The sequence below is a fragment of the Cololabis saira genome, chromosome 11 (genome assembly GCF_033807715.1).
Source record: "Cololabis saira isolate AMF1-May2022 chromosome 11, fColSai1.1, whole genome shotgun sequence".
Classification (NCBI taxonomy): domain Eukaryota; kingdom Metazoa; phylum Chordata; class Actinopteri; order Beloniformes; family Belonidae; genus Cololabis; species Cololabis saira.
Genome location: NC_084597.1, coordinates 18,518,194 through 18,656,180, shown reverse-complemented (window position 1 = coordinate 18,656,180; position 137,987 = coordinate 18,518,194). Strand labels below are relative to the sequence as shown.

Sequence of the window (137,987 nt, the reverse complement as noted above, 5' to 3'; positions counted from 1 at the left end):
CTCTTTTTTTCAGTTCAACATTTTTCACAAGTGTCCTCGAGACTCAAGCTATGGAGACAGAAAGATGTAGAAAGGCTCAGCCGTGATGCTTCTCAGCAGCATTTGCGGCCTGTCATTGAGACTGTGAGTGCTGAGGGCGCTGCTCATTTGAGAAGATCTGCGTTTAGTCTCCCAGCAGAATATGAAATAAGCTGGAGAAAACGTTCTCGTGTTTACAGTCTTTCTCCAGCTTATGTCTGCCGCGGCATATTAAAGCAAACTTATAAATAATTTCAACCTCATAAATGTTTTATTGCTCTGGATTACTGAAAGTTACTCTGTATTTTTAACTTTAAAGTCCCAATGAATAAAAGTTGAAGCAGTATGGGCAGAAATGCCATATGATTCATGACTAAGTTTGATTATACTTTAGTGAGAATAAAGAGGAAGTTTCTAACTAAAGATGGCATCGTTCAGGTTGCAGATGGCAGGGATGTGGAGCCCACTTTAAACTGAAACCATGTGATGTCCACTCTGTGGAGCATCTTTTGCGTAATATGTTAACCTAACTCTGAGAACCCCGACCGTGGAGGTCGACACGAGCCACAGCTGTCTGCAGCTGGATCCTCCTGCCTCTTTGTACCCATTTGTAGGTCCAACCAAACACCAATGATCCGAACTGTTGCTGTCTGTCAGACCCCACCATTGTGTTGCTGCTGTCTAGGGCACGGCCAGTTTGGTCTGTTAACTGTGTGTTCGGGGTTGAGTGAAGTATGCTACAGCAGAACAACATTTTCCAGGAGCTTGTCGTTCCTAAATACAATATAAAAGGCAGTCCAGAGGGTATGTGAGATTTTTTTAAATTAAAATTACTCAAAAACTAACGTCTATGAAATCTTCCTGAAAAGTAAATACAATCAATCTTAAAGCAACCAGGTTCTCCAGTCGGTTCGCGGGGGAAGCAGCCTAAACAGAGATACCAAGGCCTCACCTCTCCCCAGCCACCTCCTCCAGCTCCTCCGGGCGATAAAGATGTGTTCCCAAGCCAGCCGAGAGATGGAATATCTCCAGGGTTTCCTGGGTGTTGGGCCACAGTCCTGTGTTGAACATGGAAATACTTGATTTCAATTCTGAGGCCTAGGCCTGAGCCCTAACTCTAAGGCCAGCCTTGATTTCTAAGAGCTGACCGCATGGTTTGAAACAAAGGAACCTCCATAATGACTCAAAGCCCCAGCGGGCTTTGCATTTACCACCCTTCAGTGATAATGAATAGCACCCTCATTGGGCATAGACCCCAAAACGCAGGAGGGGCCGCTGTCAATTTATGGCAGCCCAGGTCTGGCTATAAAAAGCGGGCTCCTCCCTTTCTCCCTCTCTTTCTCCCAAGCTCTCTTTCTCCCAAGATCTCTTCTCCCTCAGCCCTGTCCACTGTCCCATGGAGTTCTCTGTGAGCTATGAAGAAGACCACAGATCCTATTTTAGCATGAAGAGCTACTAGCTATGGGCCGGCCTTCTACATTAACGTGCCTGAAAAAGCGTCTGGTTGCCTTGAAATGACAACCATAGCCTGCAGCCCTACAACGAGTGACCCACAAATGTTCCCAGCCCCCAGATGAGCCGAACGAGGGACCATTGCATGCCTCAACGTGAACACCTTTGTACCGACCTGGAGCTGAAGGAGGCCCAGCTGCTGTGCCCCTCATCCACACTGAGATGAGGAGAGCAGGAGAGAGAGAGACGCTCTTTACCAGGATCATCTTTGGAGCGTAACCATCCAGCTGTTCACCAAGTAATGCTGACAGGCCAGACCAAACCACCTTTTTCTTCAACTACAAAGATCCACATAAGAGGCTGTTTTGTGTCTGGGTAGAGAAACATAGTTAACACATTTAACTAGTTTAGTTTTACGTTGTGAGCCGAACCGCTAATCCCGTCACAATTGTGTTTATTAGTTTAAGTGTGTTTGTTTATTTTATAGTTTGTCTACTGTTGCATCCACGTTGCTGGATCTTGATGACATGCTCTTCCACAACAGAAAACCATTCCTCATTTCCCAGTTGAATGACCAGAGCACACATGTGAAGTTAGTTTCACATTTGTGTCTCTTGGAAACATCAGAAGAGCTTGATTTTCCAGTAGTGAGAAGTTATTCTGGTGTCTGGGTTTTACTTTATTCTGTATTCCTCTCATTCTCTCCTACCAACCCCCCCACACAAACACGCACACTCTTATCTTGGCCATAAAGCCTCCGAGTTTGTTTTTCACTGGATGAGACGAAATCTCGTCCGCCATTTTGAATCATGTGAGATTCAGTCACTACGTGACTTTGTCAGCCATCCATCTTTCTTTTCACATGTATGAACAGCCATCATGACACACACACACACACACACACACACACACACACACACACACACACACACACACACACACACACACACACACACACACACACACACACACACGTATATAATCTTAAGTTTGTGTTAATGTTTAGTTAGTTGTTGTTTATGTGTAGTTTAGCCATAGGTCATAGGAAGTCCCAAGTGTTGTTTCACTATCTTTTAACACTTGTCACTATCTTTCAACACTGCACTGCATCTGAGAAGAAACAACTGCAGCGGGTCATCAATACTGCTCAGTGGATCATTGGCTCCCCGCTCCCATGCCTGGAGATCGATTACAACCGTCTCCTCCGAAGGGCCAAAAAGATCCGAGACGACCCCACTCATCCAGGACACTCTCTATTCTCCAGCCTCCCCTCTGGTAGACTCAGAGTTCTGAGAGTGGCCGAATGGGCGGTGCGCCTGCTGCCTCTCCTGACAGGGGAGGCCCAGCTGGCGGCTCTCGCCCTCCTAGCAGCAACACGCGCCGCTTACCCTGACGTGCAGCGAGTGGTGCTGGACCGTCTGGGGCAGTCCTCGGAGGACTACCGCCGTCGCTTTCGGACGCTCAAACTGGGGCTGGAGGACAGCCCCTTCACCTTCACGCACCAGCTCCGCGACGCGGCGGTGCGGTGGCTGAAGCCCGGCGATACGGAGGGAGAGAAGAGAGTGGCGCAGCTGATTGTCCTGGAGCAGTTCGTGGAGGGGCTCCCCACCAGGACGGCGGCGTGGGTCCGCTGCCATCGCCCGGGGCCCCTGGAAGAAGCCATCATGCTCGCTGAGAACCACCTGGCAGTCCATCCGCCGGCCCCAGCGGCGGGAGGACCCGCAGCACGACCCACCCCGGTGGAAGTTCGCCACGGCGGGGTGCCCCCCTAATAACACCTCTCCTCTTTCTCTCCCCAGGGCCAGTCCACTGTTCCGTCCATGCCCCCTGACCTTACGGGGGCCCCTCAAACGCCTGGGCAGGGTTGCTGGCGGTGCGGCCAGCCCGGGCACTTCAGACGGGAGTGCCTGCTGATGGAGGTGAGCCAGGTGATCCGGGTGGCCGGCCCACCGGCATCCTGGTGGATTCTGTTTGTATGCGGTCGGTAATTCACCCTGGTGCGCCCGAGGCATTGATTAATGTGTCGTCCTGGGTGGAGATTGTTTGTGTTCACGGTGATGTACACAAGAACCCCGTGGTGCCAGTGGAAATTAGACACAAGGGCAAGAAGCATAGAGTCAAGGCGGCGGTTAGCCCCCGCCTTTTGCATCCTCTGATTTTGGGACATGATTGGTCGGGTTTTGCAAAATTGGTGAGTCAATGTGTGGGGATGCAATCACGGCAGTCAGGGACATACGATATGTGCGCTGTGCTCAGTTGTGACGCGAGGTTGTCCGACGCTGCAGACGGAGAGATAGAGAGCACTGCAGAGGCTCCGGTGGAGGCTCGGCTGGTCCTGCTGCACTCTATGGAAGATTTTCCACTCGAGCAGTCTCTTCTCTCTCTAGGTCGTCCTCAGACGAGCCGTCCATCATTGTCTCCAGTCATCCCGATTCTCCATACATCTTTCCAGTTCACTGGTACTCTGGGCCCCTGCATCCTTCTTGAGTATGTCCACATATGTTGGTGTAGGACGTCCTCTTGACCGGCGCCCGCGTGTTGGCTCCCACAGCACCAGCTTGCTGGCTGACATCATGAGCAGTCTCATGATGATACTTTACGCTCAACCTTTGACCAAGTAATGCTGATTGATGGTCACAAGGTGCAACCCTGATGCAGCGCTCACATATCCACACTTTGCATTGAATAGGGACAGGTTGTATAGAGTGAGCTGTGACACTAAATCTGGTAGTATTATTACCCAGTTGTTGGTACCAAAGAACCGTCTGGAAATGGTTTTCCAGGCGGCTCATTACAACCCAATGGCTGGTCACATGGGGTGCGACAAGACACTGGCTTGCATAATGGACCGATTTTATTGGCCAGGCATTTGGGGGGAGGTGCGCCGCTGGTGCGCATCCTGTCCTGAATGTCAGCTAGTTAATCCACCGGCTGTGCCAAAAGCACCTTTACAGCCGTTGCCTTTAATGGAGGTTCCATTTGAGCGTGTAGCCATGGACCTCATCGGTCCATTTCAGCAGAGTGCATTGGGATATCGTTTCGTACTAGTCCTGACGGATTATGCAACACGTTATCCAGAGGCAGTGCCGTTGCGCACAATCTCGGCAACGAGTGTGGCGCGGGCGCTGCTTCAGATCATCTCCCACGTCGGTATCCCGAAAGAGATTCTGACGGACCAGGGCACTCAGTTTATGTCACGAACACTGAAAGACCTTTATGGGTTGCTGAGCATTACGTCGGTTAGGACCTCCGTTTATCACCCCCAGGTTTATGTGAGCGTTTTAACTGGACACTTAAAGCCATGATCCGTAACTTCATTCACGAGGACGCTCGTCATTGGGATAGATGGCTCGATCCTCTGTTGTTTGCAGTGCGTAAGGTTCCCCAGCCCTCGGCAGGATTTTCCCCCTTTGAGCTGCTGTTTGGCAGAACACCGCGTGGGGTAATGACCTGGTTAAAGAAAACTGGGAGGATGGTCCAAGCCCCAGTAAAAATGAGGTTCAGCACGTTTTGGAGCTGAGAACAAAACTCCATACACTTGGGAGGTTATCAAAGCAGAATTTGCTCTCAGCCCAGGAGCGGCAACAACGGCTGTACAACAGAGGAGCCAATGTTTGATCAATGTTTTTGTACATGATGCTTGACAAATGTTTCTCTATTTTTATATCTCTATTTTTATATTATTGCCATTTTTAATGTACTTAGATTTAGACTGACAAGTGTCAGTTTATTTTGTATGTTGTATTGTATGTTTATGTGATGTTTTATGTGGACCCCAGGAAGATTAGCAACCACGACAGTGGAAGCTAATGGGGATCCGAATAAAGAATAAAGAAGAAGAGGAGCCAGGCTGAGAAATTTCACTCCGGGAGATAAAGTACTTGTATTGCTTCCCACTTCTAGCTCCAAATTACTCGTCAAGTGGCCTTCGTGGTCAAGTGGCCTTCGTGGTCACACGGCGAGTGGGGGACGTTGACTATGAGGTGGTACAGCCTGACCAGGGTGGGGCGATGTAGATATATCACATCAATCTCCTTAAAGCATGGAGGGAGGCGGTGCCGGTTGCTCTGGTGACGCAGGTGAGAGAGAGAGATGAGTTGGGGCCTGAGGTACCAAAATCAGCAAATCCAGCCTCACTCACTTGTGGGGACCAGCTCTCCGCGTCCCAGAGGGCAGACCTGGCCAAATTGCAACAGTGTTTTGCTGATGTGTTTTCTCCCTTACCAGGACGCACAAACCTCATAGAGCACAAGATTGTGACACGCCCAGGGGTGACTGTGAGCTCACGTCCCTATCGACTGCCTGAACACAAGTGCAAAGTGGTGAAGGAAGAATTGGACACCATGCTAGCGATGGGGGTAATAGAAGAGTCACACAGTGGCTGGTCTAGTCCCATCGTTCTTGTGCGCAAGAAGGATGGGTCTATACGCTTCTGTGTAGACTATCGCAAGGTGAATGAGGTGTCACGTTATGATGCATATCCAATGCCTCGGGTCGACGAGCTCCTGGATTGGCTGGGCACGGCTCGCTTTTTTACGACATTGGATTTGACCAAGGGCTACTGGCAGATTCCCATGTCTCCTTAGGAGATAACGGCTTTCTCCACTCCGTACGGTTTGTACCAATTCCGCACACTTCGGTTCGGCTTGTTCTGGGTGCCGGCCACGTTTCAGCGTCTCATGGACAGGGTGCTGCGCCCACACACTGCATATGTGGCCGCCTACCTGGATGATGTCATCATCCATAGTGACAGCTGGGCGGAGCATGTGCGGCAGGTGGGTGCGGTGCTCAGTTCAGTGAGACAGGGCGGGCTCACGGCCAACCCGAAGAAGTGTGTGGTTGGACGGAGGAAGGTACGGTATTTGGGGTACCACTTGGGGGGCGGGCAGGTGCGTCCTCAGGTAGATAAGACAGCTGCGATTGCGACCTGCCCCGTGCTATACATCAGCCGCAAGCTGTCAGAGAGGGAGGGGCGGTATAGCACGGTGGAGAAGGAGTGCCTCGCCATTCGTTGGGCGGTCAGATCCCTGCGCTACTACCTGCTGGGGCGCCCATTCACCCTCTGGTCGGATCATGCTCCCCTCCAGTGGCTCCATCGCATGAACGATACCAATGGGTGGATCACACGTTGGTATCTGGCCTTGCATCCTTTTAATTTCAAAGTGGTTCACAGGCTGGGGGCTCAGATGGCGGTCCCTGGCTTCCTCTCCCGCTCCGAGGGGGGAGTTGGCTAGGCCGGACGGTCCCCGGACTGAGTCAGGCGAGGGGGGTATGTGGCAGGGTGTAGGATTGGGGCATGGTCTGCGGGGGAGAGAGGGAGTGCGGTGGAGTAGCGCACAAGTGACGCAGTTTGGAACAGCTGATTGTGCACAGGTGCGTCTGATCAATCTCTCTTACCTGCCTGTGTACTTTAGTAGTGTGCGGGCCCTGGGGACGGGAGGGTGAAACGGAGCCGCCTGAGAGACAAACACGACGGCCGCCAGAGGAGCGTGTGTGTGTGTGTATGGTGACCGACAGTGACCAATAAAATCCGCCATTTCTCTGCCAACCCACGTGTCTTCGTTCCTGTCCGGTTACCCTAGTAGCACGAGTCGGCTACAAAAGGATTTTTCACAACTTTTCATTGTGTGCTCAGTTTGAGAGAAGGCAACATAGTGGAATACTACTTGGTGACAGTGGATATGGCCACATCCCACAACAACTGAGCAGCAAAGATACACCAGAGCTCATATTGCACTAGAGGGATGGTCAAGCGTATGTTTGGAGTGTGGAAAAATTGATTCCAGTGGTTACGCAATACACTTCGTTTTGAGCCAAGAAGATGCTGCAAAGTGATCATTGCTACAGCTGTTCTGCAAAACTACCTGAAGCAGCATAATTGTCCTGACCCTCCAATGGAAGACCAAAATGATCCAGATGTGCCCATGCCGGTGGCAGAAAATAACCGATGAGGACTTGCACTCAAAGCTGCTTTCACATTGCAGCACTTCAGTTAGAAAAAAGATACATTTAACCATGCAATGTATTTATTATGGTTTGTTTTTGCCTTAATAGTGTTTGTTGTGTACAGCGTGCTGAAAATTAAATGAGAAACTCAACCAAGGCTGTTCTAAAATGTAGGTTGTGGTAACTACAACACTCACACTCTTGTCAAGTGAGAAAAATGTTATTTTCACAACTTATTTCATTACATTAAATATCTATCTCATTAATTTTCTTTGAACAGTTCTTTCTTCTAATTTCATATCCATTTCCACCTGTAGAATTCTCATTTTCATGTCATGCTCTTCTTTCAGATATTTCATTTTCTGCTCATGAAATTCTAAGGCTAACTTTTCATTCATGGACATCCTTTTTGGTCTCTGCTGGAAGGTGGTGGCAGCATCTTTTCTCTGGGGTGCAATGCCAGATGTGGAGGGTGCACAGTCACTGTGCACTGGCTCTTCCACCAGGGTTAGAATAATTTCCACTGGGAAAATAACACTGTTAGATACAAAAACTCACATGGTCCTATGAATGAAATAAAAATAAATATAGACACAGACAATGGAATAATCATGTACAGAAGGAGGTAGTGGTAACTAATTTACTTTCTATGTTATATTTACCATTTGTGCTCAGTTCTTCATGTCCACTGTCCAAATGGTCATCATCTGATATACCATCCAGAGGTTGCTGGTCCTTTATTATTCCAGTCAACAAGTCAGCCAATTCATCGGTTTTGTCTTTACTTGGTGGGGGTCCAACATCAGCAGTAAATCTCTCTCTTCTGGCCTCTGCATTCCATTTTTTCAAATCTGATTTGATGTTCTTCCACAGAGTCTATGAAGGCAAATATCATTCAATATAAACAATGTCACAAAACTATATGACATTTGTGATATACAGATCATAATAGACATGTCTCACCTGCAGTTGCTGTACCGCTCTTGTGCTTACATTTTCATTTGCATTGAATTCACTGCAAATGGCAGACTAAGCACTCCTCTTCTTATGTTCAACATTTGTTTAAGTAGAGTTTTGTCATACTCAGTATAGTTCTTTGAGCGTGTTCTTTGAGCTTCAGCCATGTTTGGTGTCAAAATTCCCTCCAGCAAAACTGTCCTCAATTCTGTTCCAAGTTTTTATGAGCACCATTAGGTTAACAGACTGTGCTCCTACTTAAGCTAATGAGGTGTTCTCATTTAAGTTTACTCCAGGACTCCACCGTCTGAGACTAACTAAGACAAATGTAAGCCACGCTCATGCAAGCCACTTAAATGACCTAGCTTTACTAGTCTGACTTAGGCCTACTCCTGGCTAGATATTAGCCTTATCTGCGAAACCGGGCCATAATGTTGTATGCGCATCTTGGCAACGGAAGTGGTGTTGTTCTCTATGGTTGTGACTGAAAGACGAGGTAGCAACTGGTTAGCATGCATTTAACAAACTGTTCCCAGCATTAACATGTCTGGTTGTTGCGTATACGGTTGTACGAATCGCTTTTCCACCAGCGGACTAAAGTTTTAAAGGATTCCGACAGGATGATGATAATTTCAGAGCAACCAGCGGCATCTGTGGCTGCTGGCAATTAAACGTGTTGACTGGAATGAGGACATAATAAGAAATACTTGGGTCTGCACTTTATATCAGGTAAGGTTATCTATCTACTCTTTGATTTTAAGGGAAAGCCTTGCTTACATTAATGATTGTCTGTATGATGTACAATAATAATCAAATGCAGCTACGGTTTGATAAGCTGGCATTAGATTTGGCTGGTGGCTTGCTAGGCTAAACAAACGTCTTTGTGTTTTATTTTTGCAGTCGAGGTGTCATTGGCCTCTAGTAGTCCTGGTTTTGTGTCATCTGTGTTTATGTACACAAAACAAACCTAGAAGGGGGGGGTGGTCTCATCAGAGACAAGCTTGAGGCCTATGATGCATCCCTTCGTATCCCTCACTTCACAAAAGGACAGAAGCAGCTTCCTGCACACGAAGTGCACACATCGAGACAACTTAAAGTGATTTTAAATGTGTAAAACATATATCTAGGCCTACGGTTCTTAATACTTAATGCATTTTAATAAACCTTCCCACATTGGCTGCTACTGGTGTGTCTAATGGCCGTCCTCTCTTTGTTGTAAACAGTAAATAATAATTTTGGTTGCAATCTATCTGTATGGATACATAGGCTATAGCATTACACAATCTCTGATCTCAAAACACAAAACTGAGTCTGTTATGTTATTTGACGTTCTGTACGTGACCACAGAGAACATGTTCACAAGCATCCAGTGACATTCAGGCTCATAATTTCGGTCTGGTGTACACGCTCGGTTTCTCAGTTAAATAGAGATATATATCTGGCCACTTGCTAACGTCTTCAATCCACTAATTACTAGAACACGGATCTAGAAGTCGGACACCTTTTGTCAAAAGTCAACTTGTTAAGGTAACATTCGCGATCTTTAGCTGATAATCCCCTTTCATAGCTTGACAAGCTGTTTTATCTTCACCATACTTCTATTCCTGAAATGTGCGCGGATCTTTTACAAACACAAAAATGATCTGCCAAGTAGGAGGAGTGGAGAGTGGAGTCTGGAGTAAGTAGAGGTATAGTGGTTGTGAAAAATATTTTAAGGGTTGATCGAACGTACGTTCATTGTTATGTTGACGTTGGTGACTCCACAGCCTGTTTCCATAGCAACAGTAGAGGGTTAATTGACAAGGGGAAAAGCTGTCAGATCGTTGCTGATCAGATGTTATGTAAGGCAGTTTATATAGCTGTTCTACTTTCTTACCTGTAAGTTTACTCATCAGTTATATTTCTATATGACTATTGTGTGTGTTTTTGTCAAGATCATTAGCTTTCATTATTTTGCCCCTTTTTTTCATTCATCGTCATCATTAAAGTTATTCTATTTGACGTCGAGGAGTGTGTTTCTTCATGAAGAGGCCATGGTTGTTGTAGCATGCTCCGTTTCAGGCTGCACCTTCAGTACCACCATATCTGAAGTGCTTGCCGTTGCTCTGTCAACAAATCATGGTTGTCCATCTGAGCCCACTGATCATTGCTGCGTCATCCCAGGCTCCAGCACCTTCAGGCCCAAACTGGACTAACCCAGAGTTGACATCAGCGTGTCGTTAGAAGAATGGAACATGTTCAGACGTCTTCCCCATTGGGCTCAACGGATTACGGTCGAATGGACTATCAACCTGAGAGTGGATACTCTCCAGGACATATTTGTAAATAGTGTTTTGTTTGTTCGTTTTTGTTTTTTTTGGGGGGGGGCCTTCATATTGATTACACAACACAAACTCCGTCCGCTTTATCGAATATTTATCACATTTGATTAACCAGGGAAACAACAACAGCAGGCAAAAATTCCTGTGTCTAGGTTCTTGGCGAATAAAGGTGATTCTGATTCTAACAAGTCCCGCCTCCAGGCCTGGCTCCAAAAAATTTAAGAGAGACAGATATAAATAAAAAAATAATACATAAAATAAAACAAATGATATTCAAGAAATAAAACTTACAGTGCATTATGGGAGATTACTTAAATTCAGCGTTAAAAAAAGGGTTTTAACCTCGAATTAAAGAAGCATTACAGCAGCGCTGATGCATTCTGGGAGTTTGTTCCACAGGTGAAGAGCATAAAGGCTGATCGCTAGCTCACCGTGTTTGGTTCTTGGGGCAGCAGCATTCTGAACTAACTCCAGGTGTTTGATGGAGACCTGTGACAACAGCATACAGTAGTCCAGTCTACTGAAGATAAAAACTGGACAAGTTTTTCTAAATCCTTCTGAGACATCAGTTCTTTAATACTTTATATTTACTTTAGGTCAGTGTTGCTCAGCCCTGCTCCTTGGGTCCCAGTGTCCTGCATGTTTTAAACATTTTCCTGCTTCAGCGCACCCTGATGCTAATGTCTGTGTGTCATTAGCAGAATTGTGCAGACCTTGAGGACAAACTGACGAGAATTATTTCAAATCTCTCCATGGAGGTTTCTCTCTAAATCTTTCACCTTGGTGGGGGCAATGGTATCAAAAATATTAATTTAACCAATGTATTCATCCACAAGCTCATCAACTGGAGTTGGAGGGATGAGAAGGAGAAGATTTGGATGAACGTTTCACCCGTATTGTCCCCTATGAACCGTTCCTTGATCTCTTCCTGGAAGCTTCTGTCGACAGTAACAGAGCTCTCAAAGAAAACACAATAACGATCTGACAGAGCAACATCTATCACCATAACCTCAGAGATGTTCGGACCTTTGGACTTTGGAGTTTAGAATAGCATTATAAATTCTGAAGCACTAGAGTGATGAAGGTGTAGAGTTGTCAGCCAACCAGAAGGTGTCAGCAATTGCCCCTACTCTCAGCATTCAAAACTGAGCAACCTGCATGTAAATATCTGTGGTTATGTATGGTTGAGGCTTGTAAATGTAAGTGTTGGACACATAAAACTGTTTTACACCAGTACTTTAAATATGTATGATATGCATTCCTCAGTGCTGAAAACATAAATACACCTCTTGATGGTAAATTATGAACAGATGGTTATCGTCAATGAAATATGAGCTAGGATTTCATATTTAAAGCATTTCTGATCACCACATTTTTATTTACACCTCTGAGTTTTTAAGTCATTCTTAAGTCTTCATCTTTTATCATCAGGTTTAATTTAAAAACAGTATCTTATTGTATTGGATTGTCTTTTGTCCTACTGGCTTCTTTTAATTAGCCATAAAAGATTCAGGTCCTTTCTGGATATTGCAATTGGTGTATTTTAGGAGGAATTCCTGCTTTTCTCCCAGTATTCATGTCTGTTGAAGAGTCCTTGTGCAACATCACTGGGGAAAATACCTCAGATACCCCTGTTGTGGCTCAGTTAACACACAAGCAAAAGCTATGTGGGCCACAACTGTCCCGAAGTTCATGAACTGGAGGATGAGCCAGATGTGGTCAAATTTCATGAGCTAGTTTTGACATGGGATACTTGTGTTGTGAGGGCCAGATGTGGCCCAGGGACCAAAGATGATGAAAAAATTAAGAAATGGGATGTGTCTGGTGGATATGTGGCTACATAAGGCAACCACATTTGCCTTGAGTCAGTGTTGTCAGTGTCAGCTGTTTTCCATGTGGGCAGTATTGAACCAGTCATAAAAAACTAAACTACGGTATTAAACACTAGAAAATGATGAAGAATACTGGCAAACATCATAAGTTTTTGAAAAATGAATCATCAGTTTTGTACATGGGTAAAATTAAGAACTCTCCATTTACATCAGCAGTTCACTTATGCCCCCTGATGGATATTTTGCTTCACAACCATATGAATGCAAATGATGCACAGAGGTAAGAAGTGTTGAGTGGATTGCTATACGAACATATGAAAATGGAGCTTAAACTAGGCATGAGTTTTCTTTTTTCTTTGTGCTTCAGTGAGCACCAGGTTTGACATCCCCAACACTGCTCCCCACTCAATCTGCTGTTATTATTACTGTTACCTTCCTAAAGCAGTCATACACTTTTTTACCAGCCATGGTGACAGAAACATTAGGGGGTGTTTCTTTTTTAACCAAATCCAATGTATGGACTGGGTTGATCTGCATGTGGAGTTAAAAGAACCAACTTTTCCTTTTCAGGACAGAAATGAGTTGCAACAGCTTTGACATCTGATAGCCATCCTCTGGTCCCAGCAAGCGACAGCAAAGACAAAGAAAGGAATGCCTGATTAGCAGATTGGGTACTGCTAGTTAAGGGTCCACCAGTGCTGTTCCCTGAACCACTGTCCCACCCCTCTCTCTCTCTGTCATTCACTGCAGCTAGACAGCATGAAAACTGTGTTTGACATGTCAAGACAACTTTGAGCATGAGGAAAAGCATAATATGACACAGCAATGTTTTGGGGGGATTTATTTATCCAATATGAAACCTCATAGGGACCAGAAGATTTTTTGTTATGTCTTGATACATAAAACCATAGCAGTAAAAGAGGATGCGCTTTCTTTTGCAAATGATTATACACAACTGTCCATTGTGCCTTTTAAGCCAGTCTGACTGCCTTTTGTTTACCTAGAGCTCTCGTTTTGCCTCAGCACGTCATTGTTATAGGCAGCTGCTCGCTGTGGGCAGTGCTTTGCCGCTGTGTATTAGGGGATTCATTCCCACTCATGCGGATGACGACCGTAATTTGGCTAGAAAGAAAAAGTGCTGAGTTGGGAAAGCGTGCCTGTCTCGGGAAGGTCGAAGTCTTCCTGTGTCACTGACAAACGAGCCATATTTCAGGCTGCCTCTTTGTGCCGTTCTGCTCTGTTGTCTTTAAAACGGGGGCGGAGAGACGAGAGGACACGCCCACGTGAACAGTCACAGTGTGGAAAATGCAGTTTGTTTATGGTTATCCCTCTCAGAACCCCCTCCACCCACACTTACTCTGTCCTGGAAAAACAGAGTGAAGGTTGAGGTCTGAAAGTCATCTGTGATGTTGAAGTTCTGTTACGATAAAACCGCTCCTGCTCTCTGCACGGTGCGTCACAGCCAACATGAAACAATACAGTTAATAGAAGAACACAGTTGGGGGAAATGTTATGTTTCTGAAGTGAAAAAAAAAAGAAAACCTATCTCCCCTAAAGCAGCTTTCTGATAAACTATATCAGATTAATTAAAGTAATTAAGGTAATTTTTTGTATCTTTTTTTAAAAAAAGTACAGCAAATTTGTATTCCCCCTGTGACCAGTAGGTAATAAAAATTTGTTGTACCTTTTTTTTTAAGCGAATTTGTTCCACTAAAGATATACTGTAGCACGTCTCACACCAGAGGCAGACTTATGAACTTTCTTGTGATGTGCTGCCCCCATGTGGTTAGAAGTGGTATATTTACATAGAGTGGCTTTAAGAAAAAGTTAGTTTTTTTGTTTGTTTACCACTGTGTTTCCTCTTCATTCCTGAAATATCACCAAATGAAGTCTTTTAGTATACTGAACCTACCCTAACCCTAACTCTAACGCTTGATGTCATTTGTTAGATTTATTATTTACTTCTACTCTTGTCATTTAGCAGACACTTTTATCCAGAGAGAACAAACACACCATTTTGCCCGGGGAGCAATTATGGGCCTTGCTCAGGGGCCCGAGGCGGTTCATCTTGGTTGCCATTCCGGGGCTTGAACCTGGGTCCTCCAGACCCAAGCTGATGAGATTTGAAAAAGTGGCTTCCCAAAAATAAGGTCACGTGGATTTTGCCTTTTACTTTGAGAAGCCTCCATCGTTATTAACATCATGCTCCTCTTGTGAAGTGTCATCAAGGTTTGAATACAGCGACGCTCTTTATAGCAGCGCTGACAGAGTGTCTCCATTATGAAGCTTCACTCAGTTCAGTAACTCAGTGTATCTTCTTCAAGGAGACATGTCTGGTTCTGGAAATCAATTATGGAAATAGCTTGAGCGTAGAATGACAAAGTACTTCAACAGCGGCCTGAAAGTAAGTGTGTGTGTGTGTGTGTGTGTGTGTGTGTGTGTGTGTGTGTGTGTGTGTGTGTGTGTGTGTGTGTGTGTGTGTGTGTGTGTGTGTGTTGTAGTGATGAGGGCAGCACGTTTGTTTCAACATACTGCTTACAGCTAATCTCTGTTCTTTAGATTAACGACGTGGTCTACACATTCAAATCCCGCTCACCCCCATCCCAGTAACATCTGAGCATCACCACACATCGTTGAGACATGACTCCTCAAAAAATGAAAATGAAAGAAAGTGAAATTAAAGAGGACATAAACATATTTAGGGCCCGAACACAAGGGTGCGAGGATCCTATTGTATCTGTAGTGTTTATTATTATTAGGGCCTGAGCACTGACAGTGCGAAGGCCCTATTGTATCTGTAGGAATTGTTTTTTTTGTTTTTATTTTTCCGACGAAATGAGGGCCTTTTTGCCCCCCTAAATGTGCCCCAAAAGTCACCAAATTTTGCACGCAAGCCAGGCCTGGCGAAAAATTTGATATTTCATGGTTTGCATTAATGGAAGTGGCCTAATGGCTCAACAGCGCCCCCTAGAAAACTTCGTGCCTCAAGCCCCCACAATACGCTTTGACGTAGATGCTCGAAAATCTGTACACACCTGTATCATGTCGCAACTTAAAGAAAAGTGTCTTGGCACTATGGCCAAAACTGAACAGGAAGTCGGCCATTTTGAATTAAATTTAATTTTGGCGCAATTTATGCCATTTCTTCGGCCGTTAATGCGGCTCGAACCGTAACGTGCAACCAGGTGTGTTATACATCAAAATGTGCGTCTCCATCCTGCGACGATGGGCATTACTTTTCTCAGTCAAAAGCGTTACAGTGCCGACGATAGATGCCAAAAAGCGCGCCCCCCCCCCCCCTTCATCTGATTGGTCCATATTTGATAGTTCCTACTTTCTGCCATAACTTTTGAATGGTTTGACATAAAGACTCGTTGGTGGTGTCATCAGACTCGGCTTTGAGTCCTTGACCATAATTGGTTACAAATTAGCCTCGCCCCTTCTTCTTATTGGTCGATATTTGATAGATCCTATTTTCTGCCATATTTTTTGATTGGTTTGACATAAAGAGTCATGGGTGGTGTCCTCGGACTTAGTTTTGAGTCCTTGACCTTGGTGAAAATTGCATGCGCGTGGGCCCGTTCATCGCTGCTTGCAGCTTTAATTATTATTATTATTATTAGTAGTAGTAGTAGTAGTAGTAGTAGTAGTAGTTGTAGTAGTAGTAGTAGTAGTATTAATATTAATATTAGTATTAACATTAGTATTATTATTAGTAGTAGTATTAACATTAGTATTATTATTAGTAGTATTATTATTATTAGGGGTCCAAGCCTGGAAAGTAGCGCAGATCAAGCTGATGCTATGCATTGCTGTTCCTTGCACTCCTGCAGTGCAGGAACCCTATTGTATTTGTTCCGTTTTTTTTTTATTATTATTATCATTATTATTATTTTTCCGCCACACCTAAAAGTACTTGGGCAGCCCAATCCATAAGCGTATGAACAAAGCCGTTCACTGGGCTCAGAACCTACCCTGACCCGATGGCAGTCACAAAAAATACACTTTTCAGACACAAGAGGGCGCTATGCCAGAAAAAGTATGTTTTTACCCATAACTCCTAAACCATGTGGCCCACAGTAAAATGCTTCATACCATCATGTTCCTTGAATATATCTGTAACCTGTGGAATAGACCACGTCCACTTCCACCTATAATTTGTATTTTTTGCTATATTGGTTAAAATGCAAAACCTAGTTTGGGAACTTGTCTGAGGGGTTTTTCCTGATCAGAATCACATTTTGTTTCATAAAACTAGTCTGAGGTGTAAAAACTACATTCTGCACATTTTTTTAAAAATTTTGCTTAATAAAGAATTTACATATTTTTAAACATTATGCAAACACTATCAATTTAAATAATGGCTAAAATCTTAACAATGACAAAAGATAATGACATGAAATTAATGGACCCAGTCCAGACCTCAGTGCTGGATACCTGTGCCAATTTTGGAGCTGTAGGGGGCGCCATAATTCTGGTTGGTTTATATCACAAAAACTGCGTCACATATTTGCACCAAACTTGATATGCATCTTTTCCTCTACATCCAAAGATGAATTGTGGAATATGGTTGTGATTGGGAGAATTGGGCATGGTTCATGAGCAAATGAATTTTCCCCTCCTCAAAATATTGATAAATTCCCAATAATCAACCGTTTGTGCTAGAGAGCTAATATTTCCAAGATCTATCCAGTGCATCATCCCATTCTTGGGGACCTTTTTTCCCTCCCTAGCTTACGTTATTGACAAAACCATTTAAAAAATCCAGTTTGTCCTCATGAGCTAAAACTTTCAGGATCGCTTCCTTTAATGGTTTGCTGCAGTTGCCTCTGTAACCTTTTGTGATATTTTGATTTTAGATCTACTGTTTTTGGCAATTTATTTAGATATGTGTATTTTCAGGTTCTTTTTACCTGCTGTCTCTTTTAACACCAAACTTGGCGCACTGATTGTTTGAATATAACTTGTGAAACCTACCAAGTTTGATTATGATTTGTCAAAATGTCATTGTGCATGAATTGGTCACATTTTGTCATAAAATGCTAAATATACTTAACCACTTTTAATAGAGTAATATTAGTCCGAGGCTCCTCTTCAAATATATGTTGCCATCACTCTGCCACAGGGCAGCTTCTACACATGTTGCTCTCCACCACCAGGGGTGGGTAGAGTTCTCTTTTGAATTATATCATCACAAAAGCACCATATTGATCTAATGCAGTTTTGTTGCCTGACTTCAAATTAAGCCTTTCCAAAAAAATCTGTGAGTTCTCCAGTTCCGACCTCTGACCCAGCTATCCTGATAAAATATCCGGTTATCAGCAACTCCTGTCCTGATGTTTAGACTGGCCATAGCTGGCAGTGGGAGCGACCAGAGGCCCCAACGGCGGTGGACGACTCCTGGCGGGATTGGCGATGGCCGGGGAGGACGGTGCATGCGGGCTTGGACCCTGGTATTACTGCCTGCCGTTCTAGTTATTATTATTATCATTGAGACCCGAGCACTGAGGGTGCGAAGACCCTATTATATCTGGACAATAGGCCTAATAAAATCAGAGTTATGATAACTAAAATACAGCAGGTTTTTTTCTGAAAAGTGCCATCATGTTTAGATCAGGAATAAACGTGAGTTTTTCTTGCTAAAAAACTGAAGAGCGCAAGAGAAAACACACACACACACACACACACACACACACACACACCTACAGACATGCACAGCTTGTAAACATAACAGTATTAACTCCTGCTTTCCTGGAGGCTTTTTCCAAATCATCACATTAGGGTGTCATGGCATCAGGATTAGTGTCGCAGCTGTTTAACCCTAATGAGAAAAGACCACACACACACACACACACACACACACACACACACACACACACACACACACACACACACACACACACACACACACACACACACACACACAGGGAACATTATGTGTGCCTAACATCACACGCCACCAGCTGGTCACACCCTGTTTGAGGCTCTACTGAGAGGTGAGGGCAAGGTTCGTCCCGTGGCTGCATGGCCTCCTGCCTAAACTGTCCTGACTTCACACTGTTGGCTAGTTACACTCCTTCCAATAAGGAAGCAAAAGGCAAAGCAACAGAAAATACTCCATCGTGACACAGCAGCTGCTCCTTCCCTTTTACCCACTTGGACCCGCTGACCCAAGAGGAATAGAGGATGTGATCTAATCACCGTCCTGCTTGATCAGCCCTGCCTGAGTCACGGATCCTGACTCCTGCTCTCTAAATGAATCACAGATCCTCAGAGTCAGGAACAATTTGTATGCCAACATGATTACATCAACTGTCCAGCTCCTCTACAGGTTATCTGCAAGCCCTCCTCCAGAATGAACGGCCACGTTGCCGAGCGACCAGCTGGAGTTGATGTGAGACGAAAGACTTGTTGCCTGGCAAAACCAAGTCCGGGTTAAACAGGTTTCATCTGTAGCTGTCAGTCTATTCCATGTCTAAGAATAAATCCAGATCAAAATACTTTAAAAGTCTGAAAATAAATTCCTCCAACATGAAGTCAGCTGAAACAACAATATTTTCTGTCACGCATAGTTTATCTGTGAATTCTCTATATGGTGATGCCTATGGCGTGTAGTCACAAGAACACAAGAGTTAACTTGTCCTTCTAATAGGAGTCTTGTGGTTTCTCCGTTTCCAGATCTCATGGTTCCGTGGAAAACAGTCAGACCCAGAAATCCCATGACATGGCTAAATGCTCGCCTCTCCGGTCAGCTCTGAGTCGAAAAGTCTTGTGTGAATTTCACAAAAAAAGATGTCACAAACTGATAAACATTATGGGTGTTCTTACACATTGAATGAATCATAATGGGATTATGACTCCTGGCCGGCACAAGAGAAGGAAAGGAAATGGAGTAAAGGAACACCCCACATAAATCAATGTCACATATTACTTCAAGTTACAGTGTTGAATTATTGCTAAATTGGAATTACAATTTACTGCCACATATACTGAGAGTATGTGCTTAGTGAGCTGCTTTATCCGACTGTGTGGGAATCATCAGGATTTATAGTGCAACAAATGATGGCGTTAAATGTAGAAACCTGGTGGCATGACTAAAAGAGATCCTCTGATGTGACAAACTTTAAGACTCTAAAATCAAAAGTGGCTTCCCTTTCTTACATTCTTCCACTCTCTCAGTCCCTGCCTCCTGATTGACGGATCCCCCCTCCCTCTCTTCTTTCATTCCTCTCTTTCTTCCTCCTTTTTATCTATTTATTTACTTTTCCTTTGTTTTTGGGGATTGTTTTTCTTTGTTTTTTGTTTTTTTTTCTCTCCCCCTTTTAATTTTCATTTATTTGTCATTATTTTGTGTGGATTTTTTGTTTGGTTGAATCAAAAAAAAAAAAAAAAACATCCTAGGAGGTAGACTGTGTGTTCTGTATGTTGTAAGACTGTGTGTTCTACTGTGCCTTACCCCCTAATAAAAATATTTAAAAAAAAAGACTCTAAAATCAAGCAAAATAAAAACAGTATAGCCACCACACAGTGTTTCTGTGGATCCAAGCAGCTCCGCCATCACCTCAGTTACTGCTTACAACTGAAGCCTTCTATAAATGCACCAAATTTGAGATTTCCATCTTAATTGGTCCTTAAGATGTTGACGCTTGTGAGTTGTAGTGTCCTCTATGGACCAAACATCATTAAATGTAACGTCTTTCCAAAGGATGTTCTGTCCATCCACAATCCCACAGTTTAAGTTTGGATTGTTGCAACAACAGATACTGGCTCAAACCTAGCTTCTGCTGGATGCAAAATCTGCCCTTTGTCTTGGTCACCATCAAGCAAAACAGTGGGGGCCTTAATTGGGCTGGGGACAAAAACATCACATGGGGATGTTTTTGGTTAAAGGAGACATCACATGCCAATTCATGAGGACAGGGAAGCTGCAGTGACAGCAAGAAGCAGTCAGATGTTGTAAAGCTGTTGCACGATGTTACAAAGTTAAGACAAGCAATCTGCAGTTTGTATTAACCCACCACCAGTTAAATGCAAAAGTCTGCGAGATCTACACCCAGATTTGAAGCATTCCCCTGCCACCATTGCTCCTTAGAAGATCTATGGGTCACGTTAAGGATCATCATAGACTATAATATTTACAATCTACAGTACTGACAAGTACGCATACTAAGAAAGAGCCATGGACTTTCTTGTGATATGCTGCCCCTCTGTGGTCTCTCTCTGGTCTTTTAATAAAGTTAGAACACTTTAAAAAAATGTTCTAGCAATGAGCTACCCTCACAGTCCTGGGCTATACATGCCCCCTCTGGCCAACTGGGGTGCCAGATGGGGTGGGGCCTGAATAACGTGAATAAAGCGCTACGTCCGGCCAGAGAGGCCCCACCCTGTCTGGTGAAAAGATGCGGCCTGCTCGCTCCTCAGGTTAAGGAGGAGACCTGAGCTCAGTGCAGGGCCCTCCCGGGGTTGGTAGAGGATGGCAATGCCCAGGACTGTAGCTTAGGTAGGAGTTTTTTGTTTTTGGGAAATTATCTTCTCCCCGTGCTTTTCTGAGCTTTTCTCAGAGTACTTAGAGTACCCCACAGTCCAAAAACATGTATGTTAGGTTTATTGGTGAGTTTAAATTCCACATGGGAGTGAATGTGGGGATGTGTGTGGTTGTTTGTCCTGCAATGGACAGCAGACCAGTAAAAACAATCTAACTGTTTTCAGAATCAGGTTTATTTGGCCAAGTCAGGTCAAACAAGACAGGGAATTTGACTTTGGTTGTTTCGCTCACTGTACAGTAAATAGACAAATGACAGCTCTTGTTAACATATATACATTCTTTTTAAGTAAAAGGTGCAGCAGTATGAATCTTTGAATCTTTATTTCGGCTTGTACAGAACAAGATGAAAAGGAAGAAAAAAAACAACATTTCTTTTGCCGAAAAGGTGTAGGCTGAAGCCGTAGCTTATAGTGCCTACCCTTTTTTCTTATGATCAGCAAAAATATGAGACATTAGCTTTTACTCAGTGAAAACAAACAATACATAAAGAAGAAAAAAATAAGTAAGACAAAATATAAAATTGACATTTCACATCCTAGAATGTTTTTGATAGTATACTTTATAATTATAGTGTTTTATATTTATTTACAATATTTTCTTTAAACAATTTCTTAAACTTGACGATAGAGCGACACATTTTTAGGTTGTTATTACAACTATTCCAAATTTCTCTAGCCTTAACTATATATTAGTATGAGGTAGACATGGTTAATGAAAGGTGCATTGTTCCAGCATATGATATGTTATTGTTATTATTATTATTATTATTATTATTATTATTATTATTATTATTATTATTATTATTATTATTATTATTATTATTATTATCATTGCACAGTGATTGATGATAAATTAATGAGAAAAATGTTTTATCGCAGATATGCACCTGTCTTACTTCTGTTGGCTACTTGTTTTAAGTGTTCTTAGTTTGGTTGTAATCCCCCGTCCGCCTCATTTCCAGTGCTGCTATTTTCAGTCCATTAAACAGGAGGCGGGTCTGTTTCCATGTGAGGAGGGGGGTGACGTCACACTGGCCAGCGCCCCTACGCAGCTACGCAGCAGCTCACAAGTGGAAGCACGCGTTTAGTCAGTCGAAACATGGCGTTGAGCGGCGAAGCCGTCACTTCTCTCCGCGGCCAAACGAACCCCATCACGGCCGCGCAGCGCTGCTGAGAGGCGGCCACTCTCCTCTCCGTCCCTGCGGGCCTGCGGTTGCCAGGTTGCCCGGTTTCCCAGGTTTCCCAGGTTGCCAGGTTCCCAGGTTGCCAGGGCGACGCCGAAGAACCGCGGCTGCTGGCGCGGAGTTGACAGCTGCGCTCTGCCGCTCACCTGCAGCCTCTCCCGGTCAAAACACCCTCCGTCCGAGCGGGGGCTTGGGACTCCTTATCGATTTTCAAGGCTATTTCGGCTATTAACCAATCGATAAACAGCACAACATGATTCCGTGAACTGTTGCTGCTGTTTTCGTGCTGCTTCGACCAGGCTGCTCTGCTCATTTCGGCACTTATTTGCTCTTGAATCGTTTTAACACCATGTCAGACAACCAGAGTTGGAATTCGTCCGGCTCCGAGGAGGATTTGGAGCCCAGGGAGGAGTACGTGCATCCAGCTGGGGTCGGCGAGTTCAGCGGGGTCCTCAGTAAGGTAGGTGGCTGCAGGGACACGTCTTTCTCTGCAATACTGAGACATTAAGCAATGGGGGAATAAATGTCGTGGCATATCATAACATGTCTATATGAGGAAAGGGTGCTCATGAGTTTGCATGCAGAACTATAACCTTGTTGAAATCCAAGAGCAGGAACTGTCACGGATACTGCTTAGATCACCCCATAAGGCAAGGCAAGGCAGGTTTATTTGTATAGCAGAATTCAACTCAAGGTAATTCAAAGTGATTTATGATCTCCTCTTTTTTGCAGCAATAAGTTGCCCAAAATAATGCAAATTTCTTTGTGGTTTTTATTTAGTAAGGCAAGGCAAGTCGAGGCAAGTTTATTTGTATAGCACAATTCAACATAAGGTAATTCAAAGTGCTTTACATCAACATCAACTGTGGAACAGCCTGCCGGAGGATCTGAGAGGAGCTGGAAATATGGACATTTTTAAACGTAGACTAAAAACTCATCTCTTTCGTCTGGCTTTTATGTAGCATCACATTTTTATTTTTATTTTATTTTATCTGTTTAACATTTTTTTAAAGGTATCTGTTTATCTATCTCCTATAATGTTTTTATTATTTTTTTATTGTTGTGGACTGACTATTTTTTAGCCTTAATCCTTGAACTTTTATCTTTTTATAAATTTTATATATTCTTTATTGTATGTCAAGGTGCATTGGTCTCCCAGTTTTTATTTTTTTGGTCTCCCAGTTTTTATTTATTTGTTTATTATGCTTATTTTTCAATCAAAATGTCAAAGCACCTTGTATTTCATGTACCTGGATGAAAGGTGCTATATAAATAAAATTTGATTGATTGATTGATTGATTGAACATCAAAACACAAATAGTAAATAACAAATAAAATGATAAGAAAAGAGGTAAAATAATACGTTTTTAATAAGTATTTAATTTAAGAGTACGCTTCGGTAAACAGTGATGTTTTTAGGCCTGATTTAAAGGATCTACAGTCGGAGCAGACCTCAGGTCTACAGGAAGTTTGTTCCACCGGTGAGGAGCAGAATAACTGAACGCTGCCTCACCTTGCTTGGTTTTGGTTCTTGGGAACCACAACAAACCAGATCCAGATGAACCTCAGGGGTCTGGGAGCTTCATAGGAACTAACAGATCCAGCATGTATTTTGGTCCAAGACCATTCAGTGCTTTGTAGACCAGCAGGAAGATTTTAAACTCTATCCTTTGACTCACTGGAAGCCAGTGTAGTGATTTCATGATCAGTGTAATATGGTCCATTTTCCTGGTGTTTGTAAGGACTCTAGGCATAAGGCTTGAAAGCGTAAAAAAAATCAAACAGTTGTCTCAGTGTGTCTTAAAAGCAGTGTGGATTATTTGCTTATGCAAATGCAGGGTACAATGCAGCATGCAAAAGTATCGCCACGCCTCCCCATTCAATGTTGGTGAATAGATGTGTCCAAACTTTTGGCTGCTTCTTTAAATTTGCTGATCCTGTGCTTTGCTTAATACTGAAGGGCTTACAGCAGGTCTGGTGCACAATCCTGTTCCACATCTACTGTAATTACAACCTGCATGAGCAAGCGGTGTGATATGTTACAAATAGATGTCCAGTCATATTCCAAATATTGGTTTGAGCTACAGGAAAACATTGGCCAGTAAAAGCAAACAATTTATGGGAAGTGAGTGACCAAAGTACAAAATTACACTGATTTTCCTTTCTTTTTTTTCCACCTTCTGAGGTAAACAAACTGTTAAGCCGACTGCTAGACTTGGTAACCTATTTTGCCATATGCCTCTGCTCTCATGTGTCAGACCCGGTTTTTTGAGCAGGCTGACCCCAGTTTTAATTTGTTAATCTGCAAGCGAGCTAATGTGGGATTAATCTGGCCGTGCGTCGGCTCAATCTAAACAGATTGCATGTTGACCTGCTGACCAAGCATATTGTGAGATTAGGCAGATCCACATCCAGGGAAGCTCACCTGTTCGATGATGCTAAGCCATGTGTCGTCATAACTCTTTATGAGGATGAGTCAGTATATTGTGTAAAATGTGGAACGTTCCCACCCAATAACTTTCCCAGAAATGAAACCAACTAAGATCAACTACTTGCACTATTACAGCTGAGAGTTCAGGGTATCAAGAACCAACAGTCCTGTGATCATTTGTGAGAATGTCTTCAGAGGGGTGCTGATTGAACTTTGACATGTTAATTGAGACTTCAGTTTTAGGTTTTGTTGTGTTGGAGAGCTTTATGCTAAACTCTGTAGGGTTTGCTAAGGCCAAACTTGATCTTAGATATAGGACAGCTTCCAAAAATACTAAACAGGCCATTTGAATTCATGCTCACTCAGTCTCATGCGCGTTATAACATTTAGAGGGGGTATAAGATAATTATCTGTCTTTTTGTATTTTTTGCCCCCAGTGGACAAACTACATCCATGGCTGGCAGGATCGTTGGGTCGTTCTGAAAAATAACACACTGAGCTACTACAAGTGTCAGGATGAGACCGAGTATGGCTGCCGAGGCTCCCTCTGCCTCAGCAAGGCTGTCATCACTGTGAGTACTGTCGAGAAACTTTTCTGCCTTTTGAACTCTTTTTCTTTTTTTGTTCTGTTAAACTTGTGCAATATATATATATATATATATATATATATATATATATATTTTTTTTTTAATATCTTTTTATTTCACAATAATTTTCACAATTCACATTTTCAGATTCACGATTTCTATTCTACCCACATTCCTACCCTCCCCATAATTACCCTAGGGAAAAAAAAACAAAACAACAAAAACAAAAACAAAAAATATAATGGCAGCAACAGCGATATCAAACTATATATATATATATATCCATACATACATACAAACATACATACATATAAGGCACAAGTTCGAAAATAGAGATACTCATTGGTCCCCTTTGGAAAAATTCTCCAGTTTTGAAAATAATGGAAACCAAAATTCTTGAAAAATATGACCACGGTTGTATTTTTCCAAAGTTAATTCCTCCAATGGTAAAAAAAATTAAATTTGATCCAAAAAAAACTTGAAAGTTGGAGGGGAATCATCCTTCCAAAGTAAAAATATACATTTCTTAGCGAAGTATGTGGTCATAATTAATATCCTGCTTTTTTTTCCGGTCTAACTGAAGATCCAGTGGGTCATTTAATAAATACAAATTGGAGCTTAACTCAAAATTAATTTCTAATACTGATTGTGTGAAGGAATTAATTGATTTCCAGAAACTTATTAAAAGATCACATTCCCAAAACATATGTACAAATGTTCCATCGATTCTTTTACATCTTGGACATTTTGAAGAGATATCCTTTGAAATTTTGTGCATTTTAATTGGAGTTAAATACAGTTTGTTAATACATTTAAAATTAGCCTCTTTAATTTTATTACTAGTAAAAGGAAAATGTATTTTTTTTTACAGATATTTAAGTACAAAGACCATCCCCAACTCCTTCTCCCATATCTTCACTAAAGTTTGGAAAGATGACAAACCTTGTGATAAAATACTTGTGCAATATTTGCACTTACTAAACGTCTTGCACGAAAGAGCATTGTTTGTGAAAGGCGGTTAGACGGTAACTATTACTCATTGTTCACGCCTAATTGGTGCATGGAAAGCTTAAATTTAGTTGAGTCAAGAGCAACCGTCTTTGTTTTAGCTCAAATCGGTGGCTGTTGTGTGGCAAATACATCACTGAATAACAGGTGGATTTCACCTTTGCCTGTACTTTTTTACGGTTTTATCTTTACAACTGTGTACCGTCCATTTTAGCCCACAATAAAGTTCCCCAAGAGCTTGACATACAACTCTGTAGAAATGTAACTACACGTGGTTAGTGACCGAGACTGAAACAACTGTCATCTTTACTGCTGGTCCTCCAAAGTAAATCCAAAGATGAACGCGGGTACCTTTTGCTAGAGTTACAGTGAAGTAATTGTATGCTTTATAGATACTAAAGAGATGTGTAAACAGTAACTCGTAATTTTTCTTTTTTTAAGCCAATCATAATCTGCCACCTAATTAACTTTTCCAAATGTCAGGTTATACGTTGCTGCTGTTGGTCATTTTTATCTTAACAGTGCTGGTAGTGCTGCAGTATTTAGCATATACAAACAGTGTATGCAGCAGCATATCATAAAAAGTGAACAAGACCTGGGCCCTCATTTATCAACAGTGCGTAGAAAAGGTCCTAAATTCTGTCGTAGGAGTGAAATTTAGAATGTGTGTAAGTACAAAAAAATCCGGATTTATCAAACGTGCGGACGCTGGTCGTACGCACATCAGTGATGATAAATCCCACCTGTTCTAAACTGCCGTGCTCGTGCATGGTTACCGTCATTTGCATACAGAAACGCCTCCAATTGGCCATATATGGAGCAACAACAGCTCCCGCTTGGAGGTTTACAAACTTTATTGAACAAAATTCTGTAGAGTTTACAACAAAAGGCAAATGAAACAAATTAATCAATTATCTACAAATATTCAACATTTGGGGGGGTTGAGAGCAAAAAAAAAAAAGATACATTTACTGACAAGCTATGGGAAGTGTATTACTAAAAATAAAGAAACAAAGACATTGTTTCATATAAGCTTTTGGCAATATCGTTTTTTTCACGGATTAGTTTTAGAGACGCTTCTCAACCCTGGTCCTCGAGGACCCCTGTCCTGCATGTTTTAGATGTTTCCCTGCACCAACACACCTGATTCTAATTAATGGTCCTAATTAGCTTGTCACCAATGTCTGCACAGCTCTGTTGATGACACAGGTACTTTTATCTCGGTGTGCTGAAGCAGGGTAGCATCTAAAACATGCAGGACAGGGGCCCATGAGGAACAGGATTGAGAAACACTGGCCGCTAAATACAGTTTACATTCATTTTTCAGATGTACAATGGAGGGGTTTTCTGTTATTCCATTTGCATTTATGTATGTGATATTTACCTAGTAAAATAATTATGTTGACCATGTTTGATATATTTCTTGAAAGATTATCCATAAATTAAGATTTGGTTGGAGTCAAAAGCTCCTGCTTGGAGGTGCAAACACCAACCGAGCTGTTCTGCAGAATAAATGGGTGTTGCGTTCCTCCAGGCCACCGGGCAACGACGGGCAACAGAGACATAGTTGCATCGCAGATTATTTGTGCATTGATTGAATGAAATCCTTTCATGTTCACGTAACTGAATTCATTATGTGATGGTGCTTTTATGGCAATGTGGGTGCAATCTAGCTCCAATTATGTTTGGGAATCCGGCGATCGCATGAAATCCTCGTTTAATTTCGATTTGGTGATGTGTGTATGGAAACTGGGTGTAAATTATGGCCCGAGAAATGATTGCATCCAACACTGCCGGCATGATTTTGCTTAGTATCGGCTGCGAAATGCCGCATATGTCAAAATGTTCCGGTGGCAAAAAATCCCAGGGTGGACGGAGCTGGATGTGACTGGGATGGCTTGCGTTTTGTCTCTCGCTCCATTATAGCTTGTAAATCACGGCATAAATCCATCAGAATGTTTTGGGGGAAGCGCTACCTGCTGAGCAGCCGCTCTGTGCTCTCACAGATCAACAGATGCGCTCTTTGAAAACGCGCTCTCTGCGGAGCGTGTTTTTGCGGAGCGCACGGTCTCTAAATCCCCCAACAGTGCAAGATAAGCCATGGTACTTGTATTTTCTTTTCAGGTCGTCCTGCCAAAGCTGTCTTTTATAGCTTGTCACACCAATTATTCAAAATGTCTGAATTACTTATGGAGAATTTTTATTAATTGGAGGAAACGGGGCACGGTGCACATGTTCTCCGTTCAGTCACAGTTCAGCGATCTCAAACTTCACATGTAAAGTTTGAGACTCTTTTAATGGGTTCTATTTGTAGTTTCACTGTTCTACCACTAGGTTTTGTGCGTACGCATGGTCGGAGCTGTGCGTATATTTACACGTGTTTCTGCGCACGAATACATGTTGATAAATACCATACTTTGCGTGGAAATGCTCGTACGCACGCTTTACGCACAGATCTGTGCGTACGCACGGTTGATAAATGAGGGCCCTGGTATTAATGGCTGTTCTGGATGATCTGTTCGGACTGCTTTAACCCCTTGGTCCCAACGGGTGTGAAAGCGCCACGGTTTAAAACCCTCCCAGAAGCAACCATCTGCTGTGCGCTGCTAAAGCTATCTGCCAAGACCATTTTGATGCTTAGTTGTGGCAAATATGCATCAGACGATGGATCGAGCTGTCACGAAGTCGGACAAAAGATTAATTTAGAGAATTCAGCTGATTTCTAAAATAAAACTCCACATGAATGCTTAGACTTGCACCTCAGTATAACATTAGCACGTGAAACCTGCGAATAAACAAATTTGTCATTTTTTTAAACACCACTCATTCCTTTTTATATGTATTGTAGCATAAAGATCAAGACATGATGAGAAATGTGTTTTAAATGATCAGATTAACACGTGATACTTGGGTGATCTCAAAACCGGGAATGTTCCAGCCAAGCAGGCAGAGCTCAACGTCTTCTGGAACATTCCCTGTGGGACCAGAAGTCATTCTTAGGACGGCACAAAACCATCGCACAGCCGGACCTCAGCACTTCCGGTCCTGGTAGAATCCAGGGTTAAGCATGTTTGTTCACACATGGCATTAACCTGTGTCCACATGCATCTCGAGTGGCAACTTATGACTGGATCTCACACATGTACAAAAAGGCAAGCACCTGAAAAGACCACGTGTTGTCTTGAACCTGGTTTTATTTAACACATCAACTGCACATATGCAACAGGTCATGAGAAAACATCCAAAAAGGATTACAGGTAATGAAAGGTCTCAGAGAATTTGAAATAGATAAGTGGTATGTTGGGAATTAAAAAAAGAAGAACTCAGGTTAGTTGAGTGTTTGTCTTGATGCGAGTAGCAACCATGTTGCATTTTGAAGTGAAGTGTGGGTACGTGAGGTTTCTCCAACTTTCCATCGTGGAAATCAAACTCCATGGAGCTCACTTGTTGAAACTTTTGACTATGTACTTAGAAATATCGACTTTGGAGTACAAATGGAATACATGCATCAATCTAACCAATAATCATAAACTTGAAACGTATTAATAAAGCTTGGGTTTGATTTTTACTACTTCAGTTTCATAAAACATCAAGATCAGCTTATTTGGATGAAAGATATTCCACTCCCTCAGACGTTCCACCTTACCCTCTTTTTCAACTCTGTCTACTATATCATTCTCGTAAGTTTCTGTTCCCCTTAGTTTTTTTTTTTAAAACTGCAGGTTATGGCCTATTTCCATTTTACAAAGAAGTCCTTATTGTGTCCCGCGTTATGCTCGGGGATAAGTGGCTTGTCAGGTGACTGTTCCAGATTAACAACAGCATGCTGTTGGGTAACACTCAACCAGAAGTCTCGCCACTGTACTCCTAACTGCATACGGAGGACCTTGAAATGCAGCACCAGACTGTTAGGAGAATGCAGTCATTGATGCAAAGAGCCACATGCTCATCACACTTTTAATAAAATCCCGTCATGGATTCCAGAGGCTTCTGCTACACTCTGAGTATTCAAAATTTCAACTCAAATTTGTCTTTTCTAAATGCTCCATGTTTCAGACCCAGTTGAGTCTCTGACAGAAGCTCCAACTGTGTTTCTGTCCAAACAATAACAAGGGAAATGAATGAGTTACTGTTCCCAGGTGGTGAAAAGGAGGCTGTTTGTTCAGCTTTATTCATTTCCAGCCTATTTAAATATTAACCTCCATGTGTCGATCTGCTGTCGTCACATTACATTCCTTAAGCCTGGGGTGCCAAAAAATAAAACTTGTAGTTGACCATTTACTTACAGACAGTTTTTGTTGTACTCTTGAAATGAACCCTCATTACCTTTAGCCTGGATTTCCAGCTAAGCTGCAGTCTGGCCCAGAAGTATGTTGACAATGTCAGAATTTGTATATTTTTTGCCTTTTAAACGACACCACAATTAATTTGAAATGAAACGATGAGGATGTAATTTAAGTGCTGACTTTCAGCTTTAATTTAGTCGGTTTCACAAAAATATGGCATTTACCATGTCGGGAATACAGCCAAAGTACAGTACCTCAGTTTTTTCCAGGGCTCGAAATGATTTTGACCATTGCCTGAGAAGAAGTAAATTTTCCAGGTGCTGTCCATTCCTGCACTACTTGAAGGTATATGAAGCAGATCTGCAGGTCTGGAGTTGATATCGGGTGCTGAGTTGATATTTGGCAGCGGTTCGGTTACAGAGGCCGTTATGAAGTCCAGGAAGATTTCAGTGAAAATGAAGGAGGTCCTTATTAGGCTAAAATACAAACTAAAAACCTTAATTGTGGCCAAATCATATGTATGGTACATAAAAAAAAATAGAGAGAGAAAGAAAACATTGGTGAGCTCTAAAATATCAGAAGGCCTGGAAGACAAATAGAGATGACCACAGAATCCTTTTAGTGGTGAAGGAAAACTGCTTCAGAACATCAACACAATTGACCCTTTGGGCAGACTCGCAGTTCAACCCTTCCACCATGCTATCAGCTAAACTAATCAAAAGATCTTGTTTTTGCTGAAAAGCTCAGTTTTTTAAACACTACATGGTACCTGAAGTGTTCCTTTTTATTTATATCTAGTCACTGTTGATTTTCTTTGGTACAATAATTACAAATGAAGAGATGTAAAACCCAGTTTTTACGATGGAAGTGGACGGGAGAGATCACAGTTTTGTCTGACCTAGCAACAGGGGCGCCGCCTGACAAAGGGTTAATTAAAGAATTCTGTGGAGAAAGATGATGTATTATTGTCAAAGTCTAGCAAAATAAACTTGGATGACACTGATGAGAGAGAAGTCTACAGAAGGAGACAGGTAATGATTGAAAGGAGACCCCATTATGTGCCAGACATGGTGGAGGTGGTGTTATGGAGTATGGGCATGTATGGTTGCCAATGGAAGTGTTCTGATTAAATGGCTGTAATTCCTAAATGTAAAATACTCTAGTTTTTGTGAACTATAACCTCTTAAGGCGAGACGATGCAATTCTATTTGCATAGGACATTTCATGAACAAAGGGTTTTATACAGAAGCTGAATGTGTACACTTCACTGCATTTTGATCGTTCTTTTTTCAAATGCGTGTTAGTGATGTATAAAAGGTGAAATCATAAAAACTGTGCAATTGTCCAATGACTTGGAGGACTTGTTTGAAGTCCTGCCATACTGGCGTGGTCCAAGAATTGTGAAAAAGAGTCTGGGTCTATTTAGAAAAAAAACAAGTGAAACTATGAACATTCTGGTGAGTCATTTAGGCCGGAGGGAAGTCGTGGTCCAAATTACACTATTAGTCACAGAGATTAAAGTTAGAACTTTTACAGGTGCAACGCTCTAAGATAAAGTGACTTTTCTTTCCTGTAATAGAAGCAGAACCAGTACGGTAATCGAAAGCATTTCTCAAAATAATGGATCACCGCTGCATCAAAGCCCGACACAGATGGACTAAACATTTCTCCTCCGACTCTGACAGTGGCCCACTCGTCCCTCCACTGTTTATAAATGTTCTTCGATCAACAGTTCACTTGGGCGTTGACTCTATTTGGATGCTATTCGCTGTGGTGGCAGTTTGTGATTGTAAGCTTTTCTCTTGGGGCAAATGTGGGTTTTCAACTTCACCAACAAAAGCTGCGGAGCACCGTTTCCGTTTTTAGATCCCTGGTCAGTTAATGGGAGCACACTGGCCCACTTATGAGTGGTCCTCACTCTGGAATTGATACGCAGGGTATGATTTGGCCTGGATTATTTTTGCTTTGTGTAAACAGAAACCTACAGAAGGATGTATCACTGTTTCCATTCAGATGAACCATATTCATGAAATGGTCGGGGGAGGGGATCAGATGGAGGTCAGTGCTGCCAGGATTTGTAGAAACTTGCATTGTGTGTTCTGCCAGGAAATGTGAATCTTCCTCAGAGCATGTGGCTTCCTCTATAGTGGTGGTCATGAAAAAGATCAAGAGCAACATTCCTCTTCCTGAGATAGTGTGTGTGTGTGTGTATGTTGGATTGACACGTCTTCCACCCCTGTGTGTAGCCTTTCCTTTCTCCTACTTTTGCTTTGACCTCTCAGTGAGTCATTGCTTCCTCCACCAGTCGTGCAGTGGCCATTCTGGTTTTCATTTTGCAGAAAGATGTTCCTGGCACTAAGTTTTAGTGGCAAAGTTTAAGGAAAAGGACATTGCATTAGTCTGAATTTCCACGGCATAAAACACAATTATACAGTTTAACCCTTTATTGGACAGTCAAAGGACCTACCGGTATATTAACATTGTAACTTTTTCTGTGATAACCATAAACTGTAGTTCTGGTGAAGTGACCAAATATGGTCACTTACCCTTTAAAGCATTAAAATAGGAAGTTTATATTAGAATTAAAATGGAGCAAAGTTCAATGATATCTTGTGGGATTTCGGATTGGGTTTGTTCAGGTCTTGTAAAGTTGTCTTTTTTTTTAATTTTTATTTTTTTCATTGATTTTTCAGGGTTCCATCCACTCATTGCCGGAGTTTGTGACAGCAGACACGTACACCAGTTTAAAAGAGGACAGAGGGGGAGTCTTTTTGAAGCTGCGTAGGAAGTTTATGTTTGAAGAGAACAGATGGGTTACAGCTGTTTGGTCTCCTCATTTTGATCTTGTAATCATATCACTCTCTCCACAATATATCTAAAGGTGGGTTGGGTATAGAGTTTCCTCCTTTTTCTGCACCGGTGCCATGCCTCAGATTGTTCACTTAAAAAGAAAAAAGAGAGAGAAAGGATCCTGTATTTGTTCTGGATAGTTTTCTATCAAAAACACTGATTCTGGTGAGAAATATTAGAAATATTATCTCTAGCAGGAGCCACAGAAAGGGGAACATTTGACTAGCGTGACCACCGAATCCCAAACAAGAGAAAAGGAAAACTTCTGATGCCAGTCTGGTCTTTATCAGACCTGAATCGGAGTCGTCCACAGTCAGGGCGGTTACATGCACATCTAAATCAAGCTATTGGCAACAATCTAGCTAAGGACTGAACTGGAGTTTCCGAGAAATCCAAGTATACATGCGCAAGAAGGTAATTGATTATTGAGTGAGGTGCATTCGATTCCGCGATGCTAGGTGGTGCCACACGCACTTTTGTGTTGGAGTTCTTCTGTTTAGTTCTTTGTTGTTCGTCTTCTTATTCTCCTACTGTGTTAATAATCTGGCTTTTGCGATGTTGTCACTTCCGGAAGGGGGAGTCCCGGGGCTGTCAGTAGCTCGGTTTAGTGTGGGTTGCTTATACATTTGATTAGATTAGATATACTTTATTTACATGCCAGAATAACTAAAATTAGGACTGCATTATCTGGCACTAATAGCTCGATCTCAACGGCTTCAGTTCGGTTCGACTACAGCCCGGTGTGTAAAATTCGATATCGGTCGGATTAAGGCAACAATTTGTCTTTCTGTTAGTGCATGTAAACGTACGGAGTGACTGTGCTGCTTTAACACACAGGTTTTCTCAGGCATCGGGCCATTAAATGAAACTCTTTCACAAACTGGTTTCTCTTTCTTGTAAAGTTTTGAAATGTACTGGACGGTAAGACTGAAACAAATGTGACAAGTCATAGTAAACACTTCCTCTTTGTTTTGTTCTCTACTTTCATTTAATGTGTCATTGGTTTCAATTTGCGTTACAGCAGTCATATCTATGATGTTCATAAATGCCTCTTAATGGATCCATAACCACATTAATATTGAAGACACTGAGCAACAAGTGACCTTCAGACTTTTTTCTGTTCAACTATGTGGTGTTTTGTTATTTTAGTTGTTAACCCATTATCTTACACAGACTTGCATAACAAAAGTATGCAGATGCACAAACTTCACACCCCGTGCGTTTTCCCATGGGGCCCAGTCTGATCTCATTGTCAGCATGTCATGTCGTCTTGTGATGGATTCATTTTTTACGTTGCGTCAGATCCCGGTAACCCTCTCCGTCTCTGTGCAGACTTGTATTCTCAGGCATGTTTAAAAGTCACTAAAGCCATGACCTCTTTGTCTTTTTACCCCACATTTTCTCCACTTCATAGCAACCAAATGACACTAGAATTCAATTTGAAAGCAAACATGGGCAAGCTGTGTGCATTCGTTTAAGGTTGTAGGGTTTTAGTAAAACCAAAAGAGCTGGATTTAAACCTTGAATCCGTGTAGTTGAAGGGGGAATGGAGGTGGTAGCCTGATCTTTCTCTCTCTCACGATGTAATAGGGCTGCTTCCCTCCTTCCCAGCTTGTACTTCCTCTTGTCCTTCAGTAACTGGCGTTGATCTGATGCAGGTGCCCATGGTCACAAAAGAGCATCTCACCCTGATAGATTTCCGAGTTTATCCTCGTCTTGTGCAGTATGAACTCGGGGGCATCTGGTCTTGGCTTTGGTGCCATCCAGATGCAGGGCGACATTGCCATCTCACACTGGCAATGAACTCCTCTAAAGGTGACGGGCCATTTGTCGCTGTGCCAGTGCAGTGATGGTTGGGCTCAGGCTGTCGCTGGGTGACAGATTGCAGTCTTAAGTGCTAAAGATTTTATGCACCTGTTTTTTATTAACGGCCATTTAACACAATGTAGCATTTTTAAGTGTTGTGAGATTTGTATAGCTTGAATGCAGTTTGTAGACAGGAGTAATAATTAAAATATTTCCTTCACAGTATTTTATTGATCCACTAAACCCCCAGAATTGATATTTGCGATAATTAAACAAACATTACTTCCGTTAACGCCAGTCGTTATGTTTTCATTGGGACTGATGTAACATGTTGCATTGAATGTGCACAAAAAATAATGCTGATCCAAGGATCTGAGAAGTGTCCGCTGTGTCCTGGTCAGACGCAGGACGCACCGTTGACGTCTCTTTGAACTGATTTTTATTTCTTGATTTTGCTCAGAGTCACTGAAACACGTGCTCGTCCACAGCTCACATTCCCCCTCTATCCATCAACCTCGACTCTGCCTGAACAACCCACACTGTCGCTCGTACACCAGCACATTCAGGCGGTGCGATCAGACCTTGAGACCAGTTTAACCTTGCAGCTGATTGTAGAGGTGTCCTGCAGGAAGGCCTGATGTATTTGGTGAATCCTACATAGGTTAATGCCATTGCTGTCACCACCACTCCCTCCATCGTCTCCATTTCCCAGCATGCACGCACACGCACACACAGATTTCAGTTGATGGCTGTGCCAACACAGCGTTTTTAAAATGCTTGCTGTACACTGGAGCGCTGTGATAAAGATGCCACATTCTGCAAAATGCTTCTAAAAGTGAATTATCTGTCTTTGCTCCTCCTCTGACACTGCCATGATACACTTTTCCTCAGAGTTCAGTCCTTAAAATATTCATTTTAACTTAAATTGAAAACATGTAATTCCGATTAGTGTGTGGCCAACTGCCATTTTTTCAACTGTGGCAGCCAACTAAAGAACATGTAGTCCCCCGTCTTTTTAACTGTCAGGGACAAGGAAACTCTTTATATAGCCGTTTACATTGCTCGTACACTTCCCCCTTTCTCTCCTGAGCAGGAAGCAGGTTTGTTTTAGCCATGAGACACTGGCGTCAGCTTACAGCTGCATAGTCATGTACAGAAGTTAGGACCCTGTTCTTTTAGCCCTTTTTTTGTGTATAAAATCATGGTAAAAACCATCTGATCTGAGTGGGTCACTTGCAGAGGTGGACAGAGTACTCGACCCCAGTACTTGAGTAAGAGTACAAATACTACTGGTCAAAATTTACTCCGTTACAAGTAAAAGTAGCTCAGTCAAAATATTACTCGAGTAAGAGTAGAAAAGTACTTGCTTTTAAAGGTACTTAAGTATCCAAAAGTAAATGCTTTTAAATTTACTTTAAGTAAAAGTAAGAGTAAGAGTAAATTTCTTATTTTCCACATCAGTAAATTACTATATTTTTTTCTAAATTAATTTAAGTTGTAAAGTTTAAGTTGTAAATGTCTGTGGTTTGTCTGTGCCCTCGTTTTTTACTCTGTCGAACTCAAACGTTGAGTTAAGATACGGCCAAGGATTTTGTGAAAGTCCCTGCTCCGAGTCCGGCTCATTATCAGACTTAGACGACTCAGCGGATTGTCTTTCTTCTCCTGACGCAGGCGTAGCCATTGTTGCAGCTCTGTCTTGACTTGTTGCGGCTCTGTCTTGACAAACGCAGGCTACTTTGGCGGTATCGTTTTGAGGAGGCTTGACGTATTTCTGCTTTACGTACATCCCAGTGGAGAGCGTGCACTGTGATAGGTCTCCTCCTTTGACAAAAACAGCTTGTGTCCAATAGGATTTTAGGGAAGAAGAAAAAAGAGCACACCTGAAAGTAACGAGTACTTTTCAGCCATCCTAGAAATTTACTCGAGTAAAAGTAAAAATATTTGTCTTGGAAATGTATTCAAGTAAGAGTAATAAGTACCAAAGAAATCTAATACTCAAGTAAAGTACAAATCCTCTGGATATGTACTTAAGTACAGTACTCAAGTAAATGTACTCCGTTACTGTCCACCACTGGTCACTTGTAGTCAATTACAACCTCAGATGAACAGCATGGTTTTTTTTTATTATGTGTCATTTATCTAATGAAAAGTAAGACAACAAAAGGGGAAATGCATATTCTAGAGAATTTAAGAAGGTAAATTGTCACCAGGTCTTGGTAATCATCAGCCCAAGATGAAATGGCCATCAGGTGGTGAGTCAGAGAGTTCTCCGTACGGCCGTTTCAGTGTTCACACTGACCCGACTGAGACTCATGTCTAGAGCGCCTTTGACCCGACTTAAATGGCGCCAATGTGAGAACATCCTGAGAGACTCTTGAATGGAAAATAAAAAAAAGAGAGTGCCCAGGCAGGAGACAGTATATCCTAGTGTTGTACAAGTAACCTAAACTTCAGGACTACATGGGGAACCACTTAGCTAAAAAACATAATTCGTCCTTGTGTAATTTTAAATGTTAAAGTTAAAAACAACATGGAAACATAACTGAGCTTCACAAAACTACATCAAAACAAATGTCAAGACTTCTGGAACCAAGTCCCATGGACAGATGAGACCAGAGTGGAGATGTTTGGTCTTCGTGTCCAGCACCATGTTTAGCAAAAACCAAACACAACCATTCCACTATAAACTAGGGCTGTTCGATTAATCGATTTTAAATCGTAATAGCGATTATGTAATTAGAACGATGTTAAAACGTGAAAATCGTAAAATCGATTTTTCCCTTTTTTTTTTTTTTTTTTACCTTGTCTGCACACATATTAATGATTGATACCATATTAATGATTGATGGAAATACCTCTCAATACCTGCGACAAGTGCCCCATTACACACCTCTACCTCTTTCATGGGTTGCATTATTATTTAGCATGCAAAGACCCAGTTCAGTTTAATTAGAAAATGTCTTGTTTTATTTAATTGGAAATATAACTTACTGTGTGTTTGCAAGTGTTGATTTGCTGATTTTTTTTTTCAGAGATAAAACTTTATATTTTATTATATTTTTTTAAACTTTTTTTCAACTTATTTTACAGAGTTTTGCACTTTATTCATTCATTTTTGGTTTAATAAGAGCAAAGTTTACACTTAAAGCCCAATGGGGCAAATGTTCAATAAAAAAACAGCATATTTGAAATAATTTCTTTGCCTTTTGTCAATTAACAAAATAATCGTAATCGAAAATCGGATTTTGAGAGAAAAAAAATCGAGATTTTATTTTTGGGCAAAATCGAACAGCCCTCCTATAAACCCTTTCATATCAAGCACTACAGGGGTGGTACGGTGATGGTTTGGGGTTGTTTTGCCACAGGACCTCATTGAGTGGACCACTCTTCTGAATACCAGAATATTCTAGAGACAGATGTGAGGAGATCTGACAGCTTGGTTGAAAATGGGTCACAAAACGGGACAATGGTCTGAAGCACAGCAGCAAATCTGCATCAGAATGACTGTGGAATAAAAGAACCAGGATTTTTGGAATAACCTAGTTGAAGTTTGGACTTCAGCCTGATTTGAAATGTGTGGTGGGACTAGGGCTGTGCGATTAATCGATTTTAAATCTAAATCGGATTCATTAATCACAATCGATGTTAAAAAAAGGAAATCGGAAAATCGATTTTCTTTTTTTGCAGCTGGCTGCATTACAGATAGAGCTCGTCTAGTCATCTTTGTTTGGTCAAGAAAATTGTAAATGTTGTCACTTTACTAAACTCAAGGAGGATTTACAGTATCTTTCAATTGCACTTCATTCCCAATAGGGAAATTTGTTTGCTATTTTTCTTTAAAAATAAACATAAAATATTTGAAACAATTTATTCCATTGTGTTTTGTAGTTTTATCAAAAAAATCGAAATCGAAATCGAAAATCGGGTTTTCAGAGAAAAAAATCAGGATTTTATTTTTGTCCAAAATCGCCCAGCCCTAGGTGGGACCTTTTTTTGGTTTTTACACTAAACAAAAACACACTAACTTTCGCGGACGCCTGTGTGACGGGCAGCTGGTCATGTTCTTCAGAACCAACCCTTTTTATACAGAACCCAGTCCGATGGTCTGTCTTTGTATCTTTCAGCCTCACGAGTTTGACGAGTGCCGTTTGGACATCAGCGTGAACGACAGTGTGTGGTACCTCCGAGCTCAGGACCCAGAGCACAGGAACCAGTGGATCGACTCTATCGAGCTGCACAGAGTAAGTCACGTATGCAGGAGGTAATAATCTGCCGCAAGCAGAAGAAACCAAGTCCTTGCTGCGTTTGAAACAGACATCATTTAATACAAATTGGACTTGTTGATTTTGCGTTTACTGTATACGTGTGTGTGTGTTTTCTGTTAGAGTATCAGAGAGGGGAGGAGAGAGAAGGGAGGAGTCCAGGGAACAGTAATCATCCCTCCACCACTGGTGCGTTTGACCGTAGGAGTTCTGCTGCACTTGAGTTTAGCACACTACACTGTCACAGCAAGTGTGTGTTTGTCATAAAACAAATCACGTACATAAATTCCAGCATGTGGTTTTGATCTGAGGACGTAGGCTTTCATTGCAGGACTGTTGTAAGAGCTTCCAGCACGGCCACATGCTCGGCTGGAGCTCAGCTCAGGGCTCAGTCGTTTTTCACACAAATTTACCACACGGCTAGCTCAGCAAAACCTGCTCTGGAGGCTGTTTATGAGAAGCAGATAAAAGACAATGGGGTTTCACTTGTTCCTCTGGGAACAGCCTGTAACTGGTGAGGTGAGGCAGATACAACCAGACTGGACTCCGGCTTTTCTTTCCAAACTATTCGTTCAGTGTGACTCTAGACTTTACTGTTCTACAGCGCTTTGATGACGAAGCTTTTCGTCCAGCGTGTTGTGCAGAAAGAGTAAAAGGATCACCCATCATGTTCAGAGAGAAGGTGAAATAGATGTTGCAGTTTTACTGCTGGCGTTGCATTCGGGGACCCTTAACTCTGACTTCAGGTTTGTGTTTTTATGGACACATTGTAGGATAACAAGGTAAAAATTAGGGCTGGGCGATATGGACCAAAAGTCATATCTCGATATTTTCTAGCTGAATGGCGATACTCGATATATATCTCGATATTTTTTCTGTGCCTTAATTGGGGTTTCCCCCAAAGCATTATAGCATAGCATCTCTGTTAGCTTCATTTTTTTCTGAGGCAAACCCTTAAAAAAACAGTCAGTTTTAATACAAAGCCTCGTGCCAAATGTCACACAGGTACATTTATTAACAGAGGTCTGCACAATATCAATATGTATAAAACAAATTAAATAAAAATAAACTGCCTGCATATATAGAATAAAAATGCTTCTTGAATAAAATAAAACAAATATCCCTTTCCTGCATAACAATTAAATTAAAATACACTGTGCAATTAACAGTAACAGGCAGACTTTTCCACTGAGGTTGACAGTTGTGCAAATAACAAAACATTTGTGCAAATCTCAAATAAAACATTCAAGTCAATTTGTCACAAAATAAGCTATATCAAAATCATAAAAAAAAAAAATGTAAAAAAAAAAATCTTTTTTTTCTTTTTTTTTAAATCGATATAAACGATATTGTCTCGTACCATATCGTGTTTGAAAATATATCGATATATATTAAAATCTCGATATATCGCCCAGCCCTAGTAAAAATCATGTCTGTCTGTTTAATGAGTTAAGATGAAAAATCTTTTTCATCAATGTCGTGATTCTAAACGCGCAGCGTACGGCTCAATAAACTGACGGCCCTCCAGCACTTATTTAGAAGTTTTATATTTTACTGTTCAATGTGATCCAGTTGCAACCAGAAGTTATCTTAAAGTTTAGAAAAAGACAAACCTCTGTGTCTGACTGGGAGGTGCAGGAAACTTTCCCTGTCGTAGGTCAGCTAGGATTCCCGGATGGCTCCCGTTGCTCCAGTCACCGGAAGGGGGTCAGTGTTTCCCTGTTCAGGAAAAGGACCTGACATGAACCACTACACTAAAATCCATATTCAGAACACAATGATCAGCTGTGGAAACCCCTAAAAAAAAGAGCCAAAGCAGTTGCTTTTCTCTGCAAAGTCCAAGTTGACCTAGACTTTATTAGTATGTTTTTAGCCTTGCGTTAAAACGGTTTAACTCGGCCCAAACATATAAGTTTTTCCTTCGGGAAACCAGTGTCCTGCTGGAACTTTGACCCCTTCATCTTCCCAGAACCATCGGAGCAGATTACAGATTTTTTTTCTTCCTCTTAATGCTGCTCTACTTTGTGAAGTGGACCAGTCTGCAGCATAGTTATGATCAAATGGTTCAATTCAAGTGTGATCAGACCGGATTTGTGAAGTCAGTCAGTCACTGTTAAAAGCATAATATTTTTGTTTGACACAGTGGAGAAAAAAACCCAAGTTGGAATAAATATGGCTGACATTGATTGATTACAAATGTTTGTTAAACAATGTCTCACAAATTAATCAAGCGATGGAGATCTCCACACCCTCAGTCTGTCTGTTGACCAACAAACACCAAAAACACATGCTCCTCACTTGTTTAGTTAGGGAAACCCCAGCAGTCCTCCCCTGCTCTTGTTCAGCCAGGCGGCGGTGACTCACAGGAGCGAGTCTTGTGCGTACGAGTCATCACACCCACAATGAGTCACCACTGAAAACACCCCACTTCCCCCTCTAGCCCACAAAACTCACAACAGCCTGCATCGCCATGGAGACGCAAAACACTGCAACCAACACAGCTGTCATCAGAGAACCAAGATGTGAAAGGTCCAAATAAGAATTTAAACAAGTTGTGCGTGTTGCATTTGTCACACACAGCCTGATGTAAATGCTCAATTTAAATATTCATTTATTAATAATAAGAAAGACAATGGCTCAGCCGGTGCAGAACATCAGTATCAAATCTTCTCATCCAGTTTTTGCTTTCTGTGTGAGTGCACGTGCTCATGTGGGTCTGGTCTTTATCATCACTCTCACTAAAACACTCGTTCAGTTTCACATCATATAAACATCCAAACCGCTGGTGGGACTATTGAAAGGAGGAATAATAAATATTACATTTTGTCCGGCATTATTCTCTCTATTTTTTAATCACATTTTGGGTTCATAAAAAGGGTAAATCTGTTGGCTTTTTGTCATTTAAAGAATGAACCTGCCCACATGCAGACAGAACTGTCTGTAGTGATGAAGTCACCGATGTTAGCGGGACGTTGGCTGAAGGAGAGAAGCAGCAGCGAATGAAATTAGTGTGAGCACAGGCGGAGCTACTCCTGGTCATTGACCCACAGTTACCTCAGTCTTCTCCTGAATCCCTGTTGTGCAGCTACAGGCTGAGCCCCCTGGTGGCCGGAAATGGAAGTATCTCTTAAAGGGACACACGACAGGAGCTCCTGAATGTGGTTGAACCCTCCTTCTCTGCTGTCAAGAGCAGCTATTTTAGAACCGGGCTGTTATGCAAGATGGAAGAGGAACCAGTCGGGTTTACAGGAAGACCGTTTCAGTTGTGTCGTCATGCTCGAGTAATTTGGTCATTTGGACTGCTGTGGATTTTTCTGTGTCCTGTTAGGCTTTGCTAGTGAAACATGAAGGTTAAAATCTTTTTTTAATGTTTTTTTTATTTATTGATAAACGTTTTTAAGTATATCCAATAGTTGCACAAAAAAGAACAAAAGTGTTTCTCAAAACATATATAATTCTTAAAAAGAGAGAAGTAAAACTTCAAGCAAATATTGAGTATGTACCTCCAGTACCGGGAGCAGATGATGCTGATGGGATTATTCAGACCAAGTGTGATGCAGCATTCACGTGCACCACAGATGGAGCAGGGAAATACTGAGCTATATCCTGTAAAGACCATTTCCAGATAGCCAAAGCAGTTGCAGAACGCCAGCAGTGGTGAGCAGCTGCTGTTTCATAAAGAAAAGGCTGTAAGCGTGTGGAAAAATGGCCAGAGAAGAAGAAACAAACAAATCAACTTCACTTTCTACAGCCAAACTCTGAACTAAGGCGTACCTTTGGTGTTTTTTGCAACATAAGTCATCGCTCATTGTAAACTACACTATAGTAGGCTCTTATCTAATGTTAGACGAGCCTCAGGTTTTATTCAACAGCCAGGTTTGATGATGAAAAGCAGCCATCATCCCTCTTTTTTATACTTTTTATTACAGTTTTTTCATGAATTAACTTCTTGATTTAAAAGAAGACAGGTTCTTTGTTGTGAAAGTGTCGTCCTCGATGTGTCTTTCACACTGAAAATGCTGTTGGTTTTTTCCTTAACCAAAGTAATTAAAACTTTTGACTTGTTGAATGTTATTTCTTGTTATTGTCTTTACTTATGATTTTTAAAAAGTCCTTTTTGTTTTTTGTGTAAACTTTTCTGACCCAAAAAAACCTATCCAATCTGTTGCTCAAAAACCATGATATGATCCAAACCAGGAGGTTGATGATGTCATAAAGGGGAAGATGTCTGTTCGTATTGGGTTTGAACTTGGATCGCTTACATTTCCATTTTCTGAATCAGTTTGTTGCTCTTCCTCATGTTATTTTTAGTTTAAGTCTTTTGTTTCAAAGAATTACATTTTTTTTTTTATGAAGTAAGTCTCTTTGGGAGTAGAAACATTTGACTTGCCTGTCGGGCATTTCCTCACCCGTGTCTTTGTCAACCAGGCTGATTCCGGATACGGTTCAGAGTCCAGTCTGCGAAGACATGGCTCCATGCTTTCGCTCACATCCGCCACCAGCAGCTACTCCGCAACCTCCACATCGTCCTTCAAGGTCAGTTTTCCACATTTATTTTGTCATTCTTTTTTTTTTTTTATCTGTTTTGTTGTTAATTTCTCTGTTTAACTGTGAGGGAGTCATCAGCTTTTGCATCTCTACACATGACAGATGCATGCAAGCTTTTGCAATATTTGCTGAAGCACAAACAAACTAAACACAAGCCATTGGTTCCTTGTTTCTTCAGAAGGGTTACAGCCTGAGAGAGAAGCTGGCTGAGACGGAGACATTCAGAGATATCCTGTGCAGGCAGGTGGACACGCTTCAGAAGTACTTTGATGGCTGTGCAGACGCCGTGTCCAAGGATGAGCTGCAGAGAGACAAAAGTAAGAAGCGCAAACATCTACAATATTCAAATAATTAGTTTTCATCCTGTTAGCTTTTTTTATTCACTGTTCATTCAGTGCTGAATGTGTACGCTGTAGCTGGGGGGTGATGTTATGATGTTGCTCAGCCATCTCTGTGACGACTTGAAACTAACAAGCTCAATGACAAGTCTTGTCATTCATTGCCCAACCAACAGGCATGCAAAAGCAGCAGCCATCTCGCGGCCATTTATGTTTATCTCATTGTTCCAGTTTTTCGTTTGCCAACAGCAAGTTTTTTATTTTATTTCGGCTCTTCACCAACTTCTTCTATTATCTGTTGCCACCAAATGGTATAGCGTGGTAGTCTCTAAAGTCAGTGGATCCTACTGAGTCCAACACTGTTTATGGAGACATGATGACTGAAAGGAGCGGGGAGGAAGTCTGTCCGATACAGTTTCAACCTCCTGGGTTTCACCCGGATCCCTGCCCACAGACATTTGCCTTCTGTGATGTTGGAAGATAACATGCTTTAGGTTACTGGACAAATGCAGTAAAATAAAATCCAACCGAAATCTATTTATGATCTAGACTATAGTTCCATAATACTTTTTTACCTTTGACACATCTTAAAAAATGTATCTTTTTAACTAATTGTAGATAAAACAATGAAAATAAAATCTGATCCATTGATAGAATTGTGTGTTTAATTTAAAATCTGCTAGTGGGTGCACTTTGCTCCTGATGCACACGATGCGTTATCCAAACCAGAAGAAACAAAACAAATCAATTCCAGCTGAGGAACGTTGTCGTCAGTCTAAGGGCCAGTCCCAATACACCCCCCACCCCTACTTTTCAGCCCTACCCCTAAATTTTGCACGTTCCCGTGAGGGTAGTGGTGTCCCAATTGCTCTTTGCATCTAGGGCTAGTGGCCTTATCGAGGGGTAGGGGGTATGAATCTAGCCCTTAAAAGCTAGGGATTTCAGATGCTGACTTCGCGACCGAGGGCCTGAGAAAATTTCCCAGAATGCTTTACGTCATTATTTGCAGACTGAATTAAACAAAAAAACATGGCGGACATTTCTTATTTTTTAGTGAATAAAATCAATATTTTGAGTTAGTTTCTGCATAAAAATGCGTTTTGATTACATTACTAGCGAGAAATATATATTTTACTTTCATCATATTCACTCAGTGAATGTACATAATCACTCCCTTGCCTTGTCTTTTCAGATCTCGCCAGAATAAAGGCTGATTTATGGTTCCGCGTTACACCAACGCAGAGCCTACAGCGTAGGTTACGCGGCGATGTACGCCGTACGGTGCGCGTCGCCGCGTACCCTACGCCGTAGGCTCTGCGTCGATTTAACGCGGAACCATAAATCAGCTCCCGAGCCGGCGGCTTTTCTCATCCCCCGAAAACATCGGAGTAAATTTCTTAACAGGCGTTATTTGGATAAACTGAGCCCAAGTTGGGGATCTTAACGGTTACTTTTATGCCTGAAAAAATAAAAACTTAATAAAGTGGCATATTAACAGCACTACAGCGGAATTTAAAACAGCTTTTAGCTCTCGGCTTCCTGATATGGTGTAACGTATGTGTAAACGTAACTACGCAGTCGCTTACGTACCCGAACGTAAACCACGCAGTGACGTAGCAAGTGGTGTCCCAATCCCTAGGGAAGATTACAAAGCCCTACCCCTTGTGGCTTCATTCATTAGGGCTAGTGGTAGAAAGTAGGGGGTGTATTGGGATTAGCCCTAAAACTCTTCTACCAATGAACCCCTTCAGAAATAATAGTGAGGTTTTAAATCACAAGTCTTGATATGATACTTGACATGATACTTGATATACTTGATCAAGATTTTAATTCTGTTTTTATTGAAGGGGGTAGTGATCAATACAAGACAATATCAGATGTTGATTGACCGTAATTACTTCCATTCACATCATATTGAAGTTAATAACTAAAATATAGTTTCAAATTTTATTTTTGAGTTTGAATACAGTTAAATTAAAACAATTTGTTCCTCCTTAATAAAAACACACTACAAAGACAACTTGATAATGTGTATTGATGTCTGATCAATATTGATGCTAATAGATGGTTCATCATTAAATCGATGTAGATCAGTTGATCATCACACTTCTACAAAAAAAAATTATTTTGATGTATAGTCATCTTTTTAAGTGGATTTTTACATTACAAAGTGTTTTTTTTAACAATACAATCAAATTCAAGGTTTATTTTTGGATTAAAACAGCTGGTTGATCACTCGACTGCTTTTATAATAAAAAGACAAAACAATGTGCTTCAGAAGTAGAATTTCATACTTTCTCTTGCTGCACCTGAAGATGATGTTTTGGTCAGTCTTTAAAGTTGATGCATTTGAGAAATTAAATTGAGGATTGAACATCAGAAGCTGAACATCTGATTAAAACCAGTCATTAAAAACCAGAAATCTGAGTAATTGTGTGTATGCTGAGTAGCTGTAGCAGTAATGTGAAGACGGGCGAGACTGGTACAAGTTAAGCCGATGGGTTCGTTTAACCCCAGATCATCATGGATGTGTTTTCTTCTCTGCATGAATCCTAATAACTGGGGTTTACAAACAAAGATGAAGTGAATCTTATACAGAATGTGTTTGTCGTGAGTCAGACGGCAGTAATTCAGTAAACCCTCTCGACCTCACCCCGCGTTGGCCGGCCGAACATTTGTTCATGGAGGTCCGGCTGGGTGCCCCTGGATGAAACCCTGCTTTTGTTCTCTTCACCTCCCTCCCAGTCTTCCTCTCTCGCATTCTCTCCACTCTGAAGATGAAACCAGACCATTGTCATGTTGGCCAGCGTGGCAGATATCTGGCTTCTGTGCTGTAGCTTCAGCTGTGAATGGGGGCACCAGGCACTGCTGTGTCCAGAAACCTAACTTTCACAGAAGTCCTGCAAAAACACGCTTGTGTGCAGCAAAAACCTATTCAGTTTTTTTTTTAATCTAAATCTTTCTCTTTTTTTGTTTCAGTCGTAGAGGACGATGAAGATGACTTTCCCAACACTCGCACCGATGCAGACTTTCTGCACAACAACAACGGTAGCAGAGAAAAACGTGAGTAATGCCTAATTGACTGTTAAAGCCTATGAAAATGTGTTTTCAAATTGTAAACATTTCAGTGCAGAACAGAAGAAACAAAGTTGTAATGAGAGGACAGTGCGAGATGCAAGTATTAAGGCTTAAGATAGTGCTCGCTTTTTAAATTGATATACTGTACTTACGACAAAGTCGGCCACACTCCTCCAGACGAACTGGCCAGTTTTAGTCGCAACGCTCCACTTCTGAAAACTATCTGGCACTTTGAATATTTATGATGTGACATCTTTATGTGTGGGTTTGAATCCCGACAGTAAACACTCTCACGCTCTGTGGGTCGTTAGGAGGAACTTCATCACAGCCAAGAACAAAGACAGCTGACCGAACATTCAGACCTGTATATGACGTTTGTAATGACTTTTACTCGCCTCCAGATTGTGTTGTAACAACGCTGACACTGTTGAAGTTGTTTCCTTTTATTTTTTTAATTATTATTATTTTTTTTTTGTGGCTCTAGTGGCCTTTATTTCAAATGTACACAGGAAAGGGGTAGAGAGAGAGATTGGGGATGACATGCAGCAAAGGGCTGTAGGCCGGGAATCGAACCTGCGCTGCAGGAGGACTCTAGCCTCAGCACATAGGCCACTTGCTTTAACCACTGTGCCGGAGCCCTGGATAGCTCAGTGGGTTGAGCGGGCCCCATTTGTAGAGGCTATAGTCCTCATGCGGACAGCGCAAGTTTGAGTCCCGGCTGGTCGCTCTATACTGCAATGTCTCCCCCTCTCTCTCTACACGTTTCCTGTCTACCTACTTTCTCAATAAAGGCCATCCAGCAGCCCAAAGTTGTTTCCTATTTACCTGCCATGTATGTTTAGACTCAAGTTGCGTTTCTTTGCTAGAGATTGTGCAGTTTGCCTGGTCAGTTACGTTCCCGGTTTACGATATAAATCCCTGTGTTAAACTGTGTTCCATGAGAAAATGGCTCGTAAATGCTGTTTCCCCATTGTTGGTGTGGTTTAAACGGCAACTGAAGATTTGTTTTTTTTTTCTCAACTGCTGTGTCCTTAAATGTCCCATCAATCACCAGAGGTGTCTCGTCCTGCGTGTTTGCTTCAACCTCATACAGATAACTTTCAACAAGAGTATTATAGTTGGAAAAAAAGTTTGTAGCTTTGTAAAAAAAGTTTGTAGCTTTGTATCTAGAAGTACAAATATGTTTTGCAAGTACAAATATTTTTTGCACACGCACAAAATATTTCTACAAGTACAAATATTTTTTTCACACGCACAAAATATTTTTTGCAAGTACAAATATTTTTTGCAAGTACCAATATTTTTTGCACACGCACAAAATATTTCTACAAGTATAAAGTTTATTTACAGATACAAAATAGTTATGGCATTAATTTTAGCCCATAAGCTTACGTAAAAAAATGTTTTAATCATGACCAGAATCAATAGAAGTTCTTCATTTACATTTACATTGCATAAACTTTTTGATAGATGTGAAATAAATACTGTAAATAAATCAGGGGATTTTTAATCTTACGAGGCAGCTTGAATGTTGACGACACTCTTCGAGTTTCCAGCCAGTTGGGATGACACGTTTGGAGCTCGGCTGCACATAAAATACAGTATGTTGCGACACCAAACAGGGGGCAGGGGGTGGTTTGTTTGTTTGGTTTTTTCCCTGCAAGTTAAAATATCAAGTTTTAATTTCAATTGTAGGGGTCATTTAACTCTTTTCGCTCCCTCGTCTGCTAAAACCAAAGTAACTTTGGACTCCAGGCCTGACGGTGTTTTGCAACAACAGCTTATCAATTTATGGCATCGTGTCACACAGCAGCGATGATGAAGCTAGCTCACAGAGCTGCAGCAGACATCAAACTAGAGTGAGATGAAAGAGAAAACAGGAGTGATGGAGCTAGAGACGCAGACTAGAGTAAATCTGAGACGGCATCATAAAAACAACCTGACCTACTGCTCTGCTGTGCTCACGGTTGGGTCGCTGGTTTTTAAATAGTGTATTTTAGTTCTGTGACGTATCACAAGACTCCACCCACAACTGGAACAAAAGTGTTAAATCTATGGTTTCTTTTAATGTCTCTTGTGTCTGTGTGTACGTGTTTTGTTTTTTAACTGTTTTCAGCTTGTTGTAACCTTTAACTTTTCTCTCCTCGTCTCTCTCTCAGTGTTCCAGTCCTTGAGTCTGAAGGGAATTAACGGCATTGACTTCAAGGGCGAGGCCATAACATTCAAGGCCACCACAGCAGGGATCTTGGCCACTCTGTCCCACTGCATTGACCTCATGGTGAAGAGGGAGGACAGCTGGCAGAAGAGACTGGACAAGGTCTGGACTCATCTTAGCACCGTCATGTCCAACAGCCATCTTTAAGTCTGTAGCTGTAGCTGTAGTGTCATTATTTCTGGTTTTTGTGTGTGCAGGAAATGGAAAAAAGACGAAGAATAGAGGAGGGCTATAAATCAGCTCTCAATGAGCTAAAGAAGAAATCTCACTTTGGAGGTCCAGATTATGAGGTACGATTGTGAAACATCATAAAGCAATTTATACCACGGTCTGTGTGAATACTCTGTATTTGGTGAATTTAACAATTTTGATGACTGGGATGCAGAAGAGGAGAAAAAAGAAAATAACCGAGCGGTGCTGAGCGGACTAGAATATCTCCTGTTGCTACTGTAAGTCGTATCTCAGGTCTGTCCTAGTTACTGGAGAATCAACACTGTGTCCATTGCATAAGGACCTTATGGGACGGTAGTGATTGTTCCAGGTATTAGTCAAACCCTCTGGTGTTACCAAGGAAACTGAGTTATGGCTTGTTAAAAAAACGTTGTAATTTACCAGGTTACAACGGTTGCAGACGAGAGATTAAATAGTCCGCTCAGCTGTGGCTTGTTATAAAACTAATGATTTCAACTGAAAACACATTAAAGCATGAATTACTGATTTAATATTTATGTTTTTTGGTTAGTGACCGTGGTATAAGCGGGATATATATGTATATATGTAAGGGATAATGCCCGACGAGGTGTACATTATCATAAATATATGGACTTTGCGTCGTCCATATATTTACGATAATGTACACCTCGTCGGGCACTATCCCTTACATAAACTACAGGTTGGTGGGGACCCATGAATGATCTTCTCGTTGTGCTTCGTGTGCAGGAAGGTCCAAACAGCCTCATCAATGAGGATGAATTCTTTGATGCTGTGGAAGCGGCTCTTGACAGACAAGACAAAATAGAAGAACAGGTAAAAAAGAAAAGATCAAGTTTATATGGAGATAAAAAGGCCAGAGGGACTTCACCATTTACTGAATCATCCTCCGTGTTTGAAGAAAGTAAACTTCATGTTTTGTGTCTAGTGTCAAACGGAGAAGACGAGGATACAGCGATCCAGCCCAGTTCCTCCTGGAGACATCTACTCCACCAGTGGCACACACAGGTTCTCTGATAAGGTATTAACTGTTTCACTGCTTGAAGCTCTACAAGCTCCTTTCATCAATCCACCTGTCTGCCTTCCATCTCTTCTCTTTCATCATGTCCATCAATCCTGTTTTCTCGTCTTCCCTGTAGCCTCGTAGCGTCATAGTCAGGGCTGTTCCTCTGGAAGTCCACAGATTCAGCTCAGAGGTAACTTCCTGCCAAGGCTCAGTCAGCCACTCTTTTCTGTTTTCTTTTGTCTGGACTCAACTAGGGCTGTTCGATTTTGCCCAAAAATAAAATCTCGATTTTTTTCTCTCAAAATCCGATTTTCGATTACGATTACGATTATTTTGTGAATTGACAAAAGGCAAAGAAATGATTTCAAATATGCTGTTTTTTTATTGAACATTTGCCCCATTGGGCTTTAAGTGCAAACTTTGCTCTTATTAAACCAAAAATGAATGAATAAAGTGCAAAACTCTGTAAAATAAGTTGATAAAAAGTTTTAAAAAATATAATAAAATATAAAGTTTTATCTCTGGAAAAAAAATCAGCAAATTAGCACTTGCAAACATACAGTAAGTTATATTTCCAATTAAATAAAACAAGACATTTTCTAATTAAACTAAACTGGGTCTTTGCATGCTAAATAATAATGCAACCCATGAAGGAGGTAGAGGTGTGTAATGTCAGTCATTACATTTGCTGTTCACATTTGCAAGTTTTTTGCAAGGAACACGAGCCGGTCTACGGCATCTGGCTTGAGGGATGCCCGGTGGCATGTTACAACGCCCCCTCCTACACTAAAGAGCCTCTCCGATGGGGCACTTGTCGCAGATATTGAGAGGTATTTCCATCAATCATTAATATGGTATCAATCATTAATATGTGTGCAGACAAGGTAAAAAAAAAAAAAAAAGTGAAAAATCGATTTTACGAGTTTCACGTTTTAACATCGTTCTAATTACATAATCGCGATTACGATTTAAAATCGATTAATCGAACAGCCCTAGACTCAACACTGTGTTTGCTTGACTATTGAATCTCCACTAACTGCATCGACCTGTTCATGAATATTCTAGAAAGTTAAATTCACTGGATCAGTGTTTTTAAGGGGACGTATTGTGAAAGTAACTGTTCTTTTCTGCTTGTGAGCATGTGATTTGGTGGTGGCTCAAAGCATCTAAGCTTAAAAAAAAAAAAAGAATGTCAACTCATCCAGACAACCAAGGTCGTTTTGTAGGAGTCATCTTGGAAGTAAAACCTCAGAAGTCCAAGCAGACACTAGCTGGAGAAAATACGTTCCTTGAAGGTGGCTGATGGGTTGGTCAAGTTCTTTCATAAAATCCACCACCATCTCCTTCGTCTTGGACATAAACATGTCCAAGACGAAGACTGAACGCCAGGTAATGAAGTCTGAAACTACAAAATCATCAACAAATACAATAATCTGACGTCCATCATGCTGACTTTGGCCCTGGTTGGTGTACAGCACAAACACTCACAGACTGAGAAGCTTAAGTTGAGCTGGTTCTAACTTAAAAGGTTCAGCCCGGGTCATCTTGTACTGTATGATCCCAGAAAGTCCAAGCCCCTGTGTTGCAGAGCCACTGATCGGTGAACGACTCTCTCTCTCTCTCCTGGGATTTGTCACAACGTGGTCTCGTATTGCTGCGAATCCCAGCATGCCCAGCTGTCACAGAACCAACCAGCACGCTCTATCTATCTCAGACCTGCGCGTCTGTCCCTCAAGTCCTAACTGTAATGCCTGTCATCTGAGGCAGTAAAGCAGAGTATCTCCCCTGACTGAGGTCACCCTTAATTCCTCAGCCAGGCTTGTAAAGGGAAGATGCAGCTGGTTGTTTTACCCACAGAGTAGGGATGGGCGGTATGGACTAAAAAATGTATCACGATAATTTCTGGCATTTATCCCTATAACGATAAAGAAGACGATAAAAAAAAAACCAATTCAACTCCACCTTTTTAACTATGAATCTATCTCGCTCTCAGATCCGCCATGTTTGTCATCAACGGGAATTTATCTTTCTTTCTTTCTTTCTTTCTTTCTTTCTTTCTTTCTTTCTTTCTTTCTTTCTTTCTTTCTTTTTTTCTTTCTTTCTTTCTTTCTTTCTTTCTTTCTTTCTTTCTTTCTTTCTTTTTTCCCTTCCTTCCTCCTTTCCTCCTGCTCTTTCCTTCCTTCTTCCCTTCCTCTTTTCTCCCTTCCTTCCTCCTTTCCTTGTTTTCTCCCTTCCTTCTCCCCTTTCTTTCCGTCCTTCCTTCCTTCCTTCCTTCCTTCCTTCCTTCCTTCCTTCCTTCCTTCCTTCCTTCCTTCCTTCCTTCCTTCCTTCCTTCCTTCCTTCCTTCCTTCCTTCCTTCCTTCCTTCCTTCCTTCCTTCTTTTTTCCCCTTCCTTCCTTCTTTCCTCCTGCTCTCTCCTTCCTTCTTCCCTTCCTCTTTTCTCCCTTCCTTCCTTCTTTCCTTGTTTTCTTCCTTCCTTCCTTCCTTCCTTACTTACTTACTTACTTACTTACTTACTTACTTACTTACTTACTTACTTACTTACTTACTTCCTTCCAAACAAAAATCAGCTTTACACAAAAACATCATCAACGGGAATTTATCGTTTTTACCGCGACATGACAAATTCTTATCGTGAGGAATTTTTTGACGGTATATCGTGAACGGTAAAATATCGCCCATTCCTACCACAGAGGCCAGTTTTGCTCAGGCTCTTCGGTAGACCCACCCACCTTTTAAAGGAACGACTGATATTCCACTTCAAGCCCTCTACAAAGGTCATTGGGACTTCAGATATCAGCAGTGGTGGAGAGGTCTTGGCAGGTTGGAAAATACATGCCGTGAACTATCCTGGGAGTCCGGACTTGTCCACGTCTGGCAGCCGTGCCCTCAGCTCCATCTGAGCTGCCTGGATTGTCACGGTGTCTTTCAGAGTGCAGAGGAAGACCTTCCCCAGGCTCTTCACTGGCTTCTCAGACGGTCATGAAATCAGGATTCCTCCCAAAGAGCAGCCGTACTTGTCAGATTCTGCTCTTCCTTGAGACCAAAGACCGTGATCTGGCCGGCTCGACACCCCTTCTTACCCACACAGTGAGCCTTTTGAGCATATCAGGAGACATTGGCATCCTGGCACTGATGTTGCTGCAACAACATCACATCTGCGGTCAGACCGATCTAGACCGGTGCCCGCTGTGTTTCACATGTCCGTCACCAAAGTGAACGACGATGTGGTGCAACCAATGATGGTGATGCCGTGTAGGTGATGTTTTATTTCACACCGACAGTTGGGAGAAATGGGAAATGTCCACTTATGTACAAAAAGTTCATGTGACATCTGTCTTTGATAACCTGAGAGTCCTGGTTCTCCACTCCAGGATCTTGTAAGAATTGAACAAAGCCAGTGGTCTTGTGAAGCTCTCCCAAATTTGGGTCCCTCAAGATTTCAAAGATCCTGATTACTATCCCATAAATGGGCTCTGCTTTGACGCGCACCTCATGTTTTGAACCTCTTTCCTCGTGTAAAATGATTATTCATCGTCATAAAATGGTAGATAAATCTGAAAACACGGATGAGCATAACATAGATCCTGATGGGTGGAAATAAAACGCTGGGAGAACTCAGCCAATCAGAAATGTCGAGCCATTCTGTCAAAGGAGCATGATGATGATGATGATGATGATGATGATGATGATGATACGTCTCCTTTTAAACTGTTCCATTTGTACATTAACTGATCATTGTTGCAGATGTGTACTTGGTAAATCAGCGCTTTGTTTTGACATCTGGTTTTAATCTGATGTCACAGTCAGATCTGATGCCAAGTTTGACCAAATTTGACATCTGCTTTTGATTAGTTTGGTCTTGGTTTTCTCATAACTTTGTCATGGACTTGTTTTTGACATGATCAAGGTTTGGTTACCACATGTAGTTTTCTTTTTTTTTTTTTAAACAAAAAATTAAAAAAACATGTTTTTGGCAACATGACGCCTGACTGACTCGCAGGACAAGTCTTGTATTTGACTAAACTGATGGAACTAGAGAACAAATACCGTCATTTCCAGACTACTGAGCGCACCTGAATATAAGCTGCGCCCTCAAAATTTAAAAAGACAATAGACATAAATAATGGGCACTAAATGTATCGGCGGCATGAACCTTGTTAACCCGTAAAAATCCATAAATTAGCCACGTCATTCTTAAAGCCTCAATGTTCAAAGCATGCGGCAAAAAGTAGCGGCTTATAGTCTAGAAAGTACGGTACTGAAGTTAAACCGTTACATCCACAGTCTTTAATAATGTCATATTATAATTTTTATCAGTCGTTTTGTTGTCAGCTGAGCCTCATTTGTGGCTGCAGGCAGTCCTGCTCCCGATTAACTAGCAGAGACGTTACCGAACACGAGAAGCTGCTCTCTGCAGGAGCCTGCAGAGCAAATCATCTTCTTCCTGAGAGGAGATGATCCTGGACAGCAGAGCATGTCGGCGAGCACATCTGGACCATTATCTGTCACTGCACAAATGTTTTTAAGTTCCTGAACGAGGCAGCATTGTGTAGTGTTTCTTTGTTCTCAGTCACAGTATTTTATTTTACATTTCGTTTGTCTGTGTTACACAGGAGTCAGCTGCTGCTTTTAAGCAGTTTCAGTTGGTTAATCTTCAGCACAGAAAGGCTGTTTTCCCACCTCTGTACTCCAGTACCTTTCCAAAATGTTATCTCATAATCAGACTCTCATGTATCCTTATGTCTGCATTGCAGGTGGAGGAGATGGTGCAGAATCACATAACTTACTCCCTGCAGGATGTCGGTGGAGATGCCAACTGGCAGCTAGTTGTAGAAGAGGGGGAAATGAAGGTAGAGTTAAGATGTCATAACTTCAAATCAAACATTTGCTTGGAATATAATGAAGTAAAAGTCCATCAAACCAAAGTGGCTTTCCCTCTGTGCATGTGCAGGTGTACAGGAGAGAGGTGGAAGAAAACGGGATCGTTTTGGACCCTTTGAAGGCCACTCATTCAGTGAAGGGGGTGACGGGTCACGAGGTCTGCCACTACTTCTGGGACACTGCGTACCGCAACGACTGGGAAAGTAGGTCTTTGTGCAAAAAAATCGGGTTTATTTCAGGCTGTCGGCATGAAAAAACTGACCTTGATTGTCATTCGTCTGCCGTTTTGTTCTCGTTAGCTACGATTGAAAACTTCAACGTCGTGGAAACGCTGTCAGACAACGCTGTGATTGTGTATCAGACACACAAGGTAGGAAATACAGGCTAAATATTTGATCGTTGGAAGTTATGCACATACTTGGGCGGGATGTGTAAAGATGCTCTGTGTTGTAGCGTGTGTGGCCTGCATCTCAGAGGGACGTGCTGTACCTTTCTGCCATGAGGAAGATCGTGGCCAACAACGAAAACGACCCAGACACGTGGCTGGTCTGCAACTTCTCCGTGGATCACGACGACGCGCAGGTCAGAATTAAAACCCATCTACACTCTCATGACAAGAAATCTGAAGTGGTTTACTGAGTCTCCGGCCCGCTCTCTCCCACAGCCATCCAGCAGATGTGTTCGTGCCAAAATCAACATCGGCATGATCTGTCAGACGCTGGTCAGTCCACCAGAGGGTGATAAAGAGATCAGCAGGGACAACATCACCTGTAAAATCACCTACGTGGCCAACGGTGAGTTTACTGATGTCTCCGACTTCAACGTCCAACTCAGGGGTCAGGGTCTTCCATAAGACCATCGCTTTACACTTCAGGAGTTTTTTTTTCCATGTAGAGTAAGTGGAGACGGTGGGCCCTGGTCCCATTTTGATCATCTTATTTTTATTAATTACCGTATTTTCTGGACTATAAGCCGCACCTGTATATAAGCCGCATCCGCTCTATTTAGAAAAAAAGATATGCAAGCTGCAGATATTTATGTTGTTAGATTAGATATTTACTACATGTACAGAAGGATTTTGAGCTGTAAATGATGTACATGTTTGTACCTAAATAGATCCTTTCCTAACAGTGTCTTTTAACACAGCAGCAACTTTGCTGATTAAAACGGGAAAGAACCAAGAGAAAATAACCGGTATTTATTTATCTATTTATCTGTTTGAAATCTGCTTCTACTTCCATCAGCTAAAGAAGAAGTAGCATATTCTTCTTTGCATTTATTTTGTCTTAGTTTTTATTCTAATTCCGGTTAGCACTCCCCCTAGCGGTGGAAGAAAAATCCACAGAATAGCCGCACCTTTGTATAAGCCTCACGGTTCAAAACCTATGAAAAAAGTAGCGGCTTATAGTCCAGAAAATACAGTAATTAATTTCTCATCAGCACTTATTTCTCCAGTTCACAGATTAAAATCCTCTGTTGTAGTTGAGAGCCGAGCTGATGAGAAATAAAACAGAGCAGGTTAAAAACCTTCTACAATATAAAACGACTGTAACAGTTTTAGGACAGGATTTAAATGATGATTTTGTTCAGCAGGACGAGGAAACAACTCCTTCGTTTGTTTCAACAGTTTTACATTTAAACCAAACAAGTGTTCCAATGAAAGGAGACGGTGAAGAGTTCTTCTTCTTTAATCTGTCTTTATTGTACAAACGTGTCAAATGAGACACCTCAGACCCACCAGAAGGCTGTGAATTTGTTTTAAATAAAAGTATTTTTCCACACTTTTTTTTCTTGGTCTCCACTGATGTAAGTTCTGATGGAGTGTGACGTTTACGTGTGTGCTTGCAGTGAATCCAGGAGGCTGGGCTCCTGCCTCCGTCCTCAGGGCGGTTGCTAAGAGGGAGTACCCCAAATTCCTGAAGCGCTTCACCTCCTACGTGCAGGAAAAAACTGCTGGCAAACCCATCTTATTCTGAGCCTGGCAGGTAACTCGGCTTTTCTCCTCACCAGACTTTTTTGAAAAATACATCTGCATTCATGCACGGTGCAAAATAACAACATGAAGATTCTCCATCTTTTCAGGATGGAGACGCAAAAATGCAGCTGAAGCTTCGAGGAGAAACGACCTCCAGAACAACCTGATCCAATCATAAGTCTTTCTTCCCTCAATTTTTAACTTGAAATTATGACGCGCAAATAAATAGTAACAGCTTCAGGTGTCACCGCTTTCATGAGCAAGAAAGCCTTTTTGGACGGTGAAGTTTTCTGACTTCCTTCATCAGTATCAAACGTCTGATTGAAATTTCCCACAATCCCACTTCATGTGGCAACTGAAATCCAGCGCCGGTGCCAGTAGGAGAAACACGATTGTAGCTTTGACAACAATCTCTGTAGCAATATACGTTCTGACCACACGGGGGCAGCATTTCACAAGGTTCAGGCGTCGGCCTGCAGGCTGCAGGACCCTCAGGGATGTCACCCAGACGGTTCTGAAGCCGGTTTATGTTCCTGATGATGATGGTGGGGGTCAAGGGTATGTCAGCGTCACAGCACATCTGTGCGCCCCCATGTGGTCAGCAGTGGTATTACTTTAGTGGCTTAAATTCATTCAATACTGACATTCGGTTTTTCACATGTAGATTATTTGAAGCATCCGGATGTGGGTGGATGTGTTTTTTCATGCTGCAGTTTCTACCAACTTTCATGTTCAAACAGGAGACTTTTCAGGTGGTCCCTCATTTTGGACTCATTTAAATGTGTGTTCTGTAAGAAGTTTGTAAAAAAAAAACTAAAGAAATCCTACTTTTAGAGTGAAATACCTATTTGTGTCCAGCTTCGCTGGAAGCTGCTGCTCGTATTTCCAGTAAAAAAGGTTTGGGATGATTGTCATCTCGAGTCTGGAGGGCTGTGGTTTCCCCGGTGATGGCCCTCTCATGAAACCACCTCCTGCAGGTGCTGACGGAGGGACGGACGGACACAAGCAAACACATGTACATCTTTTTCTCTGCTCCCTTTGTTAATAGGCTGGAGTTTGAATGCACATATTTTGAATGTTTTATTGTAAATTTCATGAACATTTTGGCTGCAAGGTTTGCAAAGCTTTGTTACTTCGGTTGAGCCCAGATGCCTTAGCGTGACAGGAAACTGTAGATTCAGGTGGGATTTAGGGAGTGATGCCTGTGCACCTCTGAAATCACAAGTCAAGTGCCTCATGGCCGTGTTCCTTCTCCCATCTTTTGTTGTTTTGGTGAATGTTCAGATTTGGTTTTTAACTGAACAAATGACCCAGATCACTAGTTACTAATTTCCTTCGGGCTTTTTTCAAGTTATATTTAGATATTGAATTCATGTCATTTTGATTTCTGCACAGAAATCACCAGCTTTCCTCTCGTCACCTGGATTTTGTTGTCTGCCTCATTTATTCTAAATTTAACAAGATTTTATTTTCTGGTACCAGTATCTCATGTTTAAGTTTAATTGGAGTAAATGTAAAACTGGAACCACATTTTCATTGTCAAACCTTTTCAACCGTCCCGTTTTCAGGGCCATGCTTGACATTTTCACCATAGTCCAGTGTGTTTCAGACCCTTTTAGTTTTATTTGTACTTGATGACAGCAGAAAATGTTCCTGCTGGTTCGACACTCGTGCTGATAAGATGCATTAGCTGCTGCTGCTGTTCAGCCTTTGATTTCAGAGCTTTTGCTGAAGAAAGCGGGTGAGATACGCCGTGAAGCCTGATGACGTTCCGCCTCACAGCTAGGTGGAAAAACATCAGGCTGAAGCTCTTTCACCTAAAGCAACATTTCTAAAATAAGTTTGGTTTACCGGCATGTTGTTAGAGCTGAATGTGATTAGAAACCTTTTTTTTTTTCCTTTTGTACATTTGTTCATACTAATGCTGTGGGATCAACTTATAAATGTACTGTGACAACGTGGCATCTCTTTTGCCCTGTTTTGAAAGTGAAATAAATAAGTTTTCCCTCCATTTTGCACGTTTGTCATTTTCGAAGCAAATTTATTTAAACATATTTATGACGGTGGTGTATAACAATGGACATGTAAAGGGAGCAAACAAAAAACATCAATAAGGAGCATAGTATTTATTTCTCAGACAGTGGCATACCCGTCGAGTCTCGTTTTGGCTGAGAAACGACCGTATTTTAGCCCTCTCTCCCGCTGTCCTCCCGTATTAGTATTTCCCCGTAAATTTCCCGTTTTATAATATAATTTTTTTTAAGCATTATATTATTGTGCCTCTCCAAACTGAATTGTTACTAGCCTCGCGAGAACTGCCACCTGCTCCAGCCTGGGTGGCAGTTCTCGTGAGGTTAGTGGCGACAACGGGAACAAACTCGGAACAACAAATCAGAGATGGATGGATGTAACAAGAGAGAAGTTATGAAAGATGTAACTGCAACTTTAGTGTCTCTCATGGGGGAAAGACCGATGTCCATCAGCAGCAGCAGCTGGAGACTCAGAAACATGCGTCTGTGTCAGTCAGTGAATGCCAGGGGGCCAAATGAGTGAAAATGACAAATTAAAAGAAAATGTAAATGTTTCACTTGAAGACAATGTGTAAATAAATAAATGTGCTTTAATTCACTTTTGTGTTTTTTCATTTAGGCTCTATTATAGGAATTACATATGAATATCCACAGCATTTCAGTGTCAACAAAGGTCGGCCTGTCAGATTCTGAGCACATAATTGTAGTTTGTAAGTGGTTTACAGGTTGATATTTTAGATATCTTGTAAACCATTCTTAAAATGTAGGGGATACTGGACCTCGGTTGGGTTGGTGGGACAGTGGTGGCAGAAAATGTCCCTTACAGGTATGCATTTGTAGCAATTGAATGAGTGAAGTGCGAGAGCTCGACGTCTGCTGTATGTAAGGCCACTTCTGAAGATGACAAGACGCAGGATCTGCAGTCAGTAACACTTTACACCTCTGTCGAGGATGTGGTGGAGCTTTTTTGCTCCCACCCTTTCAATAAATACTTCACTAAATCTTAAGATAAATAAATATAGCTTTTAATCCCTTGAAAATGAGCCCTGGCTATAATACAAAAAAAATGGTGGTTGACCAGAGTCTGAACCGACCTCAGACTTCATTGTTCAGCTCCATCAGAACCAGCAGCTCTGGAAGCTCCACGGTCCTGAGCAGGACCTCCAGTCAGCGACGGGTCAACCAGCTGAAGCCCGCAACACTGACACATACATTCAGGATTTGTCAGTTTGAACAAATAACCCCCACCCGAGTCAACGGTTCGATCTCAAGCAAGCGTTTGGCAAGTGCAAAGATAAACGTTTAAATCAAAAATTGTTAACCTGTGTGACGATTTCACATGTAAAAACTGTACAGGAGATTGTTGCGACGTTATCCTTGTAATGATTGAGCAAGCTGGATCCATGTTCGTGACTAGTGCAGCGTCAACCCAAAAACGATGAGTGATTCACAGTTCAGTTCAAAGATCAGTACCAACAAGTTCCACAGAACCTGTCTGAGGCAAACAAATGGCACACATTAGTAACGTCTGCAGTCAGCTGGGCGGCACACGGAGCAAACTAACGTTGGCTGTGTTTCTAAGTGGTCTGAAGTCCACAGGTCGCTGCGTCGATGTCAGACAGTCGCCCTCACTTCGACGAAGGCGTCGCAGACAGGTTTGTTTTAGATCTGGAGGAGAGACGTGCAGAGTCAGACATCTGTGGAGGATTACAATTCAGACACAGAAAAGAAAAACCAAGACGTCGGACCTGTTGTGGGTCATGTGACTCTTCACCAGGTGTCCGGCGGCCAGAGCAGCCATCAGGGAGAGCTCTCCCGCCAGGACGGTAGCGCAGACTATCCGGGCGAGCTGGCGGGCGTTCTCACCCGGCTGGTTGGGACCGGCGACGCCGAGCATCTGAACACACGGAGCAGAATTTAAATTATGTTTCTGAAAGAATAAACTACTTATTGACAGGAGTCCTCACATAAAACGATGGCGGAGAATACTCGTTAATAAAAGAAAATGTTTCTCTTGAATCTCATCGGGAGTTCAGAGCTTCGATTCCTCATCACAGTTAAAGAAAATCTGTCTTTTCAGAAATGACTTGTTTGTTTTGACTTATTTCAGGGTCAGTCACTATCAGAGGTTTTCAACAGGGACCACCATTATAACCAAGAAGCGACTGGGGGACCACTGCTTTAGGGGATGTTTGTTTCATTTTGCACCTTGCTTTTAAATAAGAGTATGGGCCTATATAGGCTATTTATTTGCATCGGTGTATATTTTTATTTGCACCTTTTGCTATAAAAAAAAAAACAGTCAATGAAAAATGAACTCTCACTCATTTGACATAATTTGGATGGGTAAATTATTCACAAAAATGAATAGTAAATGGAAAATAAATTGAGTCTAAACAATAAATATATATATTTTTAAATTATTATTGTTTTCCATTTACAATTTTACGGACCACCTGCAATACCGCCACGGACCACCAGAGGGCCGGGGACCACCGGTTGAAAATCCCTGGTCACTATGGAAGCAATTCTGTACCATAATTCAAATTAAAATGGATTAGCAAAAATGATTTTTCACTTTCGGAATAAAGCTGCATTTTATGACTTGTAAAAAAAATGTATAACAACTTATCCAAAACTGCATTTTCATTTTCTTCTTCACCATTACACATTCTGTGACTTAAAGGAGCTTGAGGCCGGATTGTGGCAAGATTTATGAAAAAAATCCGTATACATTTTAAGTTTTCTAGTAATAATGTCAGATGAAGCGTTCCAAACCCAAAAGAATGTTTCCTCTAGTGTATCTCTCCTTTGCCTTGAACAGGCTGTGTGCTGCAAAATGTGCTGCAATTCGGTCCCGAATTTCCCGCGCTGGGCTGCGGATGTGACATCACATGACGCTGCATGTGCGTTCTCCCCGTTCTCCCGTGCCGGCTTCACTGTTGGCTGCAGTACCCCCAACGGCCGTCGTGGTGAAGGGTGGCGCTAGAGAGTCTCATTTCTTAAAAGGAGCCTCAAGCTCCTTTAATTAAAATGATAAAGAAAAAAGGACATTGCTTCTTCGTTTTCATGCCCGCCCCGCAAAAAGTGTAACATAATTCAAATTGAGTTGGCAATCCTAAGTGAGGCAGGAGAGTGACATCAGTGATCACCCTTCTCAGTAGGGATGTCCCGATCAGGTTTTTTTGCCCCCGAGTCCGAGTCCGAGTCCTTTGATTTTGAGGACTTCCCGATACCGAGTCCCGATCCGATACTTTTATAAAACAATAAAAAATGAAGAAGAGAAAAGAAAATTATGCAGGATGACCCTTTTATTATATTTTAACATGTGTACTGTAAACTGAGCACATAGGAGGTAGGCAGCTTGAACATTCTTAAGTCAGTATAAAAACATTTTCTTTTCTTTTTTTCTTTTTTTTTTTTAGCATAGGGCTGCTTCAGCTTCAAAACAAACAGGCGTGCTCTGCGCGCATGCGGAGTATGGCTGCCGCTACGAGCCCACTACTCCACGTGTGCGTTGATTTATGGTCCCGCGTCACACCAACGCAGAGCCTTCCGCGACGCGGAACCATAATGTCGGCGCCGCAGCTCCGCTTCAGTCCTGGGGCCACATCTATAAAGCTTGCTTGCGCAGAAACAGTGCCTGAAAGTTGCGGAAGCCGCCTTCTACGCAAAGCCTCGGATCTAAAAAGAAAAAACTAACCGATGGCTGCCGCTCCAAGCCCACTACTCCACGCCGAAGAGGAAAAAAGAAAGTGTTCTGATTTAAAATAAGGAAAGTTGGACTACCGTATATAACAATTGCGTTCATAAGGATAAAGTTTTAAAAAAAAAAAAAAAAATTAAAGAAATTGTCTCTTCTCCCCGTGTGTGTCTGCCTGTCATGCACGGGTACTTGGGCGCATGTTGTTTACTAAACCGGAATTATGGTTCTGCGTCACACCAACGCAGAGCTACGCCGTAGGGTCTGGCGTAGGGTGCGCGTCGCCGCGAACCCTACGCTGAAGACTCTGCGTCGGTGCGACGCGGAACCATAAATCAACGCACACGTGGATGTCGGCGCCAGTGAGTATTTTCACCGGACATTTTGACCGGAGAGATTATAAAATACCGGACTTCAGCATATTTTACCGGACAAAGTCCGGCAATTACCGGACAACGGAAACCCTGATAGGCCTATATATATATCCGATTCCTGATCGGCTCATAACGTCCGAGTCCGGATCGAGTCTGCAATCACGTGATCGGCCCCGATTTCCGATCACGTGATCGGATCGGGACAACTCTACTTCTCAGTCCCCAATCTGACTGTTCTCCAATACGTGAGTTGTGCAGGTCCGGTAAAGTTGGACAAATATTCGTAGATTCCCCCCTCTACAGTCAATAACTCCTAAATAAAGAGACAAACGCATGAATGTTGCCTCTGTCCAACCACCGAAACATAGACAACAGCTACAAGCCCGTTATCATCAACACAAGACTCTAAACTGCACAAAAGACATTGACGTCAATATACCACTGACTGTATGACGCTAAATTAGGGGCCTTCTACAAATTGCGCTACCCATATAAAAATGTCCAATAACTTCAATAACTTAATTTTTTTTTAAAGTTGGAATATGCAATATGATTCTAAAGAACTAATGTACTGATATGCCATTGGTTTACAAAGGGTTTAGAAAATATATGACAAAGAGCAGTACCTGTTTTGCAAAGTTTTTTTCAAAACTAAATCTTTAATGTCCTTTTTCTTTATCATTTTAATTAAGTCACAGAAAGAGCAATGGCGAAGAAGTTATTATTCATTTTATTTATGAGTCATAAAATTGGGTTTTATTCCGAAAATCAAAAATAATTTTTGCTAATCCATTTTAATTTGAATTATGGTACAGACTTGCTTCCATAAGTCACAGGTATCAATGAATACGTTCAAATGTGCAACTTCTATTCACACAAACGGCAACAAACAACAACTGCAACAACAAGGTTTGTGCGTGCAATCCCGTCATAATCTCAATTTCATCCATTTTATTTAAATTTCTACCTGAGAAAAGACTGAATCGCTAACACACCGCTCCCTTTTTTTTGCGAATGTATCCACTTGCAACAAGTACTTGCTCCACATCTTTGGAACATGCTCCCACAAGCCCTGAAAGATGCAACAACTGTGGACATTTTTAAAAACAAATTAAAAACGCTATTTTTTGAGCAGGCATTTATTGATGTATTATGATTTTTGTTTCTTTTCTTTTTCTTTCTTTCTTTTCTGTTTGTTATTTTCCTTAGAGACACATTGTGCAGCTTTTTAATTACCTCATGTTTTTACTGTTTTTTCTGTATGTAAAGCACTTTGTCAGTTTCTCTCTGTGAGAGGTGCTATATAAATAAAATTTACTTACTTACTTGCTTACTTACTTACTTACACTTCATAAAACTTCATAAAAAGGGAGGTTGGCCCCGCCCCCAACCAGTGCGGCCTGCTGTGATTGGTCGGGTACATGCTCGATGAGACATTTCCATTTTAACTGGTGCTTCTCTAAACGCTGAAGTCACAAGCACCTTGTGCCAAAGTACATTTTTATTCTTTTCTCTGAAAGATCCTGTACCACCGTACAAGTTTTTCTGACCCCAAGTTCCCCGAAACAAACTTCTATAAACTGGTTCCACTCAGCTTGGAAGCAAGAAAAAAAAGGCCGGTACCTGCAGAGAGGCCCGCTGTGGTGGCAGGTTGGTGCCTCCTCCCACCGTTCCCAGCTCCATGGAGGGCATGGTGCAGCTGATGTACAGGTCCTCCCCGTCCGGACCAGCGGACTCCATCTGAGTGATGCAGCTGGAGCTCCCCACTGTCTGAGCCGGATCCTGAAACCACAACATACGTTACAACTTCTGACTTCAGGACAAAACTGTGCTTTAAACAACTGCTGCAGAACTGAGGGCTTTAAGTGGTTACGACTTTAAGATCAAATGCTTCCAGGATTTGTGGACGTAGGGGTGAAGGTAAACTGGCTGGGCAGATGAAGGTTACCCATTTGTAAGAGAACATTTTTCTTTTTCTTTTTTAAACTTTATTTTTAAGAAATTTTACAATATATATGGAAAAAAAGGGGGGAAAAAAAAAAAAGAAAAGGACATTAAAAAAACGGCACAGATGGGATAATAAAAAGCACAGGGGGAAAGTGGATCAATATAATGTGTACATTTTAAGAGATAGAGCTAGGTCCAGGTCTCAAAGACAATTGTCTTTTTATCTTTGTTTGTCCACAATTTACTGTATCATTCATATTATAGAGCATAAAGTACTCAAAGCCAAGACAACAAAACACAATTAATCACATAAATAAATGCTAACTGTGTCCTGCTATGGTGAGGAACCATATTCCAAATGAGCTGTCCATTTCCTCCAGTATGTAGAGAATTTATCCATGCACAAGTTCAAGGAAAAAGTCAGTCTTTCCATTTCATATATTTAACATTTTTCATTTTTAAGAGAAGAAGATGCAACGTTGAGAAAACAGAAGAGCTGTTCAGATACAAAAGAGAAGACTGTGAAACTCAAAGTTCTTACACCGGGTCTTTCTCTCATTGGCTAAAATGACCATGATTCACAGCAACTTCACTTCCAAAATGTGCAGCAGCGCCGACGGCAACGAAACCTTTTCATTTTGAGCGAGCTGACACAGAATTTCATCCTGAGCTGATAACAACGTAAATTGGAGAAAAGCCCAGTTTCTGACTCAGGTCTCAGGTCTCAGGTCTGCTAAAATGTCTCATTTCATCTCAGCCTCCAACAAAAGTCCAAAAGGTCACCTTCGTATGATACATTTCTACTTGGCTCGTTTATTCAAAATGGTTTCATTTTATCAAATTATTCTGTAACAACTTATCAGAAAAAGTGCAGTTGGACGACTGTAACCCGTTGTGAGTCGCGTGAGGTTTTTGAGGAGCTAGAACTGCGGTGCATAGGTTTAACCCTGCTGGGCGGTGGAGTACCTGTCCACACGCGATGTAGATGGCCGTGACAATGTTGGCGGCGTGAGCGTTGAAGCCCCCGATGCTTCCAGCCATGGCTGAACCTACCAGGTTCTTGCTGATGTTCAGTTCTATCAGAGCGGCTGAACTGGACTTTAACACCTTTGAAAAAGACATAAAAAAAAAAAACACTTTTCTTGAATGGGGTGTGCCTCGTTTTTACAATCATAAAACAGTAGCAAAGCAGTTGAAACTTGATTCATGTCTGAACACAGATGGCTGCTTGGTGTTGCTGTGGGCGGTCGTTACCTCTTTGACCACCTTGGCAGGAATCGTGGCCTCACTCACAGCAGACTTGCCTCTGCCCAGAATCCAGTTAATGGCTGCAGACTTCTTGTCGGTGCAGTAGTTGCCGCTGACTGAAAGCAACTCCAAGTCTGGACACTGTCGCTGAAGTCTGTGCAGGGCCTGCTCCGTCCCCTGGAGAACAGCACGCACACAAAAGCATCTATGATTGTGTCACAAAAAGCTCCACCAAGTGATTCCTGACCGCTGGAGGATCTGGCCGTACCTTGGAGATCATGTTCATACCCATGGCGTCCCCTGTCTGGGACTGAAAGCGGATGTAGAGGTTCCTCCCAGCGATGCACACCGACAGCTTCGCCAGACGAGCAAACCTGCGGAGCGCGAACTCTCATTTATGAACTGCGTGTTCTCAAACAGACTGAATCTCTTTATTCTGTGTAGGGCTGTTCGATTTTGCCCAAAAATAAAATCTCGATTTTTTTCTCTCAAAATCCGATTTTCGATTACGATTATTTTGTGAATTGACAAAAGGCAAAGAAATTATTTCAAATATGCTGTTTTTTTATTGAACATTTGCCCCATTGGGCTTTAAGTGCAAACTTTGCTCTTATTAAACCAAAAATGAATGAATAAAGTGCAAAACTCTGTAAAATAAGTTGAAAAAAAGTTTTAAAAAATATAATAAAATATAAAGTTTTATCTCTGAAAAAAAAAAATCAGCAAATCAGCACTTGCAAACATACAGTAAGTTATATTTCCAATTAAATAAAACAAGACATTTTCTAATTAAACTAAACTGGGTTTTTGCATGCAATAATAATGCAACCCATGAAGGAGGTAGAGGTGTGTAATGTCAGTCACTACATTTGCTATTCACATTTGCAAGTTTTTTGCAAGGAACACGAGCCGGTCTACGGCATCTGGCTTGAGGGATGCCCGGTGGCATGTTACAACGCCCCCTCCTGCACTAAAGAGCCTCTCCCATGGGGCACTTGTCGCAGGTATTGAGAGGTATTTCCATCAATCATTAATATGGTATCAATCATTAATATGTGTGCAGACAAGGTAAAGAAAATAAAAAAAATTAAAAAAAAAAAAAATTTTTTAAAAGTGAAAAATCGATTTTACGATTTTCACGTTTTAACATCGTTCTAATTACATAATCGCGATTACGATTTAAAATCGATTAATCGAACAGCCCTAATTCTGTGATTCTGTTTCCACTCTGTCGTCTGTCCTCCTGACCTGCTGGTGTCATCAAACGCCTCTTTGATCGCGTTGAATCCCTCTGAGGTCTCAAGCCAGACTTTGACCTCTGCAGCCCGGCATGCTGAAGGCAGCCTCACCACAGGACCCCTGGTCATGCCGTCGGCTATTATCCTGCTGCTGCAACCGCCGCTCAGCTGAACAGGAAGGACAGGACCATCAGCAGCACACCCCCACACACACCTGCAGCAGCTGCAGTATGATACTCCTCACTTACGGAGAGCGCCCTGCAGCCTCTGTTGGTGCTGGCCACCAGGCAGCCTTCTGTGGTTGCCATGGGAACATAAAACTGCTTGCTGTCCAGCAGGAGAGGGCCGGCCACGCCCACTGGCACTGGCATGTAGCCGATGACGTTCTCACAGCAAGAACCCATCACCTGCAGAGCGAGGACACAAAATGATACACACAGTGAGACATGATACATTTGTTAAAATATAAAGAGTCAAAATGATCACAAGTTTGATTAGAAAACACAGTAAAATACTTTTTGCTACAAAAATAGGAGTGGATAGGTCATTTCACAGATATCACTGCTGCTGCTACCTTTGAATAGTCGTAGCCCGTGTAAGGAAGGTCATCTAAGGCTGAAGTTACGGCCAGTTTGGGGGACAACAGCTCTCTCCGAATGGCAACGCCCCTCTCTGGACTCTCGAGGGCCGTTTCCAGTTTGTAGTTGAGGATCTTGGATGCATCTACGAGCCTCATCACCTCGGCATCACTGAGCATTTGAGGACCTCTCTAGAATACACAGGAACCAGCTCAGAAGCAGAATAAGGATCAAGTCTGGCTTTTCTCCGTGTCTGCAACAGCCACACTGATAAACCAAAACCTCTGATCTCATAAACAGATTTTATTTGCAATAAAACATAGAAAACGTGGAACACAAAACAAAGATGGGCAGCATCAAGTCCAACAATAGTCCAGAAACATCTGGAAACTGAGACGGCGAGAAGCTGCCAGCTCCCATGGCTCCAAAAACATATTCAGATTTCCTCACATCTGGTCACAAAACTGTTTCCCCACTTTGCTTCAGTCGATTTTAACTGAGCGGAGAAGCCGGCAGTGGTTCTGGAGATTTCTGGCGATCCAGTGGTTTCCACAACAGAATCACGTCCGATTTCAGTGAGGAAACAAGCGCACCTATGCTGATTTTAACTCAATTACCATTGTCAAAGTCTTCACTGTTCCACTGAGACAAGCGAAGCTCTTCGCAGCTTCATCTGCCTCTTTAAGCTGCTCTATCATGTCCCTGACATGTGGGTGTCTCTTTGGGTTTTTGGGACATTCTGCTGCCATCAAATTCAAAATTAGTCCGAAAGATTTCTATGCTGTATAAGTGGATAAATGTGGGTTCTGTTTTTATCTTTGTGGATTACCTGGGGATCTGAGAGGATGGCCACGCATTCCTCCAGGGACCGAGGCTCCGACTTGCAACTGGGAACAGCACAAGTCTGAGACTCCCTCGAGCGCGAACTGCAGCTGACGGTTTCCATGGAGACAGCTGTGGTCACTGCTGCTGCAGCAGAATCAGGAGAGAGGAAAGACTTGCATCAGACCTGTTCTGGGTCAATTTCTTTTCCATTTGGTTCGGATATAAAAAAATTGGTCTACGGTGTTGTGCTCAAGTTGCTTCATTTCATGGATTTTTTAAAATTACAAATAAGAATCCAAAGAAAGAAAGCTCTGTTCTGTCCTGGTCCTCAGTGCTGATGGACCATTTGTTTTCTCGCTGTAAAATAAACTTGAAGTTTCTGTGCAGTTTCGAGGTCAGGTCTGTTTTAAATTTGGATAAAACTCGCAAAGTCATGAGATATTTTCACAAAACAAATACTGCATTTAGTAACGCAGTAACGCAGCCTTCTTTCAGAAAAGTAAAGGTAATCTAATTACTGTTTTTGCAATTGTAATCCCTTACTTTACTTGAAAAAAGTAATCGGATTACAGTAACGCGTTACTTCTAACGCGTTTCTGCCCATCACTGGTGGAGACACTGTCAAGCCATTTCATTAGGGATTATTCACGTTCTCTTCAGAGCCGTTCCAAGTGGCAGCAAGATCGTGAAGATCTCTCTACGGGAGAGATTGTTCTTATTGTTGATCTGCAGCTCCCACGTGCCTGGGGACTGAATGGCACAGTCATAGCTGTTTTTTTCCTGGAGTGGATGGTAGAGTACGGACTGCCTAGGTTCAGGTCAAGGTCAGGACCTTTACAAGACTGATTGCTAAACTCAACACACTCCCTTCACTACCACAGGATACACCGGCTAACCTTAATCAACTAACCTTAATCAACAAAGTTGGGGGCAGCTGTTTACAGGGTTTATTTTGAATTGCTAGTTTACGGACTCATTGAACAAATCACCATCCTTTAATGGTTTTCCAGAGACTGAAAGACACTCAGCTCAATCACTCGCGCCTGCTTAGGTTTTATCCTCATCCCTCTGATAGTCATCAGAATATGCTGGTTTTTTCTCGTCAGTGGATTTCTTTCCTTATTGGGACACTCACATTTCTGTTTCATCATTGTTTATCTGTCCATGTGGTTGTAAGTGGGTCTCTTTCATTGTTTGGCTAGTTGCAAGGGTGTATTGAGTTCTCTGTCGAAAATGGTGATTCATGGATGTGTTATCTGTGTTTTTTCAACATAATATTCATTGTTATTGCTCATTTTATTGTTACATTTTCATTGTTAAAGATTTGTACTTAATTGCATCTAGTTTAGCTGTTCCATTGGTGTTTTGGGGATTTGGGTGGTACATTTATGGACAGTGGGAATTCTGAAAATCCCCGTAATTTCTTTCTCTCAAATGGTGCATTCAGGAACAATTGGTATTTTCTGTATTTTGCAAGAATTGACCCAAATACTTGTATTTCTTTCCTGTTCACTGTTTTGGTTAGTGGACTGTCATTTTGATCATTCTTACGCCATCTTGGTTTATTTAATTACGTTTTCCTTGAATTTCTGTGCTGTTGGATAGATTGTATGCTGTGTATCGTCTATTGGATCACTTATTGTCATTTCCTTCTCATTTGTAGAAACCATAAACTTCGTCATAAACATAAACCTCATCAGGTTTCTCTCATTTGTTCTGACAACCTGGGGACCTTAAGAATTTAAATCAGTTGCCTTATACAGTCTTCCATAGTTTGGATTATATTCCATCACCTCTTTTACAATAATATTAATAAGTCAGTAGTAGTTATAAATCACAGGGAGTTTAAAGTGCACTTAATTATAGGCAACTCCAAGAATTTGTACAAAAACTCTGAAATGTTAAAACTAAATGCCGTGTTTATTCCAGCGTTCATTCTTTATAGTCTGTGCATGTTTATGCCCATTGTGGTTATTATTTTTTTTTATATGTTTGAGTGTTTAAATGGCAGCTATCAGGTCATGTTACTACTGCTGATCTGAGCTGCAGGCCATCTTAGCCAGGACATCTTACAAATACACTTTGAAAAACAGGATTTTACATTTATTAGAACAAAATGGGAACAAATCCAATTATGGGATTTTATTCCGTATTATATTCTGAAAATATCCTAAAATTGACCTTTTCATTTCGCTAGCCATCTTTGTCAGACGGATTAAACTATCTGTATCCTTTACACCGCACAGATATGAATGTTATGAAGTTACAGACTTCATACCAAGAACTGATACAAAATATCTGCAAAAGGACATTTTCCTTCACCAAATTGTTAAAGTGACTTAAATCCTCCGCAAAAACGGACAGATCTGAAATGTGCTTCCACACGAACATTTCAACCACTAAAACAAATGTTTCATTATGATGGTATGAGTATAAGACTCACCGCTGTTGTCACAGGCGATATCAGGGCACCGAGTGCCGTCTGAAGGATTAGCGCTGGTTACCAGGACGCCACCTGCGCTCTTCTGGGGTTTCAGGGCTGGAAGGTCCCTCCTGCAGCAGTCTTCTGCTGTCCTGGGCTTCTGGGTCAGTAAGGAGCTGTTAATGGGACTCCTGAGAGACAGCGAGGACTCTGTCTCTGCTTGCTCAAAGAAGACGTACTTCACGGCGAGAAGCAGGGCGAGGCTGAGAGTTATCACATGCTCCAGCTCCATACTAGTGGGCGGAGATAGAGACAGGATAAGGCATGATTGGACATCCCACTCAGGGATCACAGATGTGCTTCATGTTCTGAATCGGCTGGAGTGCACGTTTAACCTGGTGAGCTTCAGAGGCCACATGGTACCATCAGAGTCCAGTCTCTTTGCTACGGGTCCTTCCACGGTGCGATTGTGGCCCGCATGCTCAGACGTAAACCGGCTGTGAGCGTGAACCACGGCCAAGCCCAAAGACTGAAACATCAGACAGACAATTAATGCATAAAAAAGATCCACATAACCATCTTTATCATGATGTGGATTCACAGACCACTGTCTTGAAACTAGGCATGGGACGATATGAAAATTTCATATCACGATATTAGTGGACAAAAATATCACGATTACGATATTATCACGATATTAGCGTGTCACTTATAAAATTCTTAAAATGCATGGAAAAACACTAACCGTGGATCCACTGGTTCCTTCAGAACATTTATTCTCAAATCATTCTCAACACAGTGACACTTGAGGTAGAGAACAAATAGTGTAGTGTAAATGTTATGCATTACAAAGTGTAAACTATAGTACCGGTACTTATTTGAACTTTCTTTTTTTGTAAGAAAATACTTCCCTGAGAGTCGAAAGAAATAAGTGACAAATAGAAATAAAGTGACAAAGTAGAGGCAAATGCACACTGATTGTATTACTCTCTGAAACTTTAACAGTGGCTGGCTGCCTGCTACTTAGTACGGCTCTCTGGAAAAATAATAAAATAAAGGCACTGCTCTGTAGTATACAAAACAAAAGCTGCATGGCCAACACAAAGATTGAGTGAAAATAAAGTGCCACAGTAGTCAAATGCACACGGATTGTACTACTCTCTGAAAAAATATTAAATAAATAATAATAATAAATAATATTAATAAAATACATGAAAAAAAATAACACTGGCTTCTGCCTGGCTGGTAGCCTTGTGTGACCAAAAAAAAATAAATAAAAAATAAATAAATAAAAAAATGGCGATAATTACAGTACCCCACGATAACGTTATCGCGGCCGTTTTTTATCGCGATATACGATAATATCGTATATCGCCCCATGCCTACTTGAAACCTTCTCTCACCATAATGATTTTAACCCTTTGTGTCACAGGATTGGGCTTGTTGTCCTCCTCTTCAGCCAGTACATGGGCCAGGTGGCTCATCTGCCATATGGGACGGCCTTCACGATTCTCCCTGGACAGCTGCATACACAGACATTCCCACAGTCATACTCCCCCCTACTCATATATCCATTGTGGAAAAACCTGCTAAACCTCTTTAACACCTTTTTTCCACTAGGTGAACAACTGGACTGAAAACTAAGTATCTAAGTTACCAACAACAAAACTTGAGAGATGATTCAGATTTTTCACTTTTTTCGCCAATCACACGTCACACTGAAAATGTCCCAGATGTGGCATGTCAGTCCTACCTCCAGGACCAGGGAGACGCACGCTGGAAAGAACGTCATGAAGACGAAGTAATTGGCCAGAACAGACATACAGCCAAAGCAGCACATGATCTCTAACTGAGGAACACCTGGAAAACAACAGAAAGATGACTACTCAGTTAAGCAGCACAGGATTTCAGACACATTTCTGTCCTCTTCTAATGAGAGATAAACTTTTTACCTGACATAGTTCCAACACCAATAACCAGACACTCGACCAGCGCATCGAGTGTGAACGTGGGACCCAGGATGGCCATGCCCTGGGAGATGTTCTCCCTTACTTCCTCCTTCAAACAAGACATGCAAACGTTTCATTACACCGGGATATCTGCCTTCTCTTAATGGATTAATTTACAGTTCAGACACCCATGTACAATGTGGCCAGCTGTTATAATACCTGAGAGTTCGAGCTGAGGGCAAATTTAGCCAACGTACAGGCTTTGGACAGATCAATGAGCAGGAGAAAGAACGGCAGGGCTTCACTGCAGGGAAAGGAGTCAAATGTGAGTATGGAAAGGGACAGCATACAATTCTTATCTTGATGTGATATTATTCCACCAATTGAGCAGTTGGAAACGTAAATAATTACACTCAGACTTTTGCTATTAGAGCTGAATCAAATGACGCATAAAAACCTCTCTGAGCTTTAGATTCACGAGTCGAAAACGTTTTCTTTAAAATTCTGAATGACGGATGTACGCTTGGGATGTCATAATGTCAGATTTTACACTGATGATTGTCCTGAGAGGAAATATCAGGATTTTACGGTTCTCCTGACTATCGACATCATGGAAGGAAGCATTTCTTTTTCTCTACAAATGTGTTATTCACACTTTTTTTTCTCCACTTGACAAACTTTATTGAAAGAGATGTTTATCCTAAAAATACCAGAGCATATTTCACATATTAGCCATTTGAAGCAACTTTCAGTCAACAGGTTTTTACATACTGGCTCTCTGTAACAGCCCACAACACTGTGGTCAATTTCCTGAGAGGAAGTGCAGGAAACAGCACAGCTTTTTATTGTTCTGCATCGAGGGCTGCAAGTAGCTGGTTAAAAAAGAAATGAATACCAACAGTGAACAAGGTAAGGCGGGAGGGAAGAGACGAGCATTGCCAGACATCTTACATCTTTTCAGATGATGATGTCACTGAGGTTTTACCTAGCTAAGTCAACCATCTCCTGCCTGTACCCTCTACAGTCCGTGCATCACATTTCACAGCAGAACCATGGCGGCCACAGTCGAGGGTCTGACAGTAATAAATATTGACTAATTAGCTGGTTGAAAAAATAACCAACAGATTAGTCAACTACCAAAATAATCCATATTAGTAACCTTAAACGTATCTCTCTTGAATAGAATCTAACAAATAACTTGATCCGTGGGATCAAGTGACTGCACTTGTCAACTCAGTCATACTTTAAAAACCTGAAAGCAGATTAAAAACACAACAAACACTTACTTAAGGCCTGTCAGCTCTTTTCCAAAGAAGTGGATGACCACCGAACTGAACACAAAGCTGGAAAATACTGTAAATAAACCTGCAATACCTGGGGGGGGGCAGAATTAGATTAGATTAGATTGTCCTTTATTTCTCCCTCAGTGAGGAAATTCGCTTTTTGCAGCAGCAGTACACACAACACACACACATGCAGCGATTGGGTAAAAAAAAGTAAAAAAATATATAATTACAAAATATAAACCGTAAATACATTGGAATGAAAATAAAAGTAGTGCAGTACAAGAAAGAAAGAGAAACGGTGCAAAAAGATGCAGATGTTTTTGAGGTAGACAGATATTGCACATCTTGTTGTTATTGTCCGTTACTACTGTGAGCAGGCCTGGGTGTGTTAGTACATGTTAGTCCTCAAAAGTTGAATTGCTTTCACTATATTCTGGCTGTAAATCAGCAAATGTATACAACTGCTCTTGACAGGTGCCATACTGACCGAGGATATATTTGGATCCCAACTGTAGGAGATTCTTGAACTGGAAATAGATGTAAATAATGGCCATGCAGCGAGTGATGGTCAGGATGACGACATCACTGCTGCGAGCTACCTGTAAGACAACAGATGAGTATTTGTATTTTTAAAGTGACAGTACATAATAATAACATTTTCATGTAAATATGCTAGATTATAGCCAGTGGCTAATTTGCATCTTTAGTCCCTGGGGCAGGTTGATGTAAAAGAAGGTTCCAGACACACATACATTACATGCAGTCCAAGAAATTATGACACACAGCAGTAAAATACACTAATAAATACACAATAGAAGAATAAAATACACTAAGATATAAGATCAAACATACAATAAAATACACTAAGATGTAATATGAGTGCAGACTTGATTCTGGCATATTCTAGTTGAATTATTGAAATAAATTAACTTTTACACCATATTCTAGTTGAATTATTGAAATAAGTTAACTTTTACACCATATTGTAGTTGAATTATTGAAATAAATTAACTTTTACACCATATTCTAGTTGAATTATTGAAATAAGTAAACTTTTACACCATATTCTAGTTGAATTATTGAAATGAATTAACTTTTACACCATATTCTAGTTGAATTATTGAAATAAGTTAACTTTTACACCATATTCTAGTTGAATTATTGAAATGAATTAACTTTTACACCATATTCTAGTTGAATTATTGAAATAAGTTAACTTTTACACCATATTCTAGTTGAATTATTGAAATAAATTAACTTTTACACCATATTCTTCACCTGTAGGCTATATTACATCTTGGCTGATGTGGACATACGTAGCATAGGAGGATATTTCAGTTGCTAGTATGGTTGGCTGTCTGTACAGTCATGCAAGTTCAATGCTATTAAAGCACTTTAAATCAAAGCATTTTGTTTTTTCATATAAAATAAACACATTTTTATTCAGTTTAGAAGTTTTGGGGCTTTTTTTTGGCTCCTGCGCTGCTGAAATCAGGGCGTCCCTTATTTCTATTTCTGAAAGGTGGCAACCCTAGCTCCGGGGCTCCGTGCAGGGCGCACTCACCTCCACCTCTTTGGGGCAGTCCCTCCAGCTGCACACCTGGCTGCTGCTCGCCAGCCCGTTCATGGACATGAGGCACACGGTGCCGGCCAGGGTCCCCACGATCACCTCCCACGGGTGGGAGGCCACCAGCAGGCCGTGTAGCCTGAACACACGGGCCAGCATGCTGTCAGGGTCCCGTCTGGCGTCCTACGGTCACAGCCTCCCCTCGTCCAAAGGTCATATATATATAATATATATATAAACCTGCAACACACACACGGGTGTTCAGCTGACAGTTTAAAAGTAACAGGAAATGCGTAAAATCAGCATGTCAGAGAATCCTTTAGATCAAGAAACACACGTCCATGTTAGAAATGCGGAAAACAGACAGAAACATAAGTGAGAAGTTTAAATATTGCAACAGTTATAGTTAGCATTGCTAGCATTAGCCACATTAGCTGTCACGTCCTGACTATTTAATTAAGCTAATAACCAAACCGGGCCCGTCCAGCGACAATACAAAAGTCTTTCACTTAATAATTGGTAATTTATAAAACCTACATACTTCCACAGTTGAATTTCTGGGGGTTTTAGCCTGATGAAAATAACACGAAACACATATTAACGACGCGGAAATCCCGACTACGTCACTGCGTAAACGTCACTGGGCGGGGCCAGTGTAAGAAAAAAAACAATAAATTAAATGTATCTACAGAAATAAACTATGCTGTTGAAGAATACATAATTTAGGTAAAATATAAAATATATTTAAATTTAAATAAAACGAAACACATATTACGACGCGGAAATCCCGACCCTACGTCACTGCGTAAACGTCACTGGGCGGGGCCAGTGTGTTGTTTGGATTACTGTATAGGAACTCCATTACCCAGCATGCCCCAGGTGCTTAGCACATGCGCAGTAGCTTCAGCAGAGCGCCAGCTGAAAGTTTCAGTTGTTGTTGTTGCCATGACAGCCGGGAGTCGGTTATTATATCGGTCTGGGAATAAACGTCTTGATGAGACCAGCTACACTCCTCGTCTGCTTATATATTAAGACAGACAACACAGCCAGTATAAGAAAAAAAAACTATAAATTAAATGTATGGGGGGTGGAAAGAAACTATGCTGCTGAAGAATACATAATTTAGGTAAAATATAAAATGTATAAAATTTTTGATAAAACAAAACATATATTACGACTCAGAAATCGTTATTTACTAGACTGTATAAAACAATAAATTATTAGTTAATTAATCAACAGTTATCTACTTTCAACTTGGGGCAGACAACGACGCAAACTTATTTTAAGAAACACCTTTTTCATTCCCAAAGGGAAAATATGCGGACACAGTGTAAACTATTGAAGTAAAATTAAATACAATTAAATAAATAACAGATATTAAATATAATTTTAAATGAAATCAACCCCATTAAATTAAATAAAATAAAATTTGAATAAAATTGTTGACATACTTCTCACATGAAAGATGATGTGCCACATCACATAGTAGCTAGAAACGGTAAAACAGCATCAAATAAAGTGGTAAACAAATACATGTATTTGTTCTTATGTAAAACGTTGTAACGAACACATTACCTTTCAAAGGTTGTAAAATTATTTGTTGGGAAGGACATAACAACAAAAACGCAGAACATCTGCAGACTCGTTGAGAAACCGTGGCTTGAGTAAGTCAGTGATTTTCAACACTGTGCTGGGATCATCAGATGTGTCAAATATCACTTAATTAGTCCAAAGAACATTATTACTTACAACAAATAATTTGCCATTGTTGAGTGCTTGTGCCTAAAGTTTGGTGACTCGAAGAAAATTGGAATCATTCAATTAAATTCAAGGCAAGGCAAAGCAAGTTTATTTGTATAGCACAATTCAACAAGGTGATTCAAAGTGCTTTACAGACATTAAAAGATGACTTAAAAGCATGATTTAAAATTTTAACAAAAAATAAAAATATAAGAACAATATAATTTTACAAAGACATTAAAAAATTAATGAAAAGCATGATTTTTAAATTTTAAACAAGAAAAGAATAAGTAAAAATCTGATACAAATCAGTATTTAAATTATGATAAAGTTTCTAAACAAGTTTTAAAGTAACAGTGATTACTCAAATGCAGCTGAGAACAGGTGTGTCTTCAACCTGGATTTAAATACACTGAACATTTCAGCTGATCTGAGGCTTTCTGGGAGTTTGTTCCAGACATCTGGGACATAGAAGCTGAATGCAGCTTCTCTATGTCTGGTTCTGACTCAATTTAATTTAATTTAAGAAATACAGGGCAGAAGAAGAGAGCACGGAGGTATTTGTCATGGCAGCACAAGAACAGGCTTTGAGCAATAGAGCGATAGAGGCCAAGTCTACCATACCAGACAAGATCCCAGCTGCAGACTGTGCAAAGATGTCCCACAGACAATCCAGCACATACAGTAACAATGGGATGCAAGAGGCTGGCAGGTAAAGCTTACATGGAAAACCACAACCAGGGGATAATGGTTATAATGTACAGACACATTTGCACTCAATAATGGCTTGGAAGTCCCATAGTCAAGGTGGGAGATACCTCCACAGGTGGTAGAGAATGAAAAAGCAAGTATTCTGTGGGATCCAGATCGATAAACTGCTGATAGCTGAACAACCAGACACTGTGGTGCGGTGGTGATCAACTTGGCAATCCCATGAAACAGCAACATCGAGAAGAAGAGAAGAGAATATCTGGAAGCAGTGGTGCCGATAGTAATTGGAGAACTCGGAGCTGTGTCCTCCACGCTGAGAAACTATTTTCAGCAGATCTCAGGAACAACATCAGATATCTCGGTTCAGAAGAGCGCAGCCCTAGGAACGGCAGAGATACTGCACAGAACCTTCAAGCTCCCAGGCCTCTGGTAGACCCGAAAAAAGGGCAACTGCCCACAGAGGAAGGAAGAGGAATATGTGTAGCTTTTTTTTATTGTGTGTGTTTTTTTTTTATGTTTTTGTTGCCAGTTTTGAGTAAGAAATACGCTGTTTGGGTCGGCTCAACATCATAGTGACATGCTTTCTTGTCCAGAATTCCTGGTTTCTCATGTTTTGATGTATGGCCGCTAAAAGTAGTTCGATAAAATAATGAATCAGGACGGAGAGAGTGGGCATCCTTGCCTTGTGTGTAAGGTGACATGTGATTATATCAATTAATTCAGTAAACATTGCCACTGATTAATTAAATTGGTGAATTTTCATACCCCATTCGCTGTGTAAATGTACTAAGAGACCATTGAAACTGGTTGTGGGTTTGTTGGGAGGTATGAAACTGAAATAAGGAGCCTGAAGGTAAGGTGAGTATATTTCATACACAACTCAAAGGGCTTTGCAAAAACGTTACGATTAAAAAGAATAGAAAAGTTGAATTAAATTGATCAAAACAACATAAAATTATATCCATAATGATGTCAAACCATTCAACTTCTATAGAGATAGTGCACATGCAGCACACTCCACTAACCATGGTGGTACGGCGTCTGCACCGTGTCCTGCCACAAGACTCTGCAGCGCATAGTGGGGGCAGCTGAGAAGATCATTGGTGTCTCTCTCCGCCCCCTTCTGGACATTTATAATACCCGCATCAACAGCAAAGCCATCAGGATTGCATCAAGGAGGAGACTGCGTAATCACTGGGCCAATTCCAGGAGGCTCAAGGACAGTTTCTTTCACCAGACTGTGAGGAGACTCAACTCCCTCTCTGCTTTACCGTCACCGTCACTCCTCTGCCCTCTACTACAGATCAGGACTGTGCCCCCCCAAGCTTGAAACTTGAAACTTGAGATTGAAGCAGGCGACGTGTGAATCCAGCATTAGCTAAGAAGCCTATTGTGAGTGATTTGTCAAGTTTTCACCATCAATAACATTTGTTAATCAGGGTCTTCTTGCAGTACAGTCTGCAATTTTTCTTCCCTCTAACTTCTTTTCTACTTGTTGGAGCATGAACCGTGTTCCTAAAGTCATGCCTCATGGAAAACATAACATTGCAATTCAATATCCCCCCTGTTTCAATTCAAAGAGGAGCCGGTCCTCCCCTTTGCATCTGTGGTAATTAATTAATCACACGCAAGTCAAAAAAGTCCTGAATTTAAAAGTCAACTATGTCAAATGGGATGCTTCTTGAAAGGACAGAGTCCAAAGTACAATATCTGGAGATTTAAAAACATCAGTTTAGGTTTTGGGACATGAACATTGCTGGCCTCTTGGGGGCACCATTCGTCCACTTGGATGGAAGCAGACTGACCCTCAAGCGCAATAAATTTAAAACGCTGGCTATTGTGGCATGGCAGCAACATTCCTACTTACCTGCCAGGCACCAATAGTGAAAAAACAAAAAACAAAACTTATATTGGCTGCCATTCAAATTCTGTGGTAAATTGTCTCCCATAAATTAGTGTGGACGTTGCAGAAAATCCTGATGTGTTGATTTAATCTATCATATTTAGGGCAATACATGGTTTGGACATCCTTATTGTATCTCTCCATTTTGTTCCTATCTACAGAGTTGTTGTCTCCCCCTAAATCCATCAGGACTATGGTTTCAATTCAGTTATTACTCAGGCTTTGGGAAGCTTTATCAGAGGCTCCTTTATGTAAACAACTTTTAGTTGTCATCATTATTCATTCTAACCAATGTTTAAAAGTGCTGTAATTGCACAAAGACATTTTTCAAAACAGCAGTTTATCTAAAATAATGTAGATTTTTTTTCTCCATTTCTTTGAAAAACAGAACAAAGCAACATTTAACAGCACATAAACAGAGTGACTGCATGACTGCCACCAGTGCGGTACCACCCGGGAAACATGAGCCATAATTGTGGATCATGTTCTCAGTTGTGGCCTTTTAACATCACAAACTGCTTTATTTATTGACATGGCCTACTTCTGAAAAATAAACTAAGAAATGTATGTTTTTATGAGTGATCCATTTTTAAGGAAGCTGTTTTGGGTAATGCAAAACACATGAACTCTTCAGAAGACTCCAACAATGTTTTTGCCAAACCGACAACTATAAACGGCACATCCTGCTGATTTGTTTGGTTTTGGTTATCATTATGCTGCTGGCAGGCTTGTACAGACACAGGTGAATGCTCCCTTGTATTGTATCACTTTTTGGTACTGTTTACGATTTAAATTTTGAATTCAAAGGCTTTATCAAGAGGCATTCTTTCGGTTTCCTTTCCTGTCACATGCATGCACTCTGAGTCTGCAGTGACTATGACTCACATATGAGAACAGGAAAGGAGACTGCCGGAGCGGCTTCAGAGTCGCTTTGTCACAATGTTTGCATTGATATGAGACTTTTGAAAGAAGGAGACAAGTTTTGTTTTGTTTGGATGCTGGTGCCAACTTTCTTTAATCATTTTTTTCCTGTGTAAAAATGACATAAAAGTCCTGTGGGACTTAGTATTAAAATGAAAATGATCTCAGATGAACAACATATACTTTTTTCTTTTTTTTTACCATTATATAAAATTAAGTCAAAAATGGAAAACCGATGTGTGCAATGCTAGGCACCCCGCTACTGCTTCCACTGGATTTAAGAGAAAAACGTGTACCTGGGTGCTACTAATCATCTGCTATCTCGATGAACTGATTATCAGCAGGTGTGCAGACCTGCAAAAAGCAGATGTTTCAACAGCCTGCTGGTCTCGACCGTCCTTGTCTGTTAACATCATGCCATTAGGGAAAGACAAAAGCGTTGTTTAAGAGGAGCAACTGCTGTTGCACATCAAATCAATAAAGTTTGTGGCGAATGGTAAATGTTGCACCTTTTTAACTTAAATAAGGTTCCACAATGTACTTTAAAACGGTGTTTCCCATTTGCCCATTCACACAAACACACTCACACAACATCACTCCTAATAGTGACTCCATATACAGCAGCGCTTTGATTTCTACACCCATAGCTCAAAGAGGAGACTCTGGGGTATTGCTGGTTTCAGTGTCCTGCCCAGGGACATTTGCAGGGCTACCTATTAGTTAGAGGACAACTGACTCTACACACTGATCCAGGGTCCCAACCATTAACAACATTCAATGTTCTGCAATGACAAAGACTCTTCAAGACAGCTGCATCCTTCCAGAAGTGGACAACCCTACCAATTTTCTCAAACCAGTGATCAGACTGTACACTGCTCAGTGAAATACGGAAAACCCAACAGCAAAGTGTAGTACATGTAAAAGTCCAAGACAGCTAAATTAGAGGAAGACTAAGTATAATTTGTCTGGATGGGTTGCCAGAAAATCTGGACTTAATTAGATTTAACTTCGTAAAGTCTGAATGCTTTCTGTGTGCAGTATCTTGATATGACTTTCTTGTGAAGTAAAGTGAATTAAAACGAAAAGGAAACAGAACTGAGGTCTGCACAACTGGAACTGAAAGAGAACCACAACACTTCTGGAACAATGTGCTACGGACAGATGAGGTTTGGCCTGTTTGGCCAAAACTAAACGTAACATTTCTGCAGGAATATTGCATCTCATAGCCACTGTATTCCATGGGGGTGGAGTCATGATGATTCGGGGTTGCTCCACAGCCACAGGATCTGGGCACTTTGCACTCATTGAGTCAAAAATAAATAACTACATCAATTCAGAATTAAAAGATGTGACTGGTCATAACCAGTCAGAAAGAAAGAACATGACTACATTCTTATGTTTACAACAGTAAATAGGTGCTGATGTGGCATTTAACCAAATATTGAGCAGTATACAGCTAAGTCACCATTGAGGTTTTCCCTATAATGCATCAGCACTCTGAGGTAGGTCTAAAGACTTATGTCATTTAAAATGTTCAAAAGAGCTTCAAGTTAAGCTCAAGTTTGACTTTCTATGAGAAGGTCTTAGGGACCCTGGACCACTTCTAACTTCTCTCACGATGGAGATTAAATTTGTAAAAAAAAATCCCACGTTAAGAGTGGCATTTTTTATTTTAATTATTTTTTTTCTTGTCTGCCAGGAAATACTTTGAACCACTGAATTTTTTCTCATATACGTTGAACCCCCAAGCTGTAAAAATCTAAGTGAAACATGTCCACGTATTGGCCTCACTCCTACATAAGTCTGTGTTTATGCAGGACAACCTGGAGCCAGACTGGAACGTAACGGCTCTTGGCAGAGACAGCAAACCCATTGCTCAAAGTGCGGGCGTGTGGCTGAACAGCACATGTTTTATTCTGTCAGGCCTGTATGACTGTGTGGTTTATTTCCCCAGCTAACAGTCTTTTTAGAGTTGACCTGCTCAGCCAGATTAGATTCTCTGCCTTTACCATGTAATAACCTCAACTACAAGCAGCATTTTCACATGATATTTATACAAATCACACCTGTTTGTCCACAGAAGTGAGTCAAAATGCTGTGTTCTCATTTGACTCCTGCAAATTCACTTCGCTGAAACTGAAGCGGCAGTTATCATTGTACGATAACTTCCACTTATCCAAGTTCTAGTTGCGGGAGCAGCACCTTAAACAAATAGGCTCTGATCTCCTTTTTCCCCTGATGAAACCCTGTAGACCAGGGATATTCAATTGGCGGCCCGCGGGCCACATGCGGCCCGCCATGAGCTTTTATGTGGCCCCTGGTCATATTTCAAAAAAGTTTGTTGAAAAAAAAACAATTTTTTTTTTATTTTATTTTTTTTAATAATATTTTTATAACTGGCTACTATGGACTAAAATTGTTGTGCTCAATGCTTAATATAATATTCAAATAAGGAAATCTTGGTGGAAAGTGGTGCTTTGTCATTATGGCGTGTTTTATTAAAAGTAGGTCAATATCAATTTCATTAAGTTTGCACAATGCATGGTTTCAAAATGAACTTGCATTCAAAATAATATTTCTTTATCTGAATATTATATTTAACATTCACAATGACTAAATCTGGAGACAATTAATACATAATTAATATGTAAACTAGATATATTCAAATGTATAATACAAATGTATTATATTTACATAAGTCTTCGTCTTTGAGTGCAAAATACATTTTTAAAACCCCCACATTTTCAAATTGTGCGGCCCTCTCCATACAGTCCTTTTGCAGATGTGGCCCCCGGCCGAATCTAGTTGAATACCCCTGCTGTAGACCCTCGAATTGGGAGTACCAAGCCAAGACAAGAGATGTACGTGTTTCAGGCCATACCTGAAACACCTCCCTAGGGAGGGATCCAGCAGGTACCCTGACCAAATACCCCAAATCTCTTCAACTCGTTCCTCTCAGTGTGGAGGAGCAGTGAATCTCTCTCGAAAAAAAAAACCAAACACTAAAAACCAAAGAGAAAAAGTATGTTTTTAAACGATGGAGGGTTTCAAAGGCTCCGATATTAAAGAGTAAACTGTGCCACAGACTTGGTGTTGCCACTGACAATGCTCCATCACCTCTGTTTTCCTGTCTGGATCTGGGAACCTCCAGGTAGACTTCAGTGATCTAGTTGGATCTAAAAATGGATCCTGAAATGAACCGGAACCTGTGCAAATGAACTGGCACATGAACAATGTAATCCCGTCTTTTTTCCTCTGTCAAAAGGCGAGCTGCTGTGTTTTGAACAATCTGTAGATGATGAAGAGACAACTGATAAAGACCATCTCTATGACATGGATGGGCCACCTCAGAATCCACACCTTAACCCCATCGATAATCTTTGGGATGTGCTGGGGAAGACTTTGCGCAGCGATCCGACTCTTCCATCATCAATACAGGATCTTGGTGAAAAATTAAAACTCTGGGCAGAAATAAAAGTGACATTGCAGAAGCTTACCAGAAAGATCTCAGAGTGAGAGATCCAACGAAATATTAGAGTGCAGCTTCTCTTTTTTTTGGTTGCACAGGCAGTGTAGTTATAAGGGGTGAAGATGGCCTTTTTTAAATTTCCATAGCTAAAACGAAAACTAACCAGGCTCCAATTGGACCCGTTGACCGCTGGTCAGACGCTTGTCAATACATTTTTTAGTGTAGTTTTATTAAAAGGAACAGGATTTTTAATTTAAAGGTGACCTATTATGGCATTTAATGTATATTTTAAACAGACCTTGAATGTTTAAAAATGATCAAAATCCTGTTGTTTCTACATAAATTAGAAATTCAGCCTCTGGGGCATGTCTTTATTTTTACCGTTTCTAACCTCCTTCTCTATGAGGGATTCTGAGGGGCGGGGAGGCTATGATAATGAGGCTCTGTGCTGATTGGCTGCCTGAATGACGTGTAGCATGGGAGGGCACAAAGATTCGCTCTGGCCAGAAGAGCAGCATGTGGGGCTACTCGAAGAGCAGCCGGCTCCGTACACTATTAAAGCGTGTCCCATGCGATGCGAGCGAGCTTCAGCGACAAAATCAATTCCATTGCTTTATTTTCTCTTGGACTGTCCTAACTGGCCGTTGACCGCTGGTCAGACCCTCCCAGCAACCAAGGTGACTGAGCAACGGCCAGCCGAGCCCTACGTGCTGGTTGTTTTATGTTTTTATGTTTTTTATAAACTCCTTTAATGTATCTTATCCTGCTTTCTTGTAGCTTTTATCTCCAGTGTTTCCTCATGGGGAGCCTCCATGCTGGGAGTGACTCTGGCCTGCATGGGGTCGTCCTGGGGGTGGTTCTGGCCTGGATGGTGGTGGAGCTCTGCACCACGGCTTCACCGCTGTGGTGTGGACTCCTCTATCCGTCCGGGCCGGGATGGTCTCTGTGGGCCCCCCCCCCTTGTAGCTGCGGGCTATGGGACCTCCTGGCGTGGACGGCTCCCTGATACCGTTTCCTCACCTGGATCCTCTGTGCCTAGCCATGTCTACACCATGTGTCTGCGTGTGTGTCTGTGTGTGTAATTTAGGTGAATAGTAGTGTGCTTTTGTCTGCGGGGAGGGGGGGGGGGGCGCATTAATAAGTTTTATGTTTATTTGTTTTTCTTGTTTTTTTTTTTGTTAAGCACTTTGTGTTTCATTATATGTATGAAAAGTGCTATATAAATAAAGTTTGATTTGATTTGATTTGATTTGTTGGTTCACTTGGAAGAGTCCTGAAGTGATGAGGTGAGGATCACTTGACCAGAGTTCCCAATGGCTCCAACAAGCAGAAGCTAATGAGCTAGAGCAGGGGTGCCCAATCCTGGTCCTCGAGAGCCCCTATCCAGCATGTTTTATATGTTTCCCTGCTTCAGCACACTGTGATACAAGTAGCTGTTTCAACAACAGAACTGTCCAGACCTTTATGACAAGCTAATGATGACGAGTAATTAGAATCAGGTGTGAGGAAGCCGGGAAACATCTAAAACATGCTGGATAGGGGCTCTCGAGGACCAGGATTGGCCACCCCTGAGCTAGAGGAACTGCTGAGGAAAAGTATAATTAATTATTATTTCTGATGGTATTTGAATTGTATAAATATATATTTGTTTCATCACAATGTATATACTGTCTATATCTTGTAATTATATATATTTTTTACTTTTTTTTTTTTACCCCCTTCCCTGCATGTGTGTGTTAAGTGTAATGCTGCTAACATGTGAGTTTCCCCATTGAGGGAGTAATAAAGGATTATCTTATCTTATCTTATCTTATCTTATCTTATAAAGGACACTGCAAAAAAATAAAAAAAGAATAGAAAAAAATAAATAAATAAAAAAAGAAATAAAGGACACCGAGTCACAGAGGGTCAGTAGTCCGTGAAAAGAGCCTACGACTCGTGTTTGGGTGTTGATATTTACTCTTTTTATGGTTCTTTTATCCAGTACACAAGCATGGTTGGTTACAGTTAGCTCATTATAACAGGAAACTGCTCCATAAGAACCTCTTATCTGTGACCCCGAGTGGAGAAGGAGAGAGAGAAATGATTCTCTGCTCTTTAGCGGAGTGGGACCTTTAGCTAGAGAAGCTGTAAAACTTCTCTCCAAATACTTCTACTTCCTCTGTTTAGCCCAAGCTAGCAGCCTTCAACCGTGGGTGAGGATACTTCAGGCCAACTCAACACAGGTCACAGCTGTCTCTTTGTATATTTAACAGCACAACAAGCCATATATGTTCAAAATAGTGGTCATTCAAGGATTTTTTTGTACTTGCATGATGAAACTCAACCAAGAAAACTGGATGTAGCCTCTCGATTTAAACAGACTTGAAACATTTGCCTGGATGTCAGATCGTGTGGGTCAGCATAGTAGTCTGTCTTTATAGGAAAAATATGTAGTCCTCAGTTCATGTTATTCATCACTGAACCCAAATCTCCCCTTGCAAATTATTAGGAAGATGTTAATTGATCTGTTTCTTTTGTCTTTGTACATTTAGGATTTAAACAAAGAAGTGATTGTCAGGGATCAAAACTCCTCATTGCACTCCTCATTCGTAGGAGGAGCTGTGGCTTGGGAGGCAGCGCGGGTGTCAGTGGTTTGATCCCTGCTCTCTCTCTAATCCACATGCAGACATATACTTGGGGAAGACATTCCTGCTGCCCCTCTGTAACAACAATTTCATGAAGGAAGGAAGTAAGAAAGGAAGGGAGAGTATGTTTCCTTGCTTTGTTGGGATAAGTTGATAGCAACATTTTATGGAACTTATACAACTTAACTGTTCATTGTCTGTAATTAACTATAATGCATTTTTTCATTCATGCTTTAAAGGGAAAGTTCGTTTTTTTACAACCTGGACCTTATTTCTGGCATTTTTTAATGGTCGTATACTCACCCAGGCAAGTTTGGTGTCATTTGGAGTCCTTCGGAAGATATTAGGGTTTTTTTTGCGAGCTGCTTCTCCATATAACGGTAGTGAATGGGGCACCGCGGGACACAGACGATGCAGCGTCTAAATAACACATGATAATCAATACATTTTTTAGTGTAGTTTTATTAAAAGGAACAGGATTTTTAATTTAAAGGTGACCTATTATGGCATTTAATGTATATTTTAAACAGGCCTTGAATGTCTTAAAAACAATCAAAAGCCTGTTGTTTCTACATAAATTAGAAATTCAGCCTCTGGGCCATGTCTTTATTTTTACCGCTTCTAACCTCCTTCTCTATGAGGGATTCTGAGGGGCAGGGAGGCTATGATAATGAGGCTCTGTGCTGATTGGCTGCCTGAATGACGTGTAGCAGGGGAGGACACAAAGCCTCGCTCTGGCCAGAAGAGCAGCATATGGGGCTACTCGAAGAGCAGCCGGCTCCGTACACTATTAAAGCGTGTCCCATGCGATGCGAGCGAGCTTCAGCGACAAAATCAATTCCATTGCTTTATTTTCTCTTGGACTGTCCTAACTGGCCGCGAGTTTAACGGTTTCAGTGTGGACAGAGAGCGTCCGATGTCACGCAGCTCGACGCGATAGTCGGACGCTCGCATGCAGTTACACGGTGTAAACGGATCTTAAAGCCTGAATTACGGTTCTGCGTTAAATCGACACGTACCCTAGTCCGTAGGCTCTGCGTTGGTGTAACGCGGAACCATAAATCAGCCTTTAGTTAGCTGAAGAGGGGAATGGGTCACCTCGTCTTCACACTAATTCACACAGGAAGATTTAATTGAATTCTAAACAGGTACACCACAGGTCTTTACTCCGATTCCTCATCATTTCATTTCTTATGTTACAAGACAAATGAATATTGTTAACTGTAAAGAAATCACAACACTGAATGTTCACAAATGGCAACTTTATTGTTAAAAAAAACAAAAACATTTGTACACATTATATACACCACTTATACAAACCATACATTGTTTATATACAAAAAGTTGTATATAAATAACATTTATGCACTATTGCTGGCTCAAGGAAGGACCGTGCATGTCTTCTGAAGGTGTCGTTGAACAGCTTCAGGTGCATTGCTTGGAATGTATTACTAATAGAGCTAAGCTAAATACTTAGCCCATGCAAAGATCATATTTGTAGACAAATATAAATAACATAAAAAATGAACATCACTTACCGCTGACTCTCAGCTGAAATGAGCTGGGATAGGCTCCAGCAGACCCCCGTCACCCTGCAAGGGATAAAGCGGGTATAGATAATGGATGGATGGATGGATACTGCTGACTCGTATGCAGTTGCCGGGTCCGTACTGTTGGTACTGATCCTTTTATGAGGGTAAGTGTCGATGCAAAAACTAATTTTTACTGTCCCTCGTTGTTGAAACAGCCACACTATTACTGCTTCGAAACAATGGCGGAGTTAGTTGTGGGCGTGGTTTCATGCAGCAGAGGCCGACCTATGGAAATCGCTCCCGTCATTACGTAACGACGGGAGCAGAATCTGAACGGCTCGTAAAAGTCACATCACACTGGATGGCTCATCTGGGTGGCTGTACAGACACTGCAGAATTTGGTTGCTTTCCTCCTTCTCTGAGTTGTCAGGCTCAGGGGAGACCACTTTATATACGTTAAAGCGAGAGAAAACATGTTTTTCATAATAGGTCCCCTTTAAGAGTAATAGAAGCCAGAAACAAACATGTGAAATAATATCTTTATTATTTACTGTGGTATTGGCAAACATCAAATTGTCATCAAATTAATTGATGAAATGTCATATTGTGATGAAATAGTGGTTATTACGCTATGTGGCAAAATTAACTCCCCACAGGGGCCACACATCACAACAAAGTTCTTGGGTCAGTCCACAGTGAAAAACACCATCTCATTTTGTACCGGTACACCGTATTCTAAAATCTTGGTTGAAACCCAGTTGCTAAAACCCATTCGCTCAGAAATGTCAGTGGCTTTTCTGTCAACACAGATTTAAATGCCCCCTTGTGGTTGGAAGTGGAACCTCTGCATAATGTGGATTTAAGAAAAAAAGAGGAGGGCTTGTAATGCTTGTTGGGGAGATCCTACTGAAGGAACATCTTTACATCCCAGATATCCAACTGCTTGTGTTGCCTACTGATGCTGTATGAGCTCAGTTGTGGCTAGGCAACAAGTGCAACATGCTAATGTATTAATTAATTAGAATATGGTGTAAAAGTTAATTTATATTCAACTTAAAAGGTGAAACTCATATATTAACTAGTCTCATTACATGCAAAGCAAGATTTAAGCCTTTATTTGTTATAATTTTGATGATTGAATTGTTTATTGATTTCATAATATATTCAAATTTTTTCAGATTTTTTATTTGGGGTTTTCATAAACTGTGAGCCATAATCACCAAAATTATAACAAATAAAGGCTTGTAGGAGTTTGGGAACAAAAGAGCAGAGAAACGCTTTTTGTGGACGAAGAAAAAACTTGTGTTGTTTATTCCAGTCTCTCGTAACTAACTGACCGTTACCAACGGTAACAACACTAACAGAAAACACATCGTCATCATTAATAACGGCTAGATTCTTGTGAATTCTTTTTTTTTTAAAGGTTTTTTTGGGCTCTAGTGGCCCTTTATTGAGATGTAGACTGGAAAGGGGTAGAGAGAGAGAACGGGGAAGACACGCAGCAAAGGTGCGCGGGCTGGATTCGAACCCGCGACCGCTGCAGGAGGACTGTAGCCTCAGTATATGAGCCGCTGCTTAACCCACTGCGCCACCGAGCGGCCCGATTCTTGTGAATTCTAACCTACTGAAACTAAACAGTTTCCTGCTCATGAGTGGGCACCACACACGTCCCCCCAGAGTTCACAAGCACTGGCCCTAAATAACGTTTTGGGGCCCTTATGACCCGTCTAAAACGATTCCGCGGCTCTCCAGCAGGCACCAGAGGGCAGGAAGGGATGTCAGCAGGAGTCTGGTTTGACGATGGCTTACCAGGGGGCCAACCACGGCGAGGAGGCTGGGCCACCACCACGGGGCGGTCCAAGTCAAGGTGAGCAGGCTTAAGGCGGTCCACTGAGATGCGTTCTGCCTCACCACCCAGGTCAATTAAAAAGTTCTTGTCGCCAGGCTCCAGAACCCGGTAGGGCCCATAATAGGGAGGTTGCAGAGGGCCCCGATGGGCGTCGTGACGGACAAACACATACTCCGCCGCCCGCAGATCAGTAGGGACCCGCACCTGAGGAGCACCATGGTATGAGGTTGGGACCGGCAGAAACGACCTGGTCCTGTCCAGCAGAGCACCCCGCTGCTCCGGGGCCGACCAGGGGACTGTGGTACAGGGAAGAAAATCCCCCTGGGACTCGGAGGGGCTGGCCGTAAACCAGTTCAGCAGAGGATGAGAGCAGGTCCTCTTTAGGTGCGGTACGGAGCCCCAGCATCACCCAAGGGAGCCTGTCGACCCAGCCATCATCCCGGAGACTAGCTCTTAGGGAAGCCTTCATGGAGACAAAGCGTTCACAGAGGCCATTGGCTTGCGGGTGATAAGCCGTAGTGCGGTGGACGGAGACCCCTAACTGCTGGGTAATGGAAGTCCATAGCTCAGAAGTAAACTGGGCCTCCCGATCAGAGGGAAGTTCAGAGGGGACTCCAAACCTGGCCACCCAGGTGCTGATGAAGGCCCGAGCTACATCAGCTATAGTTGTCGCAGACAGCGGGACCGCCTCCAGCCACCGAGTTGTCCTGTCCATCATCGTCAGGAGATGAATGTAGCCCCTGGAGGGGGGAAGGGGCTCAACCAGGTCCAGGTTGACATGGTCGAAACGCCTTTCAGGGACAGTGAAACACTCCAGTGGGTCTCTAACGTGATGGTGGACTTTGTCACGCTGGCATGCCACACAGGTCTTCACCCCACTCGCCACGTCCGTCTTCATACCATGCCAGAGGAACTTTGAGGCCAACAGGCGCTGGGAGGGTTTCCTGCCTGGATGCGACAGGCTATGTACGGCATCAAAAACCTGCTTTTCCACGCACGCGGAACCACGAGACGTGGCTGTGCCATAAACACGTCACACAGCAGTGTTGTGCCATCATCATCGAAAGGGACATCTGCCAACTTGAGGCCGGAAACTGCCCTTATGCCTGAAGGTCAGGGTCGGAGGCTTGATCTGCAGCCATACGAGCATAATCGATGCCGAGATGGACTGCACCGACAGCTGCACGAGAGGGCGGAGCTGTCGGCTGAAAAATGCAAGAGGCTGCCAGACCCCCACAACCAACTGCTCAAAAACAGCACCGACGGCATAGTCAGAGGCATCAGTCGTCATGGCCACAGGAGCCACAGGAGCCCCAGGCACAGGGTGAGCCAGCATAGTTGTCTTGGTGTCTGAAAAAGCCTGTAGCATGACATCTGACCAGGCGATGATGTGCTTGGGGGTCTTTGTCTTGAGGGCCTCATACAGAGGGTGCATCAGATGAGCTGCATGGGGGATAAAGCGGTGGTAGAAATTCACCATCCCCTGTAACTCCTGTAGAGCCTTGACCGTGATAGGGCATGGGAGCTGCTGGACAGCCTCCACCTTGGACGGCAGAGGGGTTGCCCCGGCAGAGGTGATGTGGTGGCCGAGAAAATCCATGGAAGGCAGTCCAAACTGGCACTTTGCAGGATTGATGATCAAACCGTGCTCACAGAGACGACCAAAGAGGAGACAGAGGTGCGACAGGTGCTCGGCCTCAGATGCACTGGCGACCAGGATGTCATCCAGGTACACAAACACGAATGACAAGTCACGCAGCACGACGTCCATCAATCGTTGGAAGGTCTGTGCAGCATCCTTGAGGCCGAACGGCATCCGCAAAAACTCAAAAAGCCCAAAGTTATATATATTATATTATACATTATATTATAACCGCAGTATTGGGGATGTCCTGGGGGCTGACTGGCACCTGACGGTAGCCCCGTACGAGATTCACCTTAGAAAAAACAGATGCTCCAGCCAGGTGGGCTGAAAAGTCCTGAATGTGGGGTACGGGGTAGCAGTCAGGGGTGGTAGCACCATTACGGCGCCGGTAGTCACCACACGGACGCCAGCCGCCATTGGCCTTGGGAACCAGATGGAGGGGAGAGGCCCAAGGACAGCTCCCGCTCTGCCCGCGAGTGGTGCTGTTCCTGGTCCAATACCAACTGACCACAAGTGACTTGACGCAGAGGTCGGAAACTTGCGGACTGTTGGGAAGAAAGGCTGAGCAGCTGTTATCCTCACATTTATGATGTGACATTGCCACTGGACAGAGACAAACATGCGGGTCAAAACAGCGGCGGCAGATCAAAACAGTTCTGGTTGCAAATAGAGTCGTGCTCATTATGTCCGTGCTCGTCGGAACATGCATCGGTGATGGTGCTGGTGGGGGGTTTTGTCCACCGATCAGTCGTCTGAGCTGGATACGGAGGTTCTTCAGTCATCCCTCGACCGACAATGACTTTACTCCAGATATTTTTGTAAATTAATGTCCTGACAACATGCTCCACCTGGCTGCTGCAGCTCGTCCCCGCCAGGTGGCGCAGGATGACAGCCAGCTCTCTGCTGCGGTCAGTGTGGTTTTGAGCTGAATCAGCGGGACAATCCCATGTAACAAGTCTTCAAACGAAATGGAGGAAATGCAGAAATATTGCAGGTGTTTCTCATCATCAGTTGATGCATCTGCATGATAAACAAGCTGTCTAGTCTCCTGACGGCTCTGGTTGAAAACCTGACAAACAAGATCACAAGAAAAGTAAGGCAATGATCTCTTCTTCATCTTTGTTGCTGTCTTGTTAATTTATCTTTATTCCATCAGCGGGTTTAATATACTACTAGAAAATATTTTATTACTTTTCTAACTCTGGCTCTGCTTACTGCCCCCAACATGTTACCCCCGGTACGACGCGCTCTCCTCGCGTATTACGTTGAAGTTGGTTGTGAACGCGAACGGAGGCTCAAACAGCAAGTATATCCGCCCCTAACATATGACTGCATTGTAAATCACATAAAGACTATTTACACTTTACACCGACTTTTACACTCCAACTTTGAATTCAGTCGTACCTTTTGAGATTTTTGCTATTAAAAATCATATCTCATTGAAAAACTCGATTCAATTCAAGTTCAAGTTCAAGTTAGTTTTATTTGTTAAAACCATATGTACAGGTTTATACATAGGATTCCAAATTGCAATGCTCCCCCCAGGCCCACAGTGTATACATTTGGACAAGACAGTGACAATATAGACATACTGTAACACTGACAATATAGACGTACACTGACATTGCATTGCATTGCAGAAAAACCATAAAAACAAATATAAAAACAGAGTACAAGTATAAAAGAACAGACTTCTAGGTGGCAGGGCTATTGGTTAAAAAGTTAAAGTGCAACAGTTTTTTACTTTTCCAGATCATCAATTCATCAATTCCACTGGGCAGTGATAGGGGGACCCCACTGGAGAGAGATGGGGCTGGGCCTAAAGGCCGAAATATGGTTCTGCGTCAAAACTGCGCCGTGCCTACGGCGTGTGGTTTTCGTCCACGCAGACCACACGCCGTCACCTGCGCAGTCACTGACGCGTACCTCCTGAAAATTGTAACTACTCGTCGAGCGACGCAGACCACACGCAGACAGAGAGGGCTGTGATTGGTTCGCTTGGAAGCAACGCATTTCCGGTTTCCGGTTTGAAGCAGTCGTGAACTTTCAGGGCTCTTTTCTTCGTTTATGTATGATTTTTTTTATTTTGTTTTTTTGCACAATAGTTGTCCTTATCTCTTTGATTCGCTGTGACTGGAAAAAGTCGGATAAACCATTCAGAAAAAGATTGCTAACTAGCGGCCGCGGGGGGTACTGCACCGCGACCAAATGGAGAGACGGAGAAGTTCGAAGGGTTCAATACGGCGTCACGGCTGCGGCGTGTGCTCTGCGTTGGTGTGACGCAGAAGCTTAATTCAGCCTTAAGGCTCAGACTCAATGGGGGCAGGGGGTGGTGTGGGGTGGGATGGGGTATGTGTGTGTGTGTGTGTGTGTGTGTGTGTGTGTGTGTGTGTGTGTGTGTGTGTGTGTGTGTGTGTGTGTGCGTGTGGGAGGGGGCAGGTGTGTGTGTGTTTGTGTGTGGGGTGGGGGGGGGCAGAGGGGTGAGGGAGGGCAGGGCAGAGAGAGAGTTCAGCATCCTGACAGCTTGGTGGAGAAAGCTGTCTTTCAGTCTGCTAGTCCTGGCCCTAAGGCTTCTCAGTCTTTTTCCGGACGGCAGCAGACTGAAGAGGCCGTTGGATGGGTGGGTGGAGTTTCTTGCAATGCAGAGGGCTTTTCGGGTGAGGCGGGTGCTGTAGATATCCTGGAGGGTCGGGAGAGAGACTCCCAGGATCCTCTCAGCTGCTCTCACCACACGTTGTAGCTGTTTGCGGCAGGACACGGTACAGGTGCCATACCACACAGTGATGCAGCTGGTGAGGATGCTCTCTATGGTGCCACTGTAGAAGGTGCACATGATGGAGGCTGGAGTTCTGGCTCTCGTCAGCTTGCGGAGGAAGTAGAGTCGCTGTTGGGCTTTACTGGCCAGTGCTGCAGTGTTCTTAGACCAGGAGAGGTCCTCACATATGTGCACACCCAGGAACTTAGTGTTGCTTACTTTCTCCACAGCAGCTCCATTAATGGTGAGGGGGACATGCTGTGTGTGTGTTCTCCTGAAGTCAACAACAATCTCCTTTGTCTTCTCCACATTCAAGGAGAGGTTGTTGTTGCTGCACCACTTGGCCAGCGGCTCACTTCACTCCTGTAGTGTGTCTCATCATTGTTGCTGATGTGACCTAGTACAGTGGTATCGTCAGCAAATTTCAATTCATACTATCCCAATTCTTCCAGACAATTCAAAATCATTTTTGATGTCTCAGATTGTTTCTATGAGCAGTAGGAGTGCACAAAAGCAGCCAATACCAAGAGAGCATCCTGGAAATGCACAATCTTTTCTTCACTTTGACTGGAAAAAACCTGAAGTAATGGGACTTTGTGAACTTTCCATTGATTCTGTTAGCTGTGAAGATTCCAGAGAGATGTAATTAACCCAATCAAGCCCTTCCCAAGCTATAGCCTTCTGTAAACACAGACAGCTGAGTGAGTTTTTCCCCTATAGCACACACACTGAAGAGGTCAACTGAGACAAACAAACCAAAAAAATTAATATCTGACTAAATATGATTAAAGGAGCTTGAGGCTCCTTTTAAGAAATGAGACTCTCTAGCGCCACCCGTCACCACGACGGCCGTCGAGGGTACTGCAGCCAACAGTGAAGCCGGCACGGGAGAACGGGGAGAACGCGCATGCAGCGTCATGTGACGTCACATCCGCAGCCCAGCGCGGGAAATTCCGGCCCGGAATTGCAGCACATTTTGCAGCACACAGCCTGTTCAAGGCAACGGAGAGATACACTAGAGGGCTCATTCTTTTGGGTTTGGAACGCTTCATCTGACATTATTACTAGAAAACTTAAAACGTATACGAATTTTTTTCATAAATTCTGCCTCAATCCGGCCTCAAGCTCCTTTAAGTGAGCCAAAACGGAAACTTTACAAATCTCTCTAAAAACTCTGTTACACAACTCTGTGCTTTTGGGCCCATCTGCAGCATTTGATAAAGTGGATCACAATATTTTGATAACAAGACTTGAAAAATGGGTTGGTATCAAAGGCATGGTTTTAAAGTGGATCAGGCCGTACTTGTCAGAGAGAACCTTTTTGTTCACATTGATGGATGCATTTCTTCTTCAGCTCCCTTAACTTATGGGGTTCCTCAAAGCTTTATTTTGGGCCCCATGTTTTCATTGTTTATGTTGCCTGCTGGGTCTATATTTAGAAAGTACAATATTGCCTGTCATTGTTTTGTAGATGATATCCAGGTTTAAATGCAAATTAGATCAGAAAACAACACTTCACTACAGCCTTTGTTAGACTGTCTGAAAGACCTAAAAACTTGGATGAAATGTAACTTTCTGAACTTTAATGAAAAGATGGAAGTCATTTGGTTTGGAAAATTATATTTGGGCTGCAGTTCGGCTGATGTCCCTGGCACTCTGGCCTCATGTAAGGAATCTGGGAGTGATTTTTGACAGCTCTCTTAAATTGGACAAACAGATTAATGCTGTGGTAAAATCAAGCTTTTCCACCCACAGGTCATTGCTTTGACATTGCTACTTAACACAAGTGAGAGTTGTAAAATAAATTATGGGATTGTTAAAAATTAATTTCCTTTACTACGTGAAAACCAGGCGATATGTTTTTTTTTAGGTGTTCCATCATCATTTATTCTGGCTTGGTAATGTGTACACTTAAAGATCTACTCCAGAATTAAAACCGTCTTGGATTTAGATGGTAAGTAAATATCATGAAATAAAGTGAGCATTTTACATGCAACTGCAGCAAAATGGCAATAAATGTTAGTACTGGGCGCAACAAAGACGTGTAAAAAATAATTGCCATTGTAAGCTTCTGACAAAACTTAAATGTTACTCCACAGAAATAATAGTATAGATTTGGTCCAGACAGACAGACAGACAGATTGAGATGATTTCAGCTTTGCATCTTTTTGTATGACTATGTTGTTTAACAAAGGTTTACACAGTTTGAACTCCTACGTTTCCCTGGACTTTTAACAAATTAGGGCTTCCATGAAGCTAGAAACTGCCCTGAAGAGGATTGTGCATCAGTTGGAAGTTGCTACTTTTAAGACTTTTTGGCATGTATTATTATTATTAATTATTATTATTATTATTATTATTGTTCTTATTATTATGTTATGTGGGCCACATATATGGGGCCAATGAGGGAGACAAGTGGGTTAAATGGACATAACATGATAGAAAATGCCCCAAGTTACAAAACTGACTAGTTGGCCCCCTCAGAGTACACATGAAATGGGTAAATACAGGTATGACCACCGGAACCTGGACAAACCCATGTGATGCCCCCTTTTTTAGTTCATATGGGCCCCACAACATTGGTTGGGGACCTGAAGCTAGATTTCCGTCTGCCAGTGAGTTGGCATCTGTAAAATAATATTGTCATGATTATACCTTTGGGCTTGGTTTTCTGTTTCTTTTTCTCCCCTCACACAAAGCCTCAGTCACGATTGGCTTATTATGAGCTCAGACAAAGGGGGCATTGAATGTTTCCCCTCCACTTGCAGATGAACTGGGTCTGTTTGAATGAAAAAACGGGTTTGCTTGGACTACTTTGTTCCTAGATGTCTCCTTGTCGTCCACTCTGTCAACCAGCAGCCACCGCGGGCGAAGTTCTTCTTGAATTTGCTGAGCGTCCTCGAGATGTCACTTGGGATCTGTTCATTCGCCGTTTTGATCTGCGCGCCCCCCTCTTTTACCTGCCCAGCTTGTTTTCGCGCAGATTCCAGCCTATTCGCGCTTTTGTTTACTTTTTAAGCCAGTTTACCAGCCACACGTTTAAATTGTATCAGATCAAACCAGCGGTGACCGCAGAAAACTCAAAAGTTAACACTTTTTTCTGTTCCTGTAATCTATAATTAGGTTGAGGACCCCTCCCTCCTCTTTCCGGGTTGTTTCTGAGATCGCTGCGTCTTCATCTTCTTCGACACACACGCACACACACTACTTGATCCCCACTTGTGCTTCTCCGAGTTTCCCTTTTTTATCGGATAACAATGTGGAACATCTCATGTTTGGACTATAATTGCGCATGGACTTCACTTTGACAGCATCGGTGCGTAAAAAGCGGCGCGTCCGCCCGGGAGCATAGATGTCGGCTCTTCTTATTTCCTCTGACATCGGTGAGTTGTAGCGGCAGCTTCACGTGTCCCAATGAGATGGAAAGAAGCTTATTCAAAGGTAGACCTAACTATCGCTTTTTAAAACTTTCAGGATGACTGATGAAAAGCTGCACTAAGTGTTTGGCAAATCGGCGTCAGCGAATGGAGCAAGGTGAGTTTGTTTTATTGGACAGTTGTTCAACGCAACAAGCTGGACCGCCGTGTAAATCTTAATGTTTTCAGACAGCAGTGACTTTCAAATCTATTTAAAATACATTTAGTTGAAAGTGGTTTAGAAAAAAGAGATGTTAAAACTGAGAAACGTTTTTATTTTATTAACATATACAGACATGTAGTAGCCTACAAAAAATATTGGGTACCAATTTTTTTCTTTTTTGTGGAAATACATGGTAATATTTGTCAAATATAACCTCAGGCAACAGTAGCATATATTTTTTCTAAATGTCTTTTAATTTAGTTAACATCAATTAAGCCAAAATGAGAAAAAAAAATGTGGGCAGTCAGGGCCGGTTCTAGAAAATGATGATTAGGGGTGCTTTTCAGATCAGAGGGGGTGCACATGCCTGGCACGTTATTCAACACGAAATTATGCATTTTCCCATAATTTCAAGCGGAATAATAATAGCAAAACAAGAATATTTGAAGTGTATTTCAAGTGCATTTTTGCAGCAATATCGCTGCAGAACAAAGGAAATGCTACATTTAGTCTGGACTACAGTACCTCACCCATCAGACAATCTAGCAACAGAAAATAAAACATAGCAACAAAAATAAATTTAACCATAAATATACAGGACTGTCTAAGAAAATTTGAATATTGTGATAAAGTCCTTTATTTTTATGTAATGCAAAAATGTCATACATTCTGGATTCATTAGAAATCAACTGAAATATTGCAAGCCTTTTATTATTTTAATATTGCTGATCGTGGCTTACAGATTAAGAAGACTCAAATATCCTATCTCAAAAAATTAGAATATTCTGGGAATCTTAATCTTAAACTGTAAACCATAATCAGCAATATTAAAATAAAAAAAGGCTTGCAATATTTCAGTTGATTTGTAATGAATCCAGAATGTATGACTTTTTTTTTTTAAATTGCATTACAGAAAAATAAAGGACTTTATCACAATATTCTAATTTTCTGAGACAGTCCTGTAAACTTGCTTGCGTCGTTGTGCTTGAACCACTTCCGAATATCCATCGTTACTTTTTGTTAACGGAGCAGCAGAGAGCAGCGTCTTGCTGGTGCAGGAAACTGCTGGAAGCAGATGAGTGACGGACACTGGCTGGTTTATGGTTTCGCGTTGCACCAACGCAGAGCTTATGGCGTAGGATACGCGGTGAGCGTTCCCTACGCCGTAGCCTACGCCGTCGATTTAACGCGGAACCATAAATCAGGCTGACACGCGCACATTTGTTTTCTTTTTGTCTTTTCAACTGAGCATGCAAACACATAAACTGAGGGTGCAATGCATGCTTTTGCACCCTCGTAGACCCGGGCCTGTGGGCAGTAGAAATACCCCCTTTACCCCCCTTCACCTTGTGTCCATAGTAATTTATTGGGGAAGCTTGCAGCTAGGTGCTGCTTATCATCATCAGCCTTTAATTAACTGATCATCAGCAGATGTACAGACCTCTAAAGGCAGGTGTTTTGACAGTTTTCTGACCTGGAGCATTCTGGTGTCTGTGTGTCAGTAAGGACATAAGCAACAATCTTAAAATCTAAGTTTTGGAGCATCAGCGTTTGCTCAGCTTCAGGACCCACCACAGTTCTGTTTCCCTCGTGTGCTTCAGCTCAATGTCCTTTGAGTTTATGACTCAGGGTTTTTCTCCATCAGGATTACAGCACATTGACACAGCAAATACAGTAAAGTTGTGGTTATAGTCAGGTTCCTTGTACAGAATGCTGCAGCAGTATACTGGCCTTTCCTGGTCTGGCCTCCCTGGTCCCGGCATGCTCTGCATATAGGTAGAGGGTGAATTAGTTGGAGGAAATAGTTGAAGCTGATGAAGCCTGTGCTGGTGCTGTTCCCTGAGCCATTCCTCCTCTCTATCTACGCTGGGACATAAGCCACACCCTTCTAGATTGGCTCTGGAACACAGAGGAGTTCAAGGTAGACTCAGTGACGGCAAGCTGTCTAGATCCTGTTGCTGCCCGGCGAAACACTGAGGTGACCCTGAGTGTGTAAGTGACAGAGTGACAATGGCGCAACGTATAGCGCGCAGCGACTTCAGCAGCAGACTGTGGAGGTGGCTTTTTACAAAACCATAATAAATGCTGTATTCACTTTTCTCCAATTGTGGTGCTGGTCTCATCTGTCCATCAGACATTGTTTAAAAGGAACCCTGGCTATTAAGACATGTAGGTCTTAAAAGATAAATGTTGGTATCAATTATAACAATGTGATATAAAAAACCTTGTTGATGTCTTCGTTTTTATAAAATTTGAAAATATAATTTAACCCGTAGGTCGCCATTGTTGTTTACATTCTGGGTAGTGACGTCAGACGGTGGCCCCTGCTGGCCCCCGTATACTTTTTTGACACCCAGAAACAGATGAAAACACAGCTAAACAGGTGACAGCGCAACAGAAACACAGATCAAAACACAGCTAAACATTAAGGTGACGGCGCACCTACAAAAAAGTTATAAAAAAAAGTACCGCACCATACAGCATGAACTATAAAAACACCCTAAAACTCAGATAGACTAACAGACCACACGTTTCAACTAGCACATAGCCGATGCTACAATAAAAACCCCAGCCAGATCTGGCGTCATTAAATTAAATAAAGATGTTCTTGCCTATTTGACGCGAAGTCTGCCCCTCCCGTTTCGTCAAAGTCCCGGGCCAGTCCCCTCAGCCTCTGGTCTGTCATCAACGGTGGACCCAGCACCGAGGCCGGTTTTAGGGGGGGAGAGGGGTGGGCTATGCCCACCCAAACGTGCGTCCTGCCCACCGGCGTCTCCATCCCGGCGGCGGCGAGAGAGGATGGCGGTGTGCTGCAGGCTCCAGAGCCACGGCTACGCCGTCTATGGCGTAGGCTACGCCGTAGATGCCGTAGCCTAATGCACTGGTAAGATGCGCACGACATTGATCATTTTTGCAGATCTCCATCATCATGCATCACAGAACTTTGATCCAGTTTGCCTGAACCGAGACGTCTTATGGGCTCCCTCGTCAGCCTCCACGGCCGGGAGAGTGCTGCTCATCTATGTTTTAGATACCTGTCCCAGTTAAACTAATGCGGCTTATCTTCCCAGAGCCACCGGTCTACGTCATCGCCCCCTGAATGCATTGCGCAGGTAAAACATGGCGCCTCCCGCAGGTCAAAATATGTGATAAACATTGTAGATTTTTAAAGCAATTAGATTATTTCATGTGTTTCTAACAACATATTTTAGTATAAGAGAACAATTGTGGCTAATTAGGGACTACAAGTCTTAATAACCAGGGTTCCTTTTAAGAAACTCTTCTTGTGGTTTGTTCAGGTGTCGTCGTGTGAACTCAGTCGTGCATCCATGTTCATTCAGACAGAAGTGATGTTCTCTAGGCAACCCCTCCAAACAAGCTGTACTTATTTACAGTTTCCTTCCGATTGTGCTGTCATTGACATTAATGTGTAACATGCTCACTCAGGCCTTGGGTTGTATTTGCTGGGACTTCCACCCCTCAGAAGATTGGTCACTATTTTGAATGTTTTCCTCTTGTGAATCTACTTTTTCAGAGCCGATATTGAACTCCAGATAGTTTAGGAATGATTTTATATTTTATATATACACCTCTCCAGAGTGGTGTGCAGCAGCAATTGCTTCTCTAAGACCATGGCTTACTGCAGTCCCTCTAGGCACCACCTACACCTTTATGCTCCAGACCAGCACTGTCTAAACATCTGCTTTTATAGATGTCTGCACACCTGCGGATGATCGGATGATCAAGGGCTGATAATTACCAGCACCTGGCTGTAACTTAGCCTTTTAAATCCTTTGGAAGTAAGAAAAGAGGACCTGGAATTGGCAAAATGAACCCTTTGTCTTTTTGTTACATAAATAATGACGTAGTGAAAAACGTTGTTTCCTTGTCTGGGGTTGACTGTTCTGCTCAGCTACTTTTTTATTATTATTTCTCATTTATCTGTACATGGGAGTAACAGAGGTGCTACAGACATTTTTTACACGTCCGTCAAGCTTCTTCCAGCTATTGATGCGAGGCTTCGTACATCCATTACACACTCCACATGCTAATATGAACTGTATGCTGATACAACATAATTAGAAAACATCTATAAGGAATGTGGTGTTACACTTCAGTTGATGCATTGAAATGTCCCGTCTTGTGTGAAGGGCAAGTATGCTTGCGCTGTGGTTCTCTCCATCCCTTTCAACAACATAAGCAGAAAACTGATTCATATCTATTTAAATGGTGTTGATTTCACAGATATTTGAAGCCATTATTGCCCTGCATCTCAAGTCTGATTGATTAAAACTATATTAACCCACAGCATGATGCATTAGTAGTAAAAGGTATGGGCTCAAATTAAAGCCATAAATATTTTGTATCTGTAAATAAACTTTGTACTTGTAGATATTTTGTGCGTGTGCAAAAAATATTTGTACTTGTAGAAATATTTTGTGCGTGCGCAAAAAATATTTGTACTTGTAGAAATATTTTGTGCATGTGTAAAACATTTTTGTAGCTGTGGAATTAATTAGTCTGTGTGCAACATTGGATAAACAAAGCTACAAACTTTTTTTACAAAAGATACAAACTTTTTTTACAACTACGAATTATGGCGAATTATGGCAGTGTTTTGACGTGCCAATAATAAGAGCCAATCAGCGATCTTTGGCACGGGTTTCAAAGCGTTTCTGGAGAGCCAATCAGCACATTGCATCGCCTACTGACGTCGCCGCCATATTGGATGTGGCAAGACTGGGCTGTAAACTAATACAAGTAAATTGACTTATTTTCATAAAGCGCCTTTCTACAAAGAAGTTTACGTTTTACGTCTCATTTATTCATTCACACATGCACTAATATACTTGGGAAACAGTTAGGCACCAAATATAATATATTTAATTTTCTCAGACGGCAAAAATAATAACTTTATTGATCCCACATAGGAGTAATTCATGTTATATCAGCTATAGAGAACAAGGTAGTGCCAAAAACAATATATATTCCCCCTCACAAAAATAAGAAAAATAGAGAAACATATTTTCTCATCAACAAAGCATATTTTACATTTTTATACATTACATTACATTTTATTGTTATTGTTATTTTATTGTCTGAAAAATGGTTCAAATATGTGATTTTGTTATTTGAATTTTTTTTAATTTGTTTTGTCGATGAAAAAATATGTCTCTATTTTTGTGAGGGGGGATAAATATTTTTTTTTGGCACTACCTTGTTCTCTATAGCTGATATAACATGAATTACTCCTATGTGGGATCAATAAAGTTCTTATTTTTGCCGTCTGAGAAAATTAAATATATTATATTTGGTGCCTAACTGTTTCCCAAGTATATTAGTGCGTGCGTGAATGAATAAATGAGACGTAAAACGTACATTTCTTTGTAGAAAGGCGCTTTATGAAAATAAGTCAATTTACTTGTATTAGTTTACAGCGCAGTCTTGCCACATCCAATATGGCGGCGACGTAAGTAGGCGATGCAATGTGCTGATTGGCTCTCCAGAAACGCTTTGAAACCTGTGCCAAAGATCGCTGATTGGCTCTTATTATTAGCACGTCAAAACACTGCCATAATTTGCCATAATTCGTAGTTGTAAAAAAAGTTTGTAGCTTTTGTATATCCAATGTTGCACACAGACGAATTAATTCCACAGCTACAAAAATGTTTTACACATGCACAAAATATTTCTACAAGTACAAATATTTTTTGCACACGCACAAAATATTTCTACAAGTACAAATATGTACTGCATCAAGTACAAATATTTTTTGCACACGCACAAAATATTTCTACAAGTACAAAGTTTATTTACAGATACAAAATATGTATGGCTTTAATTTGAGCCTATAAAAAGGAGTCTTAGTGCTACACTGATGTGTTGTCCCCTTAACTTGATGCATGATGAAAATAAAAAGTCCTGATTAGAGAAATCCCAAATAATCAAGCAAGGATGAAAATGTGAAAATAAACAATCTGCAGTTCTCTTCAGATCTCAAACACTTAGAGCAACAGTTGGAGCATCACAGCGATAAACATCTGCACATTATTTTGAAATGTGTTGCTGACATCAATAAAATCAACAGAATTTAACAGAACATGAAACAATATGCATTCATTGAATTTACCCATCCATCTATTAACTTAATCGTGAATAAAGAATCTTAATCACCAAAATATTTAACTAAATAAAACGATCTCCCCGGAAATCAGCAGGTTCTTCCTGTAGACATCGGAGTGGTATAAACATGGAGACTTTGGATGATTGTACTCTGAGGGTGTGTGACGTCTCCAAGCGGCTACATCCGGTGTGCTAAACTGACCCAGGCGGGGCTAAAGGTGCAGTACATCAAATGACCACTAGGGGCTGGCTCAAATCTCAAGTCAGTTCACACTGAACCCCATGGTAAAATGTCCAAATTTGCTGCAGAAATGTACATATTTACAGCTTGGTCCTGACTGCACTTGTGTCAGAGGTTGTTTCAGTAGCGACATCTGAAATGAGGAATTATGGACGGATTAGAAAGAATGTTACGGTAACATCAGTTAGCATCATAGGTTAGCCATAACCAAGAAAATTCTTTCTTTTTCATGAAAAAAAAGAATGATCAAATGTTTTCAGATGCATCTGCCGTATCCACATGTCTGATATTTTGCTTTCACCTTAATGTCCCACTGGGGTTGTTAACTGCTCTTCAAATGTTCTTTCTTTCATTACAGAATGACTAGAAGATGTTCATTACGGAGACTAATACAAAAGCAGTTTGTTCCTTCACTGCTGTTACTGCTGACGTTAACCGCGCTCCTGCTGGTCAGCGTCAAGTACAACTACGTCATTGAATCTGCAAGTACCTCCAAGGTCTCAGGGAATCAGCTATCTCACAAGTATGATATTAACTGCTCAGCGATATATGACATGGACCCACTGGAAGTGGGTAAAACCCTCATCATTAGAAAGACAAAAGGAGTGGAGTTGAAAAAAGGAGTGGAGTTGAAGGATAAGTCAGTGATTAACCTCACAGAGAACTGCGCCTCGTTCACCAGGAGCAGAGGTTACAATAAAGTGTGCACTTCTGAGGAGGAGAGAGATTTTCCTATTGCTTATTCTTTGGTTGTACATAAATATGCCTCAATGGTTGAGAGACTCCTCAGAGCTGTGTATTCACCCAGTAACATCTACTGTATCCACTATGACCAGAAGTCATCGGCTGAGTTCATAGCAGCAATGGAGGGTTTGGCCCGGTGCCTGCCGAATGTCTTCATCGCCAGCAAGCGTGAGTCTGTCTACTATGCGAGCATCAGCCGCCTGAAAGCTGATCTCAATTGTCTGTCTGACCTCTTGGGGTCAGAGGTCAAGTGGAAATACGTCATCAACCTGTGTGGCCAGGATTTCCCCCTCAAGTCCAACATGGAGCTGGTGTCAGAGCTGAAGAAGTTAAACGGCTCCAACATGTTAGAAACGAGCCGACCATCTCAGCTCAAGAAGCAGAGGTTCTCCTTCCACTACGAGCTAAAAGACGCTAGTTTCGAGTATCAAAAGCTGCCGGTGAAAACGGACAAGGCAAAAACACTGCCGCCACACGGCATAGAGATGTTCATTGGCAATGCATACTTTGTGCTGTCACGGCAGTTTGTTCTGCACCTGGACTCTTCTGCTGAAGCAAAGGATTTCTTGGCCTGGTCGGAGGACACCTACTCCCCAGATGAACACTTCTGGGCCACACTTGTGCGAGTGCCAGGGGTCCCCGGAGCGGTGCCCAGATCTCAACCTGACATCACAGACCTGATGAGTAAGACCAGGCTGGTGAAGTGGGAATACTTGGAGGGGGGCATTTACCCACAGTGCACAGGGGAACACGTTCGCAGTGTTTGTATTTTTGGAGCGGCAGAATTGCGTTGGTTACTCAACTATGGTCACTGGTTTGCCAATAAGTTTGATCCTAAAGTGGATCCCGTTCTCATTCAGTGCCTTGAGGAGAAACTGGAGGAAGCACAGAAGATTTATCATTTGGGGCATGCCCTGAGTTGTCTCAAGGGCTAGCTCAAAGCTACACTACACTGGAAAGGTCTTGATTGACACAGAATCCTTTGGTGAAAAACCAGGAATTATTCTTGCACTTGATAGGCTTGATAGTGAAATTTACTGATTTTCACTTTCCGATTGTCTTTGAATATGTAGTAGGTTTGATAAAGCAGGGCAGTCATTAACGGTGTAATATGGGCAATCCTATATTAGGCTATTATACAGGTATCTGATATTGTGCATTTTTATGCTTTAATATTAAAAACAAATTACCTCCTGTTTGGAACACTGAATGAGCTCCTGTCTTTTTAAAACCAGCCTCCTCAAATGTCTCTCTCACTCGTCATCTGTTTGGTCGAAAACTGTGGCGGGTGAGGCGCGTGATACCAAATCAGCCACTAGGCAACTTTGTTAAAGGATGAAAAACAAGAATGGGAGCTCCACTTTCTACCAGAAACCGGGGACTGCCACCCTACAGAGCACTTTGCCCTTACTTGATACCCCAACCCTTAGAGACCCCCAGAGAGTTTTCCTCAAAGTTTTGATTGTGCACCAAGCTGACCACTTTGAGTGAGCATTAAAACACAAATTGGCTTCCAACAAGTTGTCTTGAGGTCTGTTTGGGGCTGACATCATAGTGGGGGTCTCTTACACATCCAAACCCAAATCGGACAATCTTACTTGACTCTCCATTTTTCTGAAGACTTGAATCCTACCTTTCTGGTCCTTCCCCACCAACAGCTCCCCTAACTTGAAGACTCAGAACCCATGTGTGGATCCAGTGGCCCTAACGTGTTTGTTTGACCAGCCTCTTAAATGCTTGGATTTAGATTGCCCCCCACCCCCCTGTATTCAGATATAATGTCCAGGGGCCAATGCCAACAGATGCAGAAGAAACTGCCTGCAGATGCCGTTACATTGGTATACTACCAGTCAGAGAAATTAAACATGATGTAGGGAGGGCGACAACCAAAACAGTATTAACAAATGACATTAAAAAAATGTCTTTAGGGGTGTAGGAACGCTGATAAATGACTATTGATGGTTTTTCAGTAAAAACTTGTGCAGGTGACCCCTGCAGTTCTGTAACCATCTTTGCTGTTTTGAGTAATAGCTCTAGTAGCTTCCTGCATGAGTCATTGCATAAAGCCCTGGCTAGATTGGTTTGGTACTTCTTGAGCCAAATCCAGATATCTATTACATGAGATGTACCTCACAAAATCAAAATAATTTTTGTGAGAATGGCCATGGCAGGTCAGGATGTTCACTTGTAGCTGGAACCAACAGCTGGGGCTTCAGTCAAACCAGCATCTTTATTCTCATCCCCCTCCTCCTCAGTCATCACAGTTATTCAATTTAGTTGGTTCATTTTATTCCTGTCATAGTAAATTTATAATTTACTCACTGGACTGTTGGGGGGAGAGTCATCACGACAGACTCCCATTTCCTAACCACATGAGAGCAGTTACGATTAGTCATGTGTTTCCAGTTTAAAGTGGAGCTCCACTTCTTCACAACCTGCAGCCCAGCTCTCGAGAGAAAACCCCAAACTAAAAATGAGTATTTTCAGAGGTTTCAGGAGTTGTGTCTTCAGTGGAAATCGATGGCTTCATGTGGTGGGGACTTTGTAATCTACAAATTTTGCACAAAAATCTTTGAAACACACTGGTGGAACAGAAAGTTAAAAGGTATGATGTCATTAATGAGCAAACTAGTTTGTACAGTTTTGTTGTGCCTTGTAAATCAATTTTAAATTATTAATTAAGAAAATGATTGTCAAACTGATTAAAACATGGGTGAAAACTGGTTAAAAGCTTATGTCTTTTTTCTCATCCTTGTCACTTATTAATAACTCTTTTCTTAAAGGTTGGGTGGATCTTTTTCTGTACCGTTGTTTAACAATATCACCTGAACTTTCTCTTTAAACACAGAGCGCAAACAATTTCATGAAAAAAAAATTTAGTTCTCTGACTTGTCTGACAGTAAATTACGCTATTTGAATCAAAATGTAATTTATGTAAATCGCATATCCAAAGAGCATCTTAGCAATAACACATCTTTGTTGGAACACGATTTACTGGTCAATCTACGCTCCCACCTTCACCTATGGTCAAGAAGTATGGGGCAAGACCGAAAGGATAAGATTGCGGATACAAGCGGCCGAGATGAGTTTCCGTCCGCAGGGTGGCTGGATGCTGCATTATGGCACTTTTACACTAGTACCTACTCAGCGCGACTCGCCTCGCCCCTGTTTTGCACTTTTACACTACGGGCCGAGGCGGGTGGAGGCGTGCCGAGTTGATACTTTTTCTGTATCTATTCCGCCGAGGTTCTAAGCGTGCTGAGTCGGACTGTTTCTGACGTTATCAAACTACACGCCACCGATTGGTCGGGGGGCGGGGCCGTCAGATGTTTGAATCAGGAAGCGGGAGTCAAATTTGAACATGCACGTAAAATCATTTATTGACCTAAGATCAGAATATAATATTCCTAACAGACACTTTTTTAAGTATTTACAAATTCGTAGCATTACTCATTCACTCATTCAAAAAAGAAATTACGACTTGGGTTATCGGAAATTGAAGAAACTTTGTTATTTTCAGACACAATAAAAGGAAAGATCAGTGAAGTCTACAACATCTTATCAGGGGAAGGTCGATCCACTTTTCAGTTATTAAAAAATATTTGGGAGAAGGAATTAGGCACAACCTTACAACACAAAGCCTGGCTAAATATCTGTGAAAGAGTACATTTCCCATTTACAAGCAATAAAATTAAGGAAGCTAATTTTAAATTCATCCACAAATTCTACTTAACTCCAATAAAAATGCATAAAATATCAAAGGATATTTCATCAAAGTGTCCAAGATGTAAAAAGATGGAGGGGACATGCATGCATATGTTCTGGGAATGTGACCGCTTACAAAATTATTGGAAATCAATTCACTCCCTAACACAACTAATCCTGGACAAAACATTTGATTTAAGCAGCAGTTTATATTTATTAAATGACACATATAATTTACAACTACATAACAAAAAATGCAGGATATTAATTTTGATAACTTACTTTGCAAAAAAATGTATACTTTTATTTTGGAAGAACGATTCCCCTCCATCTTTTAAGACTTTCATTGACCAAATCACAGCATTTCTACCATTAGAAAAGCTAACATTGGAAAAATATAACCGTGGCCATCTTTTTCAAGAATTTTGGTTCCCATTATTTTCTGGCTTAGAGCTTCATTTATTGTAAACTTCATCGTACGCTGATTGCTGTTTTATTGTTGTCATTTACTTTATGTAACCTATGTATCTGTAGGTATTTGAGTTTTGATGCCCCTACTGTTACTTTTTTTTTTTTTTTTTTTTTTTTACAGTTTATTTATTTTTTATTTATTTCGTGTGTATGTTTTTGTGTTTTTTTGGGGGTGGTGGTGGGAGGGGTGGGTTGTAGGCGAGATTTGGCTTGTGTGCACAAAAGAAAATTGTAAGACCTACTGTTATTTAGGATGTTTGTGATTGCCTTTCTTTTGTGAAATAAAAAGATATTGAAAAAAAAAAAAAGGAAGCGGGAGTCAGCACAAGAGCGGCTCGCGTTTTCTTCATTTTATCCGACAGGCAATTGCAGCGCAAAAGTCTGTTTGGTGATCCAACTCTGAGGTGCAGATGCTCATAAACCTGGTGGCTTAAAAAGGGATCTAGATGGGCGATAAGGAACGACCAGATCCATCAGGCACTCTGTCCCCCTCTGCCCCTGCTCCCAACTGACTTTTCAGCAGCGCCGACACAAACAAAAAGGAAAAAAAGCGTTGCCGCTTGAAGCTTCTTTCACTCTCATTTTTCAACTTGATATCGAACATAAGTCTCAGACCCAGCAGCACATACTGTATATATCATCGCCTCCATGTTCTACATCTTTAGTGTTATTGTCGTTGAGATCACACAATCAAATACGTCACAGCAGCTTCGCTCCAATCCCGCCCACTTCTCATCTGGGTGTCTAAAAACAAACGAGGACGAGGCGAGTGGAGGCGAGACGAGGCGTAATGAGTCAAGTCGCGCTGAATAGGTACCAGTATAAAAGCGCCATTAGAGATAGGGTGAGAAGCTCAGTCACTCGGGAGGAGCTTGGAGTCGAGTCGCTGCCCCTTCACATTGACAGGAGTCAGCTGAGGTTGCTTGGGCATCTATATCGGATGCCTCTAGGACACGCTGGAGAGACTATGTCTCTCGACTGGCCTGGGAACCCCCCAAAACCCCCCTGAAAGAGATGGAGGAAGTGTCTGGGGTGAGGGAAGTCTGGGCATCTCTGTTAAGACCGCTGCCTCCGTGACCCGGTTTCCGGATAAGTGGAAGAAGATGGATGGATGGATGTTGGAACGCACGCAAGTGAATCTTTCAACCAATCACAATCACATCGCGGGCCTTGCTTCGTTTTTATGGTGGAATAAAGGCAGTTTTTCATGCAATGCAACTGGGCACCATCGTTAGTTTTGAAGTTCCTAAACAGTGAAGGAACCTCTAGCGTGTGCAAGTTGCGTAAAACCAAAGATGTGTAATTGCGAATTTGCTCTTCAACTCACATGAATGACATTTGGTTTCAAATGGAGAATATTACCGAAAAGCGTCACTAGTTTGCAGGTTTGCTGCATAAATACTGAATAAACTTGCTCTAGTACTATTGGCAAGGCTTGGGTGATAACCTGGAGGGGAACCAGCTTGATCCGAATCTCTGTGGTGTTTTATTTGGGAGCGTCTTGAGTGCTGCCTGATTAACTGGATTTATGAGATTATGAGTTCACTCGAAAGCTCCTTTTGACAATTATACAGTAATCTGCTTGTTTAAATATGCATTTATCTCCATGTCTTGTCCTTAATAGACTAATTTTTTTACAAAATGGCAAATGGCCAAGTATAATGTGTCTTTTCAACGTCTAGAAGAACCTAAATTGAAATCTCTTCCATAACCATGTGACCTATACACCTACAGCCTCCCCCAGTAAAGTGTGAGTTGGAGCCCACCCATGGCGTTTTATTTTAAAAAATGAGCAGGTTTTCATTAGTAGTACATTAGTTAAGCTTAAAATAAGTTTAAAACCCCCCCAAAAAACTTATTTGCATGCACTTAAGGAGCCTGCTCCTTTTTTTCTAATTTAGAGAGGTTGGGTTCCTTTCTCAGGGTTTAAAATATTCTTACATTTTCTGCTCCCAAACCAATGAAACAATGATGGATTGCTGGAAATTGTGGAAGAACACATGTTTATATTTCCTTTGTAAAAAAGGGAATAAATCAATGTGTTTGGATGGGTTAAGCTTTAGGCTTTAATAAATATGCATACTGCACTGCAAACAGATGTTTTGTTATATTTGCTGTCTCAACTTCCTGTGCTCACAAGTACCGAAAGGGATACGTTTAATCTTTGGAAAATGCCTTTTAGCATTTTCTATGTATTGCAATTAAACAGCTTTGTTTAATTCTTTTTTTTTTTTTCTTTTACCTTGTCTGCACATATATTAATGGTTAATACCATGCTGGTAAGAACCCAAAGCATAAATCTATTTACTATTGCTGAGAGACGTCTATTAAATATATATATATGTATATATATATATATATATATATATATATATATATATATATATATATATATATATATATTTAATAGACGTCTCTCAGCAATAGTAAATAGATAATAATAAATAGAATAAATATGTGACATATTAAAAAAATATATATATATATATATATATTTTTTTTAATATATATATATATATATATATATATATATGTATATATATATATTTTTTTTTTTTTTTTTTGCCAGATATATATATATATATATATATATATCGACATACATACGTATACACACAAGGTGAGGCAGCATGAAGTTAAAGCACCATAGCCAGGTTTCCATGCTGAGAGACGACTGGATGGGTTTAAAATTGTCAGGCATCAGGGACCTCAGTCCAGAGGGAACGAAGGAATGCAGAGGATAACCACCAACAGGGATGGGCAAGTGGGGAGTGAAGTGGGCAGTGTGGTATAAATGTTTAGTAACGTTGACCCATTTGGCCACAAGGCACGGTTTTGGTGAGAACCAGCTTCAGCATATCAGTCACAAATCAACGCACTTCATAACAAGCACAGTGGTGGAGGACTGATATCAGCCCAGGCCATGGGCTCATGATACTTTTGTTTAACAGTCAATCTGTTGATTTGCTGGCTGGAAAAGAATCCAGATGTTGCAATGGTCCTGTGAAAGTCTATAACCTCTGATAACGAAAAGCTGTGGCTGAGATGTGTGTAATGCCTGCAAACCTCCACGAACTCAAGCAACCTTGTAAAGAGGAACAGGACCAAATTCCTCCACAACAATGTAAGAATATGATGATGCTAAAATAAAGAAAAAAATACATTATTTTATTAAACTTTATTTAACCAGGTTAAGAAACTCTTTACATTTAAAATCCCTTTTTCACTAGTACCCTGAGCAAGACAGGCAGCAGATTGGAGCATATGAGTTACAAACACATGTAGTAACATCTATATAAACCTACAATATGAACATAAGCACCACAAAACAACAATGCAATGAAAGACCGCCTGTATAAAAGCCTAAAATTACTACTTCAACAGGTGGTTGTATAACTTTTGGTATCACTGGAGTACTTGGTTTGTAAATAAATAAATACGTGTAAATAAATAATGTCATGGTTTATGGATTGTTAGTCGCTTCTTTTTTCTTCATCTTCTTGGAACTTCCTTTTTTCTTCCTTTTTTGTTGTTACAGTGTTAGATCTAGCTTATCATCCTGCTTGCCTCTTGATATTTCTCGATTTTTGGAACATGCTTTTTTACAACATTACTCAGTTGAGCTGTGTCGCCCAGTTAATAGCATTTGTTGCCTAATTTTGTGTAGTAGTGCTACCCAGTTATCAAGACATGCAGCCTAGTTGGTCTCTTGGCCTTCTAGATGTTGGCATTGTGTCCAAAAATGAATTGAGTATTTCTTCACATGTTAGGTTACTACAAAAGTGTAAGAATCATGATAGGTGTTACTGTTTTCACCTAAAACACAGTAGAAAACCTAAATGTAGATTTCCCTCTGATAAAGAAATTGTTTCAAATGACAAAAACCTTTAAATTATAAGATAGTAGTCAAATTTATCTAGGAATCAGAGTAATAGTTGAGTAACTGTGGAAAGGTAGATGCTAAAAATGTGAACCTGGACAGTTTTAAAGATTTTTAACTAAGTGCTGTCAAGCGATTAAAAAAATTGAGCAATTAATTATTTAAGATCTGTAATTAATTAATCTAATTAATTTCTTTTAATCCCACCTAAAAATTGCAGAGAGAAGCCCTCAACTTGATGTGTTTTCCTTTAAATTCATTACATTATTGTGGCAGATCAAAACATTGATATATAACAAAAAAAAGTGGCTTAATAAAGTCATTCATTTTTTTTTTCACAGACTTGAACAGATGCAGTCCTAACCATTTACATCCACTTGGCAAGAACATTGACCAGCCTCTCGGCCGCAGACCTGCTCATGCACGGGGTCCTCTCCTCAAGTTTAGTTTGGAGAAGATCGTTGCCGCTAACGTTAGCTGTGGCTGCTCTCGAAACTTGTGTGCTTCGCGTTTATGTGGAAGGCTAAACTTGAGCTGGTAAGCAAAGTCCTTTCCACAAAGAACACATATCACTCTACCTTTATCAATGGCGCCGTTGGGGCGTTTTAGAAATATAAATTCCCCATTCACTGGACCGACAACTTTCACATGCTCCTCTAGTCTCACCTCTCTTCTCCTCTACTCACTGTTTCTCCCTCCACTCTTGTCCAGCTACAGTGGGAACGTACCAGCATAGTTAAACAAACCCAAATACAGGAACAGCGAATCAAAGGTGTGGCTGACTATTGTTTTCCAGCCCTAACAATAAAGCACAAGACAGATTTCATAATAAAGGCAACTTGCAAACAGAAAAAGTATAGTTAGAGATTAAAAAATAGATTAAGCGATTAAAAAACATAACGCGCTAAATATGCCTGTAATTAATTAATCGCAATTCACACGCTAATTTGACACTCCTAGTTTTAACACAGGTACGTCAATGCTGAATGGCTAAATGCACCATTTAGGAAGATTTTGACACCATATGGACCATTTGACTTTTTCTCAGGTATCATACTGGAAAGCTAATTATACTGCATTTTACCTATGGTTATTTATTCCATCCAATCTTGTGTTGAAAATTCACGGAGACTTCTATGCATTGTTCTGTTTGGACAAAAGCAAGTTGATATATATATATATAGTATATATATATATAGTATATATATATATATATATATATATATATATATATATATATATATATATATATATATATATATATATATATATATATATATATATATAAGTTTAAATATCGTAGCCCCATTGCTTGATTTTGACACCTCTTCTGATCATTTAAAGTCAAGAGAATCAATGGAAACCACCCAAATTCACTATAGAAACACTAATCAACACCCAGATGAAAATAAACCCAAAGTTATTGTAAACAGATAAAGAAGTGATAACCGCTAGCCCCTGACTGAGAACCACCTCGTGGTTCAACTCTAAAATGTTGGGGCAGAGTTTGTTCATGTGCTCACGAGTGGCGACAGTAAACGTCTGTCCTTCGTTATCACAGCTAAATAAATTTACAGAACAATCTAGACTGCACAGATGGCATCAATAGAGCCTATTAAGTTGCAGTAAATTATTTATTTCCCTTCATGTTCCAGGAATTGTGCACACATACGAGAGGTAAAATGAGCTGTTGTGGAAACGGCCCACCTGTGTGTCGCGGCAGGAGTGTCCGGTGTTGGCGTTCATCAAACACGCGCTTCACTTATTGACGTCTGAAACACAACGTGATGATGCCTTGTGGCTTGTTTAAGTCGTTGTGAGGAAGCAGTGGTGACGCTCCCGGAGCTCATATCGGTAGCTTTTATGATGTGAAAGAAAACCATGCAGCTGGGTCTCGGCAGTGGAGAGTCTGATGTGCAAACTTGGGCTCCAGAAAACCACAGATGGGAGATAAACATCACTGAGTTTGTGTTTGCAGACCATACAGATTAAACATTTCAGTTCACACTCTTTTCCAGTAACCACAGGTGTTCCCCAGGGTTCTGTCCTTGGTCCGCTTTTTTTCATCATTCATTTACTCCATCTTGGCCATATCGTGCTTAAATTAAACATCAACTTGTTTAAAACTTGTTTAAACACTGTTATGCTGAAGACACCCAGCTCTGTCTCTACCAAACCCTCCTCATCCCTTCCCCTCCACCCACCTCTCTCATTGTTTGTACAGATGTTAAATCTTGGTTTTCATGCAATGTCCTAAAACTCAACAGTGAAAAACTGAGGTTATATTTATTGGTTCTAATTCCACTCTTACAAAATGTTCAATCACAATTGACAATACGACTGTTTCTCCTTCCTCCACAGGCCAAAAACCTGGAGGTCATCCTTGACAGCACTCTTGCATTTACATCACATATCTATAACATCACCCGCTCTGTTTACTTTCCTCTTTGAAATATCAACCCTTTTCGCCGGTTGCTGTCTCCTACAAATGTTTTCTGCTTTGGTTCATGCTTTAGTTCCTTCTCTTCTCGACTGCTGTAACTGCCTTTTCTCTGGTCTTCCTCTCAAATCCATCAACAAACTTCAACTAGTCCAAAGCTCAGCTCAACTTCAAACCATCCATGGTCCGGAGTCTCAGGTCATCGACCTCCATCCAGCTCGGTTCTGCCTGCCCATATGGTCACCTTGGGCTCCAGATCCTTCAGCTGCTCTACCCCTCATCTCTGGAATTCTCTTCCATATCACATATACGTAGCACCAACTCTTTTTAGACTGTTAAATCCCTACTGAAGACACTTCTTTTTAAAATTGTCATTAAGTCACCACGCCACCACTGAGTTAGCATGTTTGGAAGAGTTGCCAGGTAAAAGCCTCTTCTATTGCCTTTACAAACCAGAACTTTGGTTTAACTTTTCAAAGATGCACCTGAACAAACAAGGTTCAAGGTTATTGGAACAACAGTCCCGTGGACATCTGAGACCATTATTCCCAGTGCTGATGCGCTTTTTGGCCAACACTTCGTAGCAGTTGTCAAGCACGGCGGTGGAAGGGGGAAGATTTGGGCATGGTTTGAAGCTACAAGACTTGGACTCCTTGCAGTGATTAACTCGGGCAGGAATTTCTTGGTATACCAAGGTATCCTTGAGTCATATGTGAGGCCATCTGTTTGACTGTTGTTTAATGACTTTGTGCACAGTATGTACAGTGTTATCAGGTTTTCATCATCTGTACAAAGAAAATCTTTTATTCGTGACACTGCACACAATTTATGACTACAGATAAAACATCATTCTCTGCAGACTTAGAAATGATATGCACCACCGGATAACCTCAACTTTAAGAAATCCAGTCTTTTGTGTCTCCTCTTGTAGGTGGGGTCAGTATTGTATCTCCAGTCTTCTCTTCTGTCCAGATGAACAACCAGACATCTGTAGCTTTTTACCTCTTCAAGATAATTATTGAAAAATAATTTTAAATTCTGATTTTTAAGTGGTATCAACTCATATCATATTAAAAACAGAGCAAGAACCACCATGTTATCGTTTTTATAGTGAAAAAGCACCACTGTGACTGTAAGCCCTCAATAAGTCTCAATATGTTCAGAGTTGACATATTAGATGTGAAGCAAGAGCTGTTTGAAAGCTGCTGAGACATCTGGCTGACAGGAAGTCCTGTAGGTATCATGTAACGGCACTGAGCACAGCGCACGAAGAAATGAAAATGCAAGTGAATTAGTCTTCAAACAAAACTCAGTTCAGAGTTTCTCAGAAAGTCAGACTGACTTTCTGGGGGAACTGCTTCCAGAAAAACCTGTATTCATGTATTTTATTCAAGAATCATCTGACTCAGGATGCTGATGACTCAGTTATGACTACCCAGTCTTTATTTGTCTTTATACCACTTCAAATGCTAGCAGGGGATGTTGAAGCACAGAGAAAAAAAACATACACAATGTACACATCTCTCTGAAGAAAAGAAAAAGAATGACACTTCCTACAATACTGACAAAAAGTTTGATTACCTTAATAATAACTCATTATAATGCAAACATATTTTTATACAGCACCTGATGCTCTAAAAACTAAAGGCTTTCACCTGAAATCAAATTATAATAAAGCAGCTCCACAACTGAGCCAAACTGAACAGAACTGGACTTGTCGCCCTGATCACCAGCCCTTATGAGAGCTGGAAAACACTGTTTTTAAAAGAAAATGATCAACACTGTAGACAAAGCAAATCTTTCAGCAAAAGTAACAATAAAGGGTTATTCCCACAGGTTGAAGCAGGCCATCCAACCACTAATGTGCTACGATTCATCATCAAACCAGTACAGCTGGTTCAACCTGGGCATTTCACGGATTTTTGTGAGTCAGGTTCAGCCTGTTCCTGGCAACTGTCTGATGTTTTCAGGAAGTATGTTTGGGTGGGTTGAAGCAGCATCATTGAAACAGTGGTGTTTCCAGATGTGTTTTGATTCGACTAGCCTGACTGATCAGACCAACATCTCAGAAGAGTGATAGGATCGATCCAAGGTTCCTCCCTAACTAACGGGCAACACCAACGTTTGCCTTCACAGTTGTCAGCATTCACATCCAGCAGGAGGCTGACTTGGTTACTGGCTCAACCCAGAGATGATTTAAATCCTCCATTAAAGGTATTCTATGCAACAAATCCCTGATCCCTGATCAGCTAGCAAGATTTGAAAGAGGCACCTCTAAGCCCCCCCCCATTCGGTCCGAATGATACGGATTGGTCCAGGTCCAGGAAGGGAAAGAACCAATCAGATGTCTTCATTTTAAACCACGCCCCCCCGCCCTGTCCCATGCGCGCACTCGCTTCCAGCAGCCCGACGTGTTCACTTCCCATGGGTCCTCCTGGGCTCACAGTGTCCCAGTGTAACCCCTTCCCTCCCTTCTGCCACGGACCCCAGTATATAGATATTATGTACCGGTAGTTATTTCCAGAGCGGGTCGGTCCCGCTGTGTGTGACCGGGGAGCGGGAGCCGTTAGTCCGCTGCTGCTGCTGCTGCTGCTGCTGCTGCTGCTGCTGCTGCTCTCTGCCCAGCAGCCTCTGCAGCAGCAGCAGCCCGGGGGGACACGTGAACAGCCGCAGCCGTGAAAAGCCGCAGCAGCTCCAGCTCGGAAGCTGTATGGGGTCCGTGGGGATGTAGGCGTCTCACGGCGAGGGCGGAGAGCGCCGGTGAACGGCAGCGCGCTGCGGTGCCGTGCCGTCTCTGTTGCCGCAGCTACGCCGTACCCTACGGCGTAGACGCCGTAGGGTAAGGCGTAGCTGTGGCTTTAGAGCCTGCTTTAGAGCCTGCAGCGCACCGCAGCGCTGCCATGCCGTGCTTTTGGGCATGATGCACGTTTGGGTGGGCACAGCCCCCCCCTGCCCCCCCTAAAACCGGCCTCGCTTACAGGTGAATGAGACATGGGGTAGTTTTGCTGTAAATGTGCTGTCCAAAATGTTTAATAATCGTATGCGCGTTCGTGTTTGTGGGGGCGAGGCTTTGGACGGAGCGCTCGTGGGTGGGGGCGGGGGGGGCAGGGCTTAGAGGAAGCGCCACTTTCAAATCTTGCTAGCTCTAGGAAGTTGCATAGAATAACTTTAAGTAAAACAAGGCGCGTTATCTTTAAAATGACATTTATTCCCTATTAGCTCTCAATTCAAACCTTCAAAATGTCAAATTCAACAAAAAAGCTTGACGTTAGGTTGCTAAGGCAGCTAGCTGTTAACACTATATACTGCAATATGAACCTCAATAAAGTGGCTGCTGGCTGGAAGGAGATCGCCAGGGAGCTGGAAGGTTCTGATAACTTTTGACATCTCAAAAGAGTGATAGGATCGATCCAAGGTTCCTCCCTAACTAACGGGCAACACCAACGTTTGCCTTCACAGTTGCTAAAGTTACAGCTAGCTGTTAACACTATATACTGCAACAAGAACCTCAATAAAGTGGCAGCTGGCTGGAGGGAGATTGCCAGGGAGCTGGAAGGTTCTGATAACTTTTGATATCTCAAAAGAGTGATAGGATCGATCCAAGGTTCCTCCCTAACTAACGGGCAACACCAACGTTTGCCTTCACAGTTGTCAGCATTCACATCCAACAGGAGGCTGACTTGGTTACTGGCTCAACCCAGAGATGATTTAAATCCTCAATTAAGTAAAACAAGGCGTGTTATCTTTAAAATGACATTTATTCCTTATTAGCTCTCAATTCAAACCTTCAAAATGTCAAATTCAACAAAAAAGCTTGACGTTAGGTTGCTAAAGTTACAACTAGCTTTTAACACTATATACTGCAACGTATCTGTCACTCAAAACCCCATGCACGCCCCTAGTTGTCCATAAATTTGTGACTTTATGTAATTTTACCTGATCAGTTACATAACAATACAACCCCGGCACCAGTTTCAGGGAGGTATCAACAAAACAACGTTTTTGTTGCAGGCTGTAAATATTTAGAGATGTATATATTTATAAAGTTGGACATTTTTATTATGAGAGTCAATGCAGACGGACAGCTTCTAGTAGTCAGTGGAGGAACTGCACCTTTCTGTACTTCTGCTAATTCATTCGACTTTCATCACTGGTTAGTTTTTAAATCTTGTCCAACTGTTCATCAAGTTCCTGAAATCATGCATGCGGCATAATAACAGCCACAATGATATGCATTTCCGCTGCCGCTCTGTCATGCCTGATTAAACACGCTCCACCTTGAAAAAGAAAAAGAAAACCTGCTGGCAAACAAACTATAGCGCCCACATGGTCGTCTTGGTGACGGCTGTTACAGTGGGCACGACAATGAGATCAGTCAGCGAGGTTGACGCAGCATGACTGCGTTGTTTTTGGGTCACAACAAGGTGGAAGCCAGCAAACACAAAGAGCGCAAGGGCAGAGGAAGTGGTAGCACCACTGCATTTGTGAGAGATATATAAAACCTGGCTTATCTTCAAGACAAAAAGGAGAAGTCATTTAAAGGTGAATTTCTCAGAAAGTCTGATATTGAGTTTTCAGAACAAGCTGAAATTCACATTTAATGTGTTTCTAAAGTGCTATTAAAGTATATTCTTTTATACCACTTAAAAGTTCTGTGAGTATTTAATGACACCATATCTGGTGTTTGGTAATACTGATCTAATACTGTCATAGATTTTTAATTGTGATAAATGCAACAGTTGACCTATGCATTGTAAAAATCATGGCCGTGTAACTGCAAGAGTATCACACTTGGCAGATCCGGTGTTTAAACATGTGGTTTTGTCTTTGTTTTTAACTTTGTAGATTTACTGATAATTTAGGCAGTCAATGAGTTTAGTTTATTCAACTCCAGATCAGAACAAGTGGGGATAAAATGGTAAACTCACTTTAAGATAGAATGAATTCAATGTATTTCATGCTTTAATTTCATCATCTCAATTGTACTTGTTAATATGCATCCACTTTGACATTCCAGGTCTGCAATGCATTTCAATAGTTGCCGGGAGAACTTTTTCTTTTTCTTTTTCTTTTTACATTTTCTACCGTTCCTCCTCTTTCTCAACCCTTCTCTCAACAGTCAGTCTTTCATCAAGTATACAAAGGGGTTAAGCATTTTAGGTGGGGGGTTTTTTATCTCCTGAAAACGTCTACAGGTGTCACATCAGTAACACACTCCACACTTTCATTTTTCTGAAAAAGTATGTGGTCTTTAAGGCTGCATGTGTTGCTCTAAGTTCTATTTATTCTGTTTTTCATTAAAGGCGATTATACACAATGAGGGGGGTTGTTTCTTGGGGAATAATAAAAGGAGGTGAAACGGAGTGTTTTGTGTAGGGATGTCCCGATCAGGTTATTAGGGCCCGAGCACTGACAATGTGAAGGCCCTGTTGTATCTGTAGGAATTTTTTTCCTTCTTCCGACAAAATGAGGGCCTTTTTGCCCCCCTAAACGTGCCCCAAAAGTCACCAATTTTTGCACGCAAGCCATGCCTGGCGAAAAATGTGATATTTAATGGTTTTCATTAATTGGCGTGGCCTAATGACTCAACAGCGCCCCCTAGAAAACTTCGTGCCTCTAGCCCCACAATACAGTTTGACGTACACGCACGGAAATCGGTACACACCTGTATCATGTTGCAACTTAAAGAAAAGTCTCTTGGCACCATGGCCGAAACCGAACAGGAAGTTGGCCATTTTGAATTAATCGTGAAATTTTGGTACAATTTATGCCATTTCTTCAGCCGCTTCTTCGCCCGAACCGTAACGTGCACCCAGGTGTGTTATACATCAAAATATGCGTCTCGGTCCTGCGACGATGCACATTACTTTTCTCAGTCAAAAGCATTACGACGATAGACACCAAAAAGCGCGCCCCCCCTTCATCTGATTGTCCATATTTGATAGTTCCTACTTTCTGCCATAACTTTTGAATGGTTTCATATAGAGAGTCGTGGCTGGTGTCATCCGCTAAATGTCCAGGCCTGAAGACATCTACATGCAAGCCATAAAAGTGCTTCCACTGCAGCACGCCTGAACGTGCACAAGGATGCGAGGGCCCATTCATCGCTGCTTGCAGCTTTAATTTTTTATTTCTTTTTTGATCCGATGTGATTTTGAGTATCTGCCGATACCAAGTCCAGATCTGATACTTTCGTAACACATTAAAAAAATGAACAAATGCTAAATCAGATCCAGGTTTTCCCCTATTTTTATTTTATTCACCTTATTTTATCATTTTGGACTTAAATAGAGCAGTTGTCTTTGAGGTAGCTTAATCAATCAAGTAATAATAGTGGAACTATTAACTAGTGAAAATAGTGCAAATTTAAACATAAATTTGAAATAAATAAAAACAGCTGCTCAACTTAAAATATCCAGCAGGCATTCAAACAAATAAGCAAATAAAAGTGCAACAGTGTCATAAAGTAAGTCAGTAATCTGCTTTTTAGACTGTTCTCTTACTTCTTACTGTCCTTTTCTGGCTTAAAGAATAAAATGGTTGTGTTTGAAGTGGCCTACATTCTTCCTTGCGGTCGCCAGAGTGTCCATCATGCTGCGTTGATAAAGCAAGCCCTTGTGCACACAAAGTCCGCAAGAGTGCGCGACACGGCCTGTGGCATTTTTCTGAAAGCTCAGCTGAGGAAGAGAACAAAGCGTTCGTTCGGTTTTCAGTCACCGTTGTAACTGAACTTTAATTTATTTGCCTCCGCTGTGCGCATATGCAGATCACCACCAACAACTTTATTGCAATTACTTTACGTGACACGGCCCACACTCCGCACTCCCACCTCACCCATAGCGTTCTTCATATTAGCAGCGTTCTCGCGCAAAATTACGTCGACCAGTTGTTTAGCATGTTTTCCATAGTCTTTTTGATGCGCTGATCAAAATAATGAGAATAAAACATATAGCCGATCACTGATCGGGATTCAACGTCCGTTTTCGATCAAGTCTGAAACAACGTGATCGGGCCCGATTTCCGATCGTGTGATCGGATCAGGACATCTCTAGTTTTGTGTCAAATATCATTACATGTGACATCATACAGAAATTGCGTACCCTACCTTTAATGCTGCCATCACAAAAGTACAACTTAAAAAGATCTGAATACTGTCCATGTGGTCCTTCCCTGAAGGCTCAGAGTCCAGAGACATTGATGGCGCCTCTGGACAATAAAAAGCTTCTTTTATACACAGCAAAGTTTTAAGTAACTATATTGACGTAGGTTTCCACAGTATTGCCTTTATTGCAGATGAATGCCGGTTCTTGATGCGGTGTCGTCTAAGGGATCAGAGATCACGGGTGTCCAATTTAACCTTGCATCGCTATCCTTGTGCATCGAAATTCCTCTGGATTCCTGGAATGGTTTCATGATCGTGTATTATACAGTGCAGAAAAAGGAAATACACAAATTCATTCATTTTTAATACTTCTTTGAATAATTTTTATGTTTCAAGGATGTTTTTAACAAATTTGTTGACAAAGTGGAGGTCCTTTACCCATCTTTACAGCTCAGGATTCTGCTTTTCATGGATGCTGCTTTCGCATCAAATCATTTTTTAAATCTTCTGTCTGGAAGTCTTTTTTTTTTCCTTTCAGTTCCTTATTCGGACTGGAAAGACCTCATACCAACATTTTCTTTTGAATGCACTGCTGATAAAGACAAAAACAAACAAAACAAATCAACCAAGAAGATGAAATTGACAAGGAAAAAACATGAAACACCTTGGGTTTATAAGGTCTGCAAAGAAATTAAAGTAAAAAAAAAAATCACTGCCTTCTTTTTTGTCTCTTTTATTTAATTTTTTTAATTTTCATGTACTCCCAGCTTCTCCTGATTTAGGGTTTGTAATACAGCTGTAGCTGGTAAAAAAAAAACAATCAGTTTTATCTCTGTAGCTAGATTTTTCACCCATGACAACTATTTGTATAAATTGTATAGAAAGAGCTGGACAAGCCCTCTGTGAGATCACGTTTGCCATTTAGCACATACCCTCCTGACTTCTAAGGCTAAAGAACCAACCGAGCACGGTTATTCCTATTTTCAAGTTAATACGGCTTGTTGTACTGCTAATCGTACATAGAGGTTTCCCCGGCAGGGTGCAGCCTACAGTTGACTAACAAGTAGCCGATTATTTTCGGCTAGCCGAGTGCTTGGTTGAGCAGCAGATTGTAACCTTGGCTGTTCGTACGTGGCTGAACGACCAGGGGTCCCGCCAGAGCTCCACTAGTCTTCATTTCAGCTCTGGTAGCACTCGTCGTTATGATAGTCCCATCTCAAATGAGGATGTCTGCACAGTTTGATCAGAATGAATGATTATTTCTTAGCATCTCAGGTTAGCATAAGCTAAACCAGCCGTGGTAAAGCTAGCTAATTTGCGTACACTGAAGGTGGGCGTCTTTTTGGGTTAACCAGGCAGCATCAGTTCTTACCGATATGAAAAAGAGGCTTTAAGCACTCTTCAGAAAACTTGCTGGTGATTTCACAGGGAGTTTTCCAGCTTCTTATACAGTCACTGTCTTTGAGCAGTTCTCTTTAATCATAAAGGCTAGAATACTGTCTTAAACTTCCACCTCAAAAGGCTACAAAAAAGGATTTAATATTTAAAGGCTACATCAACTGTAACAGTGATGTTAGAAAAAACTGATGAGAAAATACATGAAACCTCATGTGTTTCATGGTGTCTATAATGAAATGAAAGTCAAAGCTGTCTTACTCACAGGACTGGTTCCTAACTGGGCAATCGTAACTTTATTGTAGACTCAGAAACCTCTCGCTTTTAATGAAGTGTTTTTGGAGTTCCTTAACTTCAAAACTCCACATTTCCTGCGTACAGTATGTGAAGTACTTGTTTAATTGTGCCGGTGATACACGCATTTACTTCTCTAATTATGCATTCTCTTCTGTGGCGTTGCGTTATTTCTTTGTTTTATCTGGCTGAAAGTGAAAGGTGAGGCTTTATTTCACAATAATGAAAAAAAAACATTGTGAAATCTGTTTTGTGTCATTTGGAAAGAATGCTGGGCATTTTCACTCAGAGAAATGTGCACAAATCAGGCAGTTGGGCTTTTTACAGAGAAAAGTAGCAGAAAAAAATGTGGAAAAGGTCATGCCAAGTCCTCAAATAGCGCTGTGTGGCCCCTCACTAACCACATGTCTCTGGGGTGTCAAGTTTCTACCCACACTGCCTTGCTCCCTCCTGAGCGCACAACTAATAGAAATGTTCATTGTGCACATTGGCAGCACATATAATGTGACAGATAAAGGTTGCTGCGCTTTGACGGTGGGCCTGAAACTGCAGGACAGTTTTCTCTGGAATGAAAGCAGTTTTGTTTGCTTTCACATCAGAGCAGAATTTAGAAGCTGCAGTCAAACATAAATCCTTCATACGTTCAACGGTTTGCTTCAGACATTTTCTTTTGGATTATGGCGAGACACAAACAATGGTAAGACTCTGTGCTTGGGACGTTAATAAGTTTCACATTTCCATGTCCAACATCCAGGAAACGTGTCCAATGCACTCTATCACGTTACAGTCTTAGACACCAAAACCTTAAGGAGTTTTAATCTGAAGCCTCAAATGACCAAACCTGTCAAGTATTAGAACTGATTGGTTTTAAGTTTCTTAGGTGTGAAATGGGTGTGGTAGATGCTGTTATGAGTTTTACTGCAAGTAAAATGCTTTTGCTTTGCTTTCTAAGCTGCTGTAATGTGTTTCAGCTGGTAAACAAATCTACATTCAATTCAATTTTATTCATATAGAATCTATTACAATACAATTTGTCTCTAGGTGCTTTCCAGAGACCCAGAACCTGACCCCTGAGCAATTATGACATAAAAGATGGCAGATAAAAACTCCCCTAGTGGGAAAAGACCTGGATCATAAGAAAGGACCCTCCTGCTGAAGACCAGCCGGGCAAAGCAGGAAAAGGGAGATGAAAAGAAAGGATGAAGAACAGAGAGAGGAGAGACACAAACACACCGTCAAAGGTACAAAAGTCCAGATATATTAGTATTAATTATCCGTGAGAAGGAGTTCTATATACATAACACTGCTGTGCTATGATGCATTCTGAACCCTGACTGAAAAACAAACAGATCATTTCTATACAGGTGGTCACATAACTGGCTTTAAACCAGTGGTGTTACCAGGATGCCAGGTGTGGGGGGGCATTAGTCTTACCTGGGGGGGCAAAAAAAAAAAGTTGCAATGCTCAACTAGCGCAAAATCCAGAGTAAGCCTACTGCACCTTAAAACATGTTTTGTTTTCTCCTCTCTCAATTAAATCCATAACTGAACAAATGAAAAAAACAGGTCCAACTGCAATGTTGAAACTGCGCACATGCTGATATCTGTGTGTAAAGTTCAAACATAGACGATATTAAACAAAACGGACAAACACTCTGTGACTTCACCCACAGGTTGTTGGTTCAGACTGTGTTGGTTTTGTTGTTCTTGTAGAAAAAAGTAGAGAAGTAAAGGACTTGTCTTTGTTAGAACATTTCGTTAGAACATTTCATAATCCCTCAGGTAAAAGAAAATAGAAACGACAAAGGCATCACAAAGGTGCCGTCAGGGAGTGGTTGTTTGAGGGCCCAGACGCAGGAGAGCGTGAGGCAGGAGTTCCAAAAAACAGGGTTTATTTAACAAAAAAACAAGAACCAAAAGCGCTGTTTGGCAGGATCAAAAAGGACCAGGATCATGAACAGGAAAACTGAAGACGAGAACCTGGAGGGAGCAAACAGTACGGATCGACAGGGAGCAGGGAAAGACAAGACGAGATATACACAGGCGATAACGAGACACAGGTGCGAACAATCAAGGAAGATGGAAAACAGGCAGGGCAGAACAGAAAACACAAACTGGGGGAAATGTCAAACCCTGACAGGTGCACGTCTAGAAGCGCAGGCCTGCTAAGGTGTCACGGGTATGGTGAGGACCCAAATGCAAGACAGGCAGCCGGGATATCAGTCGGTAATGACCTAAATTATTCATTGCGGTCTTTAACAGTTTATACAGTGGCATGGTGAAAAGTCTTGGCTCACAGTGATCTCTTGCCAGATCAGAGAAGGACTGAGCCCGGTTTCACTGACTGGTGGATAACCTAGCTGAAGGTCCAGTGGTGAGCTGTGTAGCCACAGAGCCAAGCAGGTCTACAACCAGGAGGGAGTAGGCGAAACTCCTAGTCGAAGACAGAAGGCTGAGGTAATATCCCGGGCAGAGACGAGGCAGTCAGGTCGGGGACAGGTGATGCGTCCGGGGAAAATCGTTGGAAAGTCAGGCAAGACACAAGAACAATCGGGCACTGAAGCAGAGACAGGAGCAGGCTTAAATGCAGCCAGGGCTGTCACAGGTGTGGAGAGTTGGCCTGATGACGAGGCATGGTGAACAGGTAGAGCAGGGGTGGGCAATCCTGGTCCTCGAGGGCCGGTGTCCTGCATGTTTTAGATGTTTCCCTGCTTTAACAGACCTGATTCTAATTAATCATCGTCATCAGCTTGTCATCCAGGGCTGCACAATTCTGTTAATGACACAGTCACTTGTATCATGGTGCAATGAAGCAGGGAAACATCTAAAACCTGCAGGGACACCGTCCCTTGAGGACCAGGATTGCCCACCCCTGAGGTAGAGTGAAGAAAATAGTTGGGGTGGGACGCACTTCCATATTTTAACATTAAATAATAAAGATACTCACTTATTAGTTTATCTTTTTTTGGCACTTTCTTATCTTTGTGAAGAAATCCGTGATTGGTCTGTCCTCTGCAAGCTCAACTAAATGTTCAGCGAATCAACGTTTGACCTGCATAGCGTTACCGCCATGGCCAATGGGCCGATCGGCGTTTGGAGGACTACTTGCAAGCTCATTTGCATTGCTTGAAAAACCAAAATCCTTCATTCGGTGTGGAATAGGAAGTGAAAGATAAATACTTGCCACCAGAAATGACGCTTTAAAGAGGCCCCAGACTGTGTTGCAACACACAAGCTCCAAATTTAGAAAATGCGGCATCAAAGTTTCAGCTCTCTAGAAAAGTGCAAAAGTACTGCAGCATTGAGGTTCTCACTGCAACTGTTCTGAGGAGCAATAACCTTAACTTCACTGTAATACTCCAACTAATCTATGTACCTTACACAACCACACCTAAAAAAAGGAATATTGCTTTGAAAGCCACAGTCTTAACTGCTTGCTCGTGCAGCACAAGTTTGAGAAGAAGGTTGTAAAAAGTCAAATCAAAAGAAATCAAATTATATTGCCATTATCGAGTAAATTACATGAGTCACATGAGGCACACATCTGCATCTCTGCGCACATGATAACCAGGCAGATTTCCTCAAAAAACTGTTACCTGTTATGAGGTTACCTCAAATTCAAAATAAACTGGGCAGCAAGCTTGTTGGAACTTTCTCAGCTTCTTTTACTTGTGTTACATTAGCAAAGTAAATTACGCTATAAATAGGTAATGTGTGTGGAACTAAATCCTAACTAAAATTAGCCTGGAGACTTTATTATATTTTCTCTCCTATATAAGCAATACTTTGATATCAGTCTGGCGAGATCTTCTATTTTCACATTTCCTCATAGATGATTCAGGTTGCAGAGAAGCATTTCCCTATTTCTTTCGCCGTATGGCTCAGAACTAAATGGAAAAACAACTGAAGCAGAAACAACTCAAGCAAAGAGAAGGAAGCTAACAGAGTTTTTCAAAATGTGTTTCTGATTTGTGCAATTACATTTTTTTTGTTTGTTTTTAGATTGCAGACATTCACTTCTCAAATGAATGTTAAAAACTAAAAAAAGAGGCGATTACTGGTATATCAATTTTTGATGACTGAAAGGTGATTGAATGATGAGGAAACGTGAAAAGGAGTTGCTTTCATGAACGCAGGACGACAGAGGATTTCCTGTGCAGACGCACAGACGGGTGGTCGTGGTGGATCTTGTGGGTGCGGCCTCGGGAGGTCTGACCCGTCCTGCCTCATTCCAGTTATGCTCCTCGTCAGTGTGATAACAGGAGTTCATGCTCTGAAGAGGTATGTTGTTGTGGTTTATGAGAAGAAGTCAAGGAAAATGTTCACACTTATCTAGCTTTGTTTTTTTATTGCCAACAGAAAGCTGGCATTTTTTCAAATTCTTCATTTGCCTGCAGTTGCATGCTAAATGGTCAGAACATACATCAGGCGTCTCGATGCAGAATGACAATGAAACAGAGCAGCATACTGATATTAAAGTGTAGAGGATGATACAATCTAGTAGACAAAACATTGGTGTTTTCACCGCTAATCTTTGTTGGGGCAGAGTACTACTCTGCACCTGCAGTCGGCCAAGGCTATGTTCTGAGGTTCTCAGCAGTTTTGTTTTTTATCAACTATGGGAAACACTTTTGTCCATCACAGGCTGCATTTATGGCAGCTGCTTAACTCAAAACACCCCTGCGAGTCTGTTGAATCATGTAAGATCCCATGTAACTTTCCGAAAGCCTTTCTGGCAGGAAGCCTGTCGGTAAACTCCCAACAGTGGTCCATTGTCGTACTCGGGATGGCCGTTGGCAGAGGTGTGTGCTGTTCCTGTGGGGGGAGGGTTGTGCTGTGGTGACAGGATGGTTGGTCCGTGTCAAAGTAACACCCATGTGTATGCCAGCGTCCTCAATTTCCAGCGAGATGATCGGTTTAATTAATTTTACCTATCAGCTATTTGAATGCTGTGCTTGGCTGACCCGAGAAGACAACAGCACCATCAGGACCATGAGGCCCGTGTTTTTAACAGCTGTCAAATTGAGTTATTTCACTGCAGCACTGTGCTCCAAAAGAGAGCTGATACCTACCACGAGGAGTTCACATGCTCTGGTAATTGAGGTGCACTGTCACACAGTGGCTTCACTGTGAACTGCATTACTCTGGACGTTGCACAGGCCCTTTCCTGTCTGCCAAAACCAACAGGAACCAGGTCCAGTCAGGACTCTAAAATAGCTCAAGCCAAATTCATCACTGTAGAAGTAAAACCACACGCTCAAAGATATTTCTGTGACATTCATACAAAGTATCTGAACCGAATCATTTAATTTTATCCTTGCATGTAGTTGTGTGAGTACACTGATTCAGGATGCTGTTCTCAGAGATCAAATTCTGGCATTTACCCCTCTCCATCTCAGTGTGGATAACATTTGTGAACAGTTGTCACCTACATTGTACATCTACATCTTTTGTGTCAATTGACAATAGTTTTCGCGACATTAGTGGTCTAACTGTGCAGATTTATGACAAAATGAAGATTCCTGTACTTCCTGTATAGTTACATTTAGAAACCATTTATAGACATAAACGTTTTAAAATTATATGTTCCCTCAGGCATTTGCCTGTGGGAACATTAAGACCGCTTTTAGTCTTTTCAGAGACTTAAAATAGCGAATCCTTATTTTGAAGTAACTCTGTGGCCTCAGGCTGGAAGTTTAATAAGCCTGAAGTAATACAAGATAATAGGGGTGGGCAAAAATATTGATATGGCAATATATCGCGATACTTTTCCAGCTAATTCAATATCGATATTCAAAATTTGAATATCGTTTTTTTTGTTTTTTTATATATTTTTTATCCCCGATTTTTTTCCCATTATATCACCCAGTGCTCCTACCTAAGTGACAGTCCTGGGCATTGCCACTCTCTACCAACCCTGGGAGGGCCCTGCACTGAGCTCAGGTTTTATTTCACGTTTTATTTCATTTTATAATTTATTTTTTATATAACACAATTGCCTGTCCTTAAAAAATGAAAAATAATGGACAGAGGTTTATTTATTCATGGATTTATATCTATACTGACTGATCACTGTGCCTGTCCTTGGTTTTAGTACCCATCTTTCTTGTGTTTATTATCATTTGCCACATAATTAAAGCAACCTCATACTAAATTTAATGTTAATTTCATATGATGTAAATAATAGGAAAAACATATACAAATATGTTGTAACTTTAGCTTGTATAGTTATAATAAAACATTGTTTTGACTCAGTTTGTCCCATGAATTGTCACTATAATCTGATGAACGTGTAACTCGGATTTTAAGATCCATCACTATCATCTGATGTTCATATATACAACTTGGATTTTAAGATGTTTAATGCATTTTTAAATTTTTCGGTGAACTATGTAGAATATAATAATCGGGATATCGCATAATCGGGATATCGCAATGTGTATCGTATCGTGGCTCAAGTATCGTGATGCGTATCGTATCGTGAGGTCCTTCCCAATACCCACCCCTACAGGATAAGCAGTGTGCCTCATCACCACGTGATTTTTCTTTTTGCCTTCACATGATTGAAGGCAAAGAGAAAAAAAGAACAAAACTAGGGTCAACATCAGCTACTGTAACTCAAATTTCTGAGCTTCCTCATGATGGTATCCCTACACATAGTGCCTTTAATTACACCTAAAAGAAAACGGCACGGGTGCTCCATATCTTCACACATCTTAAAGGTTCAGAATTTAACTTACATGTATACACATTATGCTTGTGAATCCTTTTAAACAAAAAGTACAAAAATAATTGTTTTCATCACAAAGATGTTAAAGACCGGTGTTTCCTTAAAGCCCATGGTACCTCACAGTCCCCCGCAAGGTGTCCTTTAGGGTCGTTGCCTTGACTCTCGGGCTTAGGGAGAACAAAAGATGAGAGCTGCATTCCCATTGGCGGGAGTGGAGGTTAAGTCCCAGGAGGTTGCAACTGTAATAGCGCTGACCTCCTTCTCGGTCCTTTCAGCCTTTGTGGCTTTTTTTACAGTGATGGAGCCACTGGGATCCAGTGACTAACACTCCTGGTGGCAGTGATACACACTTGCACAGTTTGTCAAACCACAAGTTAATAGTAGGGGTAGAAGACATAGAAGCAGAAAACAGAAAAGGGGAAGAAAGAAGATAAGAAATTAGATAAATGAGACTGCGATGAAGTGTCCAGCATGTACCCCTCCATTTTGCCCACATTGAGCTGGGATGGGCTCCAGCAGTCTCCAGCTGACCCCCGTAACCCTGTATAGGATTAGGATGGATGGATGGATGGATGGATGAGTGGATGGATGAGTGGATGGATGAGTGGATGGATGAGAGGGGAGATCTGGACTGAAGGAGCTGAGATGGTTGCTGTGTTTCTCTAATGTCTGCAGTGGTGGCAATGACTAAGAGGGAATTTGCAGGTCAGTGAGATACTGAGCTTTTAAAATGTCAGAATAATCTCAAAACGGTAAACAGTTTCTGTTCCCATGAGAACATGTCCGATAAAAAAAGCTTTTCTTTCCCCCAAACAAATTAGAAGAGGGAGATGACCTTGAAAGGTCACTGTACAACAACACATGTCTTATTTCCAGATTTTAAATCTGTTGGAACTTGTATCTGCTGTTCATCAGAGAATCTGATATTTTCCATAGCTTAGACATGAGTAACAGCACACAAAGTGTTTTTGTTTCAGAGATAGCATTTATGTTCCCAGTTTACAAGGATCTTATACATTTATATACAAATACATCTTATAATCAAATGTCATGTTGTGACTCGTGCATTTTCTCAGAGAAAAGAATTACAAAGAGGAAAACAAAAGTTGTTAAGTTTAAAAAAAAATACCAGATGAGCAAACTATTTCCAAAATGTACTGAATAATTGCAGTAAAAGTACATTTCATTCATATATATATATATATATATATATATATATATATATATATATATATATATATATATGAAATGTACTTCGTTTTCTTTTAATAGTGGTAAAAATCTGTATTAACAAAATCCACACATCTCTTATTTGGCCTACTTGATATAAGCCCCTTTTTTTTCTTCTTTTTTTTCTCCGTAATTCATCGACCTTGGAAACAGGTTGCAGCCATTCTTAAGAATATATTTTTTCCAGTCAAAAGGGCGCTTGTAATCTATTCGATAGCTTTTCTCCGCCTCACTGCTGTGGACTGAGAGAGCAGTTTGGACTTTTTCTTGCAGTGGCGGCTCGGATCCACCTGGTGGTGCTGTGGCAGCGTGGAAGAGAGGCGGCGCAGCGGGCTGAAACCATGGCTGAAACCCAATTCTCTCTTTTGTCATATGTCAGACAAAAACTGGCACCTCCTCAGATCTCAAGATCCCACAGGTTTGACCATGAGCACGTTGAAAACGAAGAAAAGTGAATGAGAAAGCTTGTGGTTGTAAAGTTTGGTTTAACATTAAAAATTATTCTTTGTCAGCAGATTCTGTAAATGACAAACAATCCAATCATTAATACAGAATTAGTTGTTGTTTTTAATTTATTAAGACAGCAAGGATTTTTAGCATCTTTATTAGCTCTATTTTTTAAAAAAAAATCAAACTGTGATCATGTACATGTGATCCCGATTATCATTTTATCCCGGGGAAGAAGGCGAGAGGTCGAGAGTTTCCATGCATATTATGCATTTCTTAAGCAGCATATGAATAATAATCTAATAATATAAGAATTTTTTTAAGTCATTCCAGCACAGTGTGAGCATGACAAATTACCTGTACGTTTACGCTCACCAGCCACTTTATGAGGTGAAACTGCTCACCGATGTGAATATTTAATCAGCCAGTGGAAATGGAGCAGGTCGTTGCATTTAGGGGTGCAGACGTGGTCAAGATGACCTGCTGAGGTTCTGACTGAGCATCAGAGGGAGGAGGGATGGTGATTGAAGTGACTTTGCATATGACTTGGTGGTTGTTGGAGTCTTTCAGAAACTCCTGCTCTTCTGGGACCTTTAAGATTTACAGAGAATGCTGTGAAAATAAAGAAATATCCACTTTGAGAAGGCCTGAGATCAGAGGACAACAGCCAGGCTGATTCAAGGTGTCCAAAAGACAATGGTAACTCACGCAACTGCTTGTTAAGGTACACAGAAGGCTGTCTCTGAATGTGGAAGGTATCAAACCTCTACGCAGTTGGGTTACAGCAGCAAACAGTGCGTTTCCTGTTATTTTGTAGTAAATCACCAGAACTGGGTGGAAGAAGATTCAGAAACATATTTCTGCTCCGACATTTGAATGGCAGGGCTGATATTTCGTGCCCAGGACATGAAAGCTTGGATCCATCCTGCCTTGTATCAACAGCTCAGGTGTCAGGTGTCATGGTGTGGGGAGATTTTCTTGGCACACTTAAGGCCCTTAAGTACCATTTAAACACCAGGGCCGTACGGTCGCTGACCACATTCTTCCAGTGCTTTACTCAAAGGCTACGCGTCGAGGAGACGCCGACCACACGCAGACCGAGAGGGCTGTGATTGGTTTGTTTGAAAGCGAAGCATTTCCGGTTTCCGGTTTCCGGTTTGAATCAGTAGTGAACTTCCAGGGCTCTTTTCTTCGTTTATATGTGATTTTTTTTGTTTTTGTTTTTTGCACAATAGTTGTCCTTATCTCTTTGATTTACTGTGACCGGAAAAAGTCGGATAAACCATTCAGAAAAAGATCGCTAACTAGTGGCCGCGGGGGGTACTGCACCGCGACCAAACGGAGAAGTCAGAAGGGTTCAGCACGGCGTCACGGCTGCGGCGTGTGCTCTGCGTTGGTGTGACGCAGAAGCATATTTCAGCCTTAAGGCTGAGGTATGGTTCTGCGTCACACCAACGCAGAGCACACGCCGCAGCCGTGACGCCGTTTTATTATAATTCTACTGTAGCAAGGGCTTGCTACTTGGGGTCAACCGACAGGACAGAGGACACAGGGTTTAGTGAAGAAATTCTGATTTATTTCACCAAGACACACGTGCACCAGTACATCGCAGCTCTGTCCTTCCTCCCAGCAGAGACCCATTGCTGGTGTGCAGCCGCTCTTTAAGTAGCCAGGCAGGGTGGAGAGATTGATTGGGCACAGGTGTGCCCAATCAGCTGAGTGGCTGGCCCCCCCGCAGCCCACACCCAATCCTCCACCCTGCCACATCTACTTTATAATGTGACTAATGGTTCTCACCCGCACAGTCGTCATGATTGTGAAATCTAGCTATGGAGGTAGGGTTGCCACCCGTCCCGTAAAATACGGAATTGTCCTTTATTTGAGAAAAAAATGTTGCGTCCCGTATTGAACTAATACGGGACGCAATTTGTACCGTATTTTCATTAACTTTTAAACCATATTCTAGTTGAATTATTGAAATAAATGAACCTTTACACCATATTCTAGTTGAATTATTGAAATAAATTAACTTTTACACCATATTATAGTTGAATTATTGAAATAAGTTAACTTTTACACCATATTATAGTTGAATTATTGAAATAAGTTAACTTTTACACCATATTCTAGTTGAATTGTTGAAATAAATTAACTTTTACACCATATTCTAGTTGAATTATTGAAATAAATTCACTTTTACACCATATTCTAGTTGAATTATTGAAATAAATTAACTTTTACACCATATTATAGTTGAATTATTGAAATAAGTTAACTTTTACACCATATTCTAGTTGAATTGTTGAAATAAATTAACTTTTACACCATATTCTAGTTGGATTATTGAAATAAATTAACTTTTACACCATATTCTTCACCTGTAGGCTATATTATACATTTGGGCTGATGTGGACATACGTAGCATAGGAGGCTATTTCAGTTGCTAGTATGGTTGGCTGTCTGTACAGTCAGGCAAGTTCAATGCTATTAAAGCACTTTAAACTTGAAATCAAAGCATTTTGTTTTTTATATAAAAATTTTATATAAAAATAAACACATTTTTATTCAGTTTAGAAGTTTGGGGGCTTTTTTCTTTTGGCTCCTGCGCTGCTGAAATCAGGACGTCCCTTATTTCTATTTCTGAAAGGTGGCAACCCTATATGGAGACCAAAACTATCTTTGCAGCAGGTAGTTCATTTCCCTGATTCACTGACAAAGATGGACATTTTAACAAGGAGCTTGATGTGGTTTTGGAGCCTGCCCCTAGTGGTCATCCACTGAACTGCAGTTTCCCCTACTTCTGTGCTGGCAAAACTGGATTGATACCAAACATTTTCTGAAACATGCACTGCGGCGTCCCCTCACTGACGTGTAACTGCCTCTGTTCTTTGCTGGGACAGTCATGACTTAATGCGTCCTAAAGGTGCCCAGCTGGGTGCATAAACACTTGGCCTGATGGCCTCGCCATGCATGGCTTGCCTCCCCTCTATTTATTTTATGGTGTGCATGTTTCACTTTATGGCACCCATCTATCTGGGAAACCTTGAAAAGGCTGCTGAGACTCCAAATAAATCCGAGGCTGTCGCTCTGACACTCCCTGATCTGCCTGTCCGCGTCGCCTGCCGAAATCTCTCTCGGCGATCGTAACTTTGCTCTCTGGTGCGTTCTGACACGTTCCCTTGCAGAAGCAGAGGCCTGAGTCGTAGATGTGCGTGCTATGTGTGTTTATGTGTGTGTGTGCACCATCAGATAAAGCCGCTCAGCTCTAATGTCACCTGTCAAGATGCGGGAAAGGGAGAAATATACTGAAATATGGCTGCATGTGACACAGCTCATTCTGAAGTTTTGTCCCAGACTGTGTCACGATGGAGTTTGGCACACACACATGTTTGTGTGTGTAAAAGAGCATGTGAGTGTAATTAATGATGTATTCCTCCTCTTCATAGGGTAATAGGATTTCCCCACCCCAGGCGGTAGAGGGGATGGTGGTGGTGGTAGTTGTGTGTGTGTGTGGGGGGGTCTGCACATATCTATGTGAGAGAAAGGCAG

At 41.6% G+C, this 137,987-nt stretch overlaps 3 protein-coding genes across 7 annotated transcripts; 2 read left to right on the top strand and 1 right to left on the bottom strand.

The window, feature by feature from the left end:
- The first annotated feature begins 22,138 nt into the window (after positions 1 to 22,138).
- Positions 22,139 to 59,839, top strand: LOC133455073 (ceramide transfer protein-like). 4 transcript variants are annotated; one of them, XM_061733905.1, is made up of 19 exons: positions 22,139 to 22,714; positions 25,123 to 25,257; positions 39,347 to 39,463; positions 39,608 to 39,673; positions 43,913 to 44,020; positions 44,211 to 44,349; positions 47,350 to 47,433; positions 49,608 to 49,765; positions 49,861 to 49,953; positions 50,603 to 50,689; positions 50,802 to 50,894; positions 51,013 to 51,069; positions 55,637 to 55,732; positions 55,834 to 55,966; positions 56,063 to 56,133; positions 56,217 to 56,345; positions 56,428 to 56,557; positions 57,612 to 57,748; positions 57,846 to 59,839. In XM_061733905.1, exons 1-18 carry the CDS (start codon positions 22,604 to 22,606, stop codon positions 57,737 to 57,739), a joined length of 1,935 nt encoding a protein of 644 aa, XP_061589889.1. In that variant the 5' UTR covers positions 22,139 to 22,603; the 3' UTR covers positions 57,740 to 57,748; positions 57,846 to 59,839. The 4 variants fall into 4 exon arrangements, with proteins under 4 accessions (XP_061589889.1, XP_061589891.1, XP_061589890.1 ...); XM_061733907.1 differs by lacking the exon at positions 39,608 to 39,673; XM_061733906.1 differs by lacking the exon at positions 51,013 to 51,069.
- On the bottom strand, positions 59,833 to 77,546 carry LOC133455072 (3-hydroxy-3-methylglutaryl-coenzyme A reductase-like). Of its 2 annotated transcripts, none has more exons than XM_061733903.1 (20): positions 77,447 to 77,546; positions 76,903 to 77,145; positions 75,826 to 75,937; positions 75,339 to 75,426; positions 74,272 to 74,356; positions 74,056 to 74,161; positions 73,857 to 73,963; positions 73,507 to 73,626; positions 72,499 to 72,632; positions 72,125 to 72,396; positions 69,686 to 69,825; positions 68,853 to 69,047; positions 68,527 to 68,685; positions 68,289 to 68,446; positions 67,309 to 67,414; positions 67,047 to 67,217; positions 66,759 to 66,899; positions 65,469 to 65,627; positions 61,517 to 61,665; positions 59,833 to 61,436 (listed from the first exon to the last, which is right to left on the bottom strand). In XM_061733903.1, the coding sequence occupies exons 2-20, from the start codon at positions 77,062 to 77,064 to the stop codon at positions 61,397 to 61,399; spliced, it is 2,604 nt and encodes an 867-aa protein (XP_061589887.1). In that variant the 5' UTR covers positions 77,065 to 77,145; positions 77,447 to 77,546; the 3' UTR covers positions 59,833 to 61,396. The 2 variants fall into 2 exon arrangements, with proteins under 2 accessions (XP_061589887.1, XP_061589888.1); XM_061733904.1 differs by having other exon boundaries at positions 69,686 to 69,822.
- A 21,429-nt stretch (positions 77,547 to 98,975) lies between these two features.
- On the top strand, positions 98,976 to 109,600 carry LOC133455063 (beta-1,3-galactosyl-O-glycosyl-glycoprotein beta-1,6-N-acetylglucosaminyltransferase 4-like). Its single transcript, XM_061733893.1, has 3 exons — positions 98,976 to 99,440; positions 99,532 to 99,591; positions 106,359 to 109,600. The coding sequence occupies exon 3, from the start codon at positions 106,360 to 106,362 to the stop codon at positions 107,677 to 107,679; it is 1,320 nt and encodes a 439-aa protein (XP_061589877.1). The 5' UTR covers positions 98,976 to 99,440; positions 99,532 to 99,591; position 106,359; the 3' UTR covers positions 107,680 to 109,600.
- The last annotated feature ends 28,387 nt before the right edge of the window (positions 109,601 to 137,987 follow it).

Coding starts and splice junctions, on each gene's coding strand:
- LOC133455073 (XM_061733905.1), top strand. CDS start 22,604: ATGTCAGACAACCAGAGTTGGAATTCGTCCGGCTCCGAGGAGGATTTG. Junction 44,021..44,210: donor CCTCCACATCGTCCTTCAAG/GTCAGTTTTCCA, acceptor TTGTTTCTTCAG/AAGGGTTACAGCCTGAGAGA. Junction 56,134..56,216: donor TTGTGTATCAGACACACAAG/GTAGGAAATACA, acceptor TCTGTGTTGTAG/CGTGTGTGGCCTGCATCTCA.
- LOC133455072 (XM_061733903.1), bottom strand. CDS start 77,064: ATGCTGGCCCGTGTGTTCAGGCTACACGGCCTGCTGGTGGCCTCCCAC. Junction 72,397..72,498: donor TGGCCTCTGAAGCTCACCAG/GTTAAACGTGCA, acceptor TCCGCCCACTAG/TATGGAGCTGGAGCATGTGA. Junction 66,900..67,046: donor CTGCCAAGGTGGTCAAAGAG/GTAACGACCGCC, acceptor TCTTTTTCAAAG/GTGTTAAAGTCCAGTTCAGC.
- LOC133455063 (XM_061733893.1), top strand. CDS start 106,360: ATGACTAGAAGATGTTCATTACGGAGACTAATACAAAAGCAGTTTGTT.